Raw genomic sequence first — 134,342 nt, forward strand, 5'->3', positions numbered from 1 at the left:
CGTGGCTTGTTAAAAATCATCATGCATGCTATCTCTTTAGCTGTGAGTAGAGAAAAGTCATAGTTTCCAACTACTTTTGGCAAGACTAGTAAAAGTTAAAATTAGAGCTTGCAGGAATTAAAATTATACTCTCCTTGTATGGCTGGGAGTTTAAGAAGGTTTGTACTAGTGTCACCCTCAGTCCATTTTCAGGTAATGTTTGAAAAGTGCTTTAGCTATTGTTTTTCAGGAGTGTTAGAGTAAAGGGTGCTGACAAATGCCTAACAAACCTGTAAAATTTATAAAGAGCTGAAAGCCATCCATGACTCTCCTTCTATTTCACCAGTATGCACTACTTTGTTTCAGGCTGCAAAAAATAAATCTAATGAAATTTGTGTTCATGATGTGATGGAATCAGAGAAGGTCATCAGGTGTAAATACTTTTTCAAGGCAGCATATTCCTCGGCACACGGCTAAAAAACAAAACGGGAAACAGGAAAACATGCTATAAAATATGTGTACACAAAAGCACAAAAAATAATTCAGACAGCCGTCATGCGGTATTTTTGATTTTCAGAGAACTGCCGCGAGGGAGCATCTCTGTTTCAAACGGAGGTGTGCGCCGTTTTTTAAAGTCAGTACCAGAGGGTATTCAACCACACAGCGACGCAGGTCAGATCCCTGAACAGCCAGTCTTAATGGACTGCGTGGTTGACTCATCATGACAGAGAACTGCTTTATGCCTGGTTTGAGCAGAGATGAAACACACATCAAGAAATTGTACCCCAGGCCTTCAAGCATGAAGAAGCCACAATTTGTTTTCAAATTCATAACGATGAGGCATGCAGATGCTTAAGGACTTTGGAAGTCTTACTGAAGTCAATATTACCTGATAACAAGCGGGACCAGCACTATTTATTTTAAAGCTTTGTGCACAACGGAAATTTCGTAAATTTGTCCCAAAAATAAACACATTTTAGCCCCGAAAAGGACAACATGTGTTTCAGTGCTGTTTTTTTCTCTTCTGCAAAAGTGAAGACCAAGTATAAAAAAAAAAAAATTAAAATCTCGCATAGAAACAAAATTGATGGCTTACAAATTTTAAGTCCAAAAACACCTCTAGGAGGTATAGCTCACAATGGAGGTATTCTGCTCCACTGTCAAATTTTGACCTTTCCTGCAATTTTACTGAAATAGTCAATGAGAGTTCACACCTGAACTAGTCTAACAAGTCCTGAGGACCATATAAAAGTTAAAACACACTTTCCACGACAAGGTAGAACTCAAGCTGGTTTGAGCTTTTGTTATTCACATTATACTGGTGAGCAAAGAACGCATTCAAATACATACAGACTCATTTAAAGATCAACAGTGAACACTGATAAGAGAAGACGTTTGTAAAATCAAGATGCACAGGATGAAGATTTTGCAATGGTCCTCTGACCAAAACATGATTTGCCATCAGTAGACAATTATCTTAAAAGTTGTACGTTTTAGATGGTTTGAGAATCTCGCATAGCAATGCAGAAATGAACAAAAAAAAAACCCAAAACCTGATACTTATGTTTATCAATGAGGGTGAAGCTGTGCAATTTGCTGGGGAGTTTCACCACAGTGAATCCATATCTTGCACATAATTAGATCTTTCAAAAGATGCATGTCAGTAAATTGGAATATAATTGAAAAGTTACTTCACTTCAATAAGTCCATTCAAAAAGAGAAACTTCACCCATCTCCCCTTTTTGATGATTAAGGCTCACAGAATATGAAAACCGAAAGCTAATTTCTCAGAAAACCTGAATATTATAGAAAACCACTTCTTTTCTCTCCAACACAATCTCAGGGAAGAGCTGACTTGTCCAGCAGACAATTTTTAAAACTCTCCACTGCCAAACAAGCTGGCTGTTCACAGAGAGTTGTATTCAAGCATATTAAGAAAAAGGGTGCGTTAGAAAATGAGCTCCAAAGCAGAAGGAATAAAATAAGCTTTGAGAGGATTGTGAAGCAAAGCACATTAAAGAGTCGGGGGGACATTCACAAAGTGTGGACTGCAGCCAGGATCAGAGCCTGCTACAAAACGCATATATCCAGGACATGGGAAACCCTGTGTTCCTTCAGCCTCTGCTCATCTGTAGACATCAAAAATTACTTGCAAGGACCAAAGACCAAAGAGAAACATTGACTGGACTCCTGATTAGTGGTCCAAAACCTTTTTTTTTTTTTTAATTCACCTTTAACATAGATTTCTGAGAATGGAGAATCACAGAATCCAAGTTGTCTGAGGTCACAAAAAGGTTTCCACAGGAAACATTACTTCCACTTGGGGAGTAATGTTACCCGCTAGTGTTCATGCGCTGTGTTTTCTGACTTCCAATCTTAGCGCAGCTGTCAACCAGGAAATTGAAAGGCTCATCTGTTTTCAAACTCTGATGAATTCTAACTTCTAATACTTCAATAATCATGGTATCACTTTGCTTGATTCTTGCCTGACCTGAACTCTTTGTAGAATTGTCAAAAGAACGATGAGAGACAAAAGCTCCACCGATTCAAGATCATTATTAAAGCAACCTGGGCTTTTACTTTTATTTTGACTGCAGCTTAGTGGCTTTAACAAAGCCACATGCTGACGGTAAATGGACTGAACCTATATTGTGCTTTTCCAGTCATACTGGCCACTCACAGCACTTTGCAGCTACATTCACACTCATGCTCATGTTTACATTCTGATAACACGCAAATCAGTAGTCAAATGGAGATTAAGTGCCTTGATTGATTTGGGACTAGAAGAAGCTGGAATCAAACCAACAAACCTCAGATTGCAAGACGACTACTCTCCCCACTCAGCCACACAGACGCTTGTTTCCATGTATTATTCTATTTTTTGTGAATTAGAATTTTGGGTCTTTATTGCCTGTCAATCAATAGTCATCAAGATGAATTAAAAGCATAAATTAACACTTAAAATCCATTCGTGTCATGTGTGCAGTGAATCCACAGAGAATATGACTTGCACTTTTTAAAGTGAATTACTGACAAAAAAAACTTTGAAACTTTTTGACATTTGAAATTGTGCAGCTTCAGAGCAACAATGGTACTTTGATGTTTTATTCACTGAGAACAGTTAGACAATACAACTAACATCATTGGAATATGTAGATTTAGATTTCGCTTTCCAAATTTGATCCTTAAAGAAGTAAAAAAATACATAAAGAAACAAAAAAGGGTTTCATAAAATTAACAGTAATATAGTAAGAGTGGAAAGAGGGAATTAGTAAGCATATAGTATTTATTTGTATTCATAAAGCCGACAGATGAAAACATAAGTAGTTCTCCTTTTGTGTGTCTTTGCAGTCATATTTTAAAACAAATTTATGTAACATGTTTCAGTTGAACCCATTTGGAAACAAGGCCATCTTTGAATTGCTCTGCTACTCAAGCTAGAATTTTAACCTGGGATGCCCAAACATTTGCTGTATAACACAAGCTGTCAGATTCCAAAATGTTTAAAAGAAGCTGCCTCTCACTGGGGAATGTGTATTGTTTTTGTCTCTCTCTTCTCTTCTTCGCTCTCTCCTGCCATTTATTTTGTCGAGTTTATTCCCCGCTGCATTCTCTTTGCCTCAGTGACGCTTCCTTGCCTCCTTTCTGGGATGGTAATATAGCAGGATTAAATCTTTCCGCTTATGTACTCATTCTTAGCACTAAAAGCACACAAGAGAAGTTGTTTTCCATGTTCCTGTTCATTGGTAATTACTGTGGGGCCCCCTAGGAAAACAAAACACTCACTGTTATTATGAAGAAAGACTTCATCTGATAGTTTTCATTGTCTTATTAACAATTAAAATTAAATTGGGAAGATAATATTACAGAAAATCTCTTTTTCATTTGCCCTGAAGTGAGATGGGCAGCAGTAAAGTACAGATGGTATATGTTGTGGGCAACAGTAGTTGAAGCATTGTGGGGTATGAGGGTATCAGGACTAGGAGTGGGGGCTGGGGTGAGAGGAAGCCTGATCAGCCGAGCTGCCTCCCATTTCTATTTACTTAAATAAAAAATGCTGAAAGGCACACTGAGCTGCTTATATTATGAGCTTACTGTGTCATTTCTGGAGGGTTTGCCTATACTAAAGTTATTATAGCAGCAGCAAACAGTCTGGGCTGTGGTGGATTAAGGCAAATGAAAGATTGGGCTCAGTCTTTTTAAACAGACAGTGTATAAAAAACTAGTCAAACTTGAAACCTTGTTGATCACAGGGGCATCATTTTAGGCCTAAGAATAGCTGATTCTGGTGGATGCCTAGTTAGCGTTTTATAAGATGAAGTCACTGCTGCTCACATAGGTTCCAAGATATTTTAAAATAAAACAGGGAATAAATACAAAAGTGAAACGTGAAAGATAACATGCATTTTGCTCCAGCTCCGAGACAAACCAAAGAGGAGCTGATTGACGTTCTACAACGTAGCCCAATAAGGCTAAGACTAACTTTCTAAATACAGATTTTTCCTGCTTTAAATAGAACCATGTTTATCATTTATTCAAGTCATATCAAACATTTTCCAGAAAATGTAGACATAATGCTGCTGAGTGTTTGCATCTAAAACAGCCAGGAGTACCCAAAACCAGTCCCTGGGAGCTTTTAGATGCATCCCTTCGTCAAAACAGGTAAAGATGCTGTGTAAAGAGATCAGTGAGGATTCTACATTTGACTCTTAGGTCCCTCGAGATCAGTGCACAAATCTGTACTTTTTGAAACCTGATTGAAATAAAATCCTTTTTTGCTCAACAAAACAAAATCTTTTCCTGGAGCATTTTCACAATACCAAGGTGACAAACTCCAATACGCAACATAACATATCTCAGTTCTAAACCGTATATGAACAAAACTTATAAGCTTTTTAATCTTAGTGCTTTGGTTTCGTGTTCATAAAATTCAGTGATTTCGTTTTAGCTCCTTTCAAATAAGACACAACTGTACAGTCTGTTGGATGTACAGCTGTCATAATTTCTGACAGCACATCAAAACAAGACATCGTATTTAATTTAGTCAGGGATGCTGATACTGATCATCTACATATGCCTTAATAGAGAGCCTGTTTTCATGCATGGGATTGCTATTATTGAAAGGAATGATACTCACACATTTATAAAAGATCAAACGACAGCAGAAATTTCTAGCAAACTCTGGTCAACATATTTAAGTATTTACTTTAAACAACATGGGACAGTAAATGACTTGTCTTTGTCTATCCACGGTCCGATGGAGCGTAGGAAATGAAGACGAAGATGCAGTCAGACATTCAAAACTGAGAAGATGACACATTCAAGAGTCACGCTTGGCATCTGTGTCACATTGTTTTTCCTCCCATTATCCCATCCCTTTAGGAAACTAGCTCAGAGTCTCGAGGCAATACTTCTTAATGAGAAAAGGGAAGATGAGCACAGATTCTTATTTCCTATCAACTTTGAAGAAAATGTTAAACCCATTTGGAGAAAGCTACACATCTTTCAAACTTTTCGACACTTAAATGGAATGCTTTAAAAAAGAAAAACCCTAACACCGATCTTGTTCAAACCCACTGTGCATCCCAAGCACAAAGTTGATTGCTCTTACATTCTGTTACTTTACAACCAAAAACCTTTCTCTGTAGGCAGAAAGCAAGACATGTTTCTTCACGTATTCATTTATTTTACCAATGGCAGCTATTTGACACTGCTGAACAAATTAATCCCCGTGTCATGATGCTGTCACTCATGTTTCACTGTGGGGATAGTCTGCACACAAAGCATTTTACAAGCATGCTAAAAATAGCATTTTCTTTCACATGTTTGGTGTATGATTTACTTGGTTGTGCAAAATTTAAACAAGACTTCTTTCTTTCCTTTCTTTTAGCACAATTTTTTCTCTTTGCTGCTTTTTCAACAAAACGACTAAACAACTTAGTTGATTGAACAAAGTGAAAACCCCACAAAGGAACAAAACGGTTAATCATAACTGTTAATATGAATCTAGTTCCAGGGTTTATCATAGTAAAGTTAAAATTAAAGCTAGAACTAGGCTATAGTAAATTTTTAATTTTTTAAATTTCTTTCTTAAACTCATTACATTAATGTCCTGCGGTTCTTTTTAATTTTTTAAATTTCTTTCTTAAACTCATTACAGTAATGTCCTGCGGTTCTAAACACATGAAATTACAGTTTAAATACAGCTTTCAATTTACTGAATCATGATGACAAACTACAAGGAATTTGAAGAAAAAAAAATCTATTGGTGTCAAAGAGATTTCACCAATGCGGAGATGTGACAAAACAAATAAAACAATAAATGCCTACTACCGTCAATTAGCAAATCTCCAGGCCTTTTCTGACCCTCAGAGAACCGAGAGACTAATTGCCGACGTCCCAGCAGGAAACATGAGGAAACCTTTGCATCAGTTTATTCCATGTTAGGCAGAACCAATGGAAACACACAGAATATTATGTTGATTAAATATGGATGGGTTGAGAATATTTCACTGTGCATGTTTGTAAAATTTTGCGCACTTTTAATTCACCACAAATAATGTGTGACCCTATGCATTTTTGTTGTGGTGGATCGTTATTTTTGTTAGGGAAAGTCATTTCAATTTTAAAGCAACTAGCCAGTTTTCTGTTAAATCAATTCAACTTACCTCAAATATATATAGCTTGTCACCTATCAAATATGTCATGATAACTTCCTTTTTAAATTTTTTTGTCAATTGGTAATTCTATATAAAATTCCAAAGACAATATTCATCATGTATAAGCCTCTAATCACATCACATATAGCAATTGGTTGTAGATTTACTTATTTTTTAAAATATGTAGGATAATATTTTTTTTACTTTGTTATTTGCATATTTTAATCAAATCAAAGAGATTACAGTCTGCCTCTGTTACATCTTCGCCAAATTGTAGGGCCATTTCTCACAGAACAGTTTGTCTTAATCATCACCAGAGAACCTTGGGTATTGCTTGAAACATGTACATTACGGTTTATTTATCAGGAGTGTTTCTTGGTGTTTTGACTCAGCCTTACATCACTCAGTGAGTCACTCCTGCACAAAGCGGTGTGGTATCATTCTGTGGGTAGTGCGACAAGCTGTGCACACAGGCCTCAACCAGCAGTCACACTTCACTTGCTGATAATTTTGCAGCTCTGCCTTGTGCACCTCTAAGAACAAAGCAGCCCATCTGTCTCGCTGACGTGCAATGTGAGGGAGGGTCAACACGTTTTGGAACCCAAAAAGATATTAATTTTATATTTATCATAGGCGGTCCACTCCACAGAGTAAGCAGGAGGAGTCACCCGTCGAAATGCCTTCACCACATTCCCTCTCGTTCGAAGTAAATTAGGATCTCATTCCTTGTCTGCCATATTGCCGTTTCGGATTGCTGAGCACTGTCTATGTGACTGTGCCCTCTGGTGACTGCGTCCTCAGCAAGGAGAACTGTGGATTTGTGAGCGTTGCTTACTTTTATGCAAATCTTCTTTCCTCAGAGGGGGTGGGCTTGAAAAAAAAAAATGGAGGCAAAGCAAAAAAAATCAGCCAGGAAGTGAAAGGGAGAGAGAGCTCTTGCATTTCGTGAGGCTGTGACATCTTAGTCTCAAAAAACCCCATCTGTAGCGTATTGGCAGATGCTATTTCTGAGTATAGACTTCTTTGAGATTGGAGAGCATGATGAGTCCAAGCTATAGCACATGTAATTCAACTTAAATGGATAAAAAACTGGGAAAAGAGCCGTAAGGTGAGAGGTAGTTGCGGTGAATGAGGTTTCCCACTGCGATTCATTGTCTTACCCATGCTAATTACAGTGCTGGCCATGTTTAGCGGCACCCCAGGCAAAGAGATGTAAAATACCTTAAATCATATTTTTACTGCAGTAGAATAATCTCATTGAAACACTTAGAAAATCTAACCTTCAATGTAACTTTTTTTTCAGTAGGGGAAATTTTGTTTGTAGTTATTTATACATTTCTGCAGAAATGAATTTCACTGGAAAAATTTTCTTATGAGTACATTTTTCAGAGTTTCTTGGAATTAGGGATTCATTACTCTGTTTCCCTGAAGTATGAATATGGAAGGACACAGATGCACATTCCTATGAGTCACTATTACGCGGCTGGAAGAAGACCAGTTTTTACTGTCACCATACTGAGTGAGGTAAAAGCTGTAGTAAAATCTCAACATAAGCGTGAAAATTTGTGGTTACCAGGTTATCAAAGCTGCTGTTAGACTGTTTCCTAACTTCTCATGTAGCCTATGCTGGAGTATCTAATAACCTTTAAAATCCTTGCCACTTTTATTGTACCAATATTTTTTTTTACAATACATGTGATGGGGGGAAGGCTTAATTTATTGTTTTATTTCTTCAAGACAGGATACATTATTTTTACAGCGATGTCCGAAGCTTTTTCATGTTATATTTAGGGATCAACTTACCATCTGAGACTTCAAGTTTAATGTTCCAAATGATTATTAATAGAATTAACCAGAAATTGTTGGAATTTGCTATTAAAAAGATTCAAGGATCAGGCATGATAGATTTTATTCTGACAAAAACAAATCCTTCAGAGTTGAACAGCAAATCAGAATAAGACACAAACAATTATACCTTTTACTGACGTCAAATCTTGATCTATCCAGACTGACATAATGAGAATTGACAAACCAGTTAACTCCTGCAGGAATTCTTGTGTTTTGTAAAGAATAAGAAAAAAAGAAAAGACGTATTTTGCTTTGGATCTGCTGCTTTGGAAACCTATCGGTCAGCTGGGCATTTTAACATCTCTTTATCGGTGCAGGCTCTTGGTGTGCACAGCCTTAACCTCAGATCAAGTTAATATTGAGTACTTGCTGCAACATTAACCAATGACTTACATAACTTATGTATCTCCATCTGATGTGGCTTAAATGGAAATGAAATTTTGCATGAGGTGTTGTCCAATGCATGGTAAGAGGGAGCTGGAGAGGATGTAATCATAGGCAGTGTAGTTGTGTCTAACACAACTGAAATGTAAGGCAGGTAAGGAGCAGCATGATGGCGGTATAAAATGGCAGGTTATTCACTGAGTGCTGTTTTAAAAGCTTACTATCTACAAGTTGAAAGGGAGCACAAAGTGTAGCAGAAAAAGTTTCCACAGCCTTGAGGGCCAAGGTGCATATAGCCCTACTCCATTGAAACACATAGTACCATATAATGGACGTGTTACACATAATTTTTCACCACAAACACTCCAAGTGAGTGTGCCTTAAAACAAATGTTAACTATGTGGAAAACACCTCATGCCTACTTTTAAGCATGGTGGAAGGTGTGTGATTATGTGGCGTTGCTTTTTTCCTTGAACCTTGTTAGAGAGCATGACATGAAAATTTCCCCCCCCCCTCTTAATACTCACATTATTCTGTAAACATTGGATGTTTCTAGCATTTTTAGTGACAGCCAGTGCAATAAAAGAGGAATTTATTTTAATGCTTCCCACACTTTTAACTGTGTCTATAAATGTGACAGCCACCGTAAATACATATTAGTATAAGTAAATATCAATTCAAAGCTGCTGTAAATGTTACATGTAGATATTGTTGTTTGAGGTGAAAATCCCACAAAAGCAAAACATTAAAGTACTGTTTTCACACCATTAACCATTGAATGTATGGTTTGAGCAGAGCTAGGGGATTGAAAGTAGTGGTAGCGGTACATTAACTTTTGTGAGAAAACTTCATCCACCAACTGTTTTAATAATCTTTTTTCAAAATAAAGCCAAATAAAACACAAAGATGCATTGAATTAGTTAACTGAATGTATCTTCGTTGGATAGACCCAACAGATCATATCAAGTCATGCTATTTTACACCAAAATATTAAAGCTATTCAGCCATGAAAATAAGGCTACAACACCGCCTGGAGGGATCTCAGGAGGCAGCTGTGGATGGTATTCATATCATTACCACACACAAAAAATAAAAAAAACTCTGTACAGACCCAGTGACAGTGGTAGCATCGTGACATCACACCTCAGCCACACTCTCTCCTTCCTGGCACAAATCTGAGGAGATTAAATGAATTTTACATGAACTCTGAGGGATTTCAGAGCCGCAGCTGAAGCAGCTGTTCTGACGGTGGCACAGTTTAACCAAACTGCATCTCTGGGAATGTTTAAAATTTATGAAAGGCAGCTAGTCAACCAACAAATACATTTTATGTAATTATTTTTCACATCAGCTTTCACTCAGCATTCCTTGCCAGTGCAAGTCAATAACGCTTCTGTAAAGCTGTCAAACAACAGTAAAAACAAATTGAGCAAATGTTCCCAGAGACTCTGAGACTTTAAAAAGCATCGACTGACTCTTTTCTTCAGGTTTCAGATATTTATGCACCCTGTGTCGCAGTTCTATTTAGTGACATTCTGAGTCATTTAATCTTTGAAGATAATGTTAGAATGGACAGAATACTAATATTTATGGCAAACAGAATAACATGGTACTTAAATTAGACACATGCATATATTTTGTCAATGCATACATCACAGATGTAAGAAAATTTCTGTCATTGTGCATTTGTCAAAATATGTATTACTCAAGATGCACAGCCTTAAAGATCCATTATTCTTTCACATGTATCAAAGGATGAACATATTGGGTTTTCATAATAAGGAGCCCAGCAGGAGGGCCATGTGGGCTGCAAGCACCTGTCATGCCTTTATTTTCTCTTACACAGACCTATTTTCAAATATGATGGGAAAATCTGGTGAGGAGGAAAAACTCTATCTTTTTCATATAAGGAAATACTAAAGATTAAAACATACATAAACAATGAAGAAACATTTGTTCTCTGTTAATACAACAAAGTATTAAAATGACAAACAATAAAAGCATCTTAATAGTTATAGCAAAGAACAAAATCTATTACAGTTATGGATATATTAAAATTCTCAGTAAATTAGGTAAATTAATGCAAGAGAAAAATGTATAGTTTACTCTTAGTCCTTAGCTAAAATCAAAATCAAAAAGATGCGTAGAAATTATGTATGTATGTATTGTATGTATGACCAAAACTGAAAATAAAATAAGATTAAGGACAGTGTGATAATTAACTTTGACTCAAATTCAAGCAAAACTAAAACCCAGATAGCGCAATAGAATACTTTTGCTAAAACAACACAGACAAATTCTAAATAAGGTTTTTAAACAGTTAATTTTCTTTTAATTGTGGTTTTTATTCATTTTCAGGTCATAAGGTTGTTCATTCTCAAGGAGAGCAACATAATGAAATACAAGAATCCTCATATGTTTTAGTTCACACTGCAGGGAAAGCCAATAGCCCATGTCCAGAAGGCCTGGGCTTTCTGGAGGGTTCGTAAAATAAAAAGAGTTCCATAAAATAAGACAGATTAACACTGATGTTTCAAAAAATAATCTGCTTCTTTTCTTTTCTTGCTTGTAACTTTGCATTGAAATTAGTGGCTTTAATATCATTTGCAAATCCTGTTTTAAATTCTGCAAAACCTTTTTGCAAATATGAATTTATTTCTTTTGTATTTGATTAATTTTGTATGCAGCAACACGTCATGAAAAAGGCCAAAGGCTTGTCCTCTTCTTAACTACCTGATTTAGAAGCGTCTGACATGTAATTTAAGTTGTCTCCATATGGCTTGACCTATAATTACAAATGAACACTTTATTAGACTATGAATCTATGCACAGCTAAAGGGCGGTGGTGTCTGTCACAAGTGTTTTATTGTCCATTGTGTTCTAAATGTCACCCTAATTATATGCATTACCATCTCATTATATCAAAGAAAACTCAAAATTAGCCAATAATATTCTGAACCTTATATGGTTATCCATCATGGAAGAATCATCTATTAATAAACTCTAAACTATAATAATGGGTGGCAGGCAAGTTACCAATATTCCTCTTGGTCTAGGAAATGGTTTATTTCTCACTTGAAGAACTACAGTGCAATTTTTATTCCGTTTTGTTTTTGCAGACAAGGAAAACGTCAAATGATGTATGCAGATAATACATAGTTTAATACAGAAGACGCCTGCTGAGAAGGTATTCATCTAAACTGAGGTGAACGAGGGAGGAGATACGAAATGCAATGTGCTTGCAGACAGAAACTGTGGAGAATTTATAGCCGACCTCTACATAATATTCACAATATTCTTTTACAAACAGCTGGAACATGTTTTATTACAATACAAAATATTGTAATAAACCTAGTCCAGATGATATTTGACATATTCTAGTTTGTTAATATGAAACATTTTTATCAGGCCTGAAAGTTATGGAGTACCACAGAATTCAATGTCTGGGCCACCTCTCTGAGTTATATTGTTGTAAACAATATAAGTGTCCTATTAGAATTCAGAGAAGACAGATGTTTTTTTATCTTCCAATCAGAGAATCTGGAAAACAAACTGCTTGGTCAGCAACTGACTCATTCGGAAACAATGTAACAAACCTTAGTGTCCTCACAGGATGTGTGTCTTATAAGCAGGTTTCCAGGACACCCTTCTTTCAGTTGCACAAGATTGTATTCAATTGTCCACTGTCCCAACTGTCTCACTCAAAATGACCCAATGCAGTTTCTGGGATTCCTTAGACAGAAAACCTTTTACCAATTCACATAATGGTAATAAATCAAACTTCACTGCATTATTTTATTACTAAGATTGAATTAAAATGGATGTAAATAAGTCAGATTTTGTCATTATACTTGTAGTGCCTTGAAAGAATGTCTTCTAAATTGCCTAAAGATTTTATGTTATGTACTGGAGCAATGTAGATAAACTGAACTGAACTGAGGCTCTTCTGTTTGCCATGTTTGACCAGCTCCAATACTTACCTACTACAGAAGTGAATAGCTTCATTCAAACTTAGACCTTTGAAACTTTAAATGAACTAAAATCATGTCCATTGCATCAGTGCTGGGAACGCAACTTGGCCTTTTTCACATAAATCTGTTTAATGAAGTGCTGCATAAAAGCAAAGCATTAAAAAGACAGTTATGAGCAATAATATCAAACACAGTCTCCACAACAACCATCCTTAAAATCAGCTATTTAAACAGGTTCAAAGGGCATCTTGGACCAGTAGTCAAATATTGGAGATGACCAGGGGCACCAGATACTGTGTCAACTCTTGGCTCAGGAAGTTCGGGAGGAAGGAGAGCGAGGGGAGGTTGTCAGCTCTGTCACAAAAACACAAGTCTTAAAATGTTCAAAACTTTACAAAACATCAAAATTCCTCCTGTAATATTGTCATGCAATATACATGTTGACACAACTGAGACAGGTTTTTTTCAAGAGTTTTCATGTCCAGTCTGGCAGTGTACGGGTTACGCAGAGGGATTCACCTCTCTGGGCTGACAAGGTGGCACAGCTTTTCCAGCCCTCCTGCCTTACGTCACGGTTATGTGGGAACCAGCTTCCGTGACTAAGAAAAAAAAAAAAAAAGAAAACCAAACACATCTCAAGTTTCAGTTGAAACATCCTACATAGGTGTTACATCACATTTCACTAAATAAACAAGCAAAAAAAGCGTATAAGTGAATCGATTCTTGTGACTTATTTGTTCAACTATTGTACACATAAAGCCACAGCATATTATATGTATAGATATACAGTGTTCTGACACTGAACAAACCTGACAGCCTGGTAATGAAATGCTACAAACTGCAACGCGCAGGACGGATCTAGCATTTCTACTTCTACCACATTTTCAACACACAGGCTATTGATATAATGTGTTCAATGCACACATTTTTAAGAAATAAAGAGGCAAAAGTGGGAAAATCTTACAAAGCAATGCAAAAAATGTATAAAACAATAAATACAAAATATCGTAAACTAAACATTTATCCTTGTCAAATAAAGAGCAGGTAGAATTTTTGTGTTATATTACACCTACCACACCACTCATTAATATTCTTCATTGTGGCCTTTGTATTAAAAAATAAATAAATAAAAGGAGTGGTGATTCAGGGCAACCAAGGAAAAGGTGTGAAAAATAAATTTCATTCAGTAACTCAGTTAATTTAACCAAAAAAAGTTGAACTTATTTAAGATCTAACAGCCAGCAAGGCCCATAAATCCACAGCAGGATGTATGCAGACATATTAATCGACTGCCTCTGAACCCATCAGCTTCCCCACAGTCTTTTAAAACTTCAAACATTAGCTGCAGACAACAGCATTGAAAAGGAGCACTTGGCACTGAAAGAAAAAAAAAAGAAAAGAAAATCACTTATGTTTAAGTTCACATGTCTTCAGTAAGAGACCTTTTCATTTATTCCCCATAATTTTCAGCCTCCTTTACTTTCCCTTGTCGTCTCATTTCGGAGAGAAGGGTGGAGAAGACGAGTGGGGCAGTCTTTCACTCGGGCCAGAGTGTCTGACAGTGTTTAAGTGGCACACCAGGACTTGTTTCAGTCTGCCAAGGCGAATCCATTGTGGAGGCAGGTGGGCCAACACACATCCTCGCTCAGGACACAGACTTGTGTGTCCTAGCCTTTGTCTCCTTGCAGCCTGGCAACGGAGCCAGCGGCTATGAAGTCAGTGGGTGCAGAGCATTGCTATGGGAACCAGCATAGTAGGCTAGGCTGTGGCTGCACTTGGATCAGTTTGAAGACTTTTCTGCATACCGTTTAATGCTGGAGTCGCCTGCAGAGTTCACGCTCTTAAATATTCTTCCCAAGACTGGCCAACGATCTTATCTGCAGTTTTTCTTCCACTCTCTATTGAAAAATAGATAAATATTTATTGTAATAAAAATCAAAACGCAACTATGGGATTAGGCTTTACAGAAACTGGGAGAGGTTCATGGTACTCTCTCGCCCTTCAGTTTGCCCTCGCGCAAATAATTGTGCTGAAATGGTACATCCATCCGTGTCAGCACATCCACACACACACAAACACACGCCCGTCAACATAAAAACAAACAGCCGCCGGAGTAGAAATATTAAAACTCATTGACTATAATTCAACACGGCATTGAACAACAGTAAGGTCTGAAGGTGGAGTCCACATAGGCTCCCTGGCATTGTGTCAGCTGAGTCCGCAATGTGCGTGAGGCAGAAAAAAGGGCGGGGATCGGACACTCCCTTGCTTAGTCAACCGAGCCGGGGTGCAAGCTGAGTGCTGGGGGGTCCAGACAGGTGGGAGAGTAGCTGAGGTGAGGCTCCTTAATCCACAGCAGGGGGGCGCCATTCTTGCCCTCCTGGCTCTTGTTGTTGTTGCGACCTTTGTAGCGCACGACCAGCAACGCAATGAGAAGGATGCCGAAGATGGGGAAAGGGTAGAAGAAGAGGAAATAGAAGAGGGACTCGTTGGAGCACACCACTGACTGTATGGTGGAAACTGGGGGCAAAGAATAAACAATTCAAAATGGTTAGCATATACGAAGTGGCACAATGAAGCATTTTCTAAACTTTCAGTAAAGTTGAAAACTTCAATTTTTTCAGTTTGTCTTTTGTCGGCTCGTACTCCTTTTCATGCCCCCATGACATTTGGTGTGTTCATACTTCCATTTTGTGCCCATAACAGAACTTTTTACCTGAAATCCACATAGCTTGTTTTTCTTTGTTCTTACATGTGCATTTATTTTGGTATAAGTACCTAATCTTGGCCAACTGACTCTAAAATGACAGATTAAACCAAAACAGCCCCTCAGAATCTACCAGTAGATGTTCAGGAGAACAAAGACTCTCACCACAAGTCTATTTTACAGGGTTGACAACAGTGACAACGGTTGAAACTCAAAAGGATAAAATGAACAGCTGCGTGTGCTGTGGTGGCGCAGGGGTTAATCACAACCCACACATGGAGGCCTTAGTCTTCGAAGCGGCTGTCACAGGTTCGACCTTAGCCGCATGTCTTCCCCTTCTCTCATTGCCTACTTTCCTGTCAATTAACTATCAAATAAAGCCCACCAGAGCCAATAATACTTTTTTATTTTTAAATGAACAGCTGAAAGCCTTGCTATCTTGCAGCCTGAATGAACCATCAAGATGTTTCTACAATGTCCTTGTGAATGGCTTTTTGCATTCCTGTACTTAACATGCCATTGTCTTTTATTATTCATATTTAAGCATATCCCATTCATGGGTAATATCTATGAGTCTTCTTCAGTATCATCTTCCATGTCTGAGTGTCGTTACTGTGACCTGATGGGCATGGTGCATTGCCTGAATGGAAAAGGTCAGATTTTTGAGCTTCCAATCATCCAAACGCTGGTCCAGTTGATCAAGCTGGGAAAAGTTAAGACTTACAACCCATGAAAGTATCAGCTGTGTAAAAAATTCAACTGGTTGATAAAAATGAATATTTATGTGTTTTATGGCCTTTGGATGAATCTAATTTGTTTTCTCTCTGACTGGTATTTGTTCACTAGATTGTTTTCAAATCAAATCCGAGGTAATTAGGAGATTTGCCCTCAATGTTAACTCTGCTTTTGATTAGCTGTACAGAGGAATAACACAGATCGTGTAATTAACTACATTGTTCAAACTACTTGTTTGTACATTTTCCCTCCCCCTTTTCCCTGAATTAATTACCTACATTTTTCCCTTTGATCAGTGTCACAAACATACACAGAGGCTCTGAGGATTTTGTTACCAAGGACTCACCTTGCTGCAGTACATTGACAGTGGTGACACCAGAATTATTGGTGGCAAGGCGATACCATTCATTGCGAGGGTTGAGAAGCCACTCCTCCACATGGCAATAGTAACGACCAGCGTCTGCTGGCCGGGCTCCGTGAATGGTCAGGCTGTACTGGTCAGAAGTAGTCCTCTCAAACTGAAAGCGGGAACCGGGCCCACTGTCGTCAGCGGGGCTGCAGTTTCCATTTCCAAAGATGGCGTCATGGCCGATGGAAAACACACAGTCCCGCTTATCGTCGTCTTCCCCTGGCTGGTCCTCGATGTCCTCGTCATCAGAGCGATCCACGTACCAGAACACAGAAAAGCGCGAGTCGGGAGACGACTGGCTGAAAATATTGCAGCCCAGTCGAATTGAGTTGGACTCTTCCACTGTCACGTTATTCTCAAGCTCATCAACACGTAGTTGAGGCTCTGCAGAAGTTCCCCAAGAGAGAAGGAATAAAGGAAGACAATTTATGTTAATAAATCCACATATAGTTCAAACAGAGAAGGTGATTTATGTGTACTAATTCACAACTATTGGGCTAATTATGCAATGTTGTCAATTTGGCATTTTCAAAAGTGTTGTAAACGTGCATCCCATTAAATTATACTGCACAACTAAGTTATTACAGTTACTAAACCTATAAGGGAAAACTTCATATTATTTAGTTTAATTACAGAGTTATTGATGATCAGATCTTTGAGCTAATCAAAACCAAAAATAAAATTTCTTATAAATGCACTGCAGGATATGCGCATGGGTTCATTTTGCATGGATTGCTTCATCACAGGACTGTGCAATATCTGCTGACCAATCGAGCACAGTGATACTGGCTTTGGGCGACTTGGCAACGAGTATAGGTGCCAGGTCCTGTTAGAAATGAAAATCAGCATCTCCGTAAGGCCAAGGCATCAGAGGAAAGACAATCGAGTTGATAAAACACAGTGGACCCACAGCAGCAGATTTCATGCTTGAAGTCAAGGTGCTTGGACTATATTAATTTCCACTCTTTCTCCACGCTCTGGGAACTTGAATTTCATATTAAATTTGACATTTACTTTCATCAGAAAAGAGGATTTTTGACCACTGAGCAACAGTACAGCCTGTATTCGTCTTAGCCCAGGTAAGAGGCTTCTGATGTCATTATCCGATTTAGGTGAGGGTTGATACATGGAGCCACCGCTGTAGCCCATATCCTGGATATGTTTGTGTAGTAGTTCTTGAAACACTAACGCCACACCCCAATAATCTCCTCAAAACCTGTGCACCTTATTTTACCACACACCTTTATTTTTCCTTTTACCCAACTTTCTATTAATTACCTTGGACACAGCAGTCTGTGAAGCGCCAGCTTCTTCAGCAATGACCTTTTGTGACATAACATTTTGTGAAGGCTGTCAATAACTGTCTGCTGGACACCTGGCAAGTTAGCAGTCTCCATCATTATTGTGGTAGCCGTAAAATAATGTAATAGACTTTTATTTATAAGTAAAGTTCTAATTTTCTGGAAAAACTACATTTTGGGATTTTACTAGCTGTAAACCACAATAATCAAAATGAAGAGAATCAAACACTTGAACTCAATTGTGTAATTAATCTATATAATAAAGCAATTAATGTTTTGAACTGAATTACCCAAATAAATTAACTTTTCAATTGTTTTTCCAATTTACTGAGATGGATGTATATAAAAAGAAAACTTACATTTTTTTAATATTTACTTACAAAATAATAAAGAGGTACAATAATTGCAGCCCTAAAATGAACAGATTTAAACATGTTAACATCATAAAATAGTCATTTCTGCATGTGTTACAGGAAATGGAGAAACAAAAGACAAAATTAAATCAGACTCACTATCCCGCCTGCAGCCAGCACCAGTCTTTCCGCTTCCCAGCAGGTTTGGATCCAACCTCAAGGCTAGTTTGTCTGTCTGCATGGATGTGCTACAGCCCCTCAGGGGTGGTTCTATGACCCACTTCCCCAGCAATTTAGAAAAAATGGGGCAATAAAAACTTGGCTTATAATGGGTTTTTCTCACACAATGTTTGGAACTGACTTCTTGTTAACCCAAAATGAGGTTCAGAACGACAGCAGGGGTGGAAAAACCGCTAATTCCTGCAGCTTCGGAGGACATTGTAACAATAAATTAAAACCCATCTTTGCCTCCAAAAGTTAAAATCTACAATAAACAGTTTTGTGTTTCTGTAAGGCTACCATCCCATTTTTACTTTTTCTTCTCAAAATAATATGCTCAGCTTGAGCAACGTGTGAATGAATGAGTCCATACACAGAGTTGTAGATACCGCTTCCCATACCTCCAAATTTCCTTTATACGTATGCTGCAGGAAAAAAATCTTCTAAGGCTAGTGTCTGCTTACAGAGCATTTTACCAAATAAGCATTTCCTTTACAGGCTACTGAGCTGCTGTTTTGATCCTCCTATTTTTTGTTATTTCCTTATCAGTGGTTTCTCGTTTTGACTTCTAAATAGAAAATGTGATCGAAAAAAACGTTAGGGATTGTTTTGACAAAATCAGTCTTCTGTTAAAGTTCATTGTAATTCAATTAAGGAGTAAACCAAGTACCTATTCTATTAAATGGCTGTTGATTCTTCAGGAACAGTGCATTCACTACACATTACTGTGGATTTACAATTCCACTTCACTCTAGAAAGCTAATTTATGCATCTTATTTCAGAAGATATTTGAAATTCTTTACAAACCACCAAAGGCTACCCAAATTACAGGCAGCTGTCTATGAATTTATCATAGACAGCTACTCTATGATAAATTCAGGAACAATGGGCCAAAAAGAGATGTAGCTTCTCTCAGAGAGATTAAGAGATACGAGTTGAATTATGCTCAAAATAACTCTGATGAGGTGGGATGTCACGGTGTGGGTGGAAGTAGATACATCATCACTTTAAATCACTATTTTTCAGTACTGGACAAGTGGATTAGCTTGTCCATCAGTGACTGGGAGTTTTCCCATTTTTTAATCTTCCTGAGCTCTGACTGGGGCAGATGTTAGGTTAGAACCATTACTGTGCAGAGCAGAACATGTTGGAGTCAGTTGAAAATGTGAGAGAAATAACTGTAACATTAAACAGGTCATTAATGTAGCTCAATACTGAATATACTAAATGTGCCAGAAACGTTTATCAGGAAAGAATAAATAAGATCTCTCTCTGTCATTACACTGTGCTCTTATTGGCAGCAAACAAAATCTGTAAGCTAAAACGCTTCTAAGTCAAACTTTGACACTTTTTCTTTATACAGAAAATAAGTTCCAGCATTTACCACTAACAGTATCAGCTCGGCCTCTGTGTGTTTGTCAGTTTATGCCGATTAGTGAGGCAATTTATACAGTTTACATATAGATTTGATTTGAAAGCAGTTCCTGAGATGTTGTTTCCATGAGTGGTGATGAGCAAAAGACCCCTTCATCTTTCTGCTGCAGGCAGCCGCCATCTGCAAAGCTGTGAAAAGTTTTCTTCTGTGTTTTTTTCTTTTTCTTTTTTCTGATGTCTGGCAAGTGACAAATTCAGCACTGTTATAACACTTAAGGAGATGATTGAGATTCAGTTCATTTCAACGTTTCTGTCCAAGGCTGTTTACTGTACAAGTGAAGTGATCATATTGAGACAAAGTCATTTGTATATGGTGAGATGAATCAAGCCAACAAGCTAAAATGTGCCATTGTTTCTAGCATAAATGTTATGCTTTGTAGTTAATAAAAACATGAGCTTTATTCGTTAGACCAGAGAGAATGATCAGATTTCATTGGGTCAAACTATGGAGGAGGAGAAACATGGGTTTGCATCCCAACTTCTTTGAAGTTGGTGAGCAAGTATTCCTTTTGCAACACTGTTGCACCTGATGTGGGCAGAAAATAAGTTTTCCCAGGAAAATAACAGAAAATTAGAAGAATGAAGTCACAGCTGAATGCACATCTCTTAAGACCGCAGAGACACATATTGTCTTTAAATTACTTGAGATGCAATTTTAAACATTTGATGTATTTATTTATTGAAAAGAAACATACACCTCATTATCTAGCTGCATACTCAAAACCAAAACATCAGAAATCTGAATGAAAGCAACTTTCAACAACAAAAGCAAATGACATTGATGGAAATAAGCTACCAAAGTCCAGAATGCAAATGATAGGAGATGACAAATAATGAATATGTAAACTGATAGATGTTCTAAGTAAAGACCTATGCATATATAATATTAAAGATTTTATTGATTAATAAATGAATGACTACTAATTCATCGTCTTACTGTGAACTCAATATTTAGAGCTCTTAGGTTTAACTATGATTAGGAATAAACTGTGAACATGAATTATTTGATCTTATTGCTCTAAATCAAAATTCTTAAAAAAGGTTGACTTGGCACAAGAATTTTGATACTGTACTATATTAAATCCCTGCATGCTGTCATGTGTAACCTGTGTCTTTGTTAATTCCACCTCTGCCATTTGTTGGCTTGGAACAAACATGATGGCGAGCCAGCCAGGCGTCTAACCTTGAATCTTCTGATCCTTAGAAATATCATCCATGGCAACTCTGACCCAGCTCTCTGGATTAAAGTGTCAGCTGCTGCTTCATTAACTCATTCATTGAAATGACCTTGAACAAGAGGAGCACTTTTCGCCTCACCTGGTTGTTTGACAAGAACCCTGGTGTAGCCTGAGGTATCCCGGGAGAGTCGATACCAGGCTCCATCTGGGTCACTCAGCCACTCCTCCACCAAGCAGTAATATGTCCCAGAATCACTGCTCTCTGCCCTATTCAGAGTCAGTGCATAGAGGCGAGGTGAGAGCCTCTCTGCTTGGACCCGCCGCCTCAGTCTCTCCTCGTCTGCGTAGGCGCCGTACTCAAAGGCCCCTGTACGTTCGATCCTAAGCAGAAGTTCATCGGTTTCTGACCCCGCTGCCCGTCTTATGTACCATAGCACAGCATGTTGGGAGTCCTGGCTGGTCTGGGAGGTGATCGAGCAATTGATCCTGACCCTGCTGTCCTCCTGGTACACCAGAGACTGGTTGTTCTTAAGCACCTTTAGCCTATTCTCTGCAAGGAAACAGAAAAAGCAGGGTTGAAGGGTGGAGAAGCAAAAGCCAACAGTCAACTCTCTGGTTGTAAAGAATATGATCAGTGGTGACAGGTACATATTGAAATTTCTGTTTTATGACAAATTACTTAAAATGCGGCTTATTTCTGGTGGCAGGAGGGCAGAAAATGACTGGCGATGCGTGGGTGAGTTCAAAAGTTGACAAAGACAAAGACAGACAGGAAGAAGAGGTGAAGTGAAAGAAGAGGGAAATGCCAAACAAGTCAAAGTCAGGGGGATGGGAAATCTGTTGAAAATGCAGACCAGAGAAAGAGACAAGGGTGGTAGTTTGTAAGGAAGGATATTATTAGGTAGGAAACAAGACAAAAGCAGGGCAGGAGGTCCTGTCAGTCTGCCAGAAAGAAAACGAAGAAGTAATGCATCTATAAAGTCAAGCAGGAGGGAGAGAGCAGTACGAGAGGAGAGAGAGATGACAGAGAGGTGTGACCAAAATGCCAAGAGGAAGCTGCATTTTTTCCGAGTGCTGTGACAGGATTGGTTACACTGACATCGGTTGCGGGATAGGATTAGCTGCAGGTACATCAGGTGTGACCGCCATGAGAGCCCCACTGTCAAACGCTCAGGGGGGAGAGGATTAGTTGAAAGCATGCAGAACACACAGAGGTGCACCAACACATACATTCACACAGGTACACACACCCTACATACACACACATCCTTGACACAAGATAGCAAAAGAAGCAAAAGAAAATTAAGAGAAATTTCAAACAATATCAATTTTATGATTCTAAGGAAAAATTATTTTCTCCAGCTTAGTTTTTGATTTTGTGACAGAAATTAAAAAGGTTCTTGAGGAGATGTTGGGAAAAAAAAACAAAAAAGCATTTATTTTAGTTAGCTTTAAAAATATTCAGTTTAAATAGTTTTTAGATATTTTCATTGAAATTCTGTGTATATGCCAACAACCTTAAAAACACTTTCTTTTTTTTCCCCAAACAAATATTTCCATTGAACCCTGAAAATCTGATGACGGTAATGAAGCCATACACCAAAAATAAAACATGAAACTTAATTTAAGTAGTGAATCAAATAATTTTGAAAACCCAAATGTAAACTACCATGAGAATATAATTAAATGTTTAAAGATTAGCATATTTTTTACTCTTTACTTTGTGTAAAGTGAATAGGAATAAAAAAAATACAAATTTGATAACCTTGAACTGATACAGAATAACTTCAATACTGTGATCAGAAAGCTTTGTAATTTAGTACTTTTGTCTAAACAGACTAGAAAAAGGACAAAGCTATCTGCTGTCAGAAAAGAACTTCTAGATTTTAGAGCTCACACAGACACAAAACAGACACAGAAAAAAGAACTCCTATCTTTAGATCTGAAATATTATTTCTGCTACAACCACTGAAACAGCCCTAAAATAGCACATTATTTGCATAAACATAAGTGGAAATGGGCAAATGTCTTACATTCGCTAGAATGTAAGACTCCTTGTTTTTTTTGTTCATGTAACGCATGAATTTGAGGTTTAAAGGTAAAATAAATTAAATGATATACTTTATTAGGACTTTTTTGATAGATTAATATAAAGCAGAGGATAAATATCAAATGGGAGGAAAATATTGAGGGGTTTTAAGTTTTTTCATATACAAATGAAAGAAGCATGGCATGTGTTTGTATCCATTTCCACCAAATCAACACTTTATAGAACCACCTTTTTCTGCAGTTTTTTTTATGGTATGTCCCTACCAGTTGTTCAGATATAAAACCTGAGTTTCTGCTCTTTCTTCTAAAAAAAAAAAAAATAAAAAAAAAATTTGAACTCTGTGAAAATAGATAGACAGCATAAGTGAACATCAATCTCCAGGTCTTGACAACAATTCAGAGTTTTTGTCTGGACCTTTGCAAGATCATACCACCACATCAATATACTTTGATCTAAATCCTTCCATTGTAGCTCTGGCTGTATGTTTATGGTTGTAGTCCTGATGGAAGGTAAACCTCCATCTCAGCCTGAACTCTTTTGCTCCAGCCAACATATTTTCTTCCGGTACTAACCTGGTTCTCTCTGTCTATTATTTTCATTAACTCTGACCTGCTTCTCTGTCCCTGCAGAGCCAAAGCTCCCACAGTGTGACGCTGCAAGTCTTCTTTAAAAATGTAGCATTGAAGGCTATGTTCTCTGTTAGCATGCCACCAAACAACATTTTTCATGAACAGGTTTCATACTGTGTGCGATGTTTCAGATGTTTGCCATGTGTTCAATCACTAACTGTGGCATACAGTCCTCTTTCAGTAATGTTTATACCTTGATCATCTTCCACAAAGGCTGAATTTATGATATGTGATATATGTCTCTGTACTATCTCCAGTGGTATCATGAGCTTCTTTTCTGCTTCTCCAAACTCTTTCATTTTCAGATGATGGACTGAACAGTGTGCTCAAAGATGACCAGATCTGGGGATGATGTTTTAAAAAATTAAAACTACATTCATTTTAAACTTTCCAACAACCATAAAACTCAACTTTCAGTTGTGTCGCTTGGTCTTCATGCAGTTGCTCGTTTATTAATGTTCTCCAACAAACCTTTGAGGCCTTCACAAAACAGCTGTTTTTATAGTGTAACAAAATTTTACACTGGTATGTTGTTTATAATTAGATTACTTCTGATCATTTTGTGATGAAGGTCTGCAATGGGGATCAGGTTTAAGGGAGCTAAATAGGAAACTACTTTGGAAACTCTGTATCAGCATTCCTTAACTTCACAGACATGAACTACTTTGTGTTGGTCTATTTAAAGTCCCGGTGACAAAATGTGAAGAAGTTCAAAAGGTCTGAATACTTTTAAAAAACTGTAAATGTATTTCTCGTTTGCTACCTAATAGTTCCTCAGCTCCTTCTGCTGTAGTCCATGCAGGGTCTCGGCTATAACAGGCTGGCTGATCGACTGCCTACGGTCACAGCCATCTGCTGAGAAAACCTCATCTTTATCCACAGATTGGTTAGTGTGGTCGACTCACTACTGTTTGTAGTGCTCCATATATATATATATATATGATAAATATTGCATGATTTTGGGTGCATTTAAAAGACACATGGTTATGAGGCATTGCCAGACCACCCTGTTGTGCAGCAGTATTTCAAGCTAGCATCTCAAATTATCCATCATCACCATTGCTTCTCTACCCACCAGATTCAAGCAGCTGAAAACATCTCCATCTGGAAAATGTAGCACCCCCTGGAATCCTGGCAACCATTTTTCCTCTCCTTTTTTCAGGAGAATTACCTCTGAACCTCCTGAAGTGAAAGCATGCAGAATGGGATTGGCACGAGACAAAGCAGCACTCTGCCGTTCCCCATTTGAAGTTTGAATCCACAGCCAGGAGAAAAACTGGGGGCTGAAAGCCTGTTGCCGTGCACGAGTGTTTAAAAGAAATTCCCTTTCTAATCTAAAATAAGCAAATTACTTAAGCCCTATTAGGTGACATCATGAGCTATTAAAAGTTATTATTACCAAGGACTCACTCAAGCACAGACTGATGGGACAAACAGAATGGAGAAACAAAGAGCCATAAAAGGGGAAGGAATGCTTTCCGTTTTATGCTCCAAAAGGACTTCAGAGTCTCGGGTCCCTGCTAAATCCCACTGCTGTGAAAGCAGCTTCACAGAACAGCCTGTCAAATCCGGTGACATGTGTCCTTTTCCACAGAGAATGAAGTCTTTCCTATCAGCCCATCAACCCCTTAAAAATACAATTGTTGACAGAATCAGCAATAACTCAATCTGAAGTGAGTATAAATCCAAGTAAAGACTAGTTCTTCGTTATAATGCAGATGCTCCTCATGTATGTTCAATAAAGAGCAAAATTACCTCTGTTTTTAAAGGTCATCATGGCAATCAATATCTGTTTCTGGTTCCATTACATGCATTCATGACTGTGCTTCTGAAGCATGAAGTGCCCATCCACAAAGTGACATGAATCCAATATCAGCAGTGCTTGCTTTTACATCTAAAAGGTAGTTCCTGTGTAAGTCAAGCTTAATTAGACATATAAGTTGTTTTAAACGTACAAGCTTTGACTGCCATTCAAGAAAACATTTTTGTTTAAACTTTATCCTTGAGAAAAATGGTTCAGAGCCTCCAGTGTTGTTCACCTACTGTTTCCAGGGCAACCGTGAGTCTTAGATCACCATTGCGAAGTAAGTTTGAGAAACTCACAGACTTTTTCCTCCAGCAATAGAGAGGGAAGGCACAATTACCCAAGGATAGGATTCATATATATTCATACAACAATTTTATATATATATATAAAATTACTTTTTCTATTATACAAAGTTGTTCACAAGTATGTTTTGAACAAGTCTCAAGTCTCTAATGACTGAAATTAGATTCACAATGGAGAATAAATATGGACTAAATAATAACATTGCATTCCAGTGGATTCAATTTTAAATCATGCAGTGTTTTGTACACATCACATCAATATTTAACAATTCTCTTTGTTTTCAGATTTTTTTTTCAACATGCAAAGAAGCTGATTTGCATGTAAACAGACTTAAATATTCGTTTCCTGGCAGAAATTTGTTTGTTTTGTTTAAAGCCTCCAATTCCACCCAATTCCTTTTTGTCTACCAAAGATTGTAGCACAACACTAGCAAGAAACAAATCTTCTGCAGGTTCCAGCAGAAAATTAAGGTTTTACAAGATTATCACCATTTATGCTTTGACGTACATGTGTTTAACATCCATCTCATTATGTTTGTATTAAAATAAGCAAGTTTTCGTCAAAGACCATGATGCACTTAATCAGTAGTGATCTAAACAGTTTATATATATATATATATATATATATATATATATATATATATATATATATAAACCTGATGTGCCTTTGATCATCTTTCATTAAAAATCTAAAATAATAACAGTAGACTGGTCAGACCTGAACCAGATAACTACACCGAACAGAGTTTATTTAAATTCCAAATATTTATGAAACCTTTGTAACCTTTGAATTAGACATGCATAAAAATCACAATGTATGGATTAGTCAAACCTGGACTAAGTTACCTAACACTGATTATAGACTCTTTAAAACAAACTGTGATTTTTGAAACCCTTTTTTTTTTTTTTTTTTTACAAAATCCAATCTTAGCACATGATTGTGTACTTTCATCCTGTGAGCAGGATGTGTCATTACACCACTACCTAATTCATAAACTTAAAATACACTACCTTCCTTTGATGGATTATGAGATGATTTAAGATGCAGAACATGCCATTATCCAACAACATTCCAGTTGCTTTTTGAGCTTGTTCCACAAACTTCCCAAACCCAATCAGTAAAGCCTCTAATTGCTCTCTGAAACTCGTTCTCCTCCTGTTTGCCATGTGTGCCTAATTGGTCTAGTGTAATGGCCACAGAAAACAGCATGGTTGAAAACAAAACCGTCCGTATTCCTCTTACAGAGGAAACAGCCAAGGCAGATGTAAGCAATCATCTGCATTTGTTTGTCAGTGTGAAACATTGCTTCAAAAGTAGCTGGTGAAATTTCGCATAACTGTTCTGGAAGGTGGGGCAACAACTGCAGCACAAAACCAGATAGTTTCTTTGAAACTGAGAGACAGTGTTCCCTGAATGCCTCTGTAAAAGCTTTATTTTTTTTTATCAGACGACTTGCACAAAGTCTAAAAATAGCAATCCTTTCCGACCAAACCCAAACCTGAGGCTCATTGTTTACAAAGCCCGGTTGATGAAAACAAGTCGGAGTCCTGGGGATGAAGAGGGGTTCTACTGTGCCACTTCAGAGCCCACCAGTCACAACTTTTACTCTCTCACTCACACCTGTAATAAAATTTTAGGTTAACTTCAAAGGAGCTGTAAAACTTCCTGGCTGAGTGTTCAGAGAAGGATGTGGCCCGAAATGGTAAATCAAAGGCTGTGCTATCCTTTACTGTTTCCCAGGGAGGAAAAAAAAAAACGTGATTCATTTTATTTTTCTGTTCTGTGATGCCGCTCCCGTTGAAATCTTTTAATACAGAACAGGATGTGGGTCTCACTTAAGCCTCTCATCTTTTGCCCCCATCACAGTCTGTCACTCTTGTCTAATCAGCCCTGCATAAATATTCAACAGACTAACCTGTGGGTTCATGACTATTAACGAGGCCTAAATGAAGCGCGAATATAAGAAATCTGGTTCAACGCTTCTAGTTTAACATGTCCTGAAACACCACGGAGCTGAAATTCATCCACCGGGCAACAAATCTACTTTCATGTTTCCAATTTAAAAGATGAAATGACATGAAGAACAAAGAATTAAAGAAAAAAAAAATATTTACAAGTTCTAAAGAGGAAGAAATAAACAAAAAGGTATGGGTGTACATCATCAAAAAGAACTGATATTGACATCGAGAGAGATGTGTGCAAAAGAAATTTTTTTAAAAAGTGTCAGAAAAACAGGAGTGAGATGTAAAAGACAAAGTGAGAACGACGTCTCGCCTGCTGCAACTTTAAGGACTTATAGTCTTAATAGAAACCCCGGGCCACTTTCAGCATTTAGCATTGCCCTCACTTATCCAGCATTGGGACAAGACCGAAGGTTTCAGTCGCACCCTGATCCTCCAAGACGACAGCTCACGTTGGCTTGGCACTACCAGCCGCAACTTCACACAATTAAAAGAAACAGACATAATGACCTTACTGGACTTCTGAAACAGGAGGAGTAAAGGGCAGGGGAGGCCGAACGAACGTCGGAAGTAATGAAAGAAAGAGTTTCCTCTGAATGAAAAGTAGCTTCCTTTGGAGAGCTTGAAGTGTAATTTCTATGCTAATGACTGTGATGTATCTATGTTCCCATTGTGTCAGAAGGATATTACCACGACTTATCGCTGGCTGAGTTAAATATGGATATCTATAGGCCTTTTCACTAAAAGGCCCCCTTTTGAGGCACCTCTGGTCATTCACAGACCACCAATCAAGCTGCTCATGTCCTGTTTTTTCTCTTAGACAAAGAACCATAGGAGATGCATACCATGAAAGTGTGTCATTCTTCCTGTCATTCCGTTTTTAAATGAATAATTCTGGGTCGATTTCGTGAGACAATCTTTAAGTGACTGACTATATTTAACGCTTCAAATGCAAGCACATCTTTTTACCATTTGTAAAATAATTCACCTTATCTTCTTCATCTGGCCATAACACATGGTTGCTCACACTGAACCTGGTTGAGTATAAAGTTCCTTCATGTTAAAATGAGGTGGCTCATCTCCAGAGCCACCTGCTACACTGCTGATAAGGATGAGTCATTGCTAAAATCTCAACGACTTCCAATCAGCCTTTTTACTTATATGATATGCTGAATGTGATGCTATTGTAGTGTAATTTAAATTTATTAGACTGTATGTAATTGGGTCTTAATCCCTTACAAAGCTTTGTTGAAAAGACATAAAAAAGAGGCTGCCATATGTCTTTACAAGTTGTAAATCTACTTGAAAAATAAAATGTAAGAAGTAATCCTTATAAAGACATCTACTAATCTCTGAGTCAAACTAAAAAGCTGTTAAACTTGATCAAATTTAATGAAAAATTCCTTTTTTTGTGTGTAGTCTAAAATTTGAACAAATAGACTTAAGAAATCCCCCCTCAAAAATTTTTTTCATGCATTTTGCAAAAGGGATCATCTCCTTGGAACATTTTAAAGTAGTAGTCTGTTAATGCATATTAGAAAAAAAAGATATAATAACTTCAAATCATTTTGCAATTAAAATTGGGGAAGCATGGTGTATATTAGTATTTGTCACCCTTTAATCTGATACCCTGAAATAAAATTCAGTGCAAAGGAAAGCCATTAAAGAAATTACCACTTATTACACGGAGTCCATTTATACACAATTTGACCTCAGTTTAAATGCAGCTGTTTGTTAACACCTCCAAGGTTTGATATAGAACATCAGTGAACAAACGAACCAAATAACGGCAGAGATGTGAAGAATGACACATTTAAAACAAAGTTAGGTCAAAACACTAACCCAAGCGTTGACCTTCTCAATGAGCATTGTTCATTCCATTGTCTGAAAATAGAAAAAGTATGAAACAACTGCAAAACTACCAAGAACTGATCATCCACTTAAATTGAAAGTCCAGTCACAGAAAGCATTGACAAAAATGCAACCAAGAGGCTTATAGTGTCTAGGGAAGAACCGTGGAGGTGCTCTGATCAGGTGGCAATATCTGTCGACAATTAGTGGTGCATTCAACAAATCTGACCTTCATGGAAGAGTGCCAAGACAAAAGGCATAGCTAAAAATCAACAAGAAGTCATGTTTCCAGTTTACCAAAAGCTACGTAAAGGTTACAACAAGGAGTTGAAACTCTGGTCAGATATGACCAAAATGTGACTCTTTTTGTGGTTGAAATCCAACACTGACATGAACAACACATCCTTCCCACCATGATGCAGTGGTAGCAGATGAGGGGATGCTGTTCTTCAGCAGGATTGGAGAAGCTGGTCAGAGCTGGTGGTGACAAATTACTTTACTGCCAAAGGGGGTGAAGTACAAATGCACTTTAATTCTTTTTGTGTGCCAGTCTGACTTGTTAGGATAAACCTGGACGGCAGATGTAGAAGGAGTGGGCAAGACGGAATTTTGCAGGGAAACTCTGGGAGACTCATGACCTAAAGTATGAGCATGAAGGGGGAGCATATTTGAGACACATTAGACTGAGCTTGTCTGCATGACTTTGTGTGTTTTGGAAGGTCTGCCAATAAGCATAAAACATAAAATACTCATTAATCACACAGAACAGTGGTTCTTCTGTCCGTGCAGTCTGCAGAATGACAAGCACTGTGTGTGTGTGGGTGTGTGTGCGTGTTTGTAGGCGTGTTCTCAGGAAGAAGCTCTGCTTGCTCCAACCATTAGCCACTGATTTACATGGGGGGCAACTGTACTATATCCGGCTCTGAGTTACGACTTCAATTACAGCAGCAGCAGGACTCAAAAACGTGCACACGCGCACACTTAGGTGCTTAAGAGAGATAGAGGGGCACAGGGAATCTCATTGTGTTGGCAGACTGGGCCGAACAAGGAAATGAAGCCCAGATTGGATTAGCTTTGACAGAAAAATGTGCCTGTGTGAGGGTCATAACAGAGAAATGTGAGGGGGGGGGTTTGGAGACAGGGAAGACACAACTAGGAAGAAACCTGACCTTGAATGCCTGAAACAGACATAATTAATCAAAAGCCTTTTATGAAATTATTTTCTGTTTCAGTGCACCCCCCTCCAAGCCTCTATTTATCACACACCATGACCTTCTGTGCTCCTGTGTGCATGCAAAAGACTGACAGGTCTCTGAGTGCATTCTGATTATTTGAATATGCGAAGTATAAACTGTAGGCAGAACAGTCAAGTGGTGTGTGCACTCGGGTGAACTTAGAGCAATGATAAAGAAAAACAAACTACATTCGTCTGCAACCAAAAAAGAGACAAGATTTACCACTCTGCCACGAACAATAACACTGGGGAAAGAAAAGATGTATGACTGCAAAACACTTATTATTCACGCGATAATGAAAGCTATTTGAGGAAAATGTAAATATAATAGAGAGAATGTTGCAGGGGAGGAGGTGGAGGAAAGTAGGGAATTATAAAATATTGAAAAATCACAGGAGTGAGAAAGAGGCTTGGGGGTGTGAGGAGGGGAACAGGCAGCTGAGTGGGAGTGAAGGGGAAGGAAGACATTAGGGAGCTTACAGAGGGAGTGAGGACAAAATATGGAAAAAGGACGGAGTGGTAGTGAGTGAAGATGGAATAGATGAGGCCGTAATGAAGATCGACGGCTCCAATTCATGCCCTGATGAGCGGGAATCTCCAATTATTGCTTCGATGTAAACACCATCAATAAATGCTAAGTGGTAGCTACATCAGTGGCATGAAAGTAGAGCGCATCTAGACGATATTATAGGAAGACACACTTTATTAACAGGGTAAGAGCACATGAGAATCTGGGAAAAGATGGTTGGAGGATTATGTGACTAACTCAAAGCAGGAGTCACTCAAAGGAGAAGTAAAAAGAAGGCATTGTGATGTTTGACTGAGTGAGTTAAGAGTAGGTGCGAGAGAAGAGATGACAAAAAAAAAAAAAAAAACTCAAAGTGGGACACCCCCCTCCCAGTTATAACCATCATCTTTCTAACTCAGCCAATAACCAGACTGTCTTAATATCTTGTTCCCCTTGCCAGACTCACACACACTGACGTGCATTTGCACACACTCAAATGAAGATGAAAGAAAAAAAAACCCTCATTGATCTCCCCAAATCATCATTAATCCAAACGGTGCTTCTATTAGAGAAGATTCTGCATAATTAGTTTTGGGCATTTTTTTTTGTCTCTTGGTGATCGCGTACGTCTTGCGGTGTGTGTGTGCGTGTGTGTGTGTGTGTGTGTGTAGGCGTGTGTAGTTTGGGGTTATGAGTAGATGATATTAGATTGTGTACCAGAGACGGGGACTTCCCTGGTGATCTGCCATGCTGAACATGTGTTTGCCATTATTGCATTTCAGAAAGAGACAAAGAGAAAACTCAATCAGCTAAAATCTAATCATTCCTGCGCTGTATGTGAGGCTGCATATTGCGTTTCTGTGCATTTCTGGGTATCCTTCGGAGTGCTGGCTAATATTTAATCATCTTCCATCATGCTGGATAATTACACTTCTGCTTTAGGAGGTAATCCCACCGTGCGTTTACACATTCTTGCAGGAAGATGAGGCTTGTACTCCGGTGTGTAATAGTTTTCTGTAGCTAGCCTGTGGTGGATAATTCAAATGTCCAATTGCTGCACTAGGTTAACTTTACAATAACTGCAAAATTATTATTCAGTGTCTAGCAAAGGCATTTATATCCTTTCAACTTTTTGCTATATCGTACAATTTCAAGCTTCAATGTATCTAATTGGGAATTTATGCAACAGACAAAAAGTGGTGCATCATTTTGAAGTGAAAGTACAAAGATATATGGTTTGGCTCACATTTGTATGCAACAATACTAAGTGAATAATTTTTTGCAACATAACACAAGTTCAGTACGTTTAGGCTGTAGGCAGGCAGGCCATTGCCTGTCTGTGCTATTATGCGCGATTCAAATCTCACTTACAGCACAGTCTGGGCTTTTTTCTGTTGACTTGGGTTCCCTCCGGTAGGATCATTCCTGGCCAATTAGTGATCAAATGGAGAATTTGTGAACAATGACATTGATTTTCTGCACCGTTTTAGAATTGTAGTCTCTGGTGCCATTTAGCAATGGCATCAGAGGAAGTGAATGAAGTGGTTCAGTCCGTGTTGGCCACGCTTCCAAATATTGAATTAACATTAACAGCAATCTTTATTAAAGTATGGTTGTATGCATCGCGGGCAATTTCTGGTAAACTTCATAGCATTGAACAGGCACCTAGATACTGGTGATTTCTGAAGGCAATTGGCAGTATGCCGGCTTTAGCCAGTTTGGTGCCCTCGACATTATTATGACTTCACCAGTTTCCACCCACCAGAAATATTAAAGGACACCAGAATAAGAATCAGATTTACAAGCCAGATTTGCCACATAAACAAGAAATCAGATTTTAGTTCAGATTTCTTGTGGTAAATGTACATGCATTTTTGACATAAATATATAAATAAACACATATACATTTTCCTGCCACAAACTTTATAAACATACCTCATATAGTCTTAGTCAATCACAGAAATCCCAATAAAGTATATTGATATTTGTGGTTGTTTGGTGAGAAAATGTTAAAAAAAGTTCAAGGGGTATGAAAACGTTTGGAAAGTACAGTATAGGAAATGCAAACACAGCGGTGAGCTCCTCTTATATGACCTTTGGGACTTGGACACAGGCAGCGTGCTGCTAATCCAATCTGGAACAGGAGGAAGCTCTGGGAGGCACAGTTTGAAGAAAATATTACGCTGACCAGCTGACTTCTTCTGTGTGAGTTTGGTCCAGCTTTTATCTACATCCAGCACATCTCTCCCGCTAATTTAAGAAGCGCAGATCTTTGGATCAGGGTTTCGTTTTTTTTAATGCTTGTTTTCTCCCTTTGCTTTTGAAGTCCCATAATAATTTAATGAGGATGGTCATTATGAGATTTGAATCTGTATAATATTAGGTGTATGCAACTTTCTCTTGAATGCTGGGTGGTGGTCTACAGTATGTGTTGAACCAGCATAAAGCTGAGAGAAGCAGTTTGATTCGGGGCGTCGGGGGTCAAAGAAGCATGTGCACAGCAAGCACATTGCTCTCTGAGGCACGTCCACAGGGCTACTAGCCTTTGTACAATAAACTGAACATGCACAGTAATATTATTTGCATTAACTTAACAAATTGTATTACCATTTTTAAACTCCCTTTGTTAGTATCTGGTTGGTTTTCCCTAATTACATTCTCTTTCTTTTATCCCACAATTCTGAGAACAAGACAATATTTTAATGGCTTCATTGAGCAAGTACTGGTTTACGTTTCACAAAAAAGTACAGATAAAAGGGGAGACGCATGAGGCAAAGTGATTGATAGAGTGCCAACCATATTAATGTAAATATGCTTGTACTAGAATCGTGATCTAGTACTAAAAAAATCTAAGTAAATCTTTCCTTTAATTTAAGAAACAGTTTCAGTGGAGAATACCTTCCACATAAAGAAAAAAACTGTTTTATATTATCATCTGTGCTGCCTATACGTTTGCTAACAAGAAATAACTTTTAAAAATGATTTTATTCTGTGACATTGCACAGTTTCTCTAAGACATCCAAAGTTGTAGTTCTTTCTTGTTCAACTTGTAACTTCAGTTCATCTCACAAGTTTCTGATGAGTTTTAGGCCTGTGGAGTGCAATGAAAGTTTGAAATCCAATAAAAGATTTCTGAATTGATTTTTCCATTTTAAAATTTTCTTGTAAAGTTCACCCTATTTTCTAAAAGTCTCCTGGTATTTCTAAAAAAATGTAAGGACCCCAAGTACTCACACAAGGTTTTCTATGACCTTAGAAATGGAAACAGACAAACAGTGTGATAAATTGACTGGAATGTTGCTGAAATACTCAATCTGAGTCTTATCTAATCAGTGTACATGACTCCAGTTAGTCCAATTAAGGTTCAGAAAGCTCTTCATGTTTAATTCTTGATGGAAGGACAGAAAAGGGCTTTTTTCCCTAAAATCCTTTCAAAACATCAAGTATTTAATGAGTCTAATGCTTGATATGAAGACTTTTTTTACTTCACGAAGCTACGCTTTGCTGTAGTTCTCTAACAGTAAGTTTTTCAGATATAGCTTTCAACATCAAAATCACTTTGAGTGCTGACAAGATCATTGTTAAAAGGACTAGCCCTATATGTCATGTCATGTCTATTCCCCAGGAAAACTGGAAGTCACGCCAAACACTCAGACAAACATCAAAAAGTTGATGACTTCAGAAAGGACTTGGATACGGATATTTTACAGAGATTTTTATTGGTGCCAATAATTAATTTGTATGTGAATAATAACATCCAAAATAAGGTTGAATTTTTCTTGAAATTTTGCTGCAATGACAAAAGAAGGATTTGTTTTAAAGTTTCTTGAACATCTTCACCCGAGGTAATAAGTAATTGTATTCAGCACTTGTACTTCCTACATTTTGAGAAATGAATCACTGATATAATCGAAGGCTGAACAACAGAGGAGGATGGCACAGCCAGAGCTGAACACGGCCTCGGTAAGTGTCAAGATAAAAGAATTACTCACTCAGTCCCTGCTTGATGAGAAAGTGGCCTTACACACAGAATGATTGCGCTGTTACGGTAAATGATTGGATTTTTCCTGGCAACTGATCACATCGCCACAGAAACTGATGGCATTACCAAGGTAACAGATCACTTTGTCAAGGAGACAGGCTGCTGGTAAAAAGGAAGGGACGAAAGTCTGCCTGTGCAAGGAAATGTGTGTTTTCTTTAGATTTTTCTGCTCAAAACTAAACAAAGTAAACCGTGTCGGGTTAAGGAACGTAAATGAGCATTAAGGATGATTGCTCCTGAAGAGCTCAGAGGAGGAAGTCTGCTTTGGGTCAATGGGTAAGGTCAGCTGTTTGTGAGTAGTACTGTAGCTGTGGCTCTGTGGGAGTCTATTAACATCCGTTTGTATTTGTGTGTAAGAACACACATTGATGGGAAAAGTGTGAAGTTACTTGTCTGCAGGTTTTTATGTGAAGGATTGCTTAATTTAAATGTTAGAAATAAGTGGAGTTCCTTATGTTCAGGCTATCTGTAAAAAATATTCTCCCTTTCGTTACGACAGAAAATGAATTGAACAAACCAACAAAGCTTCAATCAAGTTTTCTGGGAAAAATGATAAAACAAGAACGACTATCTGGCTGATCTTTTCCACAGTGATCAAGACTAAGATATAGATAGTCGTTCTATGGTCTGCCTTTGAATGCTAAACATAGTCTTATACATACTCACTTAAATGATAATAAAATCCCCACACCAAGATAGCGCCACCATGTTACACTTTATGGATGGTGTTTTCAGTGTAGTATGCATTGTTGGTTTTGTCTCATAGATTTTTCTAAATAGGCCAAAAAGGTTTCATCTGAGCAGAAAACCGTTCTTTCACGTGTTTGCTGTGTCCCCTACATCACACATGTGATTTTTCTGGCTTTCTTTCAATAATGAGCTTCCGCTTGCCTCTCTGCCATAAGAGCCAGATCTGTAGACTGTACAACAAACACTTTTCTGGTGAGAGAGTCTCCAATAGTTCCTCCAAAGTCACCTTTGGCCTCCTTGGCTGCTTTTCTGATTAATTATCTCCTTGCATGACTCGTCAGTTTAGCTTGACAACCTTGATATGATAGGTTTTGCAGTTATACCGTGTTTTAATATCAAAAGTAAAATGGACTTAAGAGAGCACTGTGAAAGTGTTCAAATCGTGGGAAATTTATATATTACCCAACTTTACTTTAAACCACCTCTAAGCTGTTTACCCCAACTTGTTTGTTTGTTGGTCCACATGCTGAAAAGCTCTGGGTAAAACTGTTCTGGGTGAATGGCAAAGATTACAAGATTTCTTTAGCTGTGCCTTTATATTCCAGCCCATTTAGATCTGCTTGAATTTGTGTGCACAGCCCAATCAATAGCAACATAGATGGGAGTCCTACCTTTGTGTTACACGTGACCAGATGGCCTCTAGTTCACTTCAAAAGTGGAACTGGTCATTGAGGCCTGCTTCTGAAAGCTGTGCAGCATCTTATACATCATCACCTAAATGGCTGCCTGTGTGCATCGTTCTTGGCTACAAATAGAACACAGTGGGAAAACTGCTACATGATTGGGGGATGAAAACCTACATCTCATGCCTTCCACATAAATTACTGACATACTTCACACTAAATCCAACACGTTTAACCCCTACTAGAACTGCAGGGGAGACTATTATATGCTGATCTGATTTAAAAGCTTAAGATTTGTGGATATATTTTTATTAATAGAATGACTTTTTGCCCGAGGCACATTCACCTGAATAAGTGAAATATCACTCTGCTGAAGCACAACAGGCTCTGCCAAATTGGGCAAATGTGAGTTCTGCAGCATGTTTTTGTGTTGTGTTTCTACTCTAATTAGGCCCTGTCTGTATGAGTTTGTGTGTGTTGGGTGCATGCGTGTGTGTGTGCGTGTGTGTGTGTGTGTAATACACAAAGGGCCAATGAGGGTGGCTTAGACGGTTTAATGTCTCCATGGAGGAAAAAGGTTCAAGGACAGATCGCTCCCTCTCTCTTCATCACTCTTCCTAATTCTCTCTGTCTCTGTCGTTTGCTTCTGTCTTGCCCACTACTTTCGCTCCGTTTTCTCTTCCTGTGGGATATTTAGCAATCTATTCGCTGCACTCCATTAGAAGACTCCACCCTGCTCTATACACACAGGCAGACATCCAGAGACACTACAATTAGTTGCTAAACCAGAGACTAAGCGCAATTAGAGCCAGCAGACATCCTCTGAGTTTTGGTAGATTCGTCCTGTGTGTGCATGTGAAAGTCTTTGCATGTCAGTCTGTGGTTCTTGTGTAACCTACCCTAACATGTATTGGTGAAGATCACTAAGAAAAGCAGTTTACCAATAATATGTTGATAACCAACAATTAAAGAAGACTACCAGAGTTCTGCTGCTGCTGCTGCTGCTGCTGGTATTCCTTTAGATCAAAAGACAAGTAAAATGTTCAGCTCAAAGCCCTGAAACTGAATTGGTCTCAGGGCTGTTATTTAATGCTTTAAATAACATTGACAGTGATACATCTAAGTCTTCTGTATTGGATGTTAGGTCTGCATTTCCTACAGTTGATCATAAAATACTGACAGACTGACTGGAAAAGTGGGTAGGACATTCTGGTCCTCTGGTAAATGCACTTGTTGGATTTGGACAATTTAGAGCAATTCTTAATCTGAACAAACAATTATTCTGTGTGGTTCCTCAAGGTTCCACTCTTGGATTACTATGTCCCCTGTGCTCAAGTCAGATTATGGACTGCTATTACAGTATGCTGTCTCTTAGTGACAGTATACTCTATGTATGCTATCACACAGAGGTCACAGTTGATTTAGCCACTGTGTTTGTGTTCATAAAAGCTGGCAACTTAATGAAGAAATGTCTAAATTCATTTTTTTTAAATTAAAATAACTCATTTTTAAAGAACAGGATCTTGCTAGAATCAATGAGGTTAAAGAACACGGAGCATCCACAATTTATCCAAAACTGCACCAAAAGAGACCTAATTAACACCAAAGAAATCAATCATATCTCCGCAGACTCAATAAACCGGTCCCCTGTGAGAAAAAGGATACAGACACAGCTCAATGAATTGGAGTATGTGTTGTGAAAAGGCTAGTTTGTTTTGATTAAAAGTACATTTTGAAAGTGGATTTAAACATACCCTTTATTAAACTCGCATCTTTGTTTTACAATTTTTTTATCATTATTGTAATATTAAGATGTAGCATTCTGATCTCCTAGAATTGTGTTCTCATTACAAAAGAAAAAAAAAATCATCACAATTAACAGAAATAAAGGCTTGAAAAGATCAGTCTCTCAAAACATAAATCAGTCTATGTGTTTCACCAAAAGTGTTGCTTGTCAAGTACCAACCATAAATACCTAATCAGTTAGATCATCAGAGATGTGTTTTCTGTTCAGAGGACCAGAACTAAACAAGTGAAAGTCTTATTTCTTTTCTATGCATCTTATTTCTGTTATAACTCCCTGAATACATGAGATGTGTTCAAATTTATATTGTTTCAGCTATTTGTTTTAAATTTGCGTTTTTTTCCTTTCATGTGATGCTTATTTTTTGTTCCTATTTTTTTATTTTCTTTAGTTTTATGTTTAGTTGTTACATTTGTTCCTTCATTTTACTGTATAGAAACTACCTTTACTGTAAATTACTGCAAATAAACTTGCCTTGCCTTTATTACGGTTTGAGTAGCAGTTCTGTTCATTCTGCTACACAAAAGGAAATAAAGCCTTACCTGGCTGAAGGACATTGATGCCCAGAAGGTTGGAGGTGCGGTTAGCCACTCTGCTCCAGCTGTTGTCATAGTTCTTCCTCCACAGGATGGCAGTACACTGGTACTTGCCAGCCTCGCGGCGCCCTGCGCGTGTCACAGACAATCGGAAATTGGTGTTGGAGTGTGAGCGGTCCACAGTGGTGCGAGTGCCCAAACCAAGCAGTTGTTCTCCCCACTGCAGGGTGCCTTCGCGAGTGAATGTCACCAGGTCCTTGAACTCTCCCTGATCGTCATCTTGAGCACCAGTTGGCATGAAACGCCAGGTGACCGACGTGGGGACTCTGGGGTTGTGGCGAGGCTTGACCAGACACAGGAGGTCAAAGGAATCTCCAAAGGAGATCGATGGGGTCCGCGATGAGGCCGACACCATAAAGGAAGACTCTGGGTGATGGGAGAAGAAGGGCACAGGAGGTTAAGATCACACATAGTCAAATGGCTTCTCTATTAGATTTATTGGTTCTGCTAAGTGGCTCTAATAGAGCCAAGCTGGCTTGTGCATGTAATTAAGGGTAGTCTCTACTGATGCAGGGGATACAATCTCCTGCTGGAAGCAAGGATTCTAAAAGGTATGAGCCCCATACTGGAGGAACACAGACAATATTGACAGAAAGGACATTGACTTATACTTAAATAAGCTTTAAATCTCCACAAATGCTTCCCTATATTTTCATAGCCAAAGATTCTAGAGGCCTATGTGCAGTATAAGTGGCTTTTGTACTTGTTTCTTAGTGTGCTTGAAAATGAATAGTAATGTAACAGAAGAAACCCGAGGGAGAGATTTCCTCTAAGCACCAATTTTCGATGTACACGCAGCTCCTGCCAAGTCTAAACTGTCCTCATTAGGCAAAAACATTTGCCCGACTCGATAAAGCCAAAACATACCTTTGTTGGAGGCCAAGGTAGAGAGGAAAAAAAATTTAAAAATTAGGCACAATAATGATAATAACACTGCTCTTCTCTCACTAGTTTTGAGTATGTTTATGGTTGCTCATTAGGACAAAGTAGATATATAGATGAGAAAAAGAATGGGGGTGAAGCCAACTTTGTTCCTGTCAATGTACTTCCTTGAGACTTTGCAGATTCCTCCATTATGTTCTTGTCAACAGCCCTGTTGTTTCCTTTAGTGTGTCCTCACCCTGTGTCGTCCTCAGACAGCCATCCTCCTTGGTGCCCTTCAGGGCGTCTAATCAATGGCTCTCTGTCCAAACTTGGCTGCTGCTGCTGGGACGACCGCCTGAGGCTATAATTCCCTAACAGACAATAAGTCTCTGCTCTCGCTCTATCTCTCATCTCCTGACAAACTGCTCCCATCCATCTGTCCATCCATCCACGTCTTCTATAAATCACTGTTGTGTGGAATATTGTATCTATGAGCACATGTAACACAATAGGACATACCACTAGGTTGGCTGTTCACATAGGTTTTACAGTGCATTTCTTCTATGTCATATTGCAGCCGCAAATTATGATATATTTGACTAGGATTTAAAATACAAATCCTAATAAAATCTGCCACTGGTAGTAAACCAAGCACTGTGCTTGATCTTTCACATCGGTCTAATGTGACCAACACAAAGCAACACAACATGCTAACAAGTTGGCATTTAGCCGACTGAGTCGAAACTTTGTAAAACCAAATTTTTCACTGCAAGTCTAAGGTAGTATATCTCTAACATTTTTGCATATTCCTGTTAGCAAAATAGTTCAAGCGCAGTCAAGCTGAATGGAAAGTGGGTTTTCAAGCTGTGCTGCAGTTCCTTTTAGATCTAGGTCTGGATTTTGAGTGATTCATATAGATAAATGAGCTAAGCTATCCTGTTGTAGCTGGGACTGTGTGTTATTTGTCATGCTGGAAGGGAAACCTTCCTACCAGATTTTCTTAAAGATTTTCCTCAATGGTTCCCCTGTATGTAGCTCAATCCACCTTTCCATCAGCTCTTACCAGCATCCCAGCCCTCGTTATAAAAATGTACTCCATGCAATGATGCTGACACTAGCTTTTTTCAGCATTAGGATGGCCGTGTCTGACCAAAGCAACTTATTTTATGTATTTTCTTGTGGTGGACTGCAAACATGACATATCTTCAACAATGTACACAACTACTGATTGTCCTCTGGGCAAAAAGTTCTCCAGCTCTTCCAAGGTCACAAAGGGCCTCTAGGCTGTTTCTTTGATTAATGTTCTCTTGGCTGTCAGTTCTGATGGACAAGCAGGCCTTGAAAGTTTTGCAGTTGCGCCTCACTATACATTGGACTGCTCCTGGTTGTCAGTTTAGTTTGAATTTTGATTTGGGGAACCAAATTGAAAGAAAATGCAAACACACTGTATACTTTTCAAATTTATATTTCTAAAAAAAATGCAGAAAACAATATTTTACTTATTTTTCTCTCTTTTCAATTATCTACTGTATTGGTCTATTGCTTAAAATCTAATTAAGATAAATTGGGAATTAAACAGGCAACCAGACAAATTCCCTTTAAGCAAGTCAGCTGAGGTGAAAAAGAAAACTTTATGCAAAGCCTCCAGAGGACATCCGTCTATTCACCACCAGCAATCAGATGGAGTCCATTAATGAGGGTGCAGCAGCCATATATAAAATATGAAGATATACAGCCTGTAAGAGTGGTTCACTCTGAGGACATGGTTAACATTGAGCCCAATCTGTGCTTAGACAGAAAACTTGGAACAGAAGTTTTTTCCCTCCTTTTAGTTAAAAAAAGAACAGGGACTAAAAAAGCATGCCAACAGTTGCACACGAGCAGAAAGTTGGAAGAAAAATCAGACTTTTATTTGCATGGGAGGATTAGGTTCAATAAAGCTGCAGCTGGAGGGGTAAAGTGAGAAAAATGAGGGCCAAAGTAAAAAAAACAAAAAAAAGACACATTGACCGTCACACAATGGTGCATATTCAGAAAATCCTTTGATCAACAAGCATGGAGGAGAAGAAGAGGAGGCGACGTTGAGGAGTCTAACTCAAGAACGATGAGCAGCTTTGGACTTCTCCCTCATTTGCATAATGTGTCTCTTGTTCCTCAGACTAATGTTGTTCTTGTTGCTCCAACTTGACAAATGGCCACTTAAAAACTGACATCTACTCTCTGCAGCGCCGCTCTGTGCTGCTGCAGGGAGCTAATCCCTCGATCGTGCGAGTGTGGGAGCGGCTGGTGCTGTGGCCTGCCAGCTCCAAACTGCTCCGCTCCAGTGGCTTCCTCTGCCTGAACTGTGAATGTTAAGCTTAACTCAGCGGTGACAGAGGAAACTCGCAGACTGTGAAACATATTGCTTCCGCATTTCCATTCTAATTATTCTAACTAATCCATGTGTGTGTGTGTGTGTGTGTGTGTGTGTGTGTTGTGGGGGTGTGGGCATGTGTGTTAGCGTGTATAGGTTTATCCCTGGCATCATGGGAAGAGCACTGCTCTTGACATGAGGTAGGTAGTGTTAGAGTGTGTGTCTCTCATAATTGCTCCTTCCCCTAAATGGAGCACGAATAAACTTTGGGATGTTCAAATGTGAGGACTGCATGTGTTTTCTGAGCCATTCACCAAATCACAAACTACATGGCTCAGTGTGATTTGGTGTTGAAGTCGCAATCGTTGTGCTCGTCAGACTGTTTACACGCCTTACTGATTTCAAGACATTTTTAAAAAAGCAGACTATATTTGAACTACATAAACAATGAATCCCAGTTAACTCCTAAACGCCCATTCCTGCAGCTGCACTTTGACTCAATCAGAAGGAAAAAAAGTATATAACGTATTAAAGGCAATATTTTCCCATGTAAAATTTTGATGCCACATTTACTACTGCAATGTGTCTCACTGTTAATAGGTAAAAGTCATGCATTATATAGATTCATTGGATAAACATGAACACATTTCAAGTTTTAATTTATGTTATTCAAGGCTAATAATGCTGATATCAAATATAAATTCAAAATTGTTACCCTATATATGTGCATTTATTGAATATGACTATTAAATTGAAAACTGGCAGCCTAATAAAAAGCAGCATACATTAATTATTGGTCTTTTTCATTAATAACTCCATCAACGGGAGCAGCATGGGTTGGAGTTTCACTTTCTGAATTGCATTACAGAAACTATTTCTACTTTTCCAATAATATTCAAGTTTCTAAGTGCACAACATTTGGAGTTGAGAATCCAGGCTTATAATGTATAACTTACCAACAGTCTTTACTGTGACTGTTTTGGTGGCTGATTGCTCGCCAAGCTTCTCCCAGTTTGGCTCTGTTTCAGTGCCGATGTTAATCCACTGGGTAGCTGAGCAGCGGTACTGACCCTCATCTCCAGGTAAAGCATTGTAGAGGGATAGGGAGAAAATGTCCGCACGCATCCGCTCAACGCGAATTTCCCCATAACCGGAACGCTCCCTGTAGCTGGGTCCATGAGTTACAGTACCGTCCCGATCCACAGAGGCTACTTCCTGGATCGGTCCGGCTGATTGCCTGCCTGTCCACTGCCATACGACAGTCAGCGGGGCAATAGCAGAGCTGACTGAGCACATCAACTGGATCGGGTCTCCTTCTAGGACCTCAGAGGAGTTAGCAGATAGCGACACTGTGGTGTTGTTCTCTGTATGGGAAGAAATAAAGAAAACACACAGACAAAAAGGTCAAAGATGAGAATCAGTGTGTTTCAGTATGTGCATATATTGAAATGTTGCAGATTTACTAAAAATCATAATAAGTACAACAAATTTTCAGAAGCCTCTTTGTTTACATGTGCACCCATAATTTTACGCTCCATCAGGCTTACATTTTGGGTTTTGCTTGTCAGCTCAAGTTTACTACAGAGATAGTAAAAACTCACTGTAAGCTCCAAGTTTTGACAAAATCAAGAAAAAACTTTAAGCTTTATCAACACCTGATTGTATCAGAAAAAAGTAGAACATAATTAGGTTTTCTGAATGAAGAACAAATTAGATGTTTTCAATTGAAGTCAGTAAAAGATGACGGAATAGCTTAACAGGCAAAAAAGGAAAAATGCATAATAAATGTATTTTTTGCCAAAATATCAGTCATGTCCCACAGGAAGAGAATTATTTCTGCATTCTAAGACACCGTACCCTCTTTTGTGGTAAAACCCTCACTAGATCACAGCCGACAGTATTTCGGAGCCTGGGTGTCGCAAGCCGCTCTGGTCTTTTTGAATGGAATGCTTTTTTCACTGGCTGATACTTCCACATAATTAAATAAATATGGGTATATTTATTATAAATGTGTCCATTATACCTTACTTAAATGCAATGCAGTCTTGTCTATACAACTCTTTCTTTGCAGACAGTTTGAGAATTAAACTCCTATATGAAATTGTGGCTTAAATCATGAAGGATTTATTCGTGTCTGTCATTCAGTCAGTGTAACTCAATCAATTACATCGAGTTACATTCTGTACAATCTATTTAAAACCTACAGCATTTTACTCTCAGTGGTGATTGCTATTTATGTGTAAATTGTTAATAGATTTCTGAATGTATAATGTGCTTTTAAAACTGTAAAATTCCTGTGTGTTTAAACTTCAAGGCTTGAGCTCCACAAGATAACGAGAGCAAACTATTTGCTTTTTAGAGGAAATAACAACAAGGATCTCTAATGTAGATTTGTTAACAGAGTGCATTAAACCGCAGAGAAAGAGGGTTTGTGTGCAGCAGAGGAAGTGATGGCAAACTTGTGTTCATGTCTACTTCAAAGTGTCTCAAGGTGGCAAAGAGGCAGGTGTGAGGAGAAAATGGGAAACTGTCAAAAGCGGAAAATCATTTTGTCGCTGGTAATTTTATTGTGTCTGACTTCCAAAATGCATTATTCAGAAGAAAATGCTGCAATGCCTAAAATGAAACTGGCAGCTTTATTTCACTCTCTTCTAGGAAACATTAAATTTTATTTTCTTTTATTGATAGATATATATACAAAATTTATAATAGAGTAATATAAAATGAATTAGTAGCAATTGAAGTAATAGCAACATTACTTAAAACACAGTGCCAGTGAAAGTTGAGTCTTTCATCGATCCCTATTATGATGCTGCTGCAGCCATGCTTCATTGAGATACAGCTTTGGGTTAAGCTGACAGAAGCAGACGCCCTTTACTGAACAGTAACGCTAGTCTGATTTGGGCCAGGGAACAAATATGAGTTGATGGCTGTACTTTTCTTCAATTTTTTTGCCGACCAATGGCCGTGACAGCGCCTTAAATCTTTTAAAGTGCGTACAATTTTTTTTGAATGGATCCTTAGAGTGGTCTGTGAGCCACAAGGCTTTTTTCATCCACATTTTTCCACAGAATACATTTTGACCTGTCACACTTCAGAAAGCACAGTTAGCAGAAACAATGCTGTAGATTTTACAATGTTTCTGCTGGCCCCAAAACCTTTATCAATGGAATTGTAGTCAATTTTCTGTTACCTGGACATTGTTTTCCATGAACAATTTTAAAAAGCATTCCTTGAAATAGATCTGTTTTTAGACTTTATATAAACAAGTGTTGTTCATGATTCAATTTCCAAGCATCATGACTTGATTAAGGCTTTTTAAAATAACTGGCAGTTGAGTCAGTAAGTCCTAATACAGATGATGGATGTATTGTTTATATTTTTCTTTGTCAGCTCTCCCCACAATAGGCAATGTACCGCAATTTGTACAACTAATTTCATACTTGAAATCAAAAGGTTGTGCATATTATCTTGCACAAATAAAGAATTTGTGTAATATGAAATCTTCAAACTCCTGTTGCAGCTGTCTATGTAAGCGAGACCTGCACGAAAAGCAGTTAAGATGCTGTTTATCAAATATTATGACATATAAAGCAAAGTTCTAAGTTCAAGATGCAAGAGAACAACTTGTAAGTTTTGGCAGCACATTTATGGAACCACAGTGGATTATCAATATCAATAAGTCATACCAAAGCAAAACTGTTCTCAAGAAAAACATTGTGAGCTGAAGTGAAGGGGTATTTTTGTAAGAGTCAGATATATGTTTAAAAGCAAAAATGGGCCTTGCAAGCTCCTACTGGAACAAAATATCTTCACTAGTCCACCTGTCAGAATAGTGGCCTGCTGTCTTTAGCTTTAGGTATTTTGAATTTTCTATGGTGACCCACAGACCACATTTACTTTTGTAAATATGCTATATTTGAGGTGGTAGGAAAATGGTCTAAATATATACTTTGCCATCCTGTTGCATGTTGGAACCATATTGTTAACCACAAAGACAAGTCAAGCTCACGGTGAACACAAACGACAACACTAATAACATTTTTCAGTTACAAAAACAAACAGAAAAAAACCCCATGAGAGTACCTGAGGCCATTGTCAATAAAAAGAAACACATTTTTTTTTTCTTAAATGGACAACAAATGTATATAAAAGTGTGGCTCATGTCCATTATAATCCTTGTAAGTGAATATGGGAGCATGCATGTAGTACTAACTGGCCCCGGGCTTCTTACACTGACAGCTTTGAACATGCATGCGTGAGGGTTGAGATTCTCTTTCTGAACCCCATGAAGCTTGTTCACCGAGTCCACATACGCACAGGAAAGAAGACTAAGATCACAGGGCTCAGTGGCACTTCAGAGTGAAAGGATAAAAGTCTTCTCTTCAGCTCTGTTATTTATTTTTTTTATTATCCTTTTTCTGCTTTGCCGAAGCTCACGTCACTTCTACGTCCATCAAACATCCCATACCTCTGGTTGGCGCATGACATCTCATCCCCCTGTGAGGAATCGCTTCAGTCTTGTGAGTGTTTCTCAGGTTTTGCCTCCCCTTAGGCCAAGCTCTGCCGCATGCTTCTGACATCCTCATTGCCCCTAATAAGCATGAGCCTTCACTGAAAATGGAATAAAATTGCTTTTTGTTTCTATCACACTCTAATGGATAAAGGGAAACCCTTTTATCTCTCTCTTTCCCGCTGTCTTTTATTTTAATAACTTCATCACTTTTTTCCACAGCTTTATTGTATCACTTTTCCTCACTGATTTATAAAGTGAAGCAGCGAGTGAAATGTAGATGTATAATTTGCATCAGATAATCAAGTGTGCACTCTAGTGTTTGTTAAAAGTTGTAGAACAAGTACTTCATCAATAAACATTATGGTTTCCAAGGACAACTATACTGTCATAATTCTAAAAAGTACTAAATCAAGACTATTTCAGTTTATGGTTACTATAAAAAACGTACAAGTTCCAAGCTGGATATATAAAGCAAGTCTCCTGAAGTCCAAATACAACATGAGGATCATGTCAAACACATTGGTATTTTTTGAATCTCAAGCAAAAATGAAAGATGAAACGAGTCGTCTTTTAATGTTTTATTTCTTAATTCTTTCTTCATTTACATTTTCAAATCCCATTTAAACCTTATATGTTTTAAATGTTCCTTTTCTCTCAAATAACTTGTGTTCTCCACAACAGTGCATCTCTTCTAGTTATCTCGAAACCTTGCTGTTCTATTAGTGTAAAACAGATTCAGTTTGGCAGGTGAACATGCTCTTGCGTTCCTATTGCAAATGTAAACTCATCCATCAGCTCTGATACATCAGAGGTGCTTACAGCTGTTTTTTTCTGTGCTGTCACCTATGTCTACATCCCACTTATCAGCAGTAGCTCCTGCTACAACCTAATACTAACTTGACACCTATTGCACCAATTAGAGCAAGGAGGCACAAGCAAGATTGTAAATGGGTTAGATAAATCAAGCATTAAAGAATATTTTTTGTGTGAAAGAAGATCCTCCCTCAATAGCCATGGCTATTATCTTGAGTAAGCACAATAAACATCCCTTAAAGGTCATAAGGGTCTTTTGTTAGAGAAGCTAAACCTCCCTTGTACATATATTCCCTCAGGAGCAACTGCAAGCTTCATACCATCATTTCTTTCTCTAATTTAGCAGGAGGTTCAGCAGCAAAAGTAAGGTAACACAGGCTGTTTTGTAGGAGATCCCACTCAGTTTTTATTATACTTGTAGCAGCTAGCTCCATACTCACTGTTCCTGTCCTAAGGGACATGAAAGTAGAGGAAGAAAAGAAGAAGGCAGCATATCCCCACACCAAGATTAAGAGAAGGAATGGTCTCAGGGGCAGTTAACAGAATCGTGACCACAGTTTTAAAGGTTTTACTGTAACTTTGAATCAGTCAGCTGCAGCCCTGACACAACCCCAATGAGCAGCACTGCTTGAGCCAGCTGAAGAGGTCTGCTCCAGCAGAACACATTAATTTAGCCAGGGGAACCACTTACATGGCCCTCAAGAGCCTCACGCCTTTCTTTGCTTCTTTTCTTTCTCCATACTTTCATTTCATGGCTGTTAGCTCTTTTTAGTCCAGACTCTACTGCTCTCCATTATCCGCCTATAGTGTTACTCCTCTCCCATAAAGCCCAGCAAATGGGGAAGGACCACAGAGCAGCAATACCAGCCCTAAACAATCCATCATGAAAACACGTCAGAAATAAAAGCAGCATCGTCTTTTCCCTCTTACTCAAAGCTGATGGTAGAGGCAGTGAAGCAGTCTGGTATAGATCAGTTTTGAGAAGAGAAAGGAGTAATGGATTCAATACTTACTGAGTGGTTGAACTGTGATCTGGACATTGCGTGACCTTTTGCTGCGGTCAATGAAGTCTCCCGTTGGTGTCTTTTCCCGCTCCGTAACGCGGCAGATGTACTTTCCGGCGTCTTCTGTACTCAAGCGATGCAGCTTCAGCAAGTGAATATTGGGAGACTCTTTGCGCACGGTCACGAGTCCGGCTGCCTCACGGGCAACGTAACCAGGGCCCAGGACAGGCACGGCACTGGGGCCCACCACGGCCACCGGTGAGCTGCTGAAAACCCACGACACCGAGAAGAAACGCTCGGGGACGTTTTGCGCCTCTATGGTGCAGCGAAGCTCCAGCGACTCACCGGCCATGAAGGACCGCCGCTCCGTGCTCACCTGGATGCTGAAGTCTCGATCTAAGTAGAATAAGGAGACATAGAGAAAAACAGTAGTCAAAAACAGCCAAATATGTACTCAATTCTAATAAAGAAGCAAAAGGTGTGGGTGAGGTGAAGGTTCGTTCTCCAACATCCCAAACAATTTCCTTCCGATGTCTAAAACTATTTAAATATTTTATAACTGGCAACAGCTGAATAAACTTTTAAAGAAAAGACACAACAAGAAACGAAAGGAGAGATGGGATGAAAAATGAAGCATTTGGTGCCCTGCTCTGAAGACAAATCTTTGGAACCAGTTCCCATATTTCACAACGAGAACTAAGAATAAAAACGTCTAATTAAAATATGACTTAGCCCTTTAGCGTGCTGTTTTGCTCCAACCTCCTACACACACCAAGTGAACAATTAGAGCTAACACTGATAGTTCCAACACTTCCACATGGCTAAATTAAGCTTGATCGTAGTTTTGTTTTTGTTTGTGTGTATATGTCCATCTGTTCTGTTTAATTTGCTATAATATTTTACAGCTGAGAAGCTTGAATCCAGCTGACGTGGCAGATTTGGGGTTTTTTAAATATAGTGAGTTTAAACAGGGTTTCAAAAGAACACAGTTAAATAGACCATTTCAAAGACTCCCCTGGTATAAAAAGCAATAGATGTGGGGGTGAATAATATAATAAGAGATCAATGATAAATATATTTGTTCACTAACCACTAATGCATAACAACACAACAGATAAGTGACTGACCAAACTAGCAGCATCTGAACAAAAAGTATTGGCCAACTGGCCAATAGTAATTAATGTTTACAACAGCAATGGATGGAAAGCAATCAATATCTTATATTTATAGTTAATGTTTCCTATTAATACCAACATGCTGATGCCAGCATGCTTGCTCTCTGTAGGCTTTTACAAACTAAAGTCTTGCATTTCCAAGGTCAAATTATTTCCAATGCAGTTTCAGGATTCACAATGGGCTTATTCAACTCCAAAGGTTCAGTGGGCGAATAAGTTCCAGGGGACAAATGTTCAGGATAGAATAATGGAAACATGGCTTTAGCTGGTGCTTTACTATTTTATACATCATTGCTTTATATTAAATCAATAATACACAGTATGTGGTGATCACACTCACAGTGTGGCACAACCTCATGTCCTCTGAGTCTAGTTTGTTCCCAATGTAGGTCATCATAAAGGAGACAGGAGATAGATGTCTAAATTAATAGCTCTAATGGCCTACATAGAGTTGCATAATAAAATAAAATGTTCAGTTCTTCACTCGAGTTCCAGAATTAAAACCAAATAATTGGAAAAAAAACTTTCAAGAAACAAATAGTAGTAAGCAAGATATGCAAATGTATGAGAATGACATGATAAATTTAACATTTGACTCATTGATTTATAGCTTTTTGCTATCTTTACCTAGGGTGACCAAACGTCCGTATTTCCCAGAACATGTCCGTATTTCACGTCCTGTCCCAGGTTTTTTTTAGAAAGTGAGGAAATGTACTGTTTTTTAAATTACCTTCATTGGACCATTAAATTTACAAGCACTAGGGCACTGCGCACGGCGCTGCATGTGACATAATCCCTGAGCCGCGTCAGTGCGGGCAGCCCTGCGTGGCCGTCAGTACGCCAACAACATGCCAAAGCGCAAATGTATGTTTACCGACGATTTACCAAAAGAGTTTCCCCACTTTCAGACCCCCCCCGCTCCAAGGTGTCCTGGTTTTCCCAAATGAAAATATGGTCACCCTATCTTTACCTTACTGAAATAGATTCCAATAAGGTGATGTAAAGCTTCCACCTCTATTAATGTGAGTGTAGACATTATTTATTGTAACAGTTCAAATTGTTCTTTTTTCACTGTTGTTTCCTTCTTACTTAAAGTCTTGGAAAAAATAGGCTAAACTGACAGTGTGAGAGCACATACTTGGCCGTCTGTGTGTTGACTCTGTGACCTTCTGTGAGATGAAGTGGACAGCAGTAGCATCAAATATGCACACACACCATCCAACAGGAAAGAGAAAAACAACCAATGGATTCAAAAAATAGCTAATGTACTTCCATGAGGTCAGTGAAATATTTTGTTGGGATATTTGAAACAGATCAATGTCATTGATTGGCGGGTGACCCAAATCCGGTCGTAACTCTGAAAAGTGCTTCAATATTAGGAGGCGTTTACAGTAATGGGGCAGAGGATAGGGTGCATTTGGGGTGAGGCATTGCACTTTGTGAAGAAAAAGAAACAAATATACAAAAATAAAACGAAAAGTGTTCATTTGAGGTGGTCGATGAGCAGTGAAGGAGGGTGAGAGACAGGAGAAGAAGAGATAAAGTGAAAGATGCATTAGGATTCTGTCTGTTACTTCTCTCCCTGATGGCGGCTGTGGGTGATTAGCTAGTGATGAGGCTGTCATGAGATCCACTCCATCTTTTATAATAGAAGCCTAATGGAGGAGCTGCTGCCTCTCTTCTCTATGTTATCGCACACACTGTCAAATATCCCCATAAACAGGTGAAACATAAAACAGGCAACTTTACCCTGAAGGCATGCAAGCTGCACCCTCATAATGCGATAGGCACACAAAAACAAGCTGGAAAAAAAAAATGCACATAACAAAATTTAAACACTCAGATATACAGCTGAATACTGCCGAGCAGCTGCTTATTCTCTTTGTCGTGCAATAATAACTGCATCAATTATAGATTACAGGAAGGATGAAGCAAAGAAGTGTGTTGAGTGTTGAGCTTTTCTGTGTCTCTTCTCTGAAGTAGCATGAGCTGATCTGAAACCCGCGTTAAGAAAGATCTCAACTCAACCCCTTGTTCTCATACTTGTTGCATTAGCTGGGGCACCGTTGAGTTGCATCAGGCCACAGCGGATCAGGGTCTAATGGACAAAGGCAAAGCGATCTTCACTTTGAAGTGATTTGCTGGCATCAGACAGTCACCAAAGCAAGAGGCAAAGCAGTTTATCACCCGAATCTCTGGCCTTTTCTTAGAAGCACATAGAGTCTTTTATGTGTATGGAATACATTACAGTGGGTCTGAAGTGCTTGATAAGATCTATGTGCATGTGCAAAGCTATAAAGCAGCTTTTGTTACATGTCCTTCTGGTGTGTGAGAATACTGATGGCCTTATTAGATGATTATCTAATTAGATATACTACAATGCCAGCCACCCAAACACATTCTTTGGGCTTTTTCAGTTTTCCAGAACACCCCCAAAGACAAATCGCTCTTTATGTCATCTCAGCTTATTGTGCTTCCGCCATTTGGCGATGGTGTGTGCCTCTGTGATGGTCCTGTCATCGTAGAGTCTTAAAGAGCAATCAATGGCCAGAACTTTGTCACAAGAAGGTGTGATGTTTCTTATCCTGAAGCTAAATTGGTCTTAGGTGTGATTCTCTCTATGTTGACCTATATTGGGCGGACAACTTGTTTGTCACCCCCTGACTTCTGGAGATCAATTATTGCCTCATGACCATGCAAGATTAAGCAAGTACAGACAATAGATGGACTGATGGTCAGAAACACTACTGTTTCTGTACGTTAATTATACAGAAACAGCATTGTTTCTGTATAATTAAATTATTCCCATCCCAGTACCACCATTCACATTCTTTATCTTATTTTCCTTCTCATTACTTAAAAGCTTATTCTCTGTATGTATTTGCTTTCAACAGATTTGATGATACCTGTAATATTTCACATTAATATGCTACTATATGACTGCACAACTGAATAAAAAATATCCATTTTGGCTTCTGAACCCTGGGCCATGTGCTGCCTGGGGATGTTGTTTATGTGTAAGCCATAAGTCTCCCATGTCAAACACCCGCACTGTTTGAGACATTTAAATTTATTCTTGGAATTGGTTGTAATGTTGCCCATCAAACAGACACAAATACAAAAGTGGGGAGTCTGTGGAGGTTTAGCTAAGCCCTTTTTAGTAAGCTAATGAGCTTAACGTGAGATACTGATCAGCAATCAGAGGAACCCGGCCCACATGCAGGCGTGTGTGCCTATCAAACGGACAGAGGGGATCTAGACCGATGTGATTACCCATTTTTCTCTTTGGTTCCCACAGAAACGCTTGTCTCCAATGTGTGGTTGTGAATCAGAAAGTAGAGGGGGAAGAACTGTTTACTGATTGGAGCTGGTGGTTCAACTCCCAGATTCTTGTGTCTATGTGTCAGTTTGTTTGGTTAAAACTATGAACCACTAGTAGCTTCAGTAAGCAGGAGCTGCAAGGCAGTTCACATTATTCTCCTAATGTGACCTATTAGGGGAATAGGTCACGTTCTCCTAAAACAGCAAGTATGAAGCACTTACCTATTGAGACTACATCTGAAGCAAGCAGGAGCCTTTTAGAAATCCACAGAGGTTTAAGTGTTTTTTCTTCAAACATGGCTACCTTTTCTTTCTAAGCATGTCTCTAACCCACTGAGCATCACTTGAAGAGCAATAAGTAGACAATACAAAGGCTAGACAGTACAAGAAATGTGCACTGTTTTAAATCTTTTTGAACTTTCAATTTATGCCCATTATGAAAAAACTGGATTGGAGCAAATGCAGTGCAGAGTTCAAGGGGTAGTAATATAAGTGATGCCAAGGATGATTTCAATGATGAAAAACTGAAATTGAATCATTAGTTCAGACAGATGCAAGGTTTCTACTAAATGTTTCACTCTCTAGATAACCTTCTTAGATATGTGGCATTGTCAATTTAACTGTTGGTTCAAATGATAAATAGCATATATTCTTTGAAATACATCATGTAATTCAGAATGGATCAATGCAGTTCCTTGTCTGCAGCAAATATTAGTCTCAAAACTTACAGGGACATAACCTGTATTATTAAATTTCAACTATACTGATGTCCAGAGGGAAATGTTTTTTGTGGGTACTTTTTGTAATCATGACTAATCGATAAAGATTTAGTACAAAGTGTTCTGCTATTTGTTGTTCTAAAATGTAAAAATTTGAGGGGGAAGTGGGACAGACATAAGTCACTGAAGACAGTGGCTACATAAACTACACAAACCCTAACAAACCTAAATCTGTGATTATAAACAGTTTTGGCCCAAATGTATACCTATATTGTACTCACCAAAACATTTAAAGTTTATTTGATTTAAAAGTGAGATATTTGCAAGCTAAGCAGCGTAAAGACCTTGGGATCTTGAAGCCTTCCTTTACTGGATGTGCATGTTTTAAGTGTCTGGCTTCTTTTAAAACTGAAAGGGATCTTTTATTACTGCTCATTAAGAATGAAGGCTTTCGTTTTTAGAAAGAGACAAACAGAAAACTTACTCCCACAGACAGTTTTAAAACCCTTTTAGGTGCTGCTATTGTCAGGTCCCTCTTTAAAAAAAGAAATTAGATCTCAACAATGTTTTTTGTCTAGTTAAATAAAGATTATCATTTGATTCAGGTCCTTTCTTGATGAATGAAAAACTTGAATAAAAAAAAGTCTGTCTATTGTTTTGTCCAATACATTGTTGCACTCTGCTATAATGACTTTCAGTTCACACGGCCTGAGTCATGGTAAATGGCAACTGGCCTGCACTTGTATAGCGCTAAATCAAGTCTGAGGATTACAAAGCTCTTTACACTGTAATCAGTCATTCTTCCATTTGTACATATTCACACAGCTGTGTGGGTGAGTTACATTGTAGTCAGAGCATCACTGGGGCAGACTGACAGAAGTTAGACTTCCATTTAATCAGTGCCACTAGGACCTCTGACCCCTACCAGAAGGCAAAGGGGTAAAAAGTCTTGACCAAAGCCAAATCGTCAAAGTTGATCAGACTGTCATCACAGGTGTTTGAACTCACAAACCATTAATCACAAGACATACCTTTACCTACTGAGCCACTGATGAAAACATTTTCAAAAAGGTGTTAAACCTCTCCTGTGTGACTTTGAAAAAGCTGCAATGGATTTGGTCTGCAAGAAGTCTTGAACCTCACATGAAGCTGGAGGGTTGACTCACCAGTCGGTTGTATGCGGAGCTGTGTTTTTTCACTCTGCTTGCGTGTCATTGCGAACCAGCTTCCATCTGGATCCTGAATCCACTCGACTGCCTGACAGTATAGCAGCCCCTGGTCTACAGGCTGGAGCTTGTGAATGGTCAATCTGTAGGATGTGGCACTGGTTTTATCCAACCTGAGATCTCCCGCTGCCATCCTCTGCCGATAAGGTCCTCCAGAGCGTAGAACAAAGTCCCTGGACAGAGTGACCAGCTCCTGAGGTGGGGCAGTTGCATCCTCAGGGGACCTGAGGTACCAACCGACCGACAGGTGTGTATGCTGCATTGTGGTTCGAGACACCTCGCAGTTGAGCTGTAATGTGTCACCCTCCACTTTGGACAGAGTCTGGGGAGGAGCTGTTACTGTCAACGAGTCAGGGATCACTGAAAAAAATGGAAAAAAAGGGAGAGAAAGTTACTATCATGTGATTCATAAATGCAGAGCATGGCTCAACCGCAAGACAAAACCTTCCATCCGAACTGACAAGCTGAACAAGGAGATCCTTATTGGAGAAGCAGCCACGAAAGCCAGGGTAAGAGGAGCTACAGCGATACATAACTCAGGTAAGATAAACTTTTGACATGTTAACCATTAGCCATGAACTCCACAAATGTGGTTTTAGAGTGGATAGTGCAAAGCAGAAGAAGAACTGAAGAAGATAAAGTCTTGTTTTACACAAGCAATGAGATGGACATAGCAAATGTGGAAGACAATGCTTTGGTCATTTGAACACAAATCAAACATTTTAGCTTGCAAGGAAAATGTTATGTGTTGAACTCAATTAATGCTGCATGTTATTATACAACATTATTATAGCACACAATGCGCCATTATGAAACATGGGGGCAGCATCATGCTGTGGTAAGCTTTCTTTTTCTCATCAGTAACAGGGAAGATGGGCAGAGATGAAAACAGGGATAGAGCAATCCTGACAGAAATCCCTTTAAAGGCAACAGGAAGTTGAGATGGGAGGAGATTTACATTCCAGCAGAACATCAGCCCTGCAATACAGCTACAGTGGAATGGCTTAGTCAAAAGCCTGTTTATGTGTTAGAATGAGCCTGTCAAAATCCAGATCTAAATCCAATAGAAAATCATTAGTTGTAAAATGTGGATTATTAAAAGTGACATGAATACTTCTGGAAGACACTGTACTTACCATGTGTCATTCTTCAAATGCTGAATGCTTAAATAGCATTTTTGTTTTATCATACCATTATAGGGATGTAAAAATAAACACCCATGCAGCTCTAAGTGCCAAATAATCTCATTCACTGTTAGAAGAAGGTGTGAGGGAAAGGCGTTAATTTAAATAGTTTTTGTTCAGATGAGACCGCCTTCTATTTTCTTATCCATATATGACTTTCAAATGACACTGCGTGTTGAGGGCTTATTCTCTATCGCCCACAGCCAGATACCTCTGGGGACGCTCTTAGCATTGCTTTCAGACTGATTACATACCATATTGATTGTTAAAGTAAACACAACACAAGATTCCGCCACAAAACATCTCAGATATTTTATTAATATTGCATGAACTAAATATGCAAACATGAAATAAAAAATGACTGTAATATATTCCGCTTACTTCTATCTACAGTACAAGTAAGGGGTAAAAAAAATAGTGCAGAAAAAAAAGCCAGATGGCTTGAAGAGAGGAGATGAGAGAGTGGGACACTCAGGTGCGAGGAAGGAAGAGAGACATCAAGATGTGAGAATTTCAGAAGGCTGGAAACGCTCAGCAGAGCGACAGAAATAAACATGTAAAGCTTTTTAAAGAAACATGTTTAGCTGAGCGAGTATTTTTGGACCGGTATCAGGGAGCCACAGTATTGTATATTAATGTGTGTGTGGAAAATGGAAAAGGAGGATTTCAGGCAGGATTTAACTTCTTGCACTCCAGGGCTTAATGTATTATTGAGAGCTAAATGCTAGCAAGGTCAGAAGGTCAGCAGGTCACAAGGCACTGTATAAATATCAAGAGTAAGATGTGTAACTAAATTTGGAAAATATTAGAAGCAGGAACTCTACAAGACAGTGATTTGATCATTTTGAGTGAATTTTCAAAGCCTGAAAACTAAAGTTCTCCACATTTTTTCAACAAGTTGAGTTTTTCTTTTTTTCAAAGCTATATGGCTACTGGCACAATGACAGTGTGAACAATCTGCATGTTCTGCATTCTGCTTTTTTTTTTCAATTTTTAACGCTTGACCCAAGCCAGTCAGGCTGTTGACCTGATGTCCCTAGAAGTCTTGAAATAACACATACAGGGTTAAAAATGTGCTAATTTAAAGACACAACGCAAATATGACAATGGATTAAAGTAAATGTGCAGACAGAAATCCAATATTGATCAGAATTGGCAGAGCTTCAGGCTGATCAGACTCTGATCCGTAACCTAGTTGGAAGAAGTAAAAAATTCAGATCTTTTTCTGATCAATGAAAAAGATCAGAAAAAGATCAATCACCATATAGCAAGTCATAAAAAGACTTGCTGCAGGAAATAATAAGTGGTGGAGAATGATGAATATAATATAATTCCTATCATACATACCTCAGTAATAAGATGTAATAATGGGGAAATATTTACTTAATTGAAATGTAACATACTAATATAATGTAATTAGTATTATTGTTAGCATTATATACTACATTGCATGATATTAGTTTGCAATAATACAGTAAAAATCTAATAATCAATTGTGAAAATATAGTCCTTACAACATTAGTAATAATTACAGATGAAAGGAAAAAGAGCCAAATGTATCGTACTCACTTCTAAATGTACATATTACACTAATTGAGATGAGAAAACCCCGCATTTTCTTAAGTGTGTCTGGTTCTTAAAACGCAGCAAGGTTTAATGACAGACAGATCAGGGATCGGTCACTGCTAATTAAACAGTTGGAGGAACAAAGACACGATGAAAGAAAACTCTGCAGCATCTCGAGTGAAGAGGCTTGACATTTGGTTGCTTGAGCTTAACAAGCCACTCTGAGACAAACAACATAAAGCAAAAGCAGCAGGAAATGAGCGTAAAAAAAGAATCAAGTGGGTCAGATACAGTTGCACTCTAATAAGGTGTTGCACTCAACAGAGATATAAACTAAGTCAAGACAAGAGCAAACTGCTTTCTGCAATAGTTTACCACATTCCTGAAAACACAGATATGCTCTGACTGAACACAATCCTTAAATTGCTCAAATTGAGTGTTTCAAAAGCCATCTAGCAGAAAGGAATACAAATGAAAGTTGTAGGCAGCAATAAAAAACTCATAAAACTGTCCTTCTGGTGCATTTATTTGTGGCGTATGAGATAAAAAATGAGATAGCATGTGAATCACACGGAGATTGTGTTGGTGTCGTTTGAAAAGGTTTACATTTTCTACCGATTTGGGCTGAGTATTTTTGTTAGAAATGGCTGTGACGTCTGGGTGATAACAGCTCAATGCAATCTGCTCTTAAACTTGTTTTCTCCAACAGAATGATTTTAAAAAGACAGTTCAAGCCTTTGGTGGTGTCAGAGCTGAAATTGAGCTACTCCCAAGCCTGTTGTTCAGCTCTTCTGAACCACAGCCGACTTTGGGTGTTCTCTGCTGCACTGGTGGTTTGCTGATGGCCTCTCTTTCAAAGCAATCCTTCAATGCCCAGTATGGTGAAGGCAAAGTTGAATCATGTGGCCTCAAGCCCTCTGCATTTTACCTCCAGTGGCAATCAATCTGCACCTTTAACACATTGTCTGCAGTGGGTGACTAATCTTTTATACTTGGGAGTATTTCTTTTCGAAGGCCTTTTAAAGGCCTTTCAGGAGTGGTAAGGCACAGTCAGCTCCAAAATTAAGTTGTGCTACCTGAAGCCTGACACAGCACTTCGTTTAGCTTCAGACCAGCTGCCACAATGTGTTGTGGGATGATTTTCTCAGGGCTTGATTAAGTTGTCAACTGTAAGTTCCATCTACTGACGCATAATGGTATCTGTTGTTACATTTCTCCACAATTTTAGGACCCTAATCTTCCATTTACCTTGAAAGTCAGTTCTGGAAATAGAGTCAAATTCTACCTGATAAAGTGTAAAAACAGCCAGTGTGATTTGTCAATTTTTGTGCAATCTGATGGAGATGCAAATTAACAGTTTAATACTGAATCTATCACCAGTTCCAAGAACTGGTGATAGATTCATGCCTCATGCATAGATTTATGCATGAGGCAGCCATGGATTTAAAAGTTGGGATTAGTGTGAAACTTTTGCAGTCAGATTATTTTCTGGGGCTTCTGATTGATTTTTATTGCTGTAATCACTGGAAACACAACTTCAGAGACAAAATCAAATGCAGCTTTAGTCCTACTGACTACCATGTTAGACGTCTGGTTCCATGAGGTCTTGATGCATCATTCATATTTATCCCAGCGACTTGGCTTACTCACATTTCTCTTGCTTCTTGCAAGTCAAGTCCACTTAACTTGCAAGAAACCATTACAGATCTTGTTTTTGTTATCAAAAGTATTATAAAAAGTTTTCTGTCCGCTCACTTTTTGTCTCATAGACGTCATTCATTTCAGTTGGATTTTTGTCAAATTACTTGAGGCGCGATGTTATAAGATGGGACTAAATAAAGCTCAGTGTCAGCAAACATTGTATAAAATATCAACATTTGAAAGCGATGAAATATCTTATGGTTCAATGATGTCAGTAGTTCTATGTACATTTATTGCAGACAGGGCACTGCGTAATAAACAATAGGACAACTCAAAATAGCATTATAGAGATTTTACTTGTATTATTTTTATAAGAAATTATAGTAGTTACTTCATTCAGTTACAGAAACACTTATAAATGTTAAAGTATTAAGATAATTCACCATTATCAGATCTTTTAATTGTCTGGTAAATATAATCCTTTTGGATTAATCATTTCTTAGCTATGTTTGACATATCTGTCCTAAGCTGCTTTAAGTTAACAATTTCTCATTAAAAAAAAGAAAAAACCTGCAGGTAGACCCTCAATTTGCAATAGGATTTACTCAGTTAGACATCAGATTAATGTTAAGTCAGCTAAACTGATGTCAATTTATATATATATATATATATATATATATATATATATATATATATATATATATATATATATATATATATATATATATATATATATATATATATATTATTTTGCTCCATCAACGTAAGATTATGGTTGTTAACTTCTCTCACTCAAGTCAACAATGAGTGAATGGCAGCCTCAAATAGACCTTCAGTTACCACAACGACGCACCTACGTTACAACCTGCCTTTGCCATAGCAACCCTCCCACATGATGCCTTGCGGCCGCTAAGAATAGTCCAGAGTTACTGTAACAACTATACCCACCAACACCAACCTGATAACCAAACTGATTCACATGCCCCTCTCAGATGCACCAGTGCAAAGTTAAAAAAACAAAAACAAAAAACAAACAAACAAAAGAAGCAACATCACAATCATTTGCTGCACTTCTTCAAAGGATATTTAACACTTTTACTTTGCATCTTTGTGGCGAAGCACTGCAAGAATCAGACCAAATCAGTCTGTCTCTGCCTTTTTCTGACAGGCTAAAATGGTAAACAAACCAAGATCCTCCAACAGCCCTGCTGACCTCAATCTGCAAGGGATTAGGAACAGCATGAGATGACAATCTTGGGCACTAACACTCATATTTACCACTTGTGAGGACAATGTTGTGACTTATTCTACCTGCTGGGTGCTGAACTGTTACCATCAGAACAGCCTTAAAATATTACTTTGGATACGTTTAATATTTGGCTTTGAGATGCTAAAAGCTTAATGTTGTGAACATTTTGCCATTTCAAAGAAATCATGAGTGCATGAGTGAATTCAATCTCGTCTGAAGTCTTTATGCAACTTAAATGTGACTTGAGTTTACATGGCATACTGGAATCTGCATCTTCACTAAGTTAAAAGAACATTGCACAATTTCAAACAGGTCAAAAGCTCCTTTTTATGTTCATTTAAAATCAGCTTAACTTAAAAAAAAAACCTGGAGAAGTTTCATCAAATAATGATGAAAGCTTTTTTGATTTGCACATTTATAAAATATATATGAAATTGTTATGGTTATGAGAACATCAAGTTTGTGATGTATTTCAGTGTCTTAACTTGAAAAACAGTTTTATTTGGAATAATGAAGAGAAGAGCCTGTAAAGAACAGATTGACACTGACATGTCAGGGGATTTGATAACTTTGTGTGACAGATTATAGATTCTATTGAACATATGGAAAAATAACAGAATTTTGGAGAGAAAAAAAACTGTGGATAATTTAAAAAAGGTGAATAATTGAATAAGTCTGTACAGACTGGCTTCAACCAAACAGATCACCTAAGCAGAATTAGGAGAAAAAAAACTAAAACAAACTCAAACTTCTATTTAGTTGAAGGGCGTTTCTGTTTTTCACAAAAAAATGCTTTATAAAACTCTTGCTTTTATCTTAAGTTATGTAATTTCCCTTGAGATCTTTATTTTTTTTAAGTCTCTCCTCTAAAATTTAAAAGTTGCTTCAACAAAAAGATGCTGATTGGTAAGCAAAAACTATCCTTCCACGTCTCAAAAGACTTCAGCTTTCTGACTATTTAAAATCTGCTAACAATATCCAAGCTTTTGAAGGTCCCAAAAGTCATTTTTTAAATATTGTTTACTTATGACTTTACCACACATAAAGAAATGCAATTAAACTATTGTCTGTAAAATGTAATTAAATGTGATATCTAAAACACAAACAACATAAATTAAAAATTTATGTCAACAAAAATTCCACTTTTTGTTGACCTGAGTTAGTTCAGTCAACAAAAAAGTTGAAATCTGAAACTTGCACTAAAAACTCTCCATATTTATCAGTCATTTTGATTGGCACCAGCACCATCAGTTTGCTTTAAGTCTTTTAACCTCTCTTTCTGCTCTACCCCATCTTGAGCATTAGCTTTCATCTCCCTGTATTCCTGATCTTCCCTTACATTTTTTAGCTTTTTGAAGTGACTGACGCTTGACAACCCTCCAGCTGGCCTTTTAAGTCTAAACACGCGAGGTGAGAAGTGTGAGGGGGCTAAAGGATGCCAAGACGAGAGAGGGGGATTTTGCAAAAGATGACACGAAGAGGAAAAGATGATTATTCATGAAGTCTCATCTGTGTGCGCTCGGCATGCATGCAGCTCTTAGCATCTTTTCACACCGTGGCGTTACAAAAGCAGAAAAGATGAAGTAAAGTCAATGGAAAATCAAATGGTTGTGTTGTGTTTTTAAATATTAATGCGGAAATGTTGTGTTTTCTTTAAGAATTGAGCGTCTGAGAGTCAAGGTTAATCACTTCTGTCTTTTTATAAGAGAGGTTGATTAGTGGAGGAAATGCTGTGATTTATGTTGGCTCTTGTCTTTGCTGAAAATGTTCAGCTTTAGTTGTGTTGGCTGATACAACCTGCCTGTTTTTATTTATTAAGTACTGAATTTGTACAATCCTCTCATAGTGTAGAATAATGTTATGAGTGGGAGTTTTGTCACAATTAAAATCAAAAAATTACTTTTCAAAAATTGGTAAGAGATTACTGCGCAAAATATCAGCACATGCAGGCCTTTTTCAGACTGTTTATTGTCAGAAAACAACAACGATTGAGCTCCTTGGTCTCAATAAAACAATAATAATGGGTGGAGGAGTTAAGGTGAGACTTTCATGTCTAAGAATATGGTGCCAGCTGTCATGCATGGTTGTGCTGAAACTTTGCCGAGGGTCTGTTTTACTCTCAGTGATACTAGTGTGTTGTAAAGGTAAATGGTACCGTGAAAGAGGAAGGACTGCCTCCAAATTCTTCATTCTTCATTTGCCGAAAGGAGTGAGGAGAAAATACCTCTTAAATTTAAACAGGTGCAACCAATTCTTGACTTTCAATTTTTTTGCAGTTTTTGGTTGGACAATTTCACCAGAATAAAACCACATATTTAAAATAAATCATTACCGAAAAATTACCAAATTCTTTCGACATTCACATTTGAGTATTTCTAAATCTAAATCTTTAACTTTACATCCATATTCCAAAGTGACAAATATTCATATCTATTTTCTTTTAACTAATTTTACAGACCGCCACTCCAGCTGTTCAGCGATGGTCAGACTGAGTTAAGGTCTTGAGTGTCTGTTTGTGTGCATGTGTGTTGCTACAAAGCAACCAGCCGCTTGGCAGAGCCAGCAGGGTAATTATCGTTAATTACTCTGTGAAACTAAGAGCACTACTGAGAGGAAACAGAGTGAGTGGGTGGGATCCTCCGCTTCTGCTTCATGTGAGTCCAGCCCCAAAACACAGCAGACATCACTCAGTGACCCAGAATGCCTGCAGCAAATGCAGATGTACTAGGTCGCAAGGTAAAACATAGAAAAATAGGTGCGGAAGCTCTGCCTACACTTGACTTTTGTAATCCAACATCATAGCCATTCACATCCTCCGTGGCTTTGTTATTTTCTGCGAGAGCTGCTGATGAGTCAGACTGAGGGTTGAAGTGGTTCTACTGGGATATTGGAAGAGAGAGGGAGGATGAAAAAAGACAGAGGAGGGAGACAGAGAGGAAGAAAATAACTAAGATGAACAAAAGGCCAATGTTCATTTAGTTGATGCATCCAGTACACACAACTCTGATTTCAGTCCAGGTAAATGGAAAAAAACAAAACAAAAAAAACACACAATACACAAAGATTTTTTTGTCACCTATATACAGACAATGTCCCTCACATTGTCTCCAGATTCCTGAATATAAGAGGATGCTACAAATCTGTTAAATAACAGGTTTTTTTTTTTGGTTTTTTTTTACAAATCACAAGAAAAACTATTTCAAACATCTGAGAGCAAACTCTTGTAAGCTGAGGTGTATATGCTCTATGTTCCCAAGGGTGCCAGCTTAAAGCAAGGATAAGGAGTGAAACAAGCAAAAAAAAAAGGAGTCAATATCTGGATAATGACTTGCAGCCGTAAATAAGAGACATGTGGTAGCCTTCTGTAATAGAGAACAAAGGAAAAAGTAGGAGAAAAAAAGGACAAGAGTTGAATGGTTTCACTTGGGATCGGTGTCCACAGCATGGGGTACATCCATAATAAAATATATGCATGTGATCAAATGCAGCATTTCCCCTAATTTAATTTGAAATACAAAACAGTACTTTTTAAGAAGCCCATCCAGTTGTACGAGTTTGTGTATTATTATACAAAATATGTGCACAAAGGTTGATGTATGTGGGCCTAGAGAAACCACTTAAGCTGAAAGGAGAGGCAAAATGTTTCTCGTTTTAAGATAGCAACTGTCAGCTTGTCGGCTAAAATGAGGACTGATGTCAGCAGGTCTTATCAGTTGCAGGCAAGCAACAGCTAACAAGGCTCTATTAAAGCAGAAGTGCCCAGAAAAACAATGCCACTGACCACTGATTATTGAGTAAAACAAAAGCTCCCCTGTCAAACACTGATGTCTGCTCTCTGCAAGTTTGGCCCTCCACGAAATGTGCTTATGGGCATTTTTCAAATCACATCTTCTTCCACATGATGAAAAAAACAATTGATTGTCATGTGTTGACTTTCAGTTTTATGAAATATCACAAGAATATCACCCACTCCAGTTCCAGGGTTTAACTAGAGCGTGTGCTGAAGCAAGTTTTAACTGATTCTTTCATCAGCTTGGCACAACTGATTACATGGAAGGAAACATCCTCTTTTCCACAGATATTCAAAGAAAATTTACTTGACATATATTTACTAAAGGGGGATTAAAGAAACTATTACGAGGAAGACATTGAAAAAAAGCAATAGCACTGAGTCAGAAGAACCATCTGTAGGGGCGAAAATCACATCTGGAGCAGCATATTGATTAACTTAAACTAATATTCAGATAGAAAACTGGAACAATGGATATGATGTAGTTTCCCTTTACTGAGTCACTTTTATTTAATGTCAAAGTTGAATGCTTTGAAAGGATTTTCATTCTAAGTTAGGCAGATCCATATTTACGAGGATCTGCCTAAGTTAGGACAGATCCTTTAGAAAACGGCTTTCAAAAGGGCCTTCATAACATTTTAATTGCTGGTTCCCATCCATCCACCTTGAACTCCTGATGAGCTTTTATCTGGCCCCGTTAAGAGTTGGTTCTGATATAGCACCAACTCTGTTTGGTACCACAGTCAGTGATTGCAGTGGAGAAAACAAAAAGAAGTGAACTTTACAAGCACTTGAACAAATTTAGCAGTACATGTGTACAGGTGGAATTAATTTATTTTATCAATGAGGTTTAACTGTTTGAATAACCTAACATCCTTTCAAGTCATAAGATATCCTGCAGATATATGCCATTTAATTTAATCAGCCAGTTTAAAAAAAATAATATATTATGTACAGATGTTGGTAGGCACTTTTTAGGAAAGAAAACCTTTGGGAGTAGTTTTATTAGAATATATTTTTGTTAACTTTTAATTAGCATGATTATGACATATTGCTACTTTTATTTAAGTAAAATGTCTGATTACTTTGTGATTAACTTCACTGAATGATGAACAAACATGTTTAATTAAAAATGCAGCAGACACAGACCTGTAGTCTCCAACCCTAATCTGCATACATTTCTTGGTAACAGCATTTGAAATACACATATTTGCATGTATTGTCAGATCTTTGGCTGTCTGATTAATAATTTTAGAATATTAAATCATGTGTTATGAAAGTTACTCACTGCTTAAGAAGCCTTTTTTACTTTACTTTTTCACGTTTACTTAAATAAAGCTTAAGTCGTTTTAGGACTGTTGCATTTTACTTCTACTTGTGGAAGTAGAGCTGCTCTTACAATAATATTTTTGGGAACTCGTACTCACCTCTGCGTGACTCCGAATGAATAACTGAATAATTGCTTTCTTATTCACTCCTTTACTAAAAACACCAGCATAAAAAATAAGTCTTTAAACTGCTTTGGGCACCCTACCCCATAGAGTCAGACAATTTGGGCCATGATAACCCTGAGAAGCCATGGTGGGCATCCCTTATTTTAATTTCTAAAAGGTGGCAAACCTACCAGTCAGTCAGGTGTGAATATATATTTCCACTAAATGCTTCTCTTGATTAAAAGAGGTTGGTTGTTTGTAACTTTTTTTAATTTTTAAAAAGTCATAGCATTTTCAAAGTTGTAATTGTCCCCATCAGAGTGGCATTTATAATCAAGTTTGACTGAGAAACAGCAAAGGTCATAATCAGAATCTATTCAGGAGTACAACACAAAGACCACACTTCCTAAATTGTGCTGTTAGAATTTAAAGCGATATACAGTACAGACCAAAAGTTTGGACACAACTTCTAATTGAACTCATTTAGTGTCCAAACTTTTGGTCTGTACTGTATGACTGAGGGATGTCCTGCATTGTTTTCTCAGTAAATTATAATAATTTTCTTTTTACAATTTTCTTGTAATAAACTACAACAAAATACAATGTAAAATGTGCAATCAAAAATAGTGCAGAAATTACCTTTACCTGAATATAAACCATAGCAATCAAAACATCAACAATCTGAAAAAAAAAACAATTGTATAATTTGTTGAGTTAAAATGTGATTATATATAACAAGTTCTCTCTTTGACTCGGGTCTAAAGTTTGACACAGACACAGCTGAAGGGTTTGTCAGAGTCAAGAGTAATTTTCACATTGCTGAATATAAGCTTTAAAAGTTGTATTTTTATTGGCACAACATTCTCAAATGTAATTAAAACACCAGAGCCCTACATTTGCATAAAATCTTAGCTCTTTGGCATCTACAAAATTTCTTTGACTAATGTAAGGTTCCAAAATATGCCAGTCTTCTTACCTAATATATTCCGTTTGCGTATGAAATCATCCAAGCAGAGGGCTGAGCTGGAAATTGGAGGTCTTAATTATGTTTCTTTCGTTGCATATTAAGCGTTGCATTTTCCATATGCAACTGTCAAATGAAGGTAGGACCAGTGGTCAAATGGCAGAAGATTCTACTGTCTGAAAGCAAACCATTATCAGCAAAAGCCGATGGATGGATGGATGGATGGATGGATGGATGTCCACACTTTCCAAGAAAAACATGCCTGTAACATTCTAAATCCTCAAGTAAAAAGCAGCTGGAGTAGTTCTTTATTTCTTGAATTCACTTCATGCCTCAACCAAAAAGCTTTTTCATCTCTAAACACAAGTTGGACTTATTGGGCTTATAAGTTTTAGTCGAAACAACCACACAAGTAGGGTTGTTAACCTTTTGAGGTCTACGCCCGCCCTGTGGCGGGCATGACGTCATGCATTTAAAAGACTTCCATTTAGACCCAAGACTCCGAAGGGCTAAGGTCAGTATCGAGAGGTCAGTAGGGTCCCATGATTCACTGGTGCTTTCCACAGTTTGGTTCAGAGTTTAGGTCTTTGTCATTTGAATATCCAAACATGTCTTCTTACAACAGCAACAGTCAAGTTACTTTGGTCAAATGTCCCAAGGTGTGAATAGCTGTTAAACACACCTAACAAGACAAATCAGGATCAGAGCTGCCCTTTATGTGTTAGAGAGATGAAACCTGAGGATGCCACCGCCTCAGTTTATCATTGGGTTTTCATGCTCAATGTCGATGACTTCACTCCAGTGTTAAACCCAAATTGAGCTCACTACAGTTCTAATTGTGAGTTGTGACCCAAGGAGCTGCCGGTTTTATGTTGGGCCATTCTTTCTGTAGTTGTTTAAGTTATCTAGTATAGAGCTCTGAACATTCCTCTTTCCTCTGTTGAACTTCTATTTTGTTGTTTTATCCCTGGGGTGAATGTGTTCCTGTCAGAGAATGGTGTTATGTTGAAACTGTACCAGAAAATTCCACTTGGAAAATATCCTTATGGTTCAGTTCCCTTCTATTTAAAAACTTAGGATTGTCATATCCTGCATGACTGAGTATATATAATGCATCCAAAACTATTGTTTTTCTCAGTGGAAAATGGCAGAAATCCAGTCTCTGTAAATGATTGTTTTCTATACACTGTTTTTAAATGGATTAAGAATGCATTTTAAATCTACAGCTTAAAAACAAATTGCTCAAACGCTAGTGTTTTAAATGTGAAACTATAAAGTGAATGTCTGACACTACGTTCAAATGATCCAGCAGAACTCCACACTGTAATACCGCATGACTCCCAATCAAATCAAAAACTGAAAAAGAAATGAAATAGAAGAAGTAGGTGAAGAGAGGGGGTTATAGCTGAAAGGGGTGAGAGGATATGAGAGGTCTCCAAGTTACTGTTATGAGATTTTAGCGTGAAGATGTGAAGTCTTCTGCCAACGAAACATCACTGCCAGTGGGTGTGATAGTGTGTGTGTATGTGTATCCTGTGCTCGAACATGGAAGGTCACACCAGCTGAAAGGGAAACCGGCCTCCACATTTAATAAAGAGATCTCCAGGTATTCTTTTATCTCTTGTTACACCGTCATTCATGACCAGCATGCTTTTCTCCTCTCTTTCAGGACGTCCTTCCATCTGTCCGCCACCACTCAATGCAGTTTTTGGTTAGTGTATTTTTTTTATATTGTAAGTGAACTGACTTATCAGCTCCTAATTATCACTTCTTCTGTTTTTCATCACTTTCCTCCTCCAGTTCCCAATGGCTTTGCAACGCACGATTCCATAAACACAGTGTGTGCTAAGGGAAAAGATGGGATACAATTCTCAATCTTGCTCTGTGAAGATAGATTGTTATAAAATAGTCTGATTGACACTAACTTACATATAATTTGGATTTTACATGGTAGACCAGCACAATGTAGAATGGCACCATAAGGGGTCACGATTGCTTGTGCCAGCTCCAAGTGCGGATAAATGCAGAGGGTTGTGTCAGGAAGGGCATCTGACATAAAACCTAAGTCAAATCAAACATGTAGATCACAAATATATTCTGGTGTGCAAGAGAGTAGTGAGACCAGCGATGTGGTAAGGTTTAGAGACAGTCCCGTTGAGAAAAAGACAAGAAGCAGAACTGAAGGTTGCAGAGCTCAAGATTTTGAAGTTATCTTAGGGAGCTCACAGCTCACAACCTGTCCCTGATGAGGGACAAGTTTATCATGTTTGACATTTTAGAGGTAAGGTCAGTGAGGCCAGACTGAGATGGCTTGGATGTGCTCATAGGACAGACAATGGTTATATCAATAAAAGAATGCCAAGGTTAACTTGGAAGAACCATGAGGGAGACTGAAAGGGAGACCAAAAAGGAGATTTATGGGTGTGTAGAAAGAGGACATGAAATTATTTAGTGTAAGAGTAGAGGAAGCAGAGGATGGGACCAAGTAGAAGCAGACAATTCACTGTGGCAACCCCTGAAGGGAATAGTCAAAAGAGAAGTAGAAGAAGAAGACTAGAACATTGTAGAACACAAGTGTGCAGTCAAAAAAAAATTACATGATTTTTCAGTTACTCTTCTTTTATGACAAATAATCTGAGAACTGTGTCAAGAGTCAATACTGATGACAAACACCTTTTTTCTGCAAATACAGCCTCAAAATTTGGGAGTATGTCTCTACCAGCTTTGCACAACAGCACCAACATTTTGCCTGTTCTTTGCAAAATAGTTCACGCTCAGTTTACAGATTGGATTGACACATCCAATTTATATTTATAAATATACATTTTTAAGTCTTAACAGGCCCGTTCGTTCTTACACGTTAATGTTCTTTAATCTCTAGTTGAATTTTAATTGTTTTGCAGCTGGTTTACACATACAGTGTAAACCAGCTAAAGCCAGGTTCACACTGTATGAATATTGGTCCTCCAAGACAAAATATTTTCTTACAGGAAAAAATGTGAGAAAATCTGAGGTCATGAGCCTACTTCTGTGATAAATTGGTATGGGTATTTGTGAAGTTAGTTTTCCACCTTTTACGTGGAGGGTAAGAGATTTCATTTCATCTGACCAGAGCGTTTGATTTGACCCTTAACATGGCAAGAGGAAACAGACATGTTGTATTTTTGCAGATAATCACAATATGGTTGCCCCTTTAAATGCGAAGAAATTTCTCAAGGTACTTGACTTTATACGGGGGCATCAGCGACACTTCAGAGTTTTACTTATTAGAAACTTGATAAATCATATCTCCTTTCTTCACTTTGCCTGTCACACAAAACCTCATTAAAAGTCATAATGTTTGTGACTTTAGCACAGAAAGAAAATCTCAAATATACTTTTGCAAATCCGTGTCATTTTGTGTTTCAGCAATAAAGAAACAAATCCAAGCTCCTAAAAGAGGCACAACAAAGATAAACAGCCAACCTGGGTGGCTTGTAAACCCAGCCGAACACACAGGTAGTTAAGCCTGAAGGAATGACAGCTCTCTGACCCACTCAGATTAGTCAAGTAGGCATTTCCCCTATGGTGCAGAGGTATTCCCCCTTTTGCACACACACATGAACAAACCCTCACTGAGGGGTGTGAGTCAGTTACACTGTGCCCCACAGTGCAGCTGACATCTCAGAGGATGTGCTGCTCATTAGCACAGAAATTTGGAGGAACACACAGGAGGTTAATAACAGAACAAACTGGAACTAAACAGGATCTACTGCCATGTATCCCACTATAAAACAGTCAGTAGGCTGTACATGATCTCAGCATCACACATGTTGCAAAGTGTTTAATCTTAATAAACCTAATTTTCTGAGCGTAATCGTAGCATCTACACAATCTCCTATATGCCTCTCTGACATAGATGCAAAGAATATAAAGTAGTCTGTAAAGAAAAATGCTACAATAATGCAGCATCTAAAAGAAAAAAGCTGTCTAATAGCATAGATTAAATCACACACACACACACGCATGCAAGCACACACTGAGCTTGAGAGGCCCGGGGGGGACCTTGAGGTGTTGACCCGGTCTTTAAACTCCACAGATTTCCATCTGATCGTGAAAATATGTGAAGTCCCAGAACAAGCTTGACCTAGACCAGTGCCAAATGATCCTTTGAATACTGTGGGAAATCTCCAGAGGCGCCACTTTCTTTCCAGCCATGGATTAGAGATTTTGCTGGCAGGTTGTTGGTTTATATTAACATGGCATCATAAGAGTTAGATAAACTTGAAATATACAAGAGGGATCTTCAACTCCAGACTTTCAGGGCTGATGTCCTGCAGCTTTTAGATGTATCTCTGCTTCAACACACTTGAGTCAAATAATTTGGTCATTAGCATGACTCTGGAGAACTTCCCTGCACACCGAGGAGGTAATTCACCCAATTCGGGTGTGTCTGAAAGTCCCTTGAGGACTAGAGTTGAAGACCCCTGGGTACATAAAGCGTGTTTAGCATTTTTAAAGTGATTTTTCTTAAATATATTATGAGTACCTTCCAAAGAGAGATGCCATATCAGAGAGAAATGTAGAAGATTAAAGAACTTCTCACAGTGAGGAAAGCAAACCAGCAAAATTATCTGTCCATTACGCCAGATTTTTGTCACTTAAAAACAACTCAAACTGAAATGCTTCTTTCCATGAGACCGTTAGCTGCATTGTTCTGCCTGTTTGGCTGATTGTCAGCCCAGCTGGATAGTTTCCATACAACTAGTAGACCAGAAAAAGCAACAACAAAAAAATATAGCAAACATCCAAAAGTTTACTTCACTTTTGTCATGCCTCTCAGGCAGCTCTAAACAGCTGGCTGGCAGCTCTAAACAGCTGGCTGGATCAACCAGCTTAACTTACATAATAATAGGAATGTTGTTTGGCTTGCAAAACAAAACGGCATGAAACTAATAGAGGGAGTGCATATGATTAATACCCATTGATATGGGGTTGTCTTCCATAGAAATGGCATTTTCAGCTCCAGTTGTTTGAAACTGCAAAAATACGCTAAGACAGAGGGTCCGGTAGGCTATCTGTTAGCGTCCGAGAAATTCTTTATTTCTTTACAAACTCACTGGCATTCAACATATTTTTACTACAGTTATGATTTTGCAGAACCTTATTAAAAAACAGTCAGCTTAACATGGTCTAGCAAATAAGCAAAATAGTTCTGGTGTTCATGTTTTTTAGGAGACAATGTGCCTATGACAAGGCCACCCAGTTGTTGTTTATGGTGTTGTATTTGATCTCATCTGATTGTTTTGGTAAAACAGCTCTCTCATACCAAACTACAGAGATGTGAAAGGAGCAAACTATCCATAGTGTTTTTCTAAGCCTCTACTTCAGTTGCAATAATAAAAATGCAAGAAAACATCTAAATTCCTGGTCTAAGACAAAATTCAACACAATCCTGTACAAATGATGTAAAATAGTCTCAGTATTCTTGGCTGTAAGCAGGGGGCTCCAACTCCCCATTAACTGCATACATAAAAACAATACTCTTCCCGTTTGACTCTGTGTCCTAATTGCTGCTGCCGCCCTGGGCAATTGCCCATATGACCCATATGTAAAAAAAAAAAAAAAGAAAAAAAAAGAAAAAAGAACTGGTGATGTTGCCTTTCTTGTATAAGTTTTTAGTTATAAATTTTTTTTCCATCAAGCTGTAGACTTAATAAATCCTAAGAAATATAAATTCTAAACTACAGAGGAATTAGAAATGATCCAAATATGTGAAAAAGACCCTTCCAGAACAACCAGTACAGAACTTGGGGCTGCAGTGAAACTCTCTCCTTGGAAAGTTAAGATCAAGAGTTGGCGTCCTGTCTCACCTCTCCAGCATCGGCAGAGTTGATTCTGCTCCCCAGGCAGTTTCACAGCTATTCAGTTGTGACAAAAAACAACTCACATGTTGTACGGTAAACAACTCGGTAATGACAACAGAAATGACTCACATTTTTGACAGGTGAGACGGTGACGCGCGGGTTACTTCAATGACTCAGAGGCAAATGTTCTTAACACTGCTTTGAACACCTGACTTTCTAAAACTTTAAAGTAGAATTGAAGAAGTTCTTTGAGATAAGATAGAACATAATGTCCATGTCTGCCTTTTATTCAGAGAGATATGTTCTCAGCTTTCCTCAGAAATAAACAGTTCCAATTGACTGGTATGAAGAAGCAACTTATTTCCTAGCTTGCACTGCGGATGGAGCTCGTTTCCATGAAGCTCTACTGATAAAGTTAAATAATTTTAAAGTAATCTTGATCCTTGTTCTTTTTTAAGCTCTTCACTGAACAACAAAATATTTTATTGTTGTTTTTATACACTGTACATGAGCCACTAACCGTGTAGAGTATAACGCTTCCCAAATTGCATCAACTGTTCTCCGTGTCCCAATCCTTCTTGTAAAACAATTTTAAAAGTGAAATTGCTGGGAAAGTAAACCATTTTTAATTTAGCCTTTAAAGAACATATTGTATTAAAATGAAGACAGACATTTGCAATAAACACAATGATTGTAAAGGTTTGTTTTTGCTCTAAGTGCACATAGCATTAATAGAGCCAGTGTAGCATGCCAGTGATAGAAGGGAATAAATCTTTCTCACGAGCCTCCAGAAATAACCTAAAATATAAAAGTAAACACACTTTACTCATAACAAAACCACTGCATTTACTCTTGCTTTAATATTTTAGCGGTATTATCTACTAAGCAAAACGGCAGAGATTAATCATAATAAAAACACAATGCTATTTACAAGAAAATAAAGAAATTCAAAGTGGAAAAATCTTTTGTGAGGATGATCACCAACGACGAGACAGTGTTTAGTGTACTTAATGGTTAGGGCAAGTTAATTATGGTAAGTTAAATGGATACCCTGGATATGTTAAGCTTGTGTCTTTGTACTTACTCCTCATGTATGTACAAAATATTGTCAAATGCAGATAAAAACTTTGTGCTTGTAAAGCCTAGATTGGTTTTATTAAAAGGAAAGTCAAGTAACATGACGTGTTTTTCCTTCCTCTGGAAACAGCTCTACAATTGGTTGTCCTGCCCTAGTTGGACAATCCTGCACATTTTCTTCTACTGGTAACCAGTTATTTACTATCAGTATAAACTACGAGGGATGCGAGATACTCTGACATCCTGATATTTTCTAGTTTATTCTCAGTAATAACCTGTAGAGATAGGTGGCAAACAGTAAGTACATCTTTTATAAATTTCTGTGCTTTTATGACTTTGGATACTTTAATGTTTTTTATTTTATTTTTTTAATTTTTTGGCTTCATCTTTACTCAAATAATGAAACAGAGGAATCGGTGGTTTGCGACTCTCTATGTCCTTCAGGGTTAGATTTAGAACCTGGAAAAGGCCAAATTATTTATAAGCTAAAATGCTAGGATTGAGAGCTGTAGACTGTAACTCATAAATGCCTTTAATATTATACAGCTAACCTTGTAAATTTTGTCTTACTTCCTGCAGCAGCAAGCATCTATTTTATACTAAAACCTCTAACTGTAAGAAGGTTGCAACTGCACAGCATAAAAATGAGACTTTATATATATATGTACATAGAAATGAAAAATAATAATAATCAAAAAGCATTTTAAGAAGATTATCTCCAGAGGCAGAAGAATCTAAATAAATACAATATCTTGTGCTGCAATGGGTTTCACCATATTCTCACTAATGCAGACATATAAAAATACAAAGAAATGTAAAAAGTCAAATTCCTTCATTCTAAGAGTTTTTGGGGTTTTACGCAATGCCTCAGAAATATTTGTATTTAACCTTCTTCTTGATCTAATTAATAATAATGGTGGATTCTAGTCTAAATGATGACCTGTCCAGGGTGTACTCTGCCTTTTATCCAATGACAATACATTTATATCTTTATAAGTTATAAACAAATAAACGTATTGTTTTATATAAGCAAAATACATAAATAAACAAAATAAAAAATAAAAAACATATTAAGAATAGTGATGCCACAACATTAAGGCCCCACTTCTTTTACAGATAAATATGTCATTTTTTTCATTATTACAATTTTCTTCTTTCAAAAATAGACCACTAATCTAAGTAATCACACGTAAAACTTAACTAAGTGAACATTTCCCACAATGCCATATTGTCTGCTAATCCTCTCTCTAAAGACTAACATCACCTACAAACTCATTTTGCACAAAATGTGTTTAGATCCAACAAATAAATGTAACAAATGTGGACAACATAATAAGGAAACATTGCCGCTGGTTCCCTGATAACAGATATTTTGAACCTGACATTAAAGGAATTACAAGATTATGAACCAAAGCACATGCCCTAAACCTTTATCTGTTTTTATTCATCTCAAAACAAAGTACATCAAAGAGAATGATGTCGGCTGTCCATGTGGGTTTTCAGCTCTGATGTCTTTAATTAAGTGAAACAAATTTAAACCTTTAAGTATTCAACCCACCAATTACTGGGATCAAGGTAAACCTTGTCAATTTTCATCAATTTTCATCAAATAGTAAATACGACTGACAGTGGCAAAACAAGTAAAAACGTCCACAATTTTCACAGGGTATTTACAGACCTTTATTTTGCATATGTCCATTCTTTCTCATCGTAGAAAACAATTCAACAATAGAGTCAACAAAAGGAAAAAGGTGGGAGAGCAAAAGAAAAGAAAGGTAGGCAGTGAGTGAACGCTTGAGCTTTGTTACTGGAGGATGGTGACGTGCAGTTAAAAGGCTGAATGTTGTGATAAGAGAGGAATCCGTGGTGAGGAGAGGCTTTCTAATACGAGACGCTGTTTACACAAAGGCAGAAGAGGAGGAATTAACTCAAAGTAACACAAACACTTAGGAGCTCACATTCATATCTATACGGTATATACACATTCAGAACAACACTACTTCTCATTGAGGCCCAGCCAGGAAAAAGAGCTTGACTGAGTGTGCTGCGAAGATGGAGAGTATGCAAGAGATTAAAAAGGCAAAGTGTGAGAGGAGGGGTAGTCTGAAGAGAGGTGGGAGTATGAAAGACAAATCTTCCTAAGAGCGGTTGAGGAGTGCTGTGTGCCAAGCTATCGTTGACAGAAATCCTTTTGACTATCAAATATGTACTCATCATACCTAAACCCATCAAATATTCTTCCTGCCCCTCAATTCAGAATTGCACTCCTCCTCTTCCCCTCCTCAGTGTCTTTATCCTTCATTTTTCTTCATCGTCTTTTCAACTTTTCCATCATTTTTGATTATTTCCAGGATTCCAACTCATTTTGTACATCCTAACTACAAAGTTTTCTAGGCCATACTTTTTTTGAGTTTGTATTTTGGCCATTTTTACTGTAAAAGTTCACAGTGAATGTTTGTGTTCATATTTCAGTTACTTATGCTCTAAATATGCTTAAACAACTGGAGGTTTGAGTGCCTGGATAGGATAACCTTTTAGACATTAAAATACAGACCACAATCTCCAAAATACAAATATTTTTAGAGTTTCTATTTCCACGGTGCTCAGTTCTCGAATAAGCAAACACAGTTGCAGACATTCCCAGAATTCAAGAACTCTGGATATCCAATCTGCCCATGTCTTTAACAAACGCAAACTTCAACAAACACTGTTTACTCATAAAGACAGAGAAACAAACAGAGAGCTTCCAAGACACGATTTATGTGTTTTCTCCATGGCTGCGGTCCTGGAGGTTCTTATTACATGTGGTGAGTTCTGCTCAGGCAGCCAATAACAGCGTGTATGCTCGCACAGAAGCACACAGATGCGGCCACGCAATACTTTGTCTACCTACAGGCATGGACAACACAGCCCAACGATCCTTCATGCAGCCTCCCACTTGTATTATATAAACTGATTTTATCAGGTATACAATGGTCCAAATAATTCTTAGGTTATCACTGCCAAGCTGTGCATGCTGGTTTTTCCTCTCATTTTGTCCCTTCCACACCCCTTCCAGGAGCTCTCACTGGTTACCTTCATCTCTCCTCCATTGTTGCTACAGCCCCAGATGGTAAAGCACTGTGACCAATTAAGACCTCCCTGAGGGCAGGACCAGTTATAGCCCCAGCCATCTGACCACTTTTATCTACTAGTGAGTGTGTGTGTGTGTGTGTGTGCGTGTGTGTGTGTATGTAAAACCTTTCATAGCAAATCACTGCATTTTAATCAAAGTACAAAGCCCTTGGTTTTAGGCAAGTTCCACACACCTGCCTCCCTAAAAAGCGGCACATTGCCGTGTAGATCCCAGGGCAGTCACCGTAATGATTATAAACCCAAAGCCAAGAGGATCTAGGCTATCATTCTGTGTAAAGCAGAGGTCGAGTGTGATGCCAGCCAGAGGTGGGGAAGCTAAGCGGCAGCACATGTGTTGTATCACTATGAGAAACAGTGTCACTGAGGAACCGCTGCTAAGCGAGGGTGGCAGTGCTCTGTCACCAGGCATCCATCCAGTAGTACAGCAGATGAGGGAGCAACTGTCTGTCTGAATTGCCAGCACAGTGGGGAATTAGGCATATGCCATCCCAGCTCCTCCCCTCTTACACGCAAACAGCTCGCTTTGACCACATAGCCCCTTGTTACCACTGTGGCATGAGAGCACAGGTGCTAGCATATGTTTGCTCTCCCCCTGTGGCTGGTTGCCAAGGGGTTAAAACTGGTTTTCTGTCTGTGTGAATGAGCACAAGTGATGTAACTCCACATCCAAGTCACAGAAGCAAAGTTAAAATGTAAAGGTTTCATAAATGTGTGTTCTTGAGATTCTCTGTCTAGTAGACCTATCCAGTTCAGGTTCAATCAGTTTAGTGTTTTAGATTTTGAACCAAAGATGAGCAAAGGCATAGAGCTGTCAAATTTAGAACCTGTGGGACGGTGCAAAACAGATTTTAACTTTGGCATCACTGGGGGATATCACAGAATAAGTTGCAGTATTTTCAGAGTGTTTTCACGGTATTTATGTCTTGTCTGACACTATTTCTATTTTCTTAGCAAACAGCCAAAACACTGACAAACTATTTAAAACATATGGGAGCTTGTTAAAACCTATACACGAATGGCAAATAGACTGAAGTTGTATTTTAACAGGTCCTTTTCTAACCACACTGACCCCTGAAACTACTTTTACACCGCAGTACATTAACATTAACCTAGCTGAACTCACAACACTCACATTCATTTACAATACCCAGATCAGTAGACCCTCTCAGTACCTTTCCTAAGGACACATTGACGTGGTTGTGGAGGCTGAAAGCATATTCACAACCTTCAATTGGGTAGATGACTGTTATTCCCACTATCCCATAACCACTCATCTTTAACCAGATGTATTCAGACAATTGTACTAGATTTCAAAAAACAGAGTAAAATAAAACCATGTTTCATTTATCATAAATGAAATAAGGTTTCAAGCTTAAAGTATGCCTTCATCTCTGACGCTCTAAAGAACAGCTTTGATTTATTTGACCTAGTAAAGTTACATGCTGATACCTATTGAATAACACTCCAAGGCGAGAAATGTTTGAGTAAATGTGTCCCTTCCTCAGTTTTTACCCCGATTTCCTCCTATCTTTCTTCGATTTCAGTCCAGTAAACAAACTATTTTCAGTGTACCTACATTTTTTTTTGTAAATCTATTATTTGTGTAGCCATGCATTTCATAAAATCAGTGAATAACAGACCTGTAAACCCATAAACATTATATGAAACAAACATATATTTTAATAGTGTTTGATTTGATTTTCTGCAAACTTTGTATTGTGCCATATTCCACATGGCCAACATGTGAGAAACTATGCACCCCTGCTCAAACCTTACAATTGTGAGCAGCCGCTAAATTGTAGATATTGTTTATAAGTACAGAAAATTGCAAGCATGATATGAAACATTACTTTAAATCACTTAATGTCAAAGCCATGAGCGATACTGTCCCAAAAGATCACCTGGTCAGCAGAGACAATGGTAATTCTTGCTTTGGATTTTGTTATTTATTTGCAGCAGCACCAGAAATACTGACCCAAACTTTAGATGGAAATATGGCTCGCTTTACCAGAATAACTTACTTTCCCAGGCATTATTTGTATTTACCTTTTACACAGCACTTTAAAAACAGCTTTCAGATAAGCTTTACAGCCCACACTTAAATCCTATTCTTCAGACATGTTAACTTAATCTCAGTAAACAGTGAGGCTGCATGTGTTTACTATGCAAATATGCTATGTTTGATTCTAATCTCTAAAGCTCAATCAGTGGAGCTCTCTGCTATTTGTGCCTTTCCCTTCCACAAAACTACCAATGAAGACAGCATGTGTACATGATGAATACAACAGGGTACAGTTGCAGGAAACTGGTGAGTGTGCAGATGTCCACACAGAGCTTTACAAAAACACTCTAGTGACATTTATGTCATGCACATACTTGCTGACTCTGGAATAGTGGCAAATGCAAGTCAAACACAAAGTAACAGAAACTCCAGGCCCTCAGTGAAATAACAAAAATGGTGCTGCACTTAACTACAGATATCCATGGAATAGAAAGTGCTTCATTGAAAGCCCTTACCACACAAAAGATCACGGTTGTATGTACGCCAGTGATTTTTTACCTAGAAACCTTGCGAATTAGGTGTAATAACTGTAGAAGAAGCTATCAATGCCTCTCTGGGGCCTGAAGGCATCTCCAGAATACCCAATCTCCTCCTCTTTGATGTGGTAGAAGTGCATTATCCAACACCAAGAGGCATGAGTGCCAATATCTTTGCATTTTTTTTGTTCTTTCACAAACAAATATAAGCACATGGATTTTTTATGGGATTATGAAATATCCAATTTAAAAAGAAAAAAAAATAATAATAAAACATCTGTTGCCTTTTGCCAAAATGAAGCTTCAGATAACTAAACTCACACAACGTAGCAGGATTACCAGACTCTGATCACTCACCATATGGCTGGTAAAGGCTATTATCCTCCAATTTCAAGTCTTCACCAAGACCATTAACACAAACACTCATCAGTATGCCCTTTCACATCCATATTCATATTGAATTCTTATTCACACTGTGGCTCTGCTCTGCTAATCTCAAAGAGGCAGCAGATCCCTTTGCCACTCTAGGCAACAATAGGTGCACCTATCTTAAGTCCATATAAGCACTGCAGCAAAAAAAAAAACTAAACAAATTCTGCCATATGATATTTTGAAATTTATTAAAATAGAAAATAATTTTGTTGATTATCTGGTATTAAATGTAAGATTAAAATGCTACAATAGTTTTACTCAAAGTTACACCTGTCCTCCAAACCAGCATCCAGATGATGTGATTATGTGACTTTGTCTGGCAAAATAAATCAAAGCTACAATTTTGAGTCCCAGAGGTGAAGGTGGGTGCTTTAAGCTCAGCACCCTTTGTCTCAGATTCTTGTTTGAAACAATAATACAAAGCTATTCTTGACTTTTTGCCCTGTCTAATTGTCAGAGTCAGCTATTAAAAATATTAATGATGGTGTCCGGTCTCCATAAGGAAAGTAGATGTATTGTTTAATCTCCATTACTGGGGAAACTCAGGAATATCAGCAGCAAAGTGAAAGCAGACAGACACACAAAGTATGAATGGAAAAATGTATGAAAAACAGCAAACAAAAATAAGACCATTTATTTTTAAAAAATGTTATGCAAATAATATATTGTTGAGAGCATTGATGGTTATCAAGTCTCACACCTGCTGAGCAGAAGGACCTGAAATAATTCTCCACAACTATATGAGGACTAGTAAAAGCCAGACTCCAATATTGTTCGCTGATTAGATTGGTGATATATATACTCTATTTGTGAAAACAAACACCCCACCTCCATATACTCATATTGTGTATCATCTTGTCTCATGACCCAGATATATTGTTACACCCTTACTTCAGAGTAAAGTAGATTTTTCTGTAACCTGGAGCCAACAACAGAATTTGATTTATGTTTAATAACTGGCTCATCCACTTCACAGAAGTTCTTTGGCCTGAGGACCCAAATTATTGAGTTTTGTATTTAGTGTTGCTGAGCTTAACTAGCTCAGACTCAGGCTGTCCAAGGTTAGAGGTTAACCTTGTGTAGGGCTTTACCACCAACACTGGACAACAAGTAAATATCTGCACAAAAGACAACCCAAGTTAAGGCAACAAAAATCAACAAAAGCCGTCACTCCTGATAATAATAGCTGCAGTCAATATTCCTTAGCAAAAATTATTCTTATTGCTTTTTAAAAGCTTCAGATTATTTCTGCATATTTAACTTAGTCAAACTTATCCCTAGACAGGCTTGTAAATACATACAAGTAAGCATTTTCCTAATGAAAGTTTAAATACAAAAACTGCACTTTATTAAACAGATTTGTATTTGTTTATGACAAGACATCATATCCTTATCATACAACAAAACCAAGCAAACTGACCAAAACATATCAGGAAATCTAATGTCAAACATAGGATTGGTAGGATAAATAGTTGAATATCCTTCAGGATAATTTTTACTTAATAAAAAAATTATTTTGCCTAATTTCATAGCATGATTGATAAGGTCAATATAGCTAGTTTGTTTTTATTTTTATTTTTCTAGAATTCTGCTAAAGTTAAACTAGATTTGCTTAAAAAGATCTTAGCTTAGGAGCAGAAACAAATACAAAAATCACCAAAGGTCTAACGAATTAAGAGCCTCAAAATGTATCAAATCATGTTTGGTCCATTCTGGTGAGTTAAACTGAACATTTCTGACTTTGAGATGACTGCGATAAGGCTGTTTCTTTGCTTGTCTTTACTGTTGGCAGCGTTAAAAACCTAGCGTGATGAATTAGATTTAATTATCTCTAAGCCTGTTACAATTGAGAGATTTTTAAGATCCCTTTTAAAAAAAAAAAAAAGAATTTACTGATGCCAGGTTCCTAAGGGTTATCAGTGGGTTACGTTTTTATATTTCTGTATGAAATTATAAAAGTTTCAAGATTTGTAGCCTCATTACTTTGGTCCCCCATGACCTTTGCGATATATGAACATCATTTATTCAGTAACTAAGATTCCTATTCCTGTGTTGTTTAGTGTTTCCAAGTCCCAAAAATGAACCACAGGAAGTAGTTTTACTGGAATAAAGGGGTCCGTATTTATCTAGCCGTTTAAATGCATGTGATCAACACTGAATCTGGTGCACTGTACCCTAAGGAGCAGCATAAAAATTCAAGTTACCTTTACTGGTCATTACTGTGGCTTGGTGACTAACTCTGAAAGTGTTTCCATTTGGATAATTTAACAAAAGATAAATAAACTGATGTACAGTGGTTTAGAATGTCCTAAGGGTTATCAGTGGGTTACGTTTTTATATTTCTGTATGAAATTATAAAAGTTTCAAGATTTGTAGCCTCATTACTTTGGTCCCCCATGACCTTTGCGATATATGAACATCATTTATTCAGTAACTAAGCTTCCTATTCCAGTGTTGTTTAGTGTTTCCAAGTCCCAAAAATGAACCACAGGAAGTAGTTTTACTGGAATAAAGGGGTGCGTATTTATCTAGCCGTTTAAATGCATGTGATCAACACTGAATCTGGTGCACTGTACCCTAAGGAGCAGCATAAAAATTCAAGTTACCTTTACTGGTCATTACTGTGGCTTGGTGACTAACTCTGAAAGTGTTTCCATTTGGATAATTTAACAAAAGATAAATAAACTGATGTACAGTGGTTTAGAGTACTTTTTTTTTTCAAATTAACTTGGACCTTTTGTCCAGTCAGTAAAGGGGCGAAAGGTGTAGTGCGTGACCTGGACATTAGTTCAAGCTGCTGCAGATGACATGAAGGAAGACCTGCAGGCACCTGGACGTGTCAGTGAGATAATCTACTCTCAGAGAACTGCATTAGACTTTAAATCTCTGACAAGGGAAACCACATCTCAGAGTTAAACTGTAGCTGCCAGTTACAAATTTGCCATAACATAACGAGTAAAAACATATCAATTATAGAGTATTTTTAAACTTCTGTCACCTTTTGGGTTATTTTTAAACATCTCCCAGTGAATTTGGGCCACCGGCGAAGGACAAAACTTGCATACAGCATTTAGGGCAGCTTGTTCCGCGGTAGTGAAGACATTAAGGTGTCTAGTTTTCATTGTTCAGCACTCCTTTCTTCACAGCGCTACATGCTCTACCCAGGCGTTACATTGTCAACTACAGTGATCCACGGGTTGTTAAACCTCTCGTCAGTGCTGTTCTTTTGAAAGCATGTCCTCCAATGGGAACACTTCAGCACCATCCCTCTTAGACTCAATTACGGGTGCGACATAGTTCCTGACTGACAGCTCACTACTGTGTGTGACTCCGTTTATGTTTTCCATCGAAGATAATTCATATATATGTGTGCATCTGTGTCCAGTAGGTTGAGTCGCAGTAATGCTATTGGCAGGAAGCCCTTTTTCTGCCAAAGTAGATGAGATGTGCAAGGGAACGGCAAGCTAGACAAGGCGATAAAAATCTCTTTCCATTTGGAGAGCTGCCTGGTCTGCAGCTTACAGCCAGTTCGGGTAATCACACACACGCACACAAATCGAGGAAAAGAAAATGCAATTATAAAAGAAACTGAGAGGCGATTGTAAGGCCAGAGTGAAAGGTGGGACAGGAAAATGTAAGTGTCACTGTAAGGAAAGATGAAAAAGATAAAGAGCTTCAGCCTGTGCTGTCGATCAATGAGAGATACAAAAATGTCCCGTCTCCTCGTTTTTCCATTCTCTCTCACACTTTCTCCTCTAGTAATAACATCCTGTACATCTTTCTTGCTAACACAAGGCATCATTGAAGATTTCTCTATTTCTCTCTCTTATTTAATCACTGCTTGGAGTTCAATCACACTCATGTCTTTTCATTTCATTGACAAAGCCATAAACCAGCATGAGTAACGCCAACTTGGAGCTGATGTAAGGACCAAGGAATCAAATCCTGAGCAATAGGCTTAGGAAGGCAGTGAGATTCAGATGAAAATGTAGAAATGAAGAGGAAAACGGGAGGTGGGCTCCACGTGTCACTCGGTGTAACAGACGGAAAGCAAGATGACATCTCTTCGTTCGTCCCATCTCATTAAGAGTAGAGGAAGGCAACTTTAATTCTCATGGGGGGAAAAAAAATCAGGGGCGACACACAAATCAGACATGTATTCAGTGGTTCAAAATACTGTCTTTTGTTGTTATGGAAGTAGTTTTTGCATTTCATCTGGAAATCAGAGTTCAGAAAAGATTGGAGAGACACAGAATCAAAGTTGTGTGAGTTGCAGTGTGAGGTTTTCACTATCGGAGATGATTTCAAAAACCTTTTTATCTGCTGGTGTTGGTCACACAGTTTTCTTTATCAAGTCCAAAGTCAGCATAGTCATTTAGCAGGAAGTTCTAAGCTTCCCTCTGCTGACAAGCTTTATGGAGATGCTGATTTAATTTTCCACCAGCACTTTGTACTTTTCACACACTGCCAACAGTATCGACACCTGATTTAATGAGAATGTGATCACTGTGCTTGATTGGTCAGCACTATAAAATTTAGATAAAGAGAAAGATGAAAGACATCAAACTAAACCAGTGAGAATCTTACCATCAATAGCATGCGCATGAATGGTGAATGACTGAATGTAGTATGAATCACTACATTTGGTAACACTTAATGTAGCGGTCTTGATGAAGTCCACATATAGGCATATAGGCCATTTTCCATATAAACAATGAAGAGCCGAAGACCACTTCTTCTTTAATCCCTGAGCAGAGTCACTTCCTTGCACACCACATTGCTGCATTAAATCATGTAAAAGTAGCCCCAGCCAAGTACTAAGTGTTTATACTGTGGAGTACATCGACATACTATTCAGTAAGGTGGCAAATCTATATTAAAAAGTTATTTTTAATCAGTCCTGAGTTTGAAATAAATGTTCTTTTTGTTCATATTATAACATATTTAGATTCTTATGCAAAAGTACCTGTTCAGAGTAAGGGCATTTCACCAGTAAATTGAAAACCCTTTCTCTCTTCTTTTAGCAGAATAAAGAAATATGTTGATCTTAAATTGAAAGAAAATTAAAGCTGAGAGATGTGGTAATTTCCTGTGGCTTTTTCTAAAAGAAGATTTAAGTAACATTTTTTCAGTGTTAATTGAAATTCCTCTGTCTCATCTCAAGCCTTTTTCCTCCATTTCTTTCACCATTTCCTCAGTTTATGCCTGCTAATTGCATTTTAGAACATGCATGGCAGCGTGCAGCTACATTAACCCCGAGAGCCACATCAGGGAGAGAGCTTTTTAAAATGCACACCAATGGTGCTAGCTGTCATGTGGGCTATATACCTGTGGGAGGTGTAACCAACCACAGTGGAGTGAGGCCCCATCTTGTCATTTATTGGTCGCAGACTCTATTTCACATCATTTGCCCTGCTCATCTCCAACGCTGTCACTTCTGTCCCCATTTTTCTCCTTTACAATTTTCTCATCTTTGCCTCCTAATACCATCCATCTCACTTTCTTTCTTCCACATCACTTTAAACCAAAGTTTTTTTCCCCCTCATGTCTGACATCTGGAAATAGGGTTTCTCTCACTCGTCAGCAGTGAATAAGGAGAAGGACCAAGAATGCCATTACTGGAATTTTTACCATTGTTGTCAGTCCATTAAGGATTATATTTTCTAAAAAAATCATTATTGTACAGGAGACAAATAATCTTAAAATTGTTTTAATTTTCCATTGGAATCACTTTTATGGTGCATTCCTCTGAAGTGGGGGTTCACAGACACGTCATGGTGTCTCTAGGCCAGGGCTTGTTGTTCTGCTAGCTGTTGGATAAGCTCTAACACAGGCCGGTGCGTAGGATAAGAACAACCATGATGGCCATGTCATGCTGTTGTCCTTTTTTTTCTTGCAATCTGATGTGTAGGAGGAAGTCAAACACTCAACTGTGCACGCAAACGTGCAAACATTACACGGAGTAACATACACTCAGACGAAGCAGATGGGAGCTCAGTCATATTTCAGCTTAAGAAAATGTACGGACGTTGTAAATACAAGAAGGCTTAAACTGCTACAACACTCCAACGTTAAATGCAGACCTTATATAGGACCTAACCACTTACACTGGACAAGTAATAAATATTGCAGCACAAGGACAATGCAACTTATTGCGGGAGATGTCTGGCACCTGCAGAGATGCATCCTTCATAGGGATGTAGTTGTTATTGGTCTGAGTCTGGGGATTTAAAAACTCTAAACATTGTTTTGTTGTTGTTTGAAAGAAATAAAAGGTTTGCTCATCCATCCACTTTCTCAATGGGTTGGTGAAGTAACAGGTCCAAGACAAAGAGACACTACATAAACCTTTGCCAGTATTTCGTACACACAACTTTAACATCTAACTGAGCTTCTAAATGTTTTCATTTGAAGACCCACACAGACTGAAGCAGTTTCCAACTTTTCATCTTATTTTGGCCATGATATGCAGACTGTACTAGTTAAACATTTTAAAAACTTCCTTTTAAGACTAAAAGAAATTCCAAAGTTGTTTTTTACACATTCATACTTTAGAGCACTAAATCCAATTTTCTGCGCCTGTTTATTGTTCTCCCATTTGAAATCTTTCTGTTTTTCCCCAAAGGCACCAAGTAGGCTGAACCAAACTTTAATTTGTTTCAACTTTGCAACTTCATAGAGGGTGAGATATAGGGTGGATTCTGATTACTGACTTTCTTTGAAAAGTATCACTGAGATACAGAAACAGGCGTCACGCATATGTGTGTGTGTAACTTCATGTAAATGGCATTACAACACATGACACACAGAAAGGTGTCCAGGTGTGCTGCAAAAACAGTCTTCCTCCTCGGGCATCAGGTACGAGATTCCATGTGAAGAACACCATAATTACACTACAAAGAAAATGCAACAGAGGAGGAATTAGATCACTGTGAATGAGGCTGAACCATGACTACAAACATCACTACAGAGACCTGAGCTAACCTAACCACACACAAACCTCTGGAAAAGTGAAATCTGCATACGCTAATATAGAATCTAAAGGTGACTTTGGACCATTGAATGAGAAATCTGTCCTTTTTAGCCAAAGAAAGACACTTCTAATATTGTCTATATGCTTAAGAAATGTATGCAAGCGTTGCAGTCCATGTCCTAGGTAGGCCTGTGTGGTAACTCTTAAAACTGAATCCAGCATCAGTCCGCATTTTGTGAACTCCTCCAAACTTCTAAATGGATTTGCTTCACAAGCCTCTTAGGAGTGTGGTAATCCCCATATTTTGTTCAACCTTTTCTACCTTACTTTTTCTTTCCACTCAACTTTCCAATCACATTCTTCCTAATTTTGCTCCAAACTTTGCCAATTCACTCAGCTTACCAATAGTATACAGAGATACAGCATTCTGTAAGGGGTCAACCTTTTTTATAGGGTATGTAACCTAATTTTGACAGCAGTTATTGACAACTGCAGGAAAAACTGTCAAGACGCATGACTTTTGTGGCCACAATATGACCATGAAACAGCATTTCTGTCTTGATATTGTTTTATTGGTCCTACGTAACATTTTAAATATCAAAGAGACTGAAACCTTGATTTGAGTAAAAAAATCATAAAAATTAAAACAAGAGAATGCTTGATATAAATCTGTGTGTATGTAATGAAATGTGCAGAACAGCCCTCTGACATTACCCTGGAAGTACTTTTTTTTTTTTTTTTTTTAAGTAAACCTTTGCCAAAAAGGGTCGACTGTGATGAAATAAGTAAGCAACTTCACAATAGAAAACACAAGATGAGCGGAAAAAAGAAGAACAGGGACAAGAGTGTAGGGAGGACAAGCTATTGTTTGCTCACACCATGAGTCACGGCTTCATGCAGCCATCTGGGGACTCATAGGGGGTTTGTGCAATGGTAGGGAGAAAAATATGGGAGAGACCCTGCAGGGGACCCCTGACCCTCGGAACTGGGTTAAGAGGTTAGAGACACAGAAAGAAGCTTGGATAACAGTCCCTCAATACCTCTGTTCACACACTCTGTCTAGCTCTCTCTGTCTCTCTCACACACACACAGAGATCTATAAATACTGTGTGTTATCAGCAGCACTGTTTCACAGCGTCCTGCAACTGAGCCCTGCCCTACATTCAGATCACACTGAACATACTAGAAATTATAACAGCTGAAGTCCAGGATCACCCATTCAATGAAATATATATATAAAAAAAACTAAATTAAAATGTAAACCATATCTTTAATCACCTTTCAGACAGCAAGGACAGCTGGATGAGACGCTTGCCTAAAAAGAAAAGCATTGCAAATACTCATGTTTCATACCACTCCACAGATTTTTGTAATTCCCATTTTCAGCATGAGGCATTTGGTCTGAGCCTTGGCCTCAAGAACAGGGTCAAATATGTGACGGATAAAGCCATGAAGTTACGAAGGGAATGGAATCCACCACTGTGGCAGCTGTGATTTCAGAGCTGCTTTTTGCAGAGGGGGATTAGATCTAAGTATGCATCTGAAAATGAAGGAGTTGAAGGGGAAACTTGTGCTGACTGTTTGAAAAAGTCACTCATCCTGACAACACAGTGGGTATGCTACAGAAACAGCCCAAGGCAAGAAACGAATAGGTGGGAAGGTGGGAATAGGTGTTGGCTTGTGTATGGATGTGTGTAAGATTAAGAGATTGGCTTTCTCCAGGCAGACGGGGCGGGACTGGGTGAAACTAGAGTGACAATTACAGATACTTCAGAGAGACTTTCTTCTTTATGTATTTCTCCAGAATTAACAATCAAGGACCAAACAGTACCAGGACAAAGTTTTGAACACACCTTCATTATTCAGAGTTTTGTCCAACATTTGCTCTTAAGCTTTTAAATACTAAATGCCACTGCAGAGAATCCTAAGTCCTCAAAGTACTTTTATTACTATTGATAATAAAAGAAATTTTTTTTTACACTTTCAAGATGAGTAAGGTTAAGACATTTTTAAAAAATGGCATTGATGTTTATTGTATAATAAAACTGGTAAAAACTAGGAAATGTTCTCAGCCGTTGACGATACTAAGTTTAGAATCGAAAACAAATTTAACCGAGTTAAAAATAATTAATAGATTTTACATTTTTATTAACTAATTTGGAATGCATTTGATCATCTCAGAATCTTAAATAATTGTGTCTGAAACCTAAGCTGGATAATTGTACACCAAACAGAGATTTAAAGCTTTTGTGAATCCGGGGTGTGTCGTTCCATCTTATGTGCTGGGTGTTTTGACTTGTCCTTTCTCTCACAATTACTAAATCCAAATTTTAGGTTAACATAGATTAAAATTCCTAAGCTGTTCATTGCTAGCAGGTTCTCTGATAGCCTGACTCTCAAGCCTGTTCCCAGTCGTTCGCCTCAGTTTCCAAAGAGAGTGCAAAATATTCTCCTCTGCACTTCTCGTGCTGGAATCAGAAAGTGTCTGAACTAGTCCTATTGGATAATTTGTTCTCATTAGTTTAAAAATTCACCGCTCCATGGTTTATTAACTTGGTATTTAGTTGGAAAATAGATGGGCACTAAGTCAGTTCACCACTTCAGTATTCCCTTCTCCCATTTTACGGGGATTGCTATTTCATCAGTTCTTACTTCCAATTCATTCCTGGAAACAAACCATTTAATATCCTTGTCTTTACACTCTATCATATTAGTTTAAGAAATTACAGAGATAAATTAGCATGAAAATGTTTCAGTCTCACATCAGATTCTTCTTCCATTTGTCACCTGAGAACATTATATAGTTCTCTATTGCACATCATTTTCATTCTGATACCAGATAATAGACATTTGCCTTTCTTTAGAATATGACAAATTATGACCAAAATTAGGCAAAATTATAAGAATCCAATTACTTAATGCAGTTTTTTATGTCTTTTGAGTACAACCATCCTGAATACCATCAGGGATAGTACTTAGTTTTTTTGAGGGTCTTAAAAACTAAAGCCTGATGGACTTTCAACAGTTCTTTGGACAACAAATACATCATAACACATTTTCACTCCATTCCAGTCCACCTGGCTTTTTTAAGATGATGCCTTCTTCTTCTTTGCAAACTGGAGAAGATGATAAATATATATATATTTTTTTTACTTTAAAGTTTGTTTTTATTATCTCCAACAATATTTGCTGATAAAATAAGAACTTATTGTGTACAAATAATAAAAACAAACAAAGAAAATCTTTGTAACAGGTACTTTGCCAAGTTGTCTTTTTTTATGTCAAATGCTCTCAGTATAACTAAAGGTCTGAAAAGCACTTTCTTTGCCAAAAGAAATGCTAATGTGTATTAACTACAAATATCCCCCTGTATATGCTCCAATTTGACAACTTGGGGAAAATTATGTCAAAAGCAACAAGTTTTCAGGAAGCCTTTAAGAAAATACTGTCTAAAGATTTTTAAGAGAGACCAATATTATTTGTTTAATTTGTGACTTTATTATCAAGAATGTATTCAATTACTGTATTTTCTTATACTAGTAAACTCTACTAAGAGCAAAGATTTTGCAAAAAGGCTTTGCAAAAAGAATCTAATTTATAATTTATAGTTCCAAATTCAGTGTGTAATATATCAGTGTAATGCTAAAATTAAAATGGTTGCATGGCGCCACCAGAAGCCCAAACCTTCACAAGCAGCATATTATAAAATCCATTTCTAATAGTAGGTTTGTCATCACCTTAATAGTGATGGGTTTATTTTAGATTTCCTGTTTGTCACTTTGATGACGAATGACAATGTGTGTGTTCAGAGACTCACCGGTGAGGTTGGTGCGTGCGCTGTAGGATCCCAGGTACCGCCCGTCCGTGTTGGGGGTGTAACACTCAAACACACCTTGGTCCCTGGCCTGCACTTTGGTGATGTGAAGAATCGCCGAGTCATCACTCAGTCTCTCCACAAAAATCTCTTTACTGTTCACCCTCTGGGCATACACAGCATAAGCATAGTCTGACTGGGCTGTGCTTACAATCCGGATCTCCCGTTCTGGTACTGACGGTAGGTACATGGACCAGTCAAAGTCCTGTTTCACACCATCTTTGTAGCCTGTCACGTTGCACCAGATGGTCACATGGGAGCCTTCTGTCCGGACCAGGGGTCCACTCTGGACTGTCACGACCCTCTGAGCAACTGCAACGCCTGCTGCAAGATAACAAAGGGAAGAGAAGGAAGCAAAAAGGAAGAAAGAAGTGATGGTGGGGAGAAAAGAAAGAAAAACATGAGTTAAAAAGCTGCAATTTAAATATTTAACACTGACACAGTTTAGACACCGTACATCTCCCAGGAAATACAGAAAAAGACTGATGCATGTGCAGCTAAGCCTTCTGGGAGCAGTTCTTGCCGAGGTAGAAATGCCCACAGACAGTCACACGAGCTTGGCTTTTAAAATGGCACTCGAAAAGATCACCGTAACTGTTGTCACTCAATGCTATTACATGCACTCAGACATTAGCTCTTCACCTTATGCACAGCAATAAGGCTGCACTACACTGAGGTTAGAGGAAGCCATCTGGGACTAACGTGAGAGCTCAGCGTGAGCAGGTAAAACACAAGCCCGTGAGACGCATTAAGGCTGTCAAGCTGCAAAGAGAACAGGGGCTTTTGAAGTGGATAATAAACAGTGTTTACCCTGATGCATCCCTAATCTTTTTGTCATGCCATTATTCCCGAGCATGGATGAGAACAAACCGTGGATTTGAGTCAAACTGAAACATCAGCCAGCTGACACAAACAAGTATTTGTTTATTGGCAACACACAAACATGCAAGGGATAAACATAATGAAATTCCCTGACAGAGTTCACTTTTATGGTCATTTTGAAATGTATTTTACCAGGCAGACAGTACTGCTTCTTAAAACATGTTACGAAAACTGTCTTTTCTACATTTCAGTATGATATTTGTAGTCTAAATTCTCAACTGCAGAGGGATTAACCTAAAGAGTCAATTTAAAAAGTTTTTTTTAATCTGGTAATTTCAAAACTTCTTTTCTGACACAAAAATAGCCGTTCTTTCTAACTACAAAAAAGAAATGCACTTTATTCTATTCTTGAAATAATATTTTGACAATGGAAACAGTAAATGGATGAAACTTATTTAATGCTTTTCTAAAAATGACTACTCAAAGCTCTTTTACACCTGAGCAGCATTCACCTAACTGTACTCACAAATGAGAACATTTATTCACAGAAATCTGAATCTTTAAACAAACTGGGGTCAAGTCCCTTACTTGAGGGCACATTGACATGATGCTGGAAAGTTTACATAAAGCAATAATTTCAAAAACCAATCAATAACCAATTTTAAGACAATTACACTTCCCATTCAGCCCCAGCTGTCCCAAGTTAAAACGTGATGAGTAAAATGCAAGACGATTATGTGTAGAAAGGTGAAACCTGTATAAGCATTACATAGTCTTCTAATATATACTGTGATATTGGTAAGATAATCAATCGATCAGTTGTTGACTGGGTCAATCAACAAACGCTGACGTAGATTTTCTGTGCTGTTTTAGAATTGTACTCTGCCTGTGGTTTAAACAATGGCAGGGAAGGAAGTGAAGGAAGTGAAGGAAGTGGTTCAGTACGTGTTGGTCACAAATTCAATTAACAATAACAGCTGTCTCGTTCCGATTGGCCCTTCTCTCTTGTTTATAGCGCAGACAATTTTCAATAAACTGGTGCATTATATATGTTACAGGCAAGTGTTAGTGACTGGGTAAAATTTAAACCCTCAACACAGCCTATGCCTCCAAGAAGCAATTGTTCCTCAATAGCCAGGAGCCCAGAATCTCTGTACAAATCAAAGTCTAGTGCCAGTGGCTGGTTTTAACCAGACTAGTGGTAAAAAATAATACACCTGTGCACATCAGAAGTTTTTGAAATCTTCTGTTTTTCAAATGATTTTTTTTTTTCTTCAAATCAGTATTTTTTTACTGAGGTGAATTACAGACAGGCTGGAGTGCTTCTAAATCTCTGGGTAGGGTACCAGTCTGTCAGGTCTCCAAAGTGCTGCTTCTCAGACAACACATTTCCTAACTTCCTTCTCCTCACTGGACAAATTAGCATAAAGAGTCTCATCATCATGCTTCACAGTTAAAAGGGGAAACTTGTAAAAATTAGAATATATAATCTTTTTTAAAAAGTGCTGATATTGGCTCTTACAGTTCTTTAAACTGCAAATGGATTAAAGCCTGGGCTTATCCTGAGAACAGACACAACCAGGCTGCTGTCTAAAAAGCCCCGTTGTACAGTGATCATTACCCATCTTTGTAACCTATATTTAGAGATACAACATATGTGAATGTTGACTCAACCTTTTTCCAACACACACTCACACCCCTACACACGCATACACGCATAAAATCCCCATTTAGGGAACAACTACAAACAGCCCTCTGACTGAGGCCGGAGACAACAGAGCATTTACACATACCCCAAATCTAGACAGAGGGACAAGCGTGCCGTTTCCTGTCTGCACAAGCAACTGGGGATTGCAGCTGTTTAACTGTGTGTGCAGACATGTGTGTGTGTTTTAGAGAAAGAAAGTCTGTTTAAGTCTAAGTCTGTGGGCACAATGCTCAGTATTAATAATTCACTACAACAGCTTTTTAACGTTAACATCCTTGCCTCTCTCACACTTCCGCCTAAAGTTACTTTGTTTCATTCGACGTTTCTTAACTTGAGTCTTTTTGCGTCCATGTAATGTGTGTTCATGTGAGAGATGTCTCCATTTGCATTGAGAAATATGTATGTTGTTTTAAGATTAAATATGCACACACGCTTTGTTTTGCCAGTGTCAACAAAAACCTGGAATTGGTGAAGAAGATGCATAATAATTTTGTACTTCTGCATACATTTATGAGCAAATAATGTATCGGTGAGTATGCATATGTTGCTCTAACACTTTCTATTCTTTGCTTTTGAGATTCGTGCAACTCATTGTTGAGCTATATGGCATGTGTGAATACATTTTGCATAACCCTTTTCAAACAAGATCTTTCACTAAAACATGACAGGAAAAGTTACAAAATACATAGATGAAAACAATTTTCAGTAGGCATAATTCAGTATGATATGATTCTAATGTGATAAAATGGAGGCTGCACGTCGCCCATATCAGAAATTGCCACTGATTGACTTTTTTTGCTTTTGTTTCCAGTTGCTCCCTATCTAAGATCTTTGTTTACTATGAACCAAATTTAGAAAGATATCAACCCCTTTTCATAAGTCATTTCACTATCACCAGATTCACCAATATTATTGCAGGTTTTTCTAACATTATGCAGCCTTACTTGAGATATTATTAAACTCAGTTGACTTAAGCTGTGGATGCATTTGATGATATTTCTGCCCACATGCATATTACTTCTGTCACAAAAGGCTGTTTTATGCAAAGGCACAAAGCAATTTTATTTTCATTTTTGTTGTTCCATAGAAAAGAAGCAGAAACAGATACCCCTGTGGGACATCTAAAAGAAGAAAATATCAAACTGGGGATACAGAATTAATTACAATTATTCATAGAATATTTATTCTATTTTTTTAACACGTATTCACTGTTAGAAAGACTCCTTTTTCTTTTTATTTCGGTCATGAATGTCTCCCGTGTCAAGAGTTCTCTGCATCCTCTGGCTTCCTTTCACAGGATAATTCTTGTTTAGAAGATAAATGAAACCAATATAACAAATCCTGTATTCCAATGGACATTGTACTTAACCCTCACATCTCTTTTTACACCGTGTTTTCAAAAAAGAGATTATTTGCTAAATTCGTCAACAGTAAGAAATTCATTTAGAATTAAAAATTCTTCTCAAAGGAGCAAATCTTGAGCAGTATTTATTGGTACTGAAAATGCCTGAAAGGAATCTGGCTGTAAATGTTCTGGGATGAAGTTAAAAAGGACCCTGACTCTATCGCCTCTTTCCCTTTGCTGTATTGGCACTTTGCTGATCTGGCAGCGCCACAGCTACCAATTTCCAGCTCAGATCAGCTTATAACTGTACTGCTACATCACCGCTTCTCATGTTTCAGTCCATCTTCAAGACCTGCTGGAAGCATATTACTCATACACCTCCAAAAAGAAAAAAAATAAATAAATAAAAAAACTAATATTACTCATCTCTCACAGTGTTGGTGCATTAAGAGCTTTCCCTCCGCTTGCCTGTCTCCTGTCATCCCTCTTAAAACGAGCCTCCTTACTTCTGATTACTCTCACTTTCCCTCCTCTGTGTTTCACCCGTCATCAATCCCTTCCCTTGTCCTGCCCCTGCAGTTTCTTTCTCTCCACATTCCTGTCTCTTTTCCCTGTCTCGCGGTTCTCTGCATCTTTTCAGGCGGGATTTAGGCAGCTCTGTGGAACTTCAAAGTGCCCATCGTTCTGCGGGCTGTTTAGAAAGGATGACAATGACATACCAAACCCTGCAGACCTTCAACTGATCTCTCTATTCCGCCACTCTTCCACAATAATCCTGCGCCCACAACCCCCCCACAGCTTCCTCACCTCTGGCTGTGCCGGCTTGATCTCCAGGTACCTGGGTTTGCCCAACAAGGCCTAAGTATTTTTTTTTTCCTATTATTAATGCTCATCTTCATTTCTGCAAACCGCAGCTGTTGTATGTTTGTACCTTTCTCTTGCACCCCACCTTTTTTCAGTTTCCCGCTTCCCCATCTCTCATCTCTCTTGTTTAGCTGCCAGCTGCTTCCCACACACCTTCACTGGATGCAGGAAGTGTGATTCCAATGGAAGATGATGCTGAGTGACCACAAACAAGCTGTCCTTGATGTTCATCAGTTAGAACAAATAGAAATGGGAGCAAATGATTTCAAACTCACAAACACACACACCCACACACACAAAGCTGCAAAGCGGATTAAGCTAAGTGGAAGTGGGGGTTAAACACTAATCCAATCATTTGTGGCCAGTGTCTTATTCTCAGCGGAAAAAGCAGCGAAACATGCCTGCTCCACAGACATCATCTCCATGCTGTGACACGTGATAATTATACACCTGGAAAGGTGTATAATAAAAACGCAGCAGGGGTGAAAGTAATATAGAAGATACTCACAGCAGCGGGGAAACGTGCTAACATGGAGATTCAAAGTATTCATCAACTAACCTCGCTCATTCACTCACACATACACACACTGCTGTTTTCCAGATAGCTTTGTGCCGATTTCTATTAACTTAATGCATTTTGTAGACCTTCGTGATAAGTTTGACAAATGCAAATGGCAGCTAAAATCCAAAACCTAACAACAAACACTGACCTCACTGAAAGAGTTCACTTTTTGTGCTCGAAGTCACAAAACTCATGGCACTCACATAAATAATGTTCCAAATTTAAGGCTTGGTGAAACAAATCTGAAACGTGTTACCTTCAGTTGTTATAAACAAAATGCCATTCATGTCATAAATCACTGACGTGTGAAATTTGACTTTGCAATTGAAATTGGGACTTTGTTTCTTTAAGAAGCTCCTACTCTTCTGACACTCCCCTTTAAGCCTGTCATCACAACAATGCTCCTCCATGATGCTGTTTACACCATTAATGTTCCATTCTTAGGAACACTAGACGTTCTTGTCACTAATGTCACAGCCTGAAATGTCAAATAGACAACATATTCCAATACAAGTAATAAATAGAAATATTTCCCCCAATCCCAACCTTAATCCCCCACTAGATAATATAACCAGGTGCCCCCAATGATAGATGGGCAAAGGAAACCTATGCATATGCACTCACTGGCCACTTTATTAGGTGAATCATTGCAGTACAGACTTGGAGCCCTTGCTTTCAGAACCTCCTTCATTGTTCTTGGCCCAGATTCACCAGGGTGTCAAACATTCCTCGAAAACCAGAGTTCCATTTTAACACCTTTCTATCATCTCAAACCAGTCTACCCAATCCCCTAGGGCTTCTAACATCAACAGAGCATTTTCATTCACATCACTGCTACTCACTTGAAATATTCAGTCCATTTGCTCTAAACCTGAGAGATGGTTGTAGATGGAAATCCCAGTAAATCATCATTTTTGAAATGCCCAAGCCAGCCCGGCAGACACCAAAAACCACGACATAATCAAAGTTTCTTAGATCTTCATTCCCGTTTGATGTTCATTTGAAACTTCAGCATGTAAAGGGCCGTAAAAGTGGCCACACTATTGGTACTTAAAAGCAATTGAACAGATACATCTAGGAGACTGGAAGGTGCTCATTACCTAAACGGATGACACTGCCTTTGGACAAAAACATGCACTAGCACTAAGATGAATGTACTTTAAGCAACATTTACCTTTAGCTTTAAACCTATCTGTTTACATTACATGAAAACCTGAATCAAATTTGCTTGTTGTTCAAAACAATTAAGAGTAATCTCTAAAATGTCAATTATATTCTTATACTACACTCACAAACAGACTTAGAAAATGAACCAGAGTGGCTTACTTATAATGAACTCATGTTACATTAAGTAAACAGTCAATTTTTCAAGCACCAAGTCTTTTTCACTAATCATCTCATTAATGAGTGCAATTAACTCTGATGGAATACAACTTTTTAGCTCTTGGTTCAGTTTTGTAGCAAACTACTGCTAACAAATGTGTTTTTCTAGTGATTAACTATGAATATTTTATGATGTAATTTCATATTAATATACAAGCTCAGCTGAGTTGTAGATTTTTTTAGTTTTGATGAGGTTCAGTCCTAGTACACACTAATTTAGCATAAACTACAGCAGTCTTCCTTAGCAGAAGGCATTTCCAACAATCTATCAACCAACTACTTACATGACAAAGAAACATCACCGAAATAACATCTGTTATTAAAATATGAACCAATTATGAAAGGGATTAAATCTATATCCTATCTGCCCCAAGAGAAGTTCAAACTTATACAACGGTTCCAGTGAAGATTCCTAAAATTCAAGTAAAGGATGAAAAGAGCAGAGAAAGAAATTGCTTGGTTGGGAAAAAAAAGCGAAAACAGTAGGAGGCCGACAGTTACCTCCAGGGTCCCAACCACTCCTAAAAAGCACTGAGCTAAGTGAATATATGAGTGTGACACTCACTTACACTCTGCACATATGTATATCAGAGAGAAATAAACGGCACATCAGAGCATATCCCCCCCCACTCCTCCAGTACTGGTTCAAAATTCTCTTGTACCGCCATTGATCTTTCTGCCCTCAGGCCACCGCAAGCGTTTGACCCCATTACCATCATTTACCAGAAAGAGTAGGAAAAAAAGACAGATTCTCTGATGAGCAAAAAAAGATGAGACATAAAAAATGGGAACGTTGACATTCAATGATTGACTGAGGCCATATGAAACACATCTTCAAGTACTTTCTTATTGACATGACAAGTGATTTTGTACTTGTGCCAACGTATAAGTGACAGGAAATGAGCTCTTGGAGGCTGAAAATGCCCATATTGTCTTTGAGGAAGAAATGAGTCAGTAGATAACACTGGGAAATCATGTCATCCTAATGGCTTGATGAGAATCCCCAGCGTTTCTCTTTCACAGTGTTTTGGCTCTTTGAGTGGCTCTGGACAGCATCAAACATTACAATTCAGGCAGCATCCTCCTCCTCTCTCTCTCTCTCTCTCTCCCCCTCTCTCCTTTTCCAGTCCTTGTCCTTCCTGCAGTGATAATCACCATCTGCATCAGAATGTAAAAATCATTGTAACAGGCATGTTATTAACAACCCTTGACCCTGCTCCCAGCGTCAGACCCCTCAACAGATCCCTTACTGCCTGACTAATTTATTAAATAGAATCTTTTAAATCCACGTTTTGCAGACAAATATCTTTCTTAAGAAAGAGAAAAGAAAAAAGACCTGAAGTATTAGCAGCTAACAGAAAACACTTGTCACTGAAAGCTCTGTCAGTTGAAAAACAGGTGTGACAGTGAGTGCAACTTGAAGAAGAGCTGATACAAAGGGAGACTTAAGAGTTGACTTCCATTAGCGGCCGGTAAGACAGGCCGTCTGGTCACTTCAACAGCTGACAAACACTTACAACAACTGCCCATTACACCCACACAACACTAATCGGAGCAAAAGCAACTGAGTACAAGATGTACAGGCAGTGAGCATAACAGTAATCATTGTGTATGTCAGAATACTGTGTCTCCATATCAATGGAGCATGTAGAGCTAAGGATGGTCATGTGTCTGTCATATAAATATTGGATGCCTAGGTAACGATCAAGAGGATTTTCAATTTTTAGTGTGTGTTTTTATTTTGTTTGCCAGCATGAATGATTCATCGTTGTACTTTTCAAAGCTTTTGAAACCCAAAAACATCAGAAGGCATGAGATGAATCACTACATGTTAGATTGCTTTAATGTACTTTCTGTTTGCATCAAGACAGAGGGAAATAAAAAGTTTTTTCTTGTAAATACCTGAAGCATCCTTTTCAAAAATAAGACCTTGGTTTTCTTGATCTTTCTGTAGCTTTGCAGCGACCGGTAATGTAATACTGGCTACTGATGAATACCTGCCTGTAGCATCATCATTTTGGACATTTCAAAAGAAAATATCTTTCCAATAGTTATTTGAGCCAAAACTAACTTTTTGGGAGGGGGTATTGATATTTCCATAATTAAGTAACTATGTCACCTTCAGGTATTAGAAAAAGTACTGTGAACAATTTAAAATAAATTTGACTTAGCATTATTGCCATATTTGACAGCTTGACATTGGCCTCTGCCTCTAAGAATTTCCTACCCTTTTTGACACTTGCCCTTCATCACCTCATCACAACAATGCTTCAACATGCCATCCATTGTGTCCCTTTCCTGTCTTTCTTAAGAATATGGCTTATTTCTTCAGATATATGCATTCAGAATTCCCTTCATTAAGTACAACGATGAATCTTTCATGCTGCACCTAAAGTGCACTGTTCTTAGTAGTTAGAAAACTGTGCAAGTTTCAAGAAGAGAATAAAACATGTCATCAAAATGATACCAGCACAGAATATTACAAGAAAAGAATTCAATGCAATGCATATCTTCTCTTTTTGAGCTTTTGATTCATTTTTGTGTGTGTAACAGACTCTGCTCTGCAAGACTTCAGAATTCATTCTCCATTATATTGAACTATTTCAAACAGCACGGGCTCTGATTATTAAATATCAGTCTGATTAGCTGATGGAATAGAAAAAAATGAGAAACCTGAAAGCAAACTCTAAATAAGCCTGCTATGCATACTTTCAACCTGTCGTCTTTATCTCTGATTTGACACAAGGATCTAGTGCAGAAGGACTCCTAATCAGGACACATATATCCATCTTTGGGGCCTAATAGCTTTATCTTTCCTAGCCAGTGACTTCAGGGAGAAACTATTGATTTAGTACTTCAAGAGAAAGGTTAATACTCCTTGAATGTATTTCAGACAGATATGCTTTTTTTTTTTTTTACCTCCCCTTACATTTTGCACTTCAAAAGGGTTTCTCAAACTATTAAAAAGGCTAGAAAATTGTCTCTGCAATAATTGTAGAATGTGGTCTCATATTGGTCAGAGAGATCCTACACGAGATCAATTTGAATACCAAAAGTCTCTCTTCAGTAGATATGAAATTCTGCATACATCAGTCCTTTTTACTCAGATATAGTAAATTTAGCAAAAACAACAAAGCAGCATAAAAAATAAATATAAGAATACATCAATGCCCATGTAAGAATAAAAACAAAGTCTAGTGTGCCGTTTGTGAAGACAAGTTCATGAGCTGTACAGCATCAGAAGAGAAGCTATTTAGTTCTAATGTATGGGTTGTGACGCTGTGCAACCTTCTGCCTGGTTTCCCATTATTCTGCATTTGCTGTCATCTCTAACGATATTAGAAAACATTCCATAAAGCCTCGAAGTGTAAGGAGAGCTCACGTTAGTCTGCAGGATGTCCAACTAAAGGTCCAAGCCAAAGAAGTTTGTGGAGCAATGTTAGATTTTTAAACACCCCCACATGTCTAACATAACCTCCATGTTGTCAAGTCAGTTTATCTTTTCTTTAAATGGATGTGTAGCCCACTGCTGGAGAATCTTTTTATAACATGAGATTGCCAAACTAACTTTTTTCCAGACGTTTTTTACCTTATGTGACCTTGTTCCCTCTCCTCAGAAAACTGCAAGCAATCCAACTGATGACCTCCCTTAATATGTGCAGTAAGAACACACAGAAGGAAGCAAGAATTGCAACATTTCATTTATATGAATCACAAGGGGAGGTGGATAAATACCTTCCTTCCTTAATTGGTGCCCTAATTTTATCACTTCCTACTTCCATTGCGTTCACATAAAGCAGTTTGTACCGATAGATCAGCTTTTCAAATCTGTTTTCCCCCTTTTAGTTATGGAGATTAGTCCTCATACAAAGGATCAAATCAAACCAGGGTTTCACTAAGCTGTAAAGTGCTTTGAAAGACTTTGTAAAACATTTATTTCAAATTGACTTGGTTCTCATTTCCATTTCAACCAGTTGGCTTACATACTGTGACTGATTAGGATCCCTAATCAAACCAAAATAACTCTGAGTAACCCCCAGCTAGTGTACAATATTTCTCACAAAAGAGTGAGAGAATCTCATTTTCTTCAGATTGAAAGCAGACACATATTTTTTCAATATCTAGTTGTTTTTCCTTGCATTTTTTGTGACCCTTAACTACTGACGCATGTGTCTTTTCACTGTTAAAAGCAGACTTTCTTCAGTATTAGCTCTCATCCCAAAAACTAGCTCTGCCATTGCTACTCCCATGTTTAACAGATAGAGAAGTTCCTCTTGTTTCTTAAAAGCTTTACGTAAGACGCAGATGAACTTGAGCTGTTTTTTGAAATCCCAGTTTATGGTTTCCAGTTGACTTATTGTAAAGGCTCCGAGACATACATTTCGCAATACATTTTTTACCCACCTGCTAGTGTCCACTGCAACTTTCTACAGATGTCTGTGTACATCTTAGATTTTTGAGAATGTACCAATTATGCGATCTGAGAGTAAGATTATTAGTTCAACTCGAAGGGAGACTCCAAGAATACATTCCTAGTGAAATCATGAGTAGAGAAAATCCGATGATGTCCAACTTTTAGGAAAGATCAAGTGGATGGATGTGTTGTTTTCTCTACTTTAATACGTTATTCCAATATAACCACAAGTATTCAAAACTGCAGTTATATCCTAGCGAAAAGTCCCTTTATTCTATTCCATTAAAGTTCTCTGTGAGACTGAAGTTTAGTATATCTGTAAGTGAAACACTTTAATTTGGTTCAACAAAATCAGAGGCATGCTGCATGCCTCTCTGTGACATCCATGCAGCTTAAGGCCGTGGACAGAGAGATACATAAAGGCCTTAAATTTTTAAAAACCAGGAGGCACATTTCTCTGCTAAGCAGAGTCTCACTGCAAACAGGTCTATGCCAAATGCTTACATTCTGTCAGTCAAATCCAGGCCTCACAAGTTTGCCTGAAATTGAACTCCCGCTGTGACTTCCACCTCGGTCATATTCTCCTCTGCTCTCACTATGATAACTAGTTCTGATTTATGGCTCCCCTGGGCCACAACAGTCATGACCCCACCTGCACTGTTGCTCATAACAGCTGGTGCACCCAGGATGGAAGCAAAGGGGAATTTTCAGTGCAGTCATATGTCAGTGTTTGGGCTTTACTAAACACTATCCATTAGTAGTTATTCCCATAAAAGGCCACTTACCATAATGCCTTTTTATTTCCAGTTTGGGACAATTCATATTCACTCCTCTTTTATTCTTATGCTTTTTATCATTTTTCTGTTGGGTTAATTGCTTTTGCCAGATCACATCTATCCTCCTCTGTTCAACAGTTGCCTCTTTATCCTCCCTCCCACACTCTCAGCTGCTTCGCCTTCCTGTTTGACCACAGAAAAACAGCAGCCTTTGGAATCAGATTTAATAAGCACGCAATGATTCCTCTGATCCATTCAAATAACAGCCTGAGCACAATTTCGATCAACATTCATTAGCTTTTCTCTTGCTCATCCTGCAAAGCAACCATTTATCAAATGCAACATGTTGCTTTATTAATCTGCCCTTCAACATGGAAATATAGCAAAGTATGCAAGCTTACTCTGGAACACAGTTGGAAATAGTGTGCACGACTGTGCCATTTAGCTTTGGAGCACTGCAGCAAAAGTCAACAGGGAGAGTCTGGGCAGAGCTGAAACTCGTCTGCTGCACCACAGTCAAATGTGGCACAGCAAGAGAAAAATCTTGTCATATAAATTCCATTAAAATCTAAAAAGTATGTGTCAAGTCAGCTCCTTACTAACCATATTGTCAATGAATAATTAATAAAAAAGAGTGAGTGACTATAAGAAGCTGCAGCTTGCTAGTTAAGAAGAGCACCTCTCTAGCTCCGACAGAAATGTATTCAATGAATGAGAATGTTGGATAAAATAGACAGGCTTTCTGGGAGCTTGGTGCTCAAGAACATAAGAGAGTTGTACATTTAATACAGGATGTGATGAACTGAGGGAATGTTTATGCAACTTGGACGCGTTTACGTCAGTGCTTAAAACCGGCAGTTATGGCTGGAGTCAAGGGTCAACTTCTGGTAGTAAGGTAAGTCTTAAACTGCTTCAAATTTAAAATTTCACATTTATGTAACAAGGCAAATGTGGAAATGTTTTCAGTTGTGAAAAACATAAATATATTTTAAAGTAAGCATCAATGAAACGCAGTCTGTCTTACCACTGTTTATCAAACAGAAAATATTTTTATGGTGATGGCTGATTCTCCATGGGAAAATCATCTTGCCTTAGGATTATGACATTGATACATGAACATCTAGGCAACTCTAGGTGCCTAGATGTTCATGTTCTAGATTTTATCAGGTCAAGAAAAGTAGCAATGTTTCTCTGTGTCTGAGCCAAATGAGGCTCAGACACCCGCAGGAAACATTTTACCACCCATCCTGTTTTGGTAGTCTGAGTTTGCTCTGGACCCCAGCATGTGTAGCATTAGCTTGAAGTGACGTTTTATGGCTGAACAACATCTTGCTGTGACGAAACTGTGGACAGCCTCTAGAAGTTGGAGAGGTTTGACAGACCGTGTCCATTGAGTGCCATTTTGACAGCTACACTGCTGTAGGGCTGTTAAACCCCCACGAGTAAAACACATACTGATTCCATGGAGAAAAGTGACACCTGCATAAAAGTATTCTGGCATATGGAAAAACTGGAGGGTTGACATCCATGAGCATTAGCTTAACAGTGGAAGAGAGAGTCATAGAACAAACAATGTTGTTTATTTAATTACTGTGAGAATTTTTGCATTTTAAACTGCAGCTTTAGTCACCAGCAGTCACTGGCCATGGTAGTAAATTACATGCAGACTGGCCTCACTACAGAGCTCTTTTAAATCCCTCCATAGGGTGCTCTATTGTTGCATCTCTAAGCTACTGCATTCAGAGAGCACCTGGACACAGTTGAAAAGAAAAAGTCATAAAATAGTGATATATGCCTGTCAAGGCAACATTTTACAGTCGGTAAGCTACACTCAGCATGTCTGTTAGGCTACGAAAGAACAAACTTCATCTAATTACCTATCTAATTAAATGAACAAGTTTTCTTAAAAATACTAACTTTACCAGGTAATTATTTCCTACTTTTGTTTAAGTCCATTAAATAAAATGAAACTGTACATAATTTTTTGTTAAAAGTAGCATCCTTAGGATCCTTTTTTAAATTTAAATGTAAATTCAATAATATCATAGTCCTTTTTCTTAAGGTTATCATTTGTTAGTGTCAAGTCCTAACCGGAGATTAGTTCTTTATACTGTTAGAACTGGTAAGATAAAACAGTTTTAATGACTCACTAATAGCTAGAAGGATGGCAACACCAGTTTTGGTTTTATGAAGGGCTGATCCTTCACATCAACCCTTTAACACATACACACACTGATACACGCAGGCACACACACTCTTCGAGTACATTAACAGCCTCCAGTTATACTCCCAGCACTTAGTCCATTAACTCTTTGTGGACACCTGCTACCCTACTAACCTCCAACTACCCCTTCCCCCAAAAATCCTCCTGACCTCACACACTTCCCCCTATTTTGTCCTCTTGAATACTCATGCAGTCCCAAATCTACGCTAAACAAAAGTTTTAAACTAAAGAATTAACCACATCACAACACCAAAATTAATCCATGTGAATAAATTATTCTAATAAAGGCAAGCAAGACCAAGCTGAGACGCTCCTATGTTCAGTCATTATCCATCTCAGACTTGTGTACAATTATGTCAGACAGCTGCATCTACTTAATGTACAGTTGCTAGTTTTTACATGATTGGCAACCCGCTTTCAGCCATGGCGTTTGTACATAAAGCTTCAGATTGGAAGACAAAAGTAATTAAGTAGTAATTAGTCTACTTCAATCAGACTTTTTCTGCCTCTGTCTGTCATTTGCCTCCCCAGCTGTCAAAGACAGGAGCTGGGTAAAAACGCGCATTCACGAATGCAAAATAAGGATGCACATACAAATGCATCCACGTTTTTTGGTTGGAGGAGTGAAGTGGAAAAAGGGATAGTTTGGGAAAACACAAAGAGAGCCAAATAGATTTTTGTTGTTGACAGAAAGTTAGGTACACAGTCTGAATGGGAAACGGCAGGCTGAGCGTTTGTCACCGCTCCTGGATCGGCTGTGTGCGTGCTGGGAGCCGTAGCCATAGTTACGGCGCTTGGTGTGCATCCCACCAGCGTGGGATCTGCTTGGGTGTAGGATCAAGCAGGGAGCAGAGAGAGTGTAGCTGCATGCAGGGACAGTAGCTCACAGAGCTCTGTGTTTGTGTGTTGGTGTGGAGGAGTGAAGTGGAGTCCTCTCTCCAGCCAGCCACCGTCATTGCTCCCACCACATTAACGTAAAAAAAAAAAAAAAAAAAAAAGGGAGGAGGAGCAGACAAATTTCCAAAGGAGAAGAGAGGGGCTTTGCTTTAGTCTTGAGAAGGTTGGAGATAAACGTGACTATTAAACACAAAAGCCCCCGTTTAAGGTGAATAAACCCTCTAGTTTGCATCCCACTTACTATCAGTTTCTAATTAGTGCTCTTTGAAGAATGGGTGGGATGGGCCCTGCATTGTTTCAAAAAACAGTGGGGGAGGGAGGTCAGGGGTTATTCACTGCAGAGGAGGCAGCTGGAGCGCCTTTAACGTGCACAAGGCAGAGAACCATGCAAATCAGCCCAAAAAGAACAAACCAGTTCACTAATAGCTAGAAGGCTGTTTTGGGGTTTGTTATCAGAAACACGCGAGATATAATCTGAAGAGATGAGCCGGCTCAGCGACGAGATTCTGTGAATCTGTGGAGGAGTGTAAAGACCAGACGGTTAAACAGACGTCAGGGAGTAGATTCAAATGAGATACAAAGCAAAAGCTGCCCCTGTTCTGTGTCCAGCAGTAGCTTCTCACTAAACTACTGCAGCAGGCAGGATGTCTCCTTCAAAAACTTAGGCCAGGCTGAATTTCCACTGCATCCATCAGGATAAAATACCCCTGAAGCGAAGGTTGTTCTTTTTATTTACAATCAGCTCTTAGGCAGGGTCTCATGAAGGAAGTGACTTTTGAATATTTTACTTCCCCCCACCCATAATTTCTGTTTAGACTGATTTACACTTTATATTTTCTTTTAACTTTATAAGATGATTTAAATCCCCTGATGATTTTAAATTACTCTCTCTTGTGAGTGACTCAAACAGTCAAAATAAGATTTTTAAACAGTTTTTGTTCTGAAGTACAAATAAGAATGACAAAAGCCAGCAATCTGTGAATACGTTTAAGCTAAGAAACCAGAATAGGTCAGTGGCAGTTTGTGCAAATTTAATTCTCTGGACGAGCCCCTTTTTTCTGAGCTCTGAGCTTAGAAGTAAACAGACTTTTCTCAATCAAACAAGGCCAAAATGCCAACAAAACAAAGCCCTGGAAATGTTCTTTTTTTATATATATATATATATATATATATATATATATATATATATATATATATATATATATATATATATATATATATATATATATATGTTAACGCAAACAGAATAACAGGTTTTCAAATCCCAAACTCTCTTTTAATCTAAATATTTTAGATTTACAACTGGAGAGTAACAAATGCAGACAATATGATGATAAATTGTTAAATAGCGTCCATAGTATCCTCATGAACCAAATGAACGGCAGTGTTTTCTTAAAGCTATTACACTGTCAGGGGGGGGAATAATTTAGGAAGATCATTCCCTGTTGACTTGATATGCATATAGACACATAATAAATTAAACAGTCACCTTTTTTAATGGGAGTGCTGTAAATGTAGTGAACTTACTGTGCCAATAATAGTAAGATATGCACAGCAAAAAAAAAAAAAGAGAGAGAGTGGGAAATCTGTTCTTTCACTTGAATTGCCAAGAACATAAACAAAGTTCTTTATGGCCCAGTAGATATCACTCTTCACAAGATCTCAAATGTAGTACATTTTAAAAGTCCTTTTAAGTCCCTATTGGAAAATTTTGTTTGTGACAACCATACTTCCAGTCACACAATGATTGTTTTATACTACACAGGAAAAGGGTCTACCTTTAATATATATTAAAAAGCTGTCAGAACTTCCAGAATAGAATGCTGTCATTTTGGTCTTGTAGCTCTGAAAGTGACAACACATTTATCTGTCCCTGTGAAGTACACATAGGCCTTTAGAGCTGATTTCAATTCTGTTTCATAGTGTAAACGTGTCAAACATGTACAAGTTAAGATTTTAAATCAAGAGGTTGTAATGTCAGCTGCTCTTGTCTAATTTCAAGTGAGAAGACAATAAGTCTACCGCAGCAAAAACCCTTTAAAGTGCACTTGTAGCAACTTTCCATGTAGATTGTAGTCACTTCATAATAGCTATATAGTGTAATTGTTACGACAAAATGTCATAACAATTAGGTCAACATTTTTGCAATATTTAAGCATTTGGCTTTATTATGGACACAACAATAAAAACACACACAAGAAACAACCAGGGTAAAATACAAGATTCTGGGAATATATGTTCCTAAAGAAAAAACAGTGGAGGGCTCATGGTTAAACCAGCCTTTTGTTTCTCATCGTCAGTCAATCATCTTCTCCATTTGAGGGGGAGAAAGAGAGAGAGAGAGAGAGACCAAATCTGGGTCACAGGGGAGGATCATCATTTAAAAAACAGACACTGCATGCTTGAGAAGACACTGTTATTACTCATTGCTAACTTTTGTTCAATCAGTTACAACTAAAGAAGAACAAATGGCTTCATCTCTTCTGAAGTGACAATGGAACAACAGGTTACTAGGCTTTTAGCTTGAAAAGGAGACAGCGACACGTTGGACCCTGATTGGAGAATTTACTGCAGCAGTAAAACTAGTAACTCGGTGTGAGTTTCAGTACCAGACTGTGAAGCCTGTAGTACAGGCCAGTCACTCGCCCTGTGGCTATTTGACACTAACTAGTATGTGCCTGAAGGTGTACCTGAAGCAAAAAAAATCCCCCTCCACAAAACGAAACCCCCCATTACTGCATTAAACCCAACTTATTAAGTCCTATTGATGCGTACATGATTGGCATGGATAGATATTGACAAAAAGAGTCGTGCTTTTAATATGTACCAACTCTAACAGATGTTTATTAAAAACTTTTTTTATGAGCTAACAGCCTTGTTTCTACTTTCCTATTGTTTTGTCCTCTGTCAGTTGAGTCAACAGTGTTATGATATGACAAAAAACAATAGCACAAAGGGGATGTTGTCATGAGGGTATACAAAGACGTAGCGCTGGTGTTTATTTTGCAAGCCAGCATGTGTGCAGCTACGACATATAGAAGACAGAAAAATAACAAGGAAAGCACACAGAGCAATAATCAGAGAGCAAGCTACACAAGGCCATGATTCTGCTGACAGCCAGAAGGACTGCCTTGGATTCTCATGACAACAACCTGCAAATCTCAGAGAACACGCGCCAAAGATTTCCCAAGCCATACACAGAACATAGAACAGACGCAAACACCTAGACGGTGACTTATTATGTTCTGATATTGTCTGCACTGCAATATCTCATGCAAATCAGATATTTTGCTCTTGTAGCTCTGAAAATGACAGCACACTTCCAGAGTGTGTTGTCACAGTAAAATTGAAGAAAACAAATAAACAAGAAACACATTGGAAGAGCTTTAAAAGCTGACCCAATAAGAGGACACACTGGCTTGACCACATGTAGAATGTGTGTAATTTTTGGGTGGGACGCCTCCAGCTGTCCCTCTCATTTGGGACAGAGTAACGTCAGGGGGTGGCGTCAGGGAGTGGCACCTCGGATGTTGAACCTTAAAAGCAGGTTTGAATAATTCAACAACTACCAACAAATGGCCAGTAAAAAAGGCTGAACAAAACCTGAGACTAAACTAGTTTTTATGTTTTGTCATATTACAACCACAAACTCAAAAGTATTTTGTGTGATTTTACATTACAGACCATAAGAGGAGGGAAAATTATTCTTGACTCTCATAAATTTGAATACATTAAAAAAAAATCTCTATTCAGTTTCCTTTCATCTGAAACGTGTGACAAACAGCATTATGAGTCACCTTATTAGTAAATAGTAACGTTTACCTATGTGTAATTTAATCTCAGAGTAAACACAGCTGGTCTATTAAGTCCTCAGCTGTTTGTTAGAGAACATTAGTGATGAAAAGGCCTTATACAAACCGAGGAACAAAGCAAACATGTCAGGGATAAAGTGCTAAGAAATCTCCATAAGGTAGAAGGGTTATCTCATAAAACAAAAACTCAACTATCAATTATCTCGGAGCACCGATCTGCCGTACTATTACCACTTTCAAATACTGTACATATTCCATTTGAAAGTGGAAAGAATATGGCAAAGACCAAGGCCTAGTCATCCAACTAAACTAACAGGCTGAGGAAGGAGGGCGTCAATTAGAGAAGAAAGCCAACGTTGAAAGAAAGCCCTGGGAGAAAGAAGCCCTGTTTTTAGTTTCCATAAGCAGTGGAAATGGAAACAGGAAACATTTAGAAGAAGATGCTCAAAAGAGCACATTTTGGCCAACAAGCAACTTATCTATGGCACAAAAAAATAAATAAATAAATAAAATTGCTAATCCCCATAGAGAAACCTAGCATACATGCTAAGGGGATGGTATTGTTCAAACAGAGAATGGTAAGCAACAGAGTTGATGGAAGCTACAGTAGCATAAAATAACAAGAACCTCAAAAATGTTTTGATCAAAGCACATCTATGTGTAACAATACCCCCGTAGTCAAAGTCCAGAACTTAATCTAATTTACTTGAGAATATAGCTGAGCAATTTTGAAAAAATTGTTCAGTCTTTGGAATTATATAGCTGACAGATTTTCCATCAAAAGCTAGCAACTATAATTGCACTTAAAAGTGGTTCTACAAAGTATCGATTTAGCAGGGCTGATGCTTGTCAGACCTTTCAGTTGTCGTTCGCTAGAAATATGCACAATTATACACTACTTTAGGTTGGTTCGTTGTATATAAATTACATTCTGGTTGCAACATGACAAAAAGTGAACTATTCACAGGGTTTGAATTCTTTTTTTAAGAACTGTTCATGTCAAAACTTGTTTTTATGCCATCTCTTTTAACATAGAACTCCTGTCATCCATTTTTCCTGTCTAAACTAATGCTCACAGTACCACTTCTGTGCAGCGGATAATTAAGCCAAATGCGACTGGTTTTTATTCACTTTCAGTTTTAATTATAAACCTGCCCCGCATTAGGAAATGTACTAATTTAATGAGTTTCCCTGACAAGAAGAAATGTTATTTCTCAAACAACAGCCCTCTTAAACATTTATGGCATTTGCCAGAGAAAGACATAAAAAATAATATATTCTTGAGAGGCTTTAAGTGTCAAAACTTACTGCACAGTAAAATGTTTAGGGAGAGTACACACAACCACAGAGCAATAGACAGCAGCTAGTTATGCCTAAGTTGAAAATGAGCTTTTAACTACCACCGTGTTTTTAATTGTGCCGATTATGCAGAACTGGCTTTACACCTTACTGATTTGCTCAAAGTTTGCTAGCATTACACCTACACATAACTTTCCATTTTTACAGTCACTCAATAGCCCTGTAACATAGCTCCTGTTTTAGCATCTTCTCTGACTTGAACCCAGCTATTAAATACAGCAAAAGAAGCCTCTCACAAGTCCTGATAAATTCAGTCTAATAAGATGCATAACAATTTTGAATAAAAGAAAGAATCCTATTGCTTTTCTGGAGTTTGAAAACAAATTGGATTCATACAAACAGTGCACAAAGTCATGAGGCAAATTTTGTTTCAAAATATACAGTTCGTATTTTATTTTTTTTTTTTTTATATGTGAAAAAGATATGCTAGACTGCTAGGTCTCTATGATCTAATATGAAGGCCAACACACACTCCATAAGAGAAATTGTTCTCTGTATCTCAGGGCAGCAGACATTCTTCTTTTCCTGCATCCCTGGTTTTGGAGTTCTTGCAGCTTGTTATCCCGGGCAGAATGTTCTTATGGTCTCCGAGAAATATGAGGTGGATGTGCTGCAGTGAGAAAGTCCTATGAAGACTGTCTGGAAGTTCTGCATTCTAGTTCTTGTGACGTATAAGATATCAACAAGAAAATTTCTTGCTGACAAGGACATGTTAGGATTAATGTGGATAAATTTAGCTAACTGTGTCTAAATGTGTTTAAATCTGCCAACCGTGAGCTCACACTGATTCCCAACTTAAAAGTAAAAACTATTTAAAACCTGGCAACCAGAGCAGTAGCTCTACAGGTTTGTTTTTCTATCATGGATGGAAAGTTGTTTATCTAACCTTAGGGAAGGCTTAGGAGGAAAATATTCACATTTCACTGAGGAATTACTTGGTCAGTCATCCCTGCTACTAATACATAGATAATTCCAATGTCATGTCCTTGTGTATTATCTGAAAATGTTATAATTTATTTGATAAAACTGAATCCACATTGAATATTCTACAGTATATCAAGCTTAGTAAGAATCCTCAAAATAATGCCCTGGGGTGTTGTATTAGGAGGAGAAATATAATTTAAGAACAACTTCTCCATGCCATACATTGCTTTACTTATATATACACTACATAGCTTGATCACAGTTCTGCTAATATTGGATCAGACATGTATTTTTGGTGAAACCGCAAAACAAATCAAAATACCCTCCAATAATAACCTTGTTGCTCCAAAGAGCCCAAGTCACTGCCACAGTGCAGCTGAATGTGCCAACATTTTGCCTTAATCTGCCCAACTGTCTTGGCTAGCACACGATCCAACACTATAGGTGTGTTTTGATGGCAGAAACACTTTCCCAGGTACCAAGGTTATTCTGAGGACTTTTACTCAGCTGCCAGAAATTATGACAGTAGATAACATGAACCAAACAGTTTTGTGGAAGAAGTGAAAAAATTAAAAATGATCTTGGTACGCAGAAAGTCTTGTTGAAGTTTCTTGTGGGTGTATCTTAAAATGCTAAACATTCATCTGGCTGAGCAACACTATTGTTGTCTTTCTTGCTGCATCGGGTAGCAAGAAAGACACAAGCTGATGAAATACGTTATAAACATACACCACAAGAATGAGCATTTGTTCATACAGTTTCGCCACATTGTGGTTTGGTAAGGGATGTGTGCAGCCTGGCCTTTGCTTTCCTCTCGCTCCTAGCACAGTCTGGCTTTCTCCCCTTGACTTGGATTGTCTCTTGGATTGGCAGATTCTTTACAGGGTCAATCAGCAAACAGAAGGAGAAGTTGTGAAGGATGACATTGATTTTCTGTGTTCTTTCAGAACTGCAGTTTGTTAACCTCTAGAACCCGACGGACCCACCGGTGGACCCACCGGTGGAACCTCTAGGGTTCTAGAGGTTAATAGTTTTAGCAATGGCAGCAGACGAAGTGAGCAAAGCCGCCATGTGTTATCCTGCTGAACAGCGGTCATAAAGAGATGGATATAGTCAGCAACAAAACTAAAGTAAGCAGTGGAGTTTTAATGATGGACAATTGGTAAAGAGGTGTTCCAAATATGTCAAGAAAATATGTTACACATCATCATGCTCTCACCACTAAGCTGCAGTTATTGCTGGGCAGGTTAGACTGGTGCTTTTATGTCCAATTCTGACTACATCATTCGAATGTGGAGAGCCTGAATGCGAAACTCACTAGAACAGAAAATCTTTTTTTCAGTCCATTACTGTCTAAATTTGGCGAGGTTCTGTTAATTGTAGCTTCTGTTTCAAGTTCTTAGGTGCCAGGATTGGCACGGGATCACTACTATACCTAACATGACTCAAGTGTTGGTCTCTTCAGATGTGGTATTCCACATACACTGGTTGTAATGCGTCACTTGAGGTACTGTTGCTTTTCTATATCTCAGATCAGTCTGACTATCCTCCTCTGACTGGTGACATTTATAACACATTTCCATCCACACAAGTGACAATCACTGCAGACTATTTTTTCTGACCATGTTGTGTAAACCAGAAAGATGGAAAATCTTCGTAGATCAGCAGTTTCTGAAATATTCCGACCAGGCCATCTAATACCAAAAACAATCCCACGTTTGTTTTACCACTTAGATCCAACTTTTTTTTTTTCTTTTTTTTTTCCATTTCATGACGCTCGCTTTGAATTTGTGCAAGTCATCTTGACAACATCTACATGGCTAAATACATTGGGTTGCTGCCATGGCATTGGATAATTTATTGACACAAATAAGATACTCCTTATTCGTGCCAACAAGTAACTGTACTTAATGAAGATCAAAATAAAACAGACCCACAGCTCACATGCTATTCCCTCTCCCTCTGAGTTCAGGAGAGCCACTTCACTACAAATGTATCCTGGCTTGAATAATTTCAGACCCCATATCTACATCCATGTTTTATAAACATCACCCTGACTGCCTGAAAATTGAGATGTAAATATGATGCTGTCTGCAACATTTTTTGCTGCATAGAAATACTTTGCTTATGATTCTCTTGCATATTACCACCTTCACCAGCTGTGTGAAAAATGTTTTATTCTTTTATATATATCCACAACCAACCTAGTCAATCCAAACCAGTAAGTAAACCTTGTCCTAAAAGCTGGAGTATAAGGGGCTGCCGTACCACTACAGTGCCAGTAAGAAAAGAAAAGTGCACATTGTCAGACATAATCTGCGAAATCCTTAATCTGTATAATGTGAAGCTGTTCTCAGACCAGCTGATATTCAGAACCAACAGCACTCTACCAGAACCTGGAGAACTTCTGGCTGTTCTCTTGTCAGCCAAGTAAATGGAAAGCACTGATGCCTTTAACAGTTAAAGCAGTCAGCCACACACATCTTAAACTTTCAATTTAGTTAAATAAACTGGGACTTTGGGTTTGGCTTCCCATTTCAAGCTCCACTCTCACACAAAACACAGTTACAGCACAGAGAAAGCGTGACATCTCTCTCACTCTCTGTGGGGGGAAAGGGAAGGCATCCTGTTTGTAAAGCTAATAACCATTCGTTCCTTTAGGCGACTCTTTTTATGTGCCTTATACCACACGCCCCACTGCCACAAATAAACAGAAACGCATGCACACGCGTTCACTTGCTCACACCTGGTTGCAAGCTCAGCAGCACAAATAAGGCAAAATAAGATTTACCTGCAGAAAAAAAATTACAGGTGACACCTCCAGGTCTAACTATGATGGATACTGTTTTCGACGAACGCAGCCGTCAGAAGCCTTTATTTTATTCATTTTGAACAAGCAAAATTCAAGCGCAAACATTTGGGTTGCCTGACGGGTGGCAGAAGAACAGGCAGCTGATCACACACATAAAGACTTTGGTACATATCTCTTAGAACCGTGTGCATGCAGTGTTTGGAAGATTAAAAAATGACATGGCAATTTATTGCAAAAAATTGTTTATATTTTTAGCAGAGGAAAAGCAGCGGTGCTATAGCCGGACTGCAGCAAGATTACGACCCTGATTATCTCCAGCTGAAACATGCATATCTTGCCAATAAGTCAAACCCAGGATACTACTTTAAAGCTATTTATCCCAGTTGTTTCCATCTATTTTAATTTACCATAAGCAATCATTAGCAAAATCACTTTGACTTCTGGAGATCATTTAAATACCTTATGCTTGGTGTTTTATGACCCACAAGTTGGTTTCAACCCCAACAACAATCTATAAAGCAAGTAGCATTAGTGCTTTTTTTTCTAGAGTAATTATGGAAATGAGCAAATTCTCTGATTAAGTGTACAAGTATATCATTTTCTAAAAACTTAGAATTATAAATACATTTATTTGAGGTATTGGGCCAGTTGATTTTTATGATCATAATCCCTGTGTAAACCAAAGCGACTTTCTGCTGGCAGGAGGCTGTGAGTAGAATATAGAAAATATCTTACATCAATGGTTCTCAAAGCAGATGTGAAACATTCATTCAACATTGTGAGTACAAATTGAAGCATCGTCTATTAGAAAATATTCCACAACACACGACTCAATTTGGTACAAAAGCTGGACAGGAAACACCTAAAACCAGGCAGCTAACAGCAAAGTTGGCAAAATGACCAGACTCTATTTGATTCCTTTCCCACTTTATTTCCTATGTGTAATTGATGTGTAATATGTAAACAAACAAAAACTGTTGTTTGTAGCCAACACAACCAAAACATTTACAAAGTTTTGTTGAGAATACCTAAATTTAGCATAATTAAAGCAGATTTGGATCTATAATGATGAGACACGTCTCAGTTGCCTGTCTGAGTTTGAGATGAGAACGGTGTGGAAATGAAAACCATACATCACATTAATCAAATTCATCTTCTTCAAACTCAACATACTCCCCAACATCTCAGACTAATTCAGGGTTTCATGATTATAATGAAAGCTTAAAGGGATAGTTCAAATTTTTAAAAAGAGATTCTATTAAAAACCTACAAGCATGTACTATCTTATCTTTGTTATTTAATTTACTGGTAGTATAAATCCATTGTTCCTGGAGGCTAACACCAACGGCAAGTCCAAGAGGGCCTAAAACATGATGGAAGACTTATATTGACTTTAGCACTTTTAGTCTTAAGATGTCAGTGTTTTTTGCAAATTATATTTTATGAAACTTTATTCTGTTGTGATGTATGCATTGCATGGTTCTTTCTTAAGAAGCTGATTTGTTTTTTAACACAAAACACTTTGAAGGAGGAGGAGGTGAACCACCAATGATATTCCTGTCAAAAACACATACCAAGAACATATAAAGTATCCAGTCAGAGGAACAGTCTAATAGAAAACAGCACGAAACTCAAAACAATACCGCCTAACTTTAACTGGGATCGTTTTTACTTTGATATCATGCACTTATTCTGACCTACAACCTTTTTAAATGTTCCACTCTTGGTAGGTTCACCAAGAATGGAGTTCCTGCCATTTAATCCGTTGATGACATTTTAAAGGTTCATAAAGTAGTGTTCACATAAACCCCCTTGACGTTTTTGAGACTGGAGTTGTTTTAAGACAAGAGAGGTCCACTTTGGTCCTGGCCACTCTCTGAGTAGTCGTTAGCCTCTGCCTTTGGGACCAACAAATCTGGATTTACACTAAATGAGAACACTAAGTGAGTTATCCACTGCAGGTGAGACATACACTGCATATAACACCCTCACTTCAAAACATCTAACACAATCCTGTAAAAGAGAAATGCATCTCTATTGGGACCAACATATATTTGCATTTAAACAAAAGAAAAACAACTTTCTCTCACTCCCCCTTCTCCACCCCACCACAGTGAAAGTGACTTGACATGCTAAAAGGGGGACTTGAGGCGAGGCACAGACTGGTAATCCTCTTGGCTGAGTGGGGGCCTCCAGAGGGCCAGCTTCCACTCCCATCCCCAATCTCTGTCCACCCCCCCAGCAGCGCTAACAGGCCACCCCATCCAGGAACAGAAAAGCCATCTGGTGTTTGTTTGGGACAGCTCACACACAGGATGTACGGCAAGAAGGGAGGCTGTGCGTGTGCAGGCGTGAGAATGAGTGTGTCGGGAGTCACGCCTGTGTGACTGTCACTGCTTCTGTGTGTGCTTCTGGGTGTGTGCCACCGGGATGCTCACGCTTCAACCGTGTATTTGTCCATGAAATTCAATAAATTACAGAAAAATGGTAATTAGAAACAGAACACATGGGAACTGTGTACAATGCCTTGCAAAATATTGATTGGACTTCACAATCCCAAACTTCAACATAATCTGGGGGGATTTTATGTGACAGATCACCACAAAGAAAAGCATAATGTTAAAGTTAAATTAAAGTATTGATTGATTGTTTTGTTTTCTTTTTTTAATTGAAAAATAATTGGAAGTGTAAAATGTATTTGTATTCAGCCTATCAACTTTGCAAAACTACATTTCACAGCAAACAGTTGCCAGTCTTTTGGGGCATGTCTCAATCAGCTCGTACATCTAAAGACAACATTTTTGATAATTTTATCTGCAAAATAGCAACGTCAAAGTCGGATTGGATGGAGAACGCCTAATCTGCCAAACTCACCTTTTAACTTTTGAGTAGTGTCTCAAATTAAATTTAGGTCTTAACTTTGACTGGACTATTTGAACACGTGCTTTGATCTCCACCAGTCCTTTGAGGTTCTGACTGTATGTTCAGAGTCTTTTGAAGACTAAGAGGTTTTCAACCAGGGCCACCCACTATATACCGACTCCCGTCTTCCCATCCTCCTGAAGAAAAGAATACTCTAATAACCTTATCATGATTCTCCCACTACCATGTTTCAATGAGTACTTGCCCATGCTGCCTCAGTCCCAGTCTGAAACCTTTAACAGGTTTCTTTGGGATTGTGCATTTCGCCCCATTCATCATCAAACCAGCTATAATCACCTTTCCAGTCTTTGGTAAAGAAAGACATCCCTATATCTTGATGCTGCCACTACAATGTACCAGCATAACGATTGTGTTTACAGGGGATAGTTTTTTCAAATTCCCAATAAAATATAGTTACATTTGAGGTTGTGACAAAACCTTCACAAGGCACTAACCTGTAAACATTTAGATTTCACCAATCAGATCATGACGTTTATCCAGGTGTCTCAATTATGTAATTGTGTGTCTACCTTAGAAAAAAAGAAAAAGCTGTAGCTTATCTAAAGGACCAGTCTTTAAAATCAGCGATCAAACAATATACCGGCTTAATGTGTGACTAAAGTCCACATGACATTAACCTACTTCACACACAGACACAGCTGTTCTAAGACATCTGTTATTAATGCGGTGATCATAGATGTGATCTCTGCTGGTACCTGATTCATCATGACTACCGTCACCCTTTATCGTGTCTCATCCAGGTGTCGTAAAAAGGATACAAAAAAATCACAGGATGGAAACAAGATCAAAGGTTTTTTGGGGGTTTTTTTCTTTAGCGATCGGACTTACCAAGCAGCGCACAGGCAAGCAGGAGCGCACCGGTTGCCATTGTGTGTGTTGGTCCGCGGAATCACCACCAATTTGGCCCCTTTCTTTTAGATGAGTATGCAACGGTCGAGGCACCGTAGCCAGTATCGCTGATTCTGGATCAGAGAGATGAAGAAAGGTGTACGGATCCCACAAGAACCTGCTGAGGGGGGTGTCTGGACGGCAGAGTCTATAATCCAGAGCCGGCGAGTCCGGTGTGCGACTTTCTCCCCCCAACAACACACAAGCTTCTGGTGACGCGTATTCCCCTCGCCCTCACCCTCACCTATACGCTTTTCATCGCTGACGACGTGTGCGTGTGCCTGGCTCCAAGGCGACCCAACCCACTCTCCCGCTTACTACGCATCCGAGACTGCGGAGGCGACCCCCCAACACACACACGCCTACATACACGCGCGCGCGCACACACTAGCAGCGTCCTTAGAATAACAATTTTAAAAAGAAGTCCGGCGTGACTTGTGCGTATTTTGGATCCCTCATCCAAAACATAAAAAAAAAGACTCAAAGAGCGTCTTGAGGGATGAAGGGAGTGCGAAGGAGTCTGGGATAAGTCCTATTCGCTGATCGGAGAGCAGCTCTTTCTCTGGCTTTTTTCCACCGTAAATCCCGGAGACTATAATCAATCTCTCACCATCGCTCCGCAGAAAGCCTCAATGGGGCGGGCACTCTTGATGAAGCAGATGCACGGCTTTGTGCTCTACTATAACCTATCAGATTTATAAAACTGTAACATAGACTCAAAACACTCCAACTATACGACCTGACACAGTCTCCTAATTTATCCATCTAATTCCAAGCAACAAGAAAAGGTGCGCGTCCGTTCAAATAAACTCCTTCAGTTATGTCTAATAAATGACTGCATCCTGTTGTTATCCTAGTAGACGTCCTTCCGATCCTTTTTTTTTTCTTCCAAGGTTATTTCCTTGTTTTTACTTTGGCCAGTTTGAAAACTTACGAGCGTGGAGTTTGCTCCCACCCACTCGCAGAAACCACGCCCCGGCAGTGGGGGGTCTGCCACTGCATGGAAGAAGTTAGATTTGCATTTCTCATTTACAACTCTGGAGCATGCTGCTCAAGGGTTGAATAATTCACTGGTTCAAGTACCATCTCAGTGAGTAGCAAGTGCTCCAAGTGTACCACCATAAAGGAATAATTTAAAGCAGTAACAAATGTGCAAATCAACAACAACAACAAAAATATTATGGAATACTACAATAAGATTATGTACAGGTATGTAAAACTAAATATCATAAAGATTTCACTAATAAGAGTGATATTTTTCAAGAACTTTGAAATGGTTAGGATTTACAACTAGGGAGGACTCGGTAACATTTATTATCACATAACCCCAATAAGATAAATATATATGTATATATTTTAAATAGAGAAATGTTATTCTAAGATCATGTTATGGTCAACAATCACCAGGACTTTTCTTGGCTGTTAACAGAGCTGTGTATATAAGCATACTAATGGAAAGTTGAGTGGAAGGAAAAATATGTTCCTAAAAGGCACACATTCACCATGGATCACTTCATCCTGAGAGTATTGTGAAGGAAAGTTCAATAGTTTGGGGAAGATTTGAAAGCAATGACCTGCAGCTGGAGTCAGTGCTCTAAAAAATCATCTGTCCCTACGTTTCATCTCTTGGGTCAAGCCCCTCTTAATCTAGACAAAACAGAAATGCTTGGTATCCACTCTGCCTTCTGATGCGTGCGGTGCCCTGCTGCCGTGCCTCAGCTCCCCTCCTTTTGCACATTTGAGTTTGTCTTTGTTTTTGCACCTCAACTCTTCCTTTGCACACATACAACACATTCAAGCATTTGCATTACGCCACTGACACTGACTTTCACAATTCGTTGTAGTTTTTGTTAATAAAATATTCATTTTCTGCACCTTAGCCACTGCATGGTCTCCCGTATTTATTATGAACTTGAACCAGTCGCAACAGTCATCCAAAGTTTTTTTTTTTTTTTATGTTTGTTTTTTTTCTTTCTGGAGGAAAAGTGCAGAAACACAGAAAAGTATTTAATGTATAGAATGGACAGTTGCAAAAAAAAAAATCACATGTGTTTTCACTCAAATGTGTACATTTTACATTTGAATTTGGAAAAAATGAACACAATAATCTCTTGAAGTCAGAATTCCAAGAGGGAATGTCAACCTCTCCCTCAAAATCTGATATGGATGTCTTGCATCCAGCCAAAATCAATTCTGGCTGGATTTTAAAAACAGAAGTAAACTATCCACTCTTCTGACAATTTGCACCTTACTAAATTTCCATACTCATAATGCTGTATTGTCTCCATTAGTGAGCAATTAATTGGATTTGATGTCATCTCCAGATATAACTTCTGACCTTAGAGTTAACCAGAGCACAGCAAAACAAGCACCAGTACTTATTCCTGGTTCTTTGCTTTGTTTTTGATTACAATTAAAGGCAGCACGTGTGTAACCAGTGACACTTGTACCAGATTTTGAAAAAAACCTAGGAACAGGTTAACTGAAGCAGAGAAGCCTTTAAGTAAAATCTTTAAAGCTTATCATCTCTCCCATCTTTTTATTTGCAGAATAGATAGTAATCACCCTTCAGTGACAGCACAGATCACTTGCACAATATACTACATATTAAGTGCATGATGAAAAAAGATTTTTTTCATAAATAGGTTTCACTTCTCTTTCGCTCTTCACAAAAAGTCACCGCAAAAGGTTCCCCAACCTTTTGCGATGCAGACAGAAATTTCCTAGCTCTCTCCTCTCATTTATTCCCCTCTTTTATGCAGACAGTGAACAAAAGAAATAAAGTGGAAGATGTTAGAGACAAGCTGAAGCAAGATGAACTTTACCATGGACTTAGAGGATGATACCCAAAGAACAATCCACTGCCTCAAGAAAGATCTCACTATAGTTTCTCTACAACTTACACAGAGATGGTATATTTTGGGCTGTATGTACAGTTATATTTAATACATTAAGATATGTGCTCCAATGAGGTTTGTTGTCTGATTGCAAGGATCTTTTTAAAATAACAATCTTTAAGCAGGAATTAAAAATAATTTTCATCCGTTGTGTTAAAAATGTTTTTTGTTTTTGTTGGTCTGGTGTTATTTCCCAATGATTATGGTGTGAAATGTGTTTCACTTAGAGAATTTAGTTAGTGAAATGCATGAACTTTTCAAAATTAAAATGTATTTAATACTATTTTCTATACTTGAGCCTGATTAAAGTATTTTCACTCTGTGGGGACAACAGAAAAGTCAAATTGAATTCAAACATCTGCACCAAAGTTTTGTTTTCATCATTGAATTATCAGATCAACCCCCCAAAAAAGAGCTGTTTAATGTGACTATGAAGAGTGCATGCAAACTTATGACCAGCACAGTTGCTATGGCTTTTTATGACTCTGCTGCATTATTAGCAAGATCTCAAAATAGACCTGCTAAAAGGAGGGTGGTTTGCAGGTAAACTGTGAAAAGCAAAATAATACTTCATTGGTGAGAGGCTGCAAAAGGAAAGATGCTGTCAGGAAAGAACAGACATAGAGAATGCAAAAGGCTGTAACTCTCAGACACAGAAAGTTCCTCTCTGTGTGATGCATAAATAAATTAACAAGCAGGCCTCTGCATGTGCCTACCAAAAGTAATTTCAGTAAACCCATCCTGTTTTCTCATTACCAGCTGGGAATTGCAAGTCCCGACCACTGCTTTAGTATGACATGGATGTTGGGGGGGTTTGGGAGACAATGAAAATGATTATTTACCCTTTGTTTTGCTCATAGATTTTTGAGCTCAACTAAAACGTAAAAAATAAAAAAATACATACAGACAAATTCAAGCCCAGAAGCACAGAGTGTCTTGTAAAACTATTCTCTGCTCGGCTCATTGAGTTTTCAGGGGTATTTTGTTATTGATCAGCACACAATATTCCAAATAAAATTCTGAAAAGTCTGAATTAATCAGTTTTCTTCCACTTCAAAATTATGCACTACTTTGTTTGTAAATCTCAATAAGATAATTAGAAATTTGTAACATGGCAAAATATGTAAATGTTTTACTAACTATGAACAGCTTAGTAAAAATCTATATTTAATCTGCCAATTATCCATACAAATTTAACTTAATAAACTGATGGGCTCAAAGAAAAATAAACTGTGTGCCTCCCTGTGCCCAGACATGTGTCATACAATTGACATGAAGGGGAAACTTATAGCATGTTTATATAAAGAAAACAAAGACTTTAACAAGGAACAAAATGTAAATCAGAAAAGGATTTGATCTTGCAGAGAAGAATTGTGGGTTCAGGCTCTTTTTAGTGTATTCAAGTCCAGTCTTGCTAGAATAAAACCAGGCAAACAAAGCTGCTAGGTAGGCCATGCTTGTCCACCTGGTCTACATATTGCTGCACCTAAAATTAGCTCAGTTCTCCACAGACCTCATATTGCAACTTGGCCTATTAGTGGCACAGTTTTCACATGTAGGCAGCTTAAAGGGCAATACAATTTTCTTTTTTTTTTGTTTTCTTTTTTGTTGCTATTTGATATTAGCAGATAATATAAACTCTAGTTTAATCCTGTGATATTTGTAACAATATAAATATACTCAATACATTTGCTTAAAACAAAACGTATAGGTGGTCTTCAGAGAAACATATGGTGTGATATGTGCAACGGACCAAACAGGTTTCCATGGAAACAGAGTATTGTGTTAAACATTTCATAATGGGATGCATCCTCAAGATAAAACATTTGTGTGATATCACACAGTTACTTGAGATAAATTTACACTTTGACAAGTTTAAAGCCATGCCTGAATGTATTTTGCAGTGACGTTGATCCTGCAGTGTATCTTCACACGAAAGAGAAAGTACCGTAGTTGTAGCCATACACACAGCTCAAAATCAAAACTTTCCCACACAGATGCAAGCAAATACTATTTTAGCTGCAGTGTTAGTTTTGCAATTTAACACATTTGCCTTAGAATGATGTTAATTTTGTTGTCTTGACCTCACAATGTCTGTGTTACATACAGTGCACAACTGTGTATGCTGAGACTTTTCATCCTGCCCAAAGACTTACCCAACACAAAGAATCACAACAATAAAACAATTTAACTTTTTTTTTTAGGAACACATAGTACAGTACAAAAAAGTATTTTTCGTTTTGTCACATTTAAATGTTTCAGATACATTTTAATTAATACATCTTAACGTCAGACTCCTGGAGAAAGCATAATTTATGGTTCCCCAGTTATAAAAAGTCACAATATACTACCTGACGAGGCAAAGCCACATTATGGCCATCATCATCTTTGTCAGTATGATGTTCTTTTTCTAAAATGTGATGTTTTGGAAAAGTTCGCCCCTGTCAAATATTCTCCACATATATGGTTATTGGCTCTCACTTTGGTTTGCTGGGGGCCTAAAGCCTTAGAAATTATTTGGTAATCAGACTGATAGATGTATGTTACTTTGTTTTTCACCTTGTTTGAGTAATATAATTGTACATGTCAGTCAGTATTCATGCCACGAACCTAAAATGGGATTCATTACAGCTATTTCATAAATATAACAAATGATGGCAATTATTTTTGCTTCTATTACTAAAAACCCAATTGGGAAACAGCTTCTTGTAGTTACTCAGGACTTTTTTTGGTACCAAGGATTTTGCTGATGGTCTGAAACATTTAAATGTGACAAAAACAAATTACAGATGGAATCTATAATGAGGCTATTACGTTACAGCAAAAGATGGTCTCTGTATTAGCCAGAATATGCAGAAGATGCTTTTTGGCTTAAAAGATGAGAGGCAGGGAAGTGAGAAAATGGGGCAATATTTTAGATAAAACTCCAGAGAGAAAACAACTCTACCTCGTAGTACAGATACTTTAGCTGTATTCCGTTGCTACTAAATCTAAATTGTTATTGCTGCATTGTGAGGAAAACTGTAAGAACATAACTTTAAGATTATCCAGCAATAAGTGTGTTACAGTTAGTCAGTATCGCTTCACATGCAATATTCCCTTCAGTCTTAAATTCTACTTTTAAGGGTGGTTTCTTTTGTTTGTCAGAATAAAATATCCAAAAAGGGCTCTTGAAGATTGCATCTAATGATTTACAATCTCTTGTGGCAAGCAAGAGAAAAACGTCAGGAGCAGCATATTATAGGTTAATGCTGCACCCATTGACTTGGACTTTATGATACTGATAAAACACATTATTGTGATATTAAAGTTGCCCCTTTACATATGTCTAGTACTTTTAGTTTTAGCTTACAAAATTTAAAAAAGTAGAAAGTATGAAAGGACAAATAGGAGCTACATTAACCCTTGTGTTTTTTGTTTTTTTTTTCCCACCAGGGGGTCCTTTTTGTGGGCTCTAGTGTCCCTTTTTTCACAGTAGGCTGACAGGAAAGGGGGAAGACATGCGGCAAATGTCGTCGGGTCTGGGAATCGAACCCGCGACGGCTGTGTCGAGGACTGGGGGCCTCCAGGCGTGGGGCACGCTAACCTCTACGCCACCGGAGCACGCCCCAACCCTTGTGTTTTATGATTTCAGAAACCAGTTTGAGAGACACTGTGGTTGTGAAGGTACAACAGTGTCCTGATCATGATGGACATGGTCAGTCATAATATCCAGGTAGGTCCCAGTAGGATAGGATTGGGATGCAGATATGAAACTTTGGGCCAGTATTGAGGTTTGATAAGATTGCTGTTCTGGCCAATAACTGATATTGATCGACGATAAATTGCATACATGTCCGGACCACCTCAACACAGTGAAATATTTGCCGCATCACTGGCATTGATTTATTGCTTTAAATAAAATCCTGTGTTACATCACTATCATACAACACAGCTAAACTAATACATCCTGATCCTGAAACACATACACACACACGCGCACACCCACACACACCCACGCATACACACAAAAGATAACAAGACTGAAATAAAAAAGTGTGCTATAAAATATCTCCCTCACCATTACACCACCACCAGCCTCTTGTTCTTGTTCGTAGCTGACAGGAGTAGCACCAGATGTGGTCCTCTACCACTTCACCCAATCTGAATCTGTCAACATACATGTGTTGACAGATGTGAATCTGAATATCTTGGTTGTGACAAACCAGCTCGTCCATCCTCTTCAGACATCAACAAAGCATTTTCATCCACACAACTGATGCTCATTAGATATATATATATATATATATATATATATATATATATATATATATATATATATATATATATATATATTCTTTTTCAGGGCTTTCTTCATAAATCTGAGAAGTATTGTGTTAAAATCCAATTAGATGAAAAGTTTCTGAAATACCCAGACCAGTCCACCTGTTATTGATAACCCTGCCATGTTCAAAATCACTTAAATTCTCTCTCTTCAGACGCAGCAAGCAACCACAGTTTAACCTTATGAATGTTATTTTTAGGTGTTTTTTAATGTTTATATGACATTCTGGTTTAGATATTCCACGTGGGATTATATTTTACATGCATACATGTTGGTGTGAACATGCTCTCTAAACCTACCCTCCTGCTATGTGAGCGCCACTCACTCACCAAAACAATAGAACAGATCCCTTCTCAACAGGACCTGAGTTGTCCTTCCTGACGCCAGATGTTATTCACAAGGACAGAACGGCAGGCATAAATAATGCTTTTTCAGTTGCTGATGATTCGTGTAAGGTAAGAAAACAACTTTTGATAATAAAAAAAAATGCACAGAACCCTTCTAAAAGTCTAGGCTAAAATATTTAATATAAATAAGACTGCAAATCTAATAATTTAATGTCCTATAGCACTCTCTGTTGAGCTACCAACATTTAATGGATAAGAAGAAGAAAAAAATATGTGTGCATTTATTTCATCATCCAAACATCCCAAAAGTACTTGAATGATTTATGGGATTCTTTTCCTCATCTTCACACGACTGTTACATTAATATGCGGGGGATACAACAGAGACAAATCCCAAAGAAATAACTCTGCTTCCAGCATTAAATGTTAAGTCTAAATAACAGAATCCCCCACCAATTATCACCTCTGGTTCCCCATTCACACATCTTACACTTTACACTCACATGTACAAAGACCTAATGGACAAATATCAACTTATCCTGTAATGGCACTCTTCTACCGGATCTACTCAGTATATTCCCAAACTCATCCACACAGCATGACGCATTACATACTTGTTTTACTAAAAGATGCTCAATTCCAGGACACAGACCCATCTCCTTCCTGAGCAATGTGAATGCTGCAAAGTCATTTGTTTGAAAATTGTACCGAAGGCTTAATCATACATGCAGAAGTCCACGATTTCTCCATTCCCCACAATGTCACACAAGGAAGCAGTTTGTTCGACATGTTGCATTAAAAATCGCAGGTTTGCTTATAAAGCCATGACAGCACCATCTGGGGTTTTCCAAATCGTTTGAAAGCCTGATAACACTGTACTTACGTTTTTGAAATTGAAGAAAGTAATATAAAAAGTCCTGAAATAATTCCATCATAATTCTGGCAGTTAGCAGAGAATACATTTTGGAAACTGACATGACAACAAACATTTATTCTGATCCTGTATCAGGCATTGAAAAAAACATGTTTTAAGCATAAGCAATATTCTTTTACAATATCAGTCTTCATTGACTTATGCAAAACTACCAATTTAGAAGATTTTGCAGGTTTGGTGACAGATCTACATCGTTCAGTCACTTAGATGTGCCTAGCTCTCTTTTGTTAGGGATCTAATGTGAGCTGAGTCACACAGCAAAAGACTTGCTATTTAACTTCTAACACCTCCTCTCATAGCCGCTTCAAAGATTAAGCAGTGCTTTGTCAGATATGATGCCATCATAAACAAAGCATACTCCTTCTCAGCTAAAGATGGTAATTTATGTCAAGCACAAAAAAGAAATTTTAACAGATGAAAGTCAAACTCAGTTTCATAAGCTTAAAAACACACTTCAAAGTTTGTCTGTAAACGTTCATGATCAGATTCCCACGTGTCTCATAGCCTAGCTGGAGCACACAGATCACCACATTTTGCCAGTAGATTAATTATTCATCATAAGCACTCCTGATGTGGAATATTAATATGAAACGAGTGTCAAGCTGATCATTTTTGGGGTCCTTTTTTTTTTTGTCTGTATCACCCTCTGCTTTCTGATTGGCCATGTCGCTCCTTTTCTTTCTTCTGTGCAGAAAGCTGATTGTGCCACTTTATGTTGTTGTGCTTCTTTACACCTGAGAGCTCTGATTAGAATGATTGCTTAATAATTATGTGCACTGAAATATGTGGGTATGTGTTTGAGGCTTACAGGGACACTTTTTAGCTTTGAAGGTGGTTAAAATACCACATAATTTAAATAGTATGTGGTTATTTAAACTTCTCTTTTGTTGTCAAATTATAGCCAAGCTGCCACAGAATCAAGTACCAAACATTGATGTTTAATTTTTTTACAATGGTTAACAGACAGGTGTTCATGAAAAATAAGCAATAGTATGCTGTAAAAAGCAAGGCTAACTCAATGTGGTAATTAAACTCAATGTGGTAATTAAGGGTTTTAGAATGAAATAGAAGAATGCTTGAGCTGTAAAGTAACAATAGGCTCTTTCACCCCACCTGTCCCTGCTTACGTCACCCTATTTTCTTCTGCAACTGTCTATGTATTCTTTATTTTGCAGTTATATGGTCCCACTCTTTGTGTCCTTTTCACAAAAGTACACCTGGTTCTATGCTTTTCTGCTTAGTTGCATGTCTTTCCTTTACAGTCACTGACAGCTGTGGCTGCTATCAACTATGTGTACTTGCTTTGTTTTTTGTTTTCTAGAGGCTGCTCTCGGCTCTCGGCTCGGTTCATTTATGTTGTGTGTCTGTATTTTTTCTGGACAAAATGACCAACAGAGCCTTTTGCTGTCATTACTTTTGTTTTCTTCTTATTCTTTACCATGGTAAGTACACCTAGCCTAGTGCTACTATTTGTTTTGTTGTTTTTTTTTTCCTTGGGAAGAGTCAGTGATGAAACTTTCACTGCCATGAACTGTACTCTCTTTGTTTTTCTCTTTATCGGAAGTATGACTTGCTTACTGCTTCTATGTTCAGCATTATCTTTGATGATTTTGATTGATTTTTCATGTTATTTCTTTGTTTCTTTTCATATAGAGAGCCATCCTTGCTCAGTGCTTTTATGTTTTGCCATGACATTTTGCTGGTTAGAACTATTAATGGACCTTTTTTATCAGTAATTCTGAGTACTTTTCTTTTCTATAGCAAGTACACCTGGTCTTCTGTCTTTTTGCTTAGCTCTATAGCTTTCCTAGAAAGATTCTCTTAAAGTTTCTGCTAACATTTGCTATTTGTACTTTCAGTTTTGCTTTCCATTAGAACGTTCTCCGGGCTTAGTCTTTCTGTGTTCAGCTCCATCTTATTCCTATATCGAGCCATCAAAGGAGCCATTGATCTTTTTGTATCTAGTTTTTTACCAAATAGAAAGTACTCTTGGCTCACTGGCTTTGTTGCTTTTTTTTCCTGTTAATCCTTCATGTCATCTAAGACCCCAGCATCAGTGGTAGATGGTCATTCATGCTAATCCTGCTTGTGGAAGTGATTTAATCTGGTTTGAAGTTAATTGTTATTCCTCCACTGTTCCCACGTATTACTTTTAGGATAAGAAATTGCTGCAAAGGTAACAACTTAAAGCAATCAACTGAGCTTCCTTAGAAGATATTTTGTCTACATGCTAAACACGTTCTGAGTCAGATGAAACTAAAATCAAATGTTAAAATTAAATCTTGTGAGGAAAGTTTTTTTTTCCATTTTATTTCTTAAAATCTAAATCAAAACTTTTAAATCACAAAAACGATGTATTTTTCTTTTTTTTTATCAGATTCAAAATCAGTGTTTTGATCTTGTTTGTTTTGGATTGTCAATTAAACATGGAAAGATTGAGCACATCACTGATGATTACAGTATAAGTGCCCATATTGACTTCTTGACAGTCCATAAAACAATTAGTTTATGCAGTCCGTTACAGAGATAAAACTCGTTCCTTTTTACAAATGACTGCTACATATCTCTCAGAGCAGGAGACTAGTATTTTTTGGTTTAGTCATGTCTTAATTTTAGTAAGTGTCATGCATTGAACTGCAATCATCTCTCCACTTCTAGCTGTCTCTGTCTTTGTCAGTCTTTCTTGTCTTGATTAAGTGGGTGTTGCCCAACATGCAAACACAGATGAGCATCATGCATTATTCATTCACAGCACTCTCTCTCTCTCTTTCTATCTCTCTAACACACACACACACACGCACACACACACAGGCACAATATTCTCAGGGAGTTTTTCATGACTTGTTACTTGGATCGTTCATCTTTGTGTCCCAAAACAACAACGTTACACAACACGTGTCATCATCATCCCTCACAGGTAGAGGGCTCGTCCTTTCTGCTGTTACCCAACAGCAGAAAAGCAGATGCTATCTATCAACTGGAGGCTTAAATACATTAATTTTACACTATGGTCATGCTTTCTAAAGCTTTCGGCTTTCAGGAGATAGTAACTCACTCACTCTGCCTCCACATGATAAACTGACATATTTTATAAATAGAAGAGAATATAAGTGGCTAAAATACAGGTTTTAGAGGTCTTTTTAATTAAGTAGCAGATTATTGCATGCATTGTCTTTGCTCTAATTTTATCATAAACATAGTTAAATTCAATATATGACTTGTAGAGTTCTGTGATAGACTAAAGGCCTGTTGAGGATGTGTCCCGCCTCTCATCCATGACCATAAGATATTCACACCAGCTGTGAATATCTCACAACTGTGAACCTACCAAGACATGCCTGTCCACCTAAAATGACACAGCAGGCAGGAAGATGAACCAGAGACACAGACAAAATCATGCATAACATTGATGCAATTAGGCAGAAAGCAGAGAAAAAAACTGCTTTAATTTAATTGATAAACTAATATTTCAGCAGACAACTGTTAACTTAAAGGTGCTATTTATGTGGCTACATAGAAAACTTATGCCGGGCCGGATTTGGTCCGGCATAAGTATGTAGAACATTCTTGGCTATATGCAAACAAGTTTTCTCCAGCTTTGTGGCTGAGTTTCTTCAGCAGCAATAGCAGAGCTGGCCAGTGGTAGATAGAAAAATTGATACAGATAAATACAGAAAAATCTTTATAGAAATCTTGTTGGAGGCTGCACACAAGTTGAAACTTGTGACAACAGTCCTAAACATACAGCCAGAGCTACATAAATAAAGCATATTATTAGGATTTCTCTCTGAAAGCCTAGACCTGAATCCATTGAAGAAATCTGTCAACAATTGAAATGTTCAGAGATTAGGAAACCTAGCAGAAACACACCTCCAAAGACTTTCAGCCGTAATCGCATGGCGATTTCAAAACGTTGACTCTCTTTTCTTTTTCTTTTCAATTGGCATGAATCCAGAAAATGAAGAAAAAATATTAATATAGGATTTTCTGTTTTGTTTTAATAATCAGTTATAAAAACTAGAAAACCAACCATTCATTAACTTATAGTAAGTCTCAAAATATGTTTTGCAAAAGCCAAGGTCTAGAATAACTGTGCTATTTAACAGTTATCTATAGGGAACAATCGTGGGCATGAAAGTAATGCTGTTAACCACTGACTGGATCCTAATTGGTAAATGGGTCAAACTTGTTTCATAATATGCTATTAAATAAGGAGTCTGAATATGAAAGTTGTTTACAGGCTGAAAATATAGCTTTAATTTGATAGCGGGGACATTAAGTAGTAATTATTTCAAACCAAATTGGGTTATAACTGGTGACTGTGAAGTGGAGATTGGGTTTTTATAATTGTAGACTAGTTATGTTTGTGTCTTTCTGCGTTGGGTTTGGATGTTTTCCCTGTGCCGCCTGCGTAGGTTTTCTCTGGGTGCTCTGGATTCCTCCCACAGCCCAAAAACATGCATGCTATGTCAGGATGTGTTGAAGTTGCCCAGAGGTGCAAGAAGAAACATACAATTTGACCTAGAAACTCGCTTAATACTTGGCAATACCACAAGACAGATATTTATCAAAACATTTCCATGTACATAGTTATATACCAGGGAGATCCAAGGAGCACCCTGGACCTCGGTGAAATTTGTTTCCAGTATCGTACACACTGGGTTGTTTTGTCTGCATGGTGTATCATAAGGTTAAAGAAAACTTAGGAAGACTTAGGAAAAGCAAGCTAAACTGTTAAAAAATTTGCATACCATCTTTGAAGCATAAAGCGGGATGTGTCATGGTTTGAGAATAATTCACTGCCGGAGGATCTGGGAGTTTACGGTCACAGAATCCACTCTGAAGTCCAAGATGCATGTACAAGGAAGATGTGAGACCATCTGTAAAACAACTGACAGAAGTCTTAGTTAGATCTTGGACCTGCAACATCTAAGTGTTGTCTTTCTTATACTTTATTGCTTAACACCTTGCAGCTACTACAAATAACATAATTTATTAATATTGTTAGAGTTTCTGTTAGTGCTCCTCTGTAAATGTAATAACTTGTTGGAATCTTGTACAAAAGTCTGGTTTCATCTTGGCCTGGTCATCCTCGTAAAGAAGGATCAATGGATTTATTTCCTGGAAAATAAAGGTAAACAAAGACTAAAATCGTATGAGGGCTAGATGTTGCAATATGATAATGACCCAGATATAAACTAAGATATCAAATGCACTGGCTGTCAAAACCAGCCAGGCTGATTCTCGCATGACTTGAAATATTCTGGTCGTGCAAGAAACCCCTCAGACATCTCACAGATGAAAGCAAGGGTTGGAGAAAACTTTTCTCAGACACATGTCAGAGGCTGCTGGAAGGATACAAAAAGCATCATACTGAAGATTTTCAGCTAAAGGAGTAAGACTAGATCTTAGGGAGCAGGTTGTCCGATTGTGTTTTTCTGATAAAATCTTTTCTTTTTTTTTATTGTTTAACTGAATTTAAATTGCTCACTTTTCCATAGATAAAACATCAGCGTAGTCACTGACATGTGAACATTTCTTGATAAAGAACTGGTTAGTGGGGTGCCCTAATGTTTTCACACAACAGGAACAGCCAATAGCTGAGGAGACATGTTTTAAAGCAAGCAAGTAGTTCCTTAAATATGACTGCTGTGGTTAAAAAGAAAAGGTCTGGAAATGTCTGAAAACCAATAATCAGCAACTCTACAGCAGAAAAAAAAATCAGTAGATTCAATCCTCTAAAACAAACAGGAGAAAATAGTAGAGTTACTCTTATTTCACACTTCTGTATTGAGTAGTAAGCTAAGCAAATTGCCTTCAAGTTCTCTGTTTTGTATGTCAACAAAACCAGTATCTATTTTCCAATCTTCCCATCACAGCAAAAAGGGATACTCCTCAAAGTTGTCAATCTGTTGTCACCTTAAAGGTAGTGCTGCTTGTCGCCGATATTCTTGTCGTTTCATCCAATCATCCACCCATCAAGCTGATCCCAGATGACATAGGGCGAGAGCCAGGGTGCACTCCAGACAGACAACACATTAATCAAAGTGCTGACACATAAACACAGGCAACCACTCAAACCAGGGGCAATTTTGACTCACTAATCTACTTATTCACTGAGCAAGAAGATTTTAGCCCTGAAGAAGTTGAATCAACCCCATTTTGACCTGCTCTCTCACCCTTACTTTATTTAGTTGGGACAAATGACAAGCCATCCTACTGTATATAAAGCACTAGTCATAATCAGAATCCAGTCATAAAAGAAAGCACATTCCACCTGGATGTCGACCTGTGACCCAGTTAGAAGAGAAATGGATTTCCTAATCTGCTATGTGTGTCCTTCCTCCAGAGGAACTAATTGGTTGGAGATGAATTCTTTTGGCTGTGTGTCTGCATCAGCACAGAAAAAAATTAGAAGATTAATCAACCTACATTGTCTTGAAGTATTTCTACTCATTGACTTTTTCCACATTCTTTTGAATTACATCAACAAACTTCAATCTATTTCATGTAGAGCATAATTGTACATTTACCCACCTTTACTTTGATGAATAAAATATCAGGTCTATATATCTATCTATGTAGCTGAAATGAGTCATATGTGTACAGTGAGACTTAAGTTCTGAGTTGGTTGCCTGTTTGTTGGCAGAGGCAGAGTCCGAGGCTCCCTAAATGCTCTGGTCAGTTCGATCTTTTCTCCGCTTCCTGCCAGAAGAAACGTGAGCTGCCTGCCTACTTCTAGCTGAGTCATGTACTCCACTCTCTTACACAAACACACTTACATATTCATCAGTGTGGAGACACAAAGAGAGACATATGCACACACATGTTTGGATGCACATAATGTGTATCTGCAATGAGCAACAGAAGCCTGTGATGCAAACTCTGTCTCATGGTATCACACCCAGGCAAAACACTTTCCCTGTCATACCTTTCAGCCTCCTCTGCTTTTTGTGTCCCTCTGGGACTAGAAACAGGTACGTGGGGTTATAGCTTTGTTCCTAGAGGCTGTCAGACCTTTGTTGCGTATCCATAGGTTGTAGAGGGAGATGTAACAAACACCCCGCAGACATACAGACA

General features: G+C 38.1%; 1 protein-coding gene across 2 annotated transcripts; it reads right to left on the reverse strand.

Annotated features, from left to right (window-relative positions):
* Positions 1-8,368: 8,368 nt before the first annotated feature.
* On the reverse strand, positions 8,369-119,667 carry igsf3 (immunoglobulin superfamily, member 3). Of its 2 annotated transcripts, none has more exons than XM_044132196.1 (9): positions 118,702-119,667; positions 90,972-91,349; positions 55,267-55,686; positions 48,895-49,281; positions 43,509-43,916; positions 39,282-39,701; positions 21,317-21,727; positions 16,630-17,076; positions 8,369-15,361 (listed from the first exon to the last, which is right to left on the reverse strand). In XM_044132196.1, the coding sequence occupies exons 1-9, from the start codon at positions 118,739-118,741 to the stop codon at positions 15,111-15,113; spliced, it is 3,162 nt and encodes a 1,053-aa protein (XP_043988131.1). In that variant the 5' UTR covers positions 118,742-119,667; the 3' UTR covers positions 8,369-15,110. The 2 variants fall into 2 exon arrangements, with proteins under 2 accessions (XP_043988131.1, XP_043988130.1); XM_044132195.1 differs by having other exon boundaries at positions 90,972-91,352.
* Positions 119,668-134,342: the final 14,675 nt, after the last annotated feature.

Source organism: Gambusia affinis, linkage group LG11 (genome assembly GCF_019740435.1).
Source record: "Gambusia affinis linkage group LG11, SWU_Gaff_1.0, whole genome shotgun sequence".
In the NCBI taxonomy this organism is placed as follows: domain Eukaryota; kingdom Metazoa; phylum Chordata; class Actinopteri; order Cyprinodontiformes; family Poeciliidae; genus Gambusia; species Gambusia affinis.

Coding starts and splice junctions, on each gene's coding strand:
- igsf3 (XM_044132195.1), bottom strand. CDS start 118,741: ATGGCAACCGGTGCGCTCCTGCTTGCCTGTGCGCTGCTTG. Junction 55,687..90,971: donor CGCACGCACCAACCTCACCG/GTGAGTCTCTGA, acceptor CATTTTTTTCAG/TGATCCCTGACTCGTTGACA. Junction 15,362..16,629: donor TGTCAATGTACTGCAGCAAG/GTGAGTCCTTGG, acceptor CTTTGCCCCCAG/TTTCCACCATACAGTCAGTG.